The 119,741-nt window shown below is 44.7% G+C and overlaps 2 protein-coding genes across 5 annotated transcripts; one reads left to right on the top strand and one right to left on the bottom strand.

Moving 5' to 3' along the window:
• Window positions 1-5,968: 5,968 nt before the first annotated feature.
• On the top strand, window positions 5,969-50,832 carry HGSNAT (heparan-alpha-glucosaminide N-acetyltransferase). The gene is given in 18 exon segments (XM_047771751.1): window positions 5,969-6,206; window positions 13,991-14,106; window positions 18,366-18,502; window positions 18,954-19,075; window positions 22,781-22,850; window positions 27,602-27,671; window positions 29,287-29,384; window positions 32,011-32,087; window positions 33,033-33,063; window positions 34,166-34,326; window positions 35,642-35,756; window positions 37,678-37,794; window positions 38,161-38,287; window positions 39,775-39,861; window positions 45,908-45,985; window positions 46,874-46,944; window positions 47,034-47,146; window positions 47,977-50,832. Coding segments are annotated over 18 exon segments (1,995 nt in total). The 5' UTR covers window positions 5,969-5,983; the 3' UTR covers window positions 48,159-50,832.
• A 6,492-nt stretch (window positions 50,833-57,324) lies between these two features.
• INTS10 (integrator complex subunit 10) lies at window positions 57,325-102,089 on the bottom strand. Of its 4 annotated transcripts, none has more exons than XM_047771747.1 (18): window positions 101,873-102,089; window positions 101,169-101,236; window positions 99,803-99,906; window positions 98,870-99,009; window positions 96,419-96,500; window positions 95,290-95,430; window positions 94,414-94,585; window positions 93,248-93,417; window positions 92,177-92,310; window positions 82,606-82,762; window positions 81,178-81,260; window positions 79,312-79,464; window positions 76,392-76,500; window positions 65,138-65,217; window positions 63,859-64,021; window positions 62,539-62,632; window positions 59,647-59,724; window positions 57,325-57,648 (listed from the first exon to the last, which is right to left on the bottom strand). In XM_047771747.1, exons 1-18 carry the CDS (start codon window positions 101,999-102,001, stop codon window positions 57,492-57,494), a joined length of 2,214 nt encoding a protein of 737 aa, XP_047627703.1. In that variant the 5' UTR covers window positions 102,002-102,089; the 3' UTR covers window positions 57,325-57,491. The 4 variants fall into 4 exon arrangements, with proteins under 4 accessions (XP_047627703.1, XP_047627704.1, XP_047627705.1 ...); XM_047771748.1 differs by having other exon boundaries at window positions 82,606-82,759; XM_047771749.1 differs by lacking the exon at window positions 59,647-59,724 and having other exon boundaries at window positions 101,873-102,087.
• Between the last annotated feature and the right edge of the window lie 17,652 nt (window positions 102,090-119,741).

The raw sequence follows: 119,741 nt of genomic DNA, 5'->3' as shown, positions 1-119,741 counted from the left end.
ACTCTCATCACTTCTATTCACCATATTAATAGCCAGAACAGTTAGGCAAGAAAAAGAAATAAAAGGTATCCAAATTCTTTTTTTTTTTTTTTTAATCTTTTTGCCATTTCTTGGGCCACTCCTGCGGCATATGGAGGTTCCCAGGCTAGGGGTCGAATCGGAGCTGTGGCCGCCAGCCTACGCCAGAGCCACAGCAACGCAGGATCTGAGCCTCGTCTGCAACCTACACCACAGCTCACGGCAACGCCGGATCCTTAACCCACTGAGCAAGGGCAGGGACCGAACCCGAAACCCCATGGTTCCTAGTCGGATTCGTTAACCACTGCGCCACGACAGGAACTCCTGTATCCAAATTCTTAAAGTAAAAATGTTTACAAATGACATGATTCTATATTTAGAACACTCTAAAGACTACTAAAAAATTGTTAGAACTGGAGCTCCCATCATGGCACAGTGGTTAACAAATCCAACAAGGAACCATGAGGTTGCGGGTTTGATTCCTGGCCTTGCTCAGTGGGTTAAGGATCCTGTGTTGCGGTGAGCTGTGGTGTAGATCTCAGACGCCACTCGGATCCCGAGTTGCTGTGGCTGTGGCATAGGCTGGCGGCTACAGCTCCGATTCGACCCCTAGCCTGGGAACCTCCATATGCCGCGAGAGCAGCCCAAGAAATGGCAAAAAGACAAAAAGACAAAAAAAAAATTGTTAGAACTAATACATGAATTCAGTGAAGTTGATGGATACAAAATCAATATTTTAAAAAGTCAGTTGCTTTTCTATCCATTAACAATGAATTATCAGAAGTAGAAATTTAAAAAACAATTGCAAAAACAATCCTATAAACAATTCCATCAAAAACCATATTTAGAAATAAATTTAACCAAGAATATGAAAGATCTATGTGCTGAAACTGTAAGACATTGATGGAAAAATTGAGGAAGACACAAATGAATGGAAAGATAGACCGTGTTCATGGATTGGAAGAATTAATATTGTTAAAATTAAATCCATGCCACCCAAAACAATCTACAGATTCAATGCAATCCCTATCAAAATTCCAACAGTATTTTTCACAGAAGTAGGGAAAACAATCCTAAAGTTTGTATAGAACCAAAAAAGACCCTAAATAGCCAAAGCAATCTTGAGAAAGAAGAACAAAGTCAGAGGCATCACAATTCTTGACTACCAAGTACTCTATTACAGGAGTTCCCTTCATGGCTCATCAGTTAATGAACCTGACTAGGATCCATGAGGATGTGGGTTCCATCCCTGGCCTTGCTCAGTGGGTTAAGGATCCAGTGTTGCCATGATGCCATTTTATTTTGTTTTTTATTTTATTTTATTTTATTTTATTTTATTTTATTTTATTTTATTTTATTTTATTTTATTTTTTGTCTTTTAGGGCCGCACCTGTGGCACATGGACATACAGATGAACAGGAATGCCAAGATTAGTGTTTCTTTTCCAGAGTTTTACATAGTTGGAATCATACAGTGTAGTATATGCCTTTTTGCATCTGCCTTCATTCTTTCGGTGTAATGTTTATGAGATTCATCCATGGTTGTTGCTTATATATATATTGTTAAATTTACTTATGCATTCATTAAAAAAAATCTATTGTAGGAGTTCCCGCTGTGGTACGGTGGGTAAAAATCTGACTGTGGTGGCTCAGGCTGCTATGGAAATACAGGTTTGATCCCCAGCCAGGTGCACTGGGTTAGGATCTGGTATTGCCACATATGTGGTACAGGTCGCAGCTGTGGCTCGGATTCGATCTCTGGCCGAGGAAATTCCATATGCCACCACTGCAGCCAAACAAAAAACAATATATTGTAAGTGCTCTTTTAAAATTTTCAGTGTTCGGAGTTCCCCTTGTGCCATAGTGGAAATGAATCCAACTCAGATCCATGAGGTTGTGGGTTCCATCCCTGGCCTCGCTCAGTGGGTTAAGGATCCTGTGTTGCGGTGAGCTGTGGTGTAGACCGGCAGCAATACCTCCAATTCGACCCCTAGCCTGGGAAACCCCATGTGCCATGGGTTCGGCCCTAGAAAGCAAAAAAAAAAAAAAAAAAAAATTCAAGGTTCAATTTTATTTATGTCTACGTTATAAAAATGCAATTGATTTTTGTATACTGACTTTGAATTTTGTGACCTTGCTAAATTCACTTTTAAGTTCTAGAAGCTATTTTTTTTGTTTATTCCGTAAGATTTTCCACATATAAAATCATGTCATGTGTGAATAAAGCCAATTAGTGTGCTTTTTATTTCTTTTTCTTTCCTTATTGCATTGACAGGGACCTCCAGGACAGTGTTGAGTAGAAGTGCTAGGGCAGATATCCTTGTCTTGTTTCTGATTTTAGGGGGAAAATACTGTCTTTCAAGTGTCATGTTATCTGTAGGTTTTTCACAGATGCCCTTTGCCAGATTGAGGAAGTTCCTTTTATTCCTAATTTGCTGAGATATGAATAGATGCTGAATTTTCTGCAGTTTTTTTTTTTTTTTCTGCACATGTTGGTCACATTGGAGTCATATGACTTGCTTTGGTCAGTGAAAGGTTTACACAAGTTCTAGGCATCTTGCTGGCAGGAACCAGGGTGGGATTTGCTACATCACCTGCCCCCTGCTTCAGTAATGGTTAAAACTCCCACTGAGATGAACCACTTGACATGAAGGTGAGCAAGAAGTGAAATTTACTGAAATAAGCCACAAGGTATGGAGGCTGTTTAGTGTGCATTATAGCCTAACAGAGAATGTTCCTGCTCTCAGAACAAACTCTTTGCCTTCATGCAGCTTACATTCTACCACAAGGGAAGCAGATGAACAAACGTATTATAATATCAGGAAGAGGTGACATTTTGAATGAATGAAGGAAACAAAGCAGATACAGCAGTACGCAGAGATAGAGAATGTTTTATTTTATCTTATTTATTTATCTAATAAAATAAATGTGGAAGTTCCCAGGCTAGGGGTCAAATTGGAGTTGCAGCTGCTGGCCTACATCACAGCCACAGCAATGCTGGATCTGAGCCACATCTGTGACCTACACCACAGCTTATGGCAACACTGTATCCTTAACCCACTGAGGGAGGCCAGGGATGGAACATATGTCCTCATGGATACTAGCTGGGTTTGTTACTGCTGAGCCACAGTGGAAACTCCTGAGAATGTTTTAGTTTTAGATGGGGGACTGGGGAAGTCCTCTTTGAGGAAGGTAGCAGGTGAGCTGAGACCTGAATGATGCGAGGAAAGGACCATGAGGTGCCTGGGGGAAGGGTGTTCCAGGTAGAGGGACCAGCCATGCACAGCCCTAAAGATGAAGTCCAGGTTCTCCTGGGCATGGAGGATTGTGACAGAGCTGAAAGAGCCATCCTCAAAGAGGAGACAGAGAAGAGCACATCTGTCAGTTTCTTCTGCTCTGCACCATCTCCCTCCATCCTTGCCTACATACAAGCAAGGCCAAGAAGTGCAGTAGTGGCACTGGGATAGACCCAGCCAGCTTTGTCATGCACTAGGATAGACCCAGCTGGCTTCGTTAAGCAAGGATGGAGGCAAGTGGTCTGGTGGGAGGTTGTTGAAGCTAGGAGGTGCTGCAGGAGCACCGGGATAGACACAGGGGTCTTGCTGCACAGGGATGGAGGCAGGCAGTCTCTCTGGGCAGGAGCCATCAGCTCAGGATGAGAGTGGTTCTGGGTTGAAGGAAATTTCCCTTTCAATGGACACCTCAGTGTAACAGCTCTGACCTGGGCTCTTTTAATGAGCCATTCCTGTCCCTGGCCTGAGCAAAAAAACACTCCTGCCAGTTGCCTTGAAGGTTGGAATCAAGAGTCAGGTAGCAGTGTACAGAGAGTTTAATTTACACCCTCAGAGAGTGGGCTGCCTTGGGTAGGGACTCACTGGCTGCAACTGGGTCTGTCCTTATATTTCTATATCGTGGACCTATTTGGGGACCCAAATTCCTTGCCCTAGGCCCACTAATTTCCTGTCCCAACCCCCAGCATCGGGCGTGCTTAAGGGGGTGCATTTGGACCCTCTGATTGCTTTCTGGCGAGGATGCCTTATTTGCATGGGAAAAATTTATAGGGAGATGCTCCAAAGAACATTCCTCTGGTATCTGCATGTGTCTTAATTGTTTGATCACAGGCCTCCTGTTTTTTGTACTGATAAATGAGTCACCCGGGTCAGAATTCCTATCCTATCCTACCTGACACATCCGCCCAGTGGGCCCCATGGCCCATTCTGGTTTTGTGGGGACTAGAGAAACTGTGACAACAGATGTCCAGTTGGTGATGGTCCTGCCATACTGCTTATATACCAGTGTCCCTCCACTCCTGGGAGTTTGGAAAGTGCAGGCAGGGGGAGGAGGAAAAGGGAGTAACTGGACTTCTTCCCCTGCCTCCGGCATAGAGGCTGAGAAAACTTATGTGACTGACCTTGATGAGGCAGTTCATGACCATAACTCTCCTGAAAGTTATTCTCTACCTTAAAACCCTTCAACAGCTTTCTGCTGACCTTAAGAATTAGCCTAATTGTGGCCCAACAGTAAAGAACCCAACTAGTATCCGAGTATGTGGGTTTAAACCCTGGCCTTGCTCAGTGGGTTAAGGATCTGGTGTTGTCGTGAGCTGTGGTTTAGGTCGCAGACGCGGCTCAAATCCCACATTGCTGTGGCTGTGGTGTAGGTTCTGATCTGGCCCCTAGCCTGGGAATTTCCATATGCTGTGGGTATGTCCCTAAGAAGACAAAGAAAAAAGAAAAAGAAGAGGAAGCCTAATTGTGGCTCTACTATCAGGCAAACCTCCTGTCACCTCCTTCCCCTTACAGAATTCTTCAGTCACACCAGGTCGTTTTCAGTTCCTGCACTGAGCCATGTTTTCTCTGAGCCTTTGCAAAGGCTGTTCCTTCTGTTAGGAACACTCTTCCTCCCTTTTCCAGGCTAAACATCCCTTAGGACTCAGTTTAAATGTCAGTTCTCCTGGGAGACTTCCCAGACTAGCTTAGGCGAGTCCACCAAATGCTTCCTTAGCATCTTGTCTTTCTATAAATACAGCATTTATCACACTGTGTTGTAGCTTTACAAAATTAAAAAGTAATTCGATATACAGAGAGGTGTAAAAAATAATATAGAGAGCACCCATAAACTTATCACCCTAGCTAAGCAATAAAACTTTGCGGCTGAAGCTATTGTAAAGCTAGCTCTCAACATTGTGCACCCTCCCTATTTCCAACCATGTGTGTCTTTACACTTTTATTCCAGGTGCATAAGTATTGTTTTTCTTGGCTTTACTCTCTATGTATGTTATTACAAAGATATATCTGCAACTTGCATTTCCCTCTCAGCCTTACTTTGAGATTCATTTATGTGGACAGGGGTAACTAGATCACTTCTACTGCTGTGTACATTGCAACATAATTTATACACTGTCTCCATTGATGGGCATTTAGATCTCTAGATCATTTACAAATGTTTGCAATTTCAAAGTCCGCCACAAAGCTTTATTGTGCCTGTTCCCTTAAAAGTGTGATAGTTTCTCTGGGCGCAAAGTCAGTAGTGCAATTGGGGGGTCATTGTGCCTGCCTGCCTTGAACTTGCCAATCAGGGACTGGCAAGGAGCGCTTCCAAGGGGTGGTAGCACACGGTAGTTTTTATGTTGCAACTCCATCTGTGGATAGTAAACGCTCTGGGGGCCGGGACTTTGCCTGCCTGGCTTACCATGGCTTTTGCAGGACAGTGGACAGAGACCACTAACACTCGTTTGCAGGGTGAATAGCTGGACGCAGGGATTCAGCGGAAGGTCGCTCAGCCGGTGGTGAGAACCCGGGAGCAGCAGCTAAGCTGCTTCAGCTTCTCTTGCCGGGACCAGAGCCCTGCGCAGCGGGTGGGGCCTGGGCTCCAGGCTTGGTGGACTCCCCCCGCCCCAACCCCGCCCCGCCCTCGCCCCGCCCCCGCGGCGGCTCGGGGCGGGGCGAGGGGCCAAGAGCCCGGCGATGACGGGCGCGCTACAGTCTGCGGAGGAGCCACGCGAGCTCCGGCAGCGCGGCGTCGGCGTCGGCGTCGGGAGCCGAGCGGCGGAGGCGCGGGGGAGGCGGCCCGGGGCAGCCGGCGGCATGAATGCTGCTCAGGGCGCAGGACGGGCGCTGGCTGCGCTGCTGCTGGCCGCGTCCGTGCTTAGCGCCGCGCTGCTGGCCCCCGGCAGCTCCCCGACGCCAGGTAAGTGAGACTTAAGGCTGGGCCCGTGGGGCGGCGACTGTCCCTTCCCTGGGGCGGCGTTCGGGCTGGGGTTCAGAGGGGGAGCGGCGCCCGGAACTCCCGTGTCGTTTCCGCTGCGCCGCTGCAGCTGGGCCAGGGCTTGTGCGAGGAGGCCGGCCCTCATCCGTAGTCGGCCCGACCAGGGGGAGGGCGCGGGAGGGCAAGGTGGGCGCCCCGGCCTCCATAGAGTGCTTTGACCTGGAGGCCTGTACCCCCTCAAATCCAAAGCTGATCAGAGCCGGGACGGCGCCCTCCATCCTCCGCTGCATCAAGGCGATCCGCGGGAGTTGCGGCCCAAGTGTGCAGCCCGGTGCGCGGCGGGACAGAGAAGCCGAGTCTGCGGGGCTGGGCTGCGGGCTGCTGCAGCCTCGGGAGCTGGGGGCGGAGACGACGTGTTGGATTTCAAGCGCGCCTCCCCAGCTCCGCCGGGCGATTCCGCTTCCACGGTGACCCGAGAAGCGCCGGGGCTGCGGCCGGCGGGGAAGCCCTGGGCGAGGTCCACGGCCCAGGAGGGGCCGGCGAGGGTCATGCAGACGTACGGCGGGGACGAGCAGCCCTCTGCTCAGCGAGCGTTTCCTCAGCTTGCCAGTCTCAGAGCTCGCGAGGGAAATGGAAAAAAAGGCAAATTCCAGGGCCTTCCCCTACAACAACTTGGACCAGGACCCTAGTCCCAAGTCCCTTCCAGGGGATGCTGTGGTCCGGGTTGGTGGGACCAGCCAAGTGCAGGACATCCGGTTTGTGATTCTGGGGAAGATCTCATCTATCACCTGGGAAACTGAGTCACTTGCCTTACCTTCCCTTCCTCCCATCCCCTTCTCCATATCAAATCACAGGAGTTTTAGTGTTAGTGTGTGTGGTTCAAACTGCTCCTCCCACCCAATCAAAATGTTGTAGGATGAAAACAGAATTGAATTTTAAAAAAGCGTATTAACTGAATACGTTTTGTACCTGTCTACTCCCGCTGGGATCTCATCCACTCCCTCCCTTTATAATTGAGGAACAGACCTCAGGAGGTTATGTAATTCGACCCGTCACAACTTAACAGGGACAGATCCCATACAGCATTCTCTTTTTGTACTTTGTCGTCAATGGTAATGATCAGGACTATAAGAAAAAGGTGGTTTCTAAACAGTGATTCCGTGTAGTGAGGGAGAACATACTAGTAGGGTTCCGAAGCTATCCACCCCGAACTACCACAAAGCGGGGACAGCCGGGCTTTTAGTGCCACCTGGAGTCCAGGTTTGGTCTGGATGGATTCCTAATAAGAGCTCCACCTTTATATGATTTGAGGACTCAAGTTTATTTGAAAGGAAGAGAAAAGTAATATGTCTTTTAAGATATGCTCAGCAAAGACACTTATGAGCAGAGAGCTAGAACCAGAAATGAAATATTTGGAAATGAAGTAAAAGTCTAATGTACAAGCAGTACAATTCCCTGGGCACTGTTGAAAGGTGACTTTGTTTGGTTTATTTCTTCACCAAGACACAGGAAGAGGAGGAGGGGGTTGTTTTCGGTATGTAATGCTCCTTGAGGTTGCCCTGGTATTTCCAAGGTCAGCTGCATGGAAGTTGACAGCTTTTTCTAGAAATTGAGCCTCAGTTTCAATTTCAGCATCATATCAGGTGGCTGGGGAATTTTGTCCTTTGCGTGTGTATGTGATTCAGATTATAGACTCATTGGGGTTTTTTTTTATATTTTATTGAAGTATAGTTAACTTGCAATGTTGTGTTAATTTCTGCTGTACAGCAAAGTGGTTCAGTTATATATATGTGTGTGTATACACATATACAGACACGTATACATTCTTTTTCATATTCTTTTCCATTATGGGTTATCGTAGAATATAGAATATGGTTCTCTGTGCTCTGCAGTAGGACCTTTTTGTTTATCTATTCTGTATATAATAGTTTGCATCTGCTAATCCCACAGACTCACTGGTTTTTAAAAAAATGTCCAGGAGTTCCTGCTGTGGCACAATGGGTTAGGGAACTGGCTTTGTCTCTGCAGCAGCTTGGGTTGCTGCTGCAGCTTGGATTCAATCCCCAGCCCTGGCCCAGTGGGTTAAGGATCTGGTGTTTCTGCAGCTGTGGTATAGGTTGCAGCTGTGGCTTGGATTCAGTCCCTGGCTTGGGAACTTCCATATGCTGCAGGTGTGGCAAAAAAATAAAAATAAAAGTTCAAATAATGCAAGCTGTTTTCTTTAACCTTGGCTGCACAGTAGCATTACTTGGGAGGTTTTTTGGTTGATCTTGTTTTAGGGAGGATAACAAGTGTTGGCAAGAATGTAGAGAAATGGAAACCCTTGTACGCTGTTGGTGGGAATGTAAATTGGCGCAGCCATGGTGGAATACAGTATGGAATTTCTCAAAAAACAAAAAATAGAGCTGTCTTATGATCCAGCAGTTCCACTCCTGGGTGTATATCTGAAAAAGCAAAAACACTAATTCAAAAAGATATGTACACCTCAATGTCATAGCAGTGCTATTTGCAAAAGCCAAGATATGGAAGCAACCTAAGTGTCCATCAACAGAAGAAGATGTGATATATATATATACAATATGTATATGCCTATATACAATGGAATATTACTCAGCCATAAAAAAGAATGGAATTTTGCCATTTGTAACAACATGGGTGTACCTGGAGAGTGTTATCCTTAGTGAAATAAGTCAGACAGAGAAAGGCAAATACTGTATGCTAAAATAAAACAAATAAATATAACAAAACAAGAAATAGACTCACAGATGTAGGTAGAACAAACTAGTGGTTGCCAGTGGGGAGAGGCAAGGGAGAGGGGCAAGATAGGGGTAGGGGACTAAGAGGTACAAACTATGTATAAAATAAGCTACATGGATATATTGTGTAGCATCAGAAATATAGCCAATATTTTATAGTACCTTTAAATGGAATATAATCTATACAAATTTTGAATCACTATGTGGTGCACCTGAAACTAATACAAACCAACTGTACCTCAATTTAAAAAATACAGAAAGTCAAATCACACTGGCTGGTCAGAGATTCTGATTTAAATTGATCTGTGGTTGAGTCCAGGCTTTTTTTTTTTTTTTTTTTTTCTTTTTAGGGCCACACCCATGGCATAAGGAAGTTCCCGGGCTAGGGGTTGAATTGGAGCTACAGCTGCTGGCCACAGCATCTCCAGATCCGAGCTGCGTCTTTGAGCTATATTGCAGCTCATGGCAATGCCAGATCCTCTAACCCACTGAGCAAGGCCAAAGATTGAACCCGTGTCTTCATGGATACTAGTTGAGTTCCTTACCGCTAAGCTGTGATGGGAACTCCCAGGAAATTATATTTTCTATACATTAGCTAAAAAGCAGGGGAAAACGGTAAACCAGCCCAGCTGTTAGGGAACAGATCAGCTTAATCTCAGGAGAGCGGGAGCATAGAGGTTAGGGGCTGGTCTGACTGGTGGCACTGGTGGGTGACCTCTGGCAAGTTGCTTGACCTCTCCAGGCCTCACATGCCTCATCCAGAAAACAGAGACGGTGGCAGCTGTGTCATGAGGCTGTTGGGGCCTCGTGCACAGTAATTGTGTAGTTACTCATGTCACCTGGGAGCTAGTGACCCACAGTTGTCCTTATATATCAGTCCCACTAAATTGGAGAGGAATTTGGTTAAACCTAAGAAAAACTGTTAAAAAAATCTATTTTTGGTTAAAAGTTCCATTCCTAGAAATTCATTCATTCATTTTTTTTCTCTTTTTATGGTTGTACCCGAGGCATATGGAAGTTCCAGGCCAGGGGTCATATTGGAGCTACAGCTGAGGCCTACTGCACAGCCACAGCAACATTGGATCTGAGCTGCCTCTGTGACTTACACCACAGCTTGCAGCAATGCTGGATCTTTAACCCACTGAGCAAGACCAGGGATCGAACCCACATCCTCAAAGATACTAGTTGGGTTATTAACCTACTGAGCCACAATATAAACTCCCTAGAAGTTCATTCTTAAGGAACAATGTCAAAAGAAGAAGAACATGTTGATTTTCAGATGTCTATAGTTTAATTTTTGTATGGGATGTAGCTTTTTTTTTGCTTTTTAGGGCTGCACCTGTGGCATATGGACATTCTCTGGCTAGGGGTTGAATTGGAGCTGTAGCTGCAGGCCTACACCATAGCCACAGCAAAGAGGAATCTGAGCTGAGTCTGACTGATCCCACAGCTCACAGCAACCCCGGATCCTTACTCATTACTGCTGACCTGCAATGGGAACTTCTGCATCATTTCTTATACTTGGAAGAAATGAGGAGTGGTGAGAAACTAGAAATGAGGTTAAAAGAAAAGAAATAAGTTTAAAAAATCAATCACATGTTCCTGATTCTTTTTTTTTTTTTCTTTTACTTTGCTTTTTAGGGCCACATATGCAGCATGTGGAAGTTCCCAGGCTAGGGGCTGAATTGGAGCTGCAGCTGCAGGCCTACACCACAGCACATGGCAGCACTGGATCCTTAACCCACTGAGCAAGGCCAGGGATCAAACCTGCATCCTCATGGATACTAGTCAGGTTTATTACCACTGAGCCACAATGGGAACTCCCTATGTTCCTGATTCTGATAAGGCACCTGATGTCAGTTGGATGTGGCCTGGATTGTTGTAATCACCATTTGTCAACATGTACCTTGTGGAGTACCCCTGTGGTGAAGGATCCAACATTGCTGCAGCTGTGGAGTAGGTTGCAGCTGCAGCTCAGATTCCATCCCTGGGTCAGGAACTTCCATATCGGTGGCGTGGCCAGAAAACAAAACAAAATACTTTGTTTGAGGTTCCATGCCAAGCACTTTGCATATATTATCAATTGTTGCCTCCCCAACAATCCTCTGAAATACACACCCCTGATTTATTTATTTTATTTATTTATTTATTTTTACTTTTTTAGGGCCACACCTGTGGCATATGGAGGTTCCCAGGCTAGGGGTCGAATCGGAGCTGTAGTCGCTGGCCGGTGCTACAGCCACAGCCACATGGAATCCAAAACATGAACGTACGCCACAGCTCATTAGCCCACTGATCAAGGTCAGGGATTGAACCTGCGTCCTCATGGTTACTAGTCTGACTCGTTACCTGCTGAGCCACAACAGGAACTCCCCCACCACCCCGATTTATTGATGAGAACACTGAGGCAGAGCAGGATTCAAATTCAAGTTGGCCCAGTTTGGGGTCCGCACACTTAACCCACCATGTTGCACTCCCAACCCAAACAGTGCTTCCACTGGAGGGACACCAAAGAACAGAAAAAGTGTTTAATAAAGCTTTAGTCTAGGGGGGAAAGCTACAGTAGATTATTAAGAGTTATATACTGTGTGTTCTGTCTTCAGTGAGAGCTAAATAAGGGTGAATTAGGATAAACTTTTATTTTTTTAATTTGTCTTTTTAGGGACGCACCCGAGGCATATGGAAGTTCCCAGGCTAGGGGTCGAATTGGAGCTGCAGCTGTAGGCCTACACCACAGCCACAGCAATGCCAGATCTGAGCCAAGACTTCATGGCACCTCCAGATCCTTAACCCAGTGAGTGAGGCCAGAGGTCGAACCTGCATCTTCATGGATACTAGTCGGGTTTGTTACTACTGAGCCACAGCTGGACCCCTAAGATAAACCTTTCAAACAAGGGCTTTAGGCTGGCTACAGTGAAGACTTTCCCAAATTAGGAGTTTGCACTGTGGCTAAGTGGGTTAAAGTCCTGATGTTTTTTCTGTGAGGATGTGGATTCGATCCCTGGCCTTGCTCAGTGGGTAAAGGGGCCAACGTTGTTTATAAGCTGTGGCATATATCACAGATGTGGTTTGGATCCAGTGTTGCCTGTGGCTGTGGTGTAGGTTGCAGCTGCAGCTCCAGTTTGACCCCTGGCCCAGGAACTTACATATGCTGCAGGTGCAGCTGTGAAAAGAAAAAAAAAAATTTCCTGCATTAACCATTCCAGATGAGGTACTCGGGAGTCCTGAATTAAGCTTTCATGTTACAAAATAGAAGAGTTCCCTCCTGGCCCAGTGGTTAAGGATCTGGCATTGACGCTGCTGTGGCTTGAGTTTAATTCCTGACCTGGGAACCTGTGTGGTGGGTGCAGCCAAAAAAACTGAACTAAGACCAAAAGGAAAAAAAAAAAAAGCTAGATGGTTGCCTTTCTAGTTGTGTTTTTATTTTTATTTATTTGTTTGTTTGTTTGTTTGCTTTTCAGGGCCATACCCACGGCATATGGACATTCCCAGGCTAGGGGTTGAATCAGTGCTACAGTTGCCAGCCTGTGCCACAGCCACAGCAATTTGGGATCTGAGCCTCGTCTGTGACCTACACCACAGCTCACAGCATCCCCAACCTGCCGAGCGAGGCCAGCAAGAGAATCTTCATCCTCATGGATACTAGTTTTCCTTTTTTTCTTTTGCCTAGGAGCTAGAAGGTAATTTCTTTTTCATACAACAGATGTAAATGGCCCAGTTGGTCTGGATGAAACATTTTGCTTGAACTTCAGCCAACCATAGTTCACTTTGTTTTCATACCAAGTCGGCAGACTTAGAGGCAGAATGTGCCTGGTCTGTGTGGAATCCTAAGCATTTCTGATGAAGTGATGGGGCCAGGAATCTGGAGCAGTGGCCCTTTCTCCCTTCAGATGTACCCTCTCTCTATCTCAGTCTTATATCTCACATGGAACCCCAGAGATGCAGAGCTCCAAACCAAAGTGGCATCGAGCAAGCTTGGAAAGCACATGCAGCCCCCCAAGGCCCCCGCTCCCCCATGTGTCCTGACCCTTGGTCTGGGGTCTTGCAGGTCTCACAAGCGGCCTGTCCCAGCTCACAGCTGATTAACATGTGCCACGACACTTGCGGTGTTGGGAAAGTCACAAATTTGGTTCACATCAGTTTCAGAGTTCACCGCACAACTCTCTGGCTAAGGGCAGTTAGTCATCCCATGAGCCTGAATTTCTTCATCTGTAGAATGGAGAAAATGCCTGGCTGTCATCTTATCAAATGGAAAGTATATGGGAAATTTGGTTCACATCAGTTTCAGAGTTCACCGCACAACTCTCTGGCTAAGGGCAGTTAGTCATCCCATGAGCCTGAATTTCTTCATCTGTAGAATGGAGAAAATGCCTGGCTGTCATCTTATCAAATGGAAAGTATATGGGAACTACTAAATTCAGTGCCTGACATGCCTGGGCACGTGATGATTGTAAGGACCTCATACTACCTCTTACACCATGAGTGTAGCTCATGTAGTTACAGCGTGAGTGCTGTTGACTGAATCCTTGTTTGTAGTAGAAGCCCATGTGAAGGAGGGGGTGCTGGGTGCATTTGAGTGTGTGGGTGCATGCATCTGTGTGGACATGGCATGTGGAACAAGAGACCCCAGCCTTTGAGAAGCACTCCTGAGAAGCCAGTGTTCACTCAGATGCACTTGGTCTCTTTTAGGTGCTTTGTTTTTCATTGTTTTTATTTATTTACTTTTAACTCTCTTTTTCTTTCTTTGCTTTTTAGAGCCACACCTGCAGCGTATGGGAGTTCCCAGGCTAGGGGTCAAATCAGAGCTGCAGCTGCCAGCCTGCATCACAGCCACAGCAACACAGGATCTGAGCCAGGTCTGTGTCCTACACCATAGCTCACAGCAATGCTGGATCCTTAACCTGTTGAGCAAGGCCAGGGATTGATCATGCATCCTTATGGATACCTGTCAGGTTCATTACCACTGAGCCATGATGGGAACTCCCTAATTTTTTTTTCTAATTTTCACAGACTTAGACAGAAAAAGGCATGTGGAGCTGAAAATGGACCAGGCTTTGCTGCTCATCCATAATGAATTGCCTGGGACCAACTTGACTGTCTACTGGAGTTCTGAGCGCTGCTACCAAGTAGGTACCATGTGCTGCTTAGTATTGTTGGCTTTGGGACTGGTCTGTATGACCCTTGGTGCTGTCAGACCTAAAATCCTTTACATGTTAACTTCAGCATATAGGTGAGAGAACTAACAGGCTATGTAGAGATGCAGGAGTAGTACTATCAGAGTCTCAGAGAATGCCTGGCTGTGGGTAGCATCCATTTCTTTTCTTTTCTTTTCTTTTCTTTTCTTTCTTTTCGTCTTTTTTTTTTTGTCTTTTAGGGCTGCACCCTCGGGATATGGAGGTTTCCAGGCTAGGGGTTAATCAGAGCTACAGATGGCTAGCCTACACCACAGCTATAGCAACGTAGGATCTGAACTGCCTCTGCAACTTACACCACAGCTCATGGCAACGTCAGATGCTTAATGCACTGAGGCCAGGGATTGAACCCACAACCTCATGGTTCCTAGTCAGATTCGTTTCCACTGCGCCACGATGAGAACTCCCAACAATCATGGATCTTTAATATGCTGAGCCGCAAGAGAACACCTCATCTTTTAAAAACCAGTTCTCAGAGATCCTGTCATGGCTCAGCAGTAACGAACCCTACTAGTATCCATGAGGACACAGGTTCAGTCCTGGGCTCGCTCAGTGGGTTAAGGATACACTGTTGCTGTGAGCTTCGGTGTAGGTTGCAGATGCGGCTCGAATCCTGCATTGCTGTGGCTGTGGTGTAGGCTGGTGGCTCTAGCTTTGGTTCCACCCTGGCCTGGGAAACTTCCATATGCTGTGGATGCCACTCTAAAAAGCAAAAATAAATAAGTAAATAAATACCAGTTCTTGGTGATGAGGAGAGTTGATGGGTGTGTTTTATCTGATGCCTCTGCCCGCTACAAAACCCTCTGGCTGGACCAGAGAGGAAAGGAGTGAGACATGGGGCATCCTGCATGGAGGGGACTGTGGAGGCCATGAGTCCAGAGATGGGCCCTTCTGATAATAAGGGATTTAATTAATTAATTAGTTTTTAATTTTATTGGAGCCTAGTAGACTTACAATGTTGTGTTAAGTTCAGGTGTACAGCCAAGTGACTCGGTGATACATGTACACACGTCCATTCTTTTGCAGATTCTTTCCCCACATAGATTATCGCAGAATACTGGGTAGCGTTCTCTGTGCTACATGGTGCTTTTTGATTAACTCTTTTATAAATAGTTGTGTATATGTAAAGATAGAGGATTTATTTTATCTGAAGGTGTTACTCCTATGCTAGCCCTTGCTGCTTTTTAAGGACAAGGCCGTTCTTCCACATAAAATGAAATGTTCTTTATTTCCAAATCAAGAGCTTCAGAGTGCCACCTTCAGAGGAGGAATTTTAATGGATAGTGACCTGTGTAGTGTAAATAGCTAAAAAAAACCCAAATTTAGGAGTTAATTTAGAAGTTCTCTCCTGGCACAGCAGGTTAAGGATTTGGTGTGTCACTGCAATGACTTGGGTTACCCCTGTGGGGCAGGTTCAATCCCTGGCCCGGGAACTTCCATGTGCTGTGGGCATGGCCAAAAAAATTTTTTTAAATCCTCATTGTCAGTGTGGGTATCAGCTGGAAAGATGATGGAGCAGTACCTGACACCTTCTGTAAAGTAATGTGAAACATACAATGTCCGTAATATTAAAAAGGTAGGCCAAGAGAAGACTTTTATCACAAGAAGGACCTCAAAGAACCTTGAATTAAATAGAAAAAATTGATAACTTCAAAAATATCTGTATGTAACAAAACATCAATTATGTGTTAAATCAAAAGAGACTAAATAAATACAAAATCAGAGATTATTCATTCTGCAATCTCATATCTTTGCACAACAAAAGCTAATATAATAGGAGATACAATACGAACATCAGTGTTTCATAGAAAAGTCTTTGACCTGGCCAAAGCAATTCTTATGAAAATTTCTATCTAAATGTTTCCGACAATAAAGATAATGGTAGTGCAAGTTGCAGTTGCTGGAGTTCCCCTTGTGGCTCAGCGGGTTAAGAACCCCACTAGTATCCATGAGGATGTGGGCTCCATCCCTCACCTCGTTCAGTGGGTTACAGATCTGGCAATGCTGTGGCTGTGGTATAGGCTGGCAGCTGCAGCTGTGATTCAACCCTGCCACAGAAACTGCCATATGCCACAGGTGCAGCCTGAAAAGACAAAAAAAAAAAAAAAAAAGTTGCAGCTGTGCTTTGCTGAGGGCCTGCTCTGTATATCAGGTATATTATAACTCATTTAATCCTCATAACAATCCAGGATATATGGGTTCTACAGGTGGTGATGCTGAGGTTAAGAGCAGGAAAGTGACTTTTTCCTGGTCACCCAGCTACCATGTGGAAGTGCTGGGTCCCCTTTCTTTAGCTTCATAGGCTGTTTGTTTTCCAGATCCTGCTTGATGTTAATCAAAAAGAGAAGGGGAAATGCAAAGCTACTGAGTAAAGATCTCAAGGTTTTGGAAAGCAGTGCAGTGTCATCATCCAAACAAAAAAAGGGAAGCACTAAAAATAATAACTATGGAAACTGCAAATGAAGAAAAAAATAGAAATAAGCATGAGTCAAGAGAAGGTTTTCTAAAATAAAAGTCATATGATTGATAAATTATTGATACATTTAAGGGAACAATGGAAATTAGTTAAATTAGAAGATGGGATGTATATGTCAACTGACATTAAAATAATTTGGGTCCAGACTTTGTGCTTTGGCTCAACAGGATAGGCCGCATCTCCGGAGTGCTGGGTCATGGGTTCGATACCCAGGTGCAGGAGGTTAAGGATCCAGCATCACAGTAGGTTACACTTGTGGCTCAGATCTGATCCCTGGCCCAGGAACTCCATATGCTGTAGGGCAACAACAACAACAACAACAACAAAAACATTATAGTCCAATGAACAGTTACAAATGACTTGTTTATTTGTTCACTTTTTAGGGCTGAAGTTTCCAGGGTAGGGGTCCAATTGGAGCTGCAGCTGTCAGCCTACACCACGGCCAAAGCAACATGGCATCTGAGCCCATCTACAACTGACCCCACAGCTCAGGACAATGCCTGATCCCAGACCCACTGAGCAAGGCCAGGAATTGAACCCACATCCTCATGGATTCTAGTTGGATTTTTTCCCACTGAGCCACAACAAGAACTCCACAAGTGATCAATTTAAAGTTCAAAAAATTGGAGGTGCAGCGGGTTAAAGATCTGGCATTGTTACTGCTGTGGCTCAGGTTCCATCTCTGGCTTGGGAACCTCTACATGGTGCAGGCACTGCCAGCAAAAACAACAGAATATAACAAGATGAAAGCACTAGAATGGGGAAATATTTGAGAAAGTAAAAAGTTTAATATTACAGTATATGAGGACATGTACATTTCTAAGATTATGTTTGAGGAAATTTCATGCCTACTAGGTGGTTCACACTGTAGGGAACATAAAATAGCAAAAGAATATTGATTTATTTAATCTACTGATAATGTAAAATATAATCTTAATCCTGTGAGATCATAAATATCTAGTACCTGAACAAAAGGAATAAGTCCTGGTAAGACTAATGAGAAATAAATATATTGTCATTTTTCTTATTTGAGTGCTCTTTGGCCATATGTAACAAGAACCATTAAAATAATTATTTTTTATCCTTTAGTCTCATTTTTGGAAATTAATTTTGGGGAAAGAATTGAAAGGAATAAGAATATCAGGTGTAGATCTTTTAAAACAATGTAATTTATATAAATTACAAGTATATTGTAATATATAACATAATAAAACATGTTTTGTATAATTAAATTATGTACCTTTCAAAGCAATACACCTTATATAAATTACAAATATAAGTATAGCTCTATTATCCTATTATATAACTGAATTATCTTTTAAAACAATTTATATGTTTTATGCAAAAAAAACCAAAACTTTGAAAGCTGACTAAATATTCATAACTAGAGTATTTGACGGAACATAGTGTAACCATTAGAGATTATAAATATGCAAATTGAGAAGAATCATGGAAATTTATTTGTTAAATAATATTAAGTTAAACAGTAGAATGCAAGAGTTAATGTATTTGTTCATCAAGTGAAGAATTTACCTTTAAATAAAGGTTGTACAGATTCATAGCAACACCTAGTTATATAGACACATTTTATTTATGCTATTGAAATTTACAAGGTTTTTATACATCTAAAGGAAAAGTTACCCAGGGTCTTCAGTTGCATGTCCAACAACAACAGACTTTCAACGCCCTAACCCTTTGCTGTGCTTTAATTGTGCAGTGCTTGCTCCAGGTCCTGGTCAACGTTTCCTGGGGTGGGAAATCCGGGAAGCCCAGCACTGCAGCCGTGGCCGTGAGCACCCAGCACGGATCCATCCTGCAGCTTAATGACACTGCGCAGGAAAAGGAAGTTTGTAGGTTCGTACCTGCTTTGATGTGACCTATGGAAGTCTGCATTTTTTTCTCTTTTTTTTTTTCCTATTTAGCTTTTGGCTTTTTCTTCTTTCAGAATCTCTCTCTGGAGTTCCCTTCATGGCTCAGTGGGTTAAGGACCCCATGTTATCTCTGTGGGGATGTGAGTTGGATCCCTGGCCTTGCTCAGTGGGTTAAGGATCTGGTGTTGCTGTTAGCTGTGGTGTAGGTTACGGATGTGGCTTGGATCTGGTGTTCCTGTGGCTGTGGCTCAGGCCCTCAGCTGCAGCTCCATTTGGACCCTTGGCCCTGGGAACTTCCGTATGCCACAGGAAAAGTCTTTCTTCATCGTCCCTTACCTGTACCCAGGAATGGCTGTCACTCTGCCTGGATAATGTTACCAAAATCCAGCTCCTTATTTCTTAACTTAACAATGTTTCTTTTCTGATCGTTGTAGGCTAGAGTACAAATTTGGAGAATTTGGAAACTATTCTCTTTTGGTAAAGCACACCCATGATGGAGTCAGTGAAATTGCATGTGACCTGGTTGTCAACGAGAAGCCAGTTGACAGTAACCTTCGTAAGTACATGCTCTTGGTTGATTTTATAAGTTTGCATTTTCAAAGGTCTTAGTTTCTGAGTACTGTTTGCAACACCTTGGGTAATTTACATCCTGGAATGTAGTTAGAGTATATTTATAATGTAGTTATTGGTCATCGGTGTATACTAAAAAATTATGTCAAACTAGTGTATATAGGATGGATAAACAAGATCCTACTGTGGTCCACAGGGAACTGAATTCAATATCCTATGATAAACCATAATAGAAAAGATTATGAAAAAAATATATATACATATGACTGAATCATTTTGTTGTACAGTAGAAATTAACCCAACATTGTGAAACAACTACACTTTAATAAAGTTAAAAAATAGGAGTTCCTGTCGTGGTGCAGCGGAAACGAATCCAACTAGGAACTGTGAGGCTGTGGGTTTGATCCCTGGCCTCACTCAGTGGGTTAAGGATCCGGCATTGCCCAGAGCTGTGGTGTAGGTTGCAAACTCAGCTCAGTTCCTGTGTTGCTGTGGTTACGGTGTAGGCCGGCAGCTATAGCTCCAGTTCAGTCCCTAGCCTGTGAACTTCCATATGTCACCCGTGTGGTCCTAAAATGCAAATAAAAAGAAATTATTTTAGCACAGTGGGATAAGGATCTGCTGTTGCTGCAGCTGTGATGGAGGTTGAAGTTGTGGCTCAGATTTGATCCCTGGCCTGGGAACTTCCATATGCTACAGATGCGGCCAATAAATAAATAAATAAAATTTAAAAAGGAAAATTATGGAATTCTCTTGTGGCGCCCTAGGGTAAGGATTGGGCATTGTCCTTGCAGTGGCTCAGGTTGATGTTGTAGTATGGGTTCAATCCCTGGTGTAGGAACTTCTGCATGCCATGGGTGTGGCCAAAAAAGAAAACTCTATGATATATGAAAAATTATTTGAAATATCAACATATTCTCATAATTTTCATTTAGTTTAATTACGAAGTATCAGTAAGCCAAAAAAGTTAATGCAACGGAAAATAGAAATAGGGCAGTTGACTGGCCATTGTCCTTCCTTGCTTTAGGATTTAGGGTACAGTGTTTCCTGTATGTATCTATTTTTTTTTTTTTGTCTTTTTGCCATTTCTTGGGCTGCTCCCGTGGCATAGGGAGGTTCCCAGGCTAGGGGTCGAATCAGAGCTGTAGCCACCGGCCTATGCCAGAGCCACAGCAACGAGGGATCCGAGCCGCGTCTGCAACCTGCACCACAGGTCATGGCAACGCCGGATCCTTAATCCATTGAGCGAGGCCAGGGATCAAACCCGCAACCTCATGGTTCCTAGCTGGATTCGTTAACCACTGCACCATGATGGGAACTCCTCCTCTATGTATCTTTGACAGTCCAGATCCCCTTGGGCTAAGGAGGGATCATTCATTCGCTGATCACTGGAGAAAATCTGTCACTCTGAGCCCATATTTAGTGTCAGAAATCCCTGGTACTGTAGCGAGAAGTAAGAACTATTCACAGTGCTGCTGTTGCAGACTGTGGGGTCGTGTCAGAAGAACACTGGTAAGAGCCAACATGAAAGGGCAGTTTTAATCATTAAAAAAGAATCAGGAGGAGTTCTCTGGTGGTGCAGCAGGTTAAGGGCCAGGCACTATCACTGCAGTGGCTCCTGTCACTGCTGTGCTATGGGTTCAATCCCTGTTTCAGGAACTTCCACATGCTGTGGATGCAGCCAAAAAAAAAAAAGGGATTGAGAATAACGAATGTAATTGATGGAAATACATTGAACATTCAGAAACCAAAGAGTTCATTATGAAGCTAAAAGGCACAAGGTCCCCTTCCCCAAACAAAAGTAAAAGCAATACTTTGGTTGCTTTTGGAGAGAACAAGTACACAAGGATACCTGATGTTAACTGGTATGATTTAAAGTTATCACTTGAGGAGTTCCCGTCATGGCTGAGCAGTAACAAATTCGACTAGTATCCGTGAGGATGCAGGTTTGGTCTCTGGCCTAGCTCAGTGGGTTAAGGGTCCTGTGTTGCTGTGAGCTGTGGTGTGGGTCACAGATGCAGCTGGGATCCCAACTTGCTGTGCCTGCGGTACAGGTCAGCAGCTGTAGCTCTGATTCAACTGCTAGTCTGGGAACTTCCATAGGCCGTTAGTGCAGCCCTAAAAAGCAAAAAGAAAAGTTGTCACTTGAGTTCCCACTGTGGCTCACTGGGTTAAGAACCCAAACCCAACATAGTGTGTGTGTGTGTGTGTGTGTGTATGTGTATGACTGAATCTCTTTGCTATATAGCAGAAATTTACATAACATTGTAAATCAACTGTACATTAGATTTTTTTTAAATAAAGGCAGAAAAAAAATAAATTTCTCACTTTAAAGGAAGGATCCTCTGTCCCACCAGTCCTGTTTTGACTGTATTTTTATGATAAGGAAATAGTCCTAGATGGTGAAGGTAGATCCTTTACAGAAAAGCCCAGCTAATAAATGTGGCAGAATGGCAGAATATTTTGCATCAACTAATGACCTAATTGTTTCAAGGAAAAATCATGAGTGGGTGGAATCACTGGATGAAAGGGGAACTTTACGGGCAGGCTATCCCCAGCTGGATGCATGTGTCAGGCACATGGCCAGAAGCAGGAAGTTCTCTCCCGGTGGGAAAGAGCCCCTGCACATTGTTGCCGGGGAGCTTCTCAGCCGAGGCTTGACAGCTCATCTCCCACTTACAGAACACTTGGAGGATGGAGGAACAAACAAGCCCAGGCACAAGTGTCCTGGCAGATCAAGAATGCGAATGATATGTGCTGATAGGGGACTGTGGCTGCTGATGGATGCATGAGATTTAAGACACTTACTAGTACAAACCTCGCTTGGATCCTGATCTGAATACAGGGATTACAAAAAGCATATATATATATATATATTTTTAAGGGGCATGATTGTTGCATATGGAAATTCCCAGGCTAGGGGCTGAATTGGAGCTGCAGCTGCCGGTCTACACCACAGCCATAGCAACTTGGGATCTGAGCCACGTCTGCAACCTACACCACAGCTCACAGCACTGCCGATCCCTGACCCACTGAGTGAGGCCAGGGATCGAACCTGCATCCTCAAGGAGACTGGTCGGGTTCATTACTGCTGAGCAACAACAAGAACTCCTGACCTTGACATTTTTGAGGAGAACTGGCCAATGTTGTTACTTGGGTTTGCCTGCTGCCCTCTCGTGACTGGGAAGAGGCTGGGCGTATCTGGTGGAGTGTCTCGAGGGGAGTCCTGCAGAAGTGACTCTTGTGCCCTCCTCAGGGGTGACGTCAGGAGCTTCATCATGTCCCAGGTGTGCATCCTGAAGATGTAGGGAAGAAATAACCTGATATCTGGAACTTGCTTAAAAATACTTCACACACACACACAAACACACAAGGAGGGGAGAAGGGGAGAGTAGTAATTAATATATGCAGTGTTGATAATTCTAGAATCTAGGTGATGAGTGCATGTGGGTTTATTGTACTGTTCTCTGTATTTTTGGAGTACACGATGACAATTCCCCCCCACACACACCCCATGAAGAGTGTTCTCAGTTTTAACAGGAAATGTAGCATAAGGATATAGACTTTTCCCTCATTTGTTTCTGTTTGTATTTGTCTGCATTTTTAACTTAATGTCATTAACTGTAATGACAGGACTGCACTGATGCTCAGAATCACACCTTTGGTGACGACGTGTCTTTTCTCTTTGCAGCTGTGTGTATTGCGTTCCTTGTCGGCCTGGCACTCATCATTGTGCTGTCCTTTCTAAGGTTCCTGATGAGGTGAGCAGGGGTTGGGGGTGGACACGTTGGGAAAAATAGAATATGGGAAAAATAGAATATAGGAAAAATATGTTCAGGAAGTTCCCTTGTGCTGCACTGGATTAAGGGTCCAGTGTTGTCATTGCTGTGGCTCAGGTTGCTGCTGTGGTGTGGATTCGAGCCCTGGCCCAGGAACCTCCACATACCGCAGGTACACCCTTCCTAAAATATATATATATTTTTATGACTGGATATATGGATCATGTTTAGATACTGATTTGAGCAATTAAACTATAGAAAAGATAGGAAAATTGAACTGGATATTTGATAATGTTGAGGATTTTTTTTTTTTCTTTAATGGCTGTACCCACAGCATATGGAAGTTCCCACGCTAGGGGCTGAATCAGAGGTGCAGCTGCGACCTATGCCACAGCCACAGCAATATCAGATCCTTAACCCACTGCATCGGGCTGCAGGTTGAACCAGTGCCTCTGCAGAGACAAGCCAGATCATTAACCCACTGCACCACAGTGGGAACTCCCAAGGAATTATTGATATTTTAAAATGTGGTAATAGTATGGTAGTTACATTTAAAAATAAAGAATCCTTATCTTTTAGTAATAGTAAAGGTATTTATGGTGAAGTATTTCTGGGTGAAATGGTATGATGACTGTGACTTTTCTTTAAAATAATAAAGCCCAGGGAGTTCCCCGGTGGCCCAGGAGTTAAGGATCTGGCATTATCACTGCTGTGGCTCAGGTTTGATCCCTAGCCCAGGAATTTCCACATATGCAGTTGCAGCCAAAAAAGTAATAATAATCAAGCCAAGGCAGGAGAAAGGGGCAGTGGGTGGGAGCATAGATGAAGTAAGACTGACACTTGTTGAGGTAGGTGATGGGTCCATGCAGGGTCGTTATACTGGAGTGTCTGCTTATGCGTATGTATATGTGTGGAACTGTCCATGACCAAAAATAAGAAAAGGAAAAAAATCCTATGATTTATTGAATAACTCAAATGTGCAAACTTTATGCAAAACATGCTTTTTTTTTTTTTTTTTTTGGCTGTCCCACGGCATGTGGAGTTCCCAGGCAAGGGATCAGGGGATCAGATCCAAGCCACAGTTGCAACCTTAAGCTATAGCCGGGGCAATGTCAGATCCTCAACCCACTGTGCTGGGCTAGGGATTGAACCTGCGTCCCAGTGCTCCAGAGACACTGTCGATCCCATTGCACCACAGCAAGAACTCCAAAACATGCATTTTTTTTTGCCAGGCTAACATATACTTTTTTTTTAAATAGAAGATTTATTTTCAATGTCTCCAATTTCTGGTAACATAAAGTTTATTACACGTTTCAGTATCAAGAGAGCTAGAAGCACAGTACATAAAAGGACTCAGTTTTTAGAAATGTTTTGTGTAATTTCCACTGGAAAGCCCTTGATGATTTATACTCAAAGATATGCATTCTCTTGATTTTCTCATCAAAGACATGTACCTACTAAAAGGACAAATTTAATTGCTCTCATATTCCAAATAAAAAATGCAAGGTAATCATTATTATTTGAAAAAGAACAAATTGGCCTGGAGCTCTGAGTTTGCCATGGTTGTTGAGTTTGAGAAAGGATTTGTGGATTTTAATCATCAAATGTGGGGACATAAACTTGGAAAGTTCTTGTTTTTTTTTAAATTTTTTTGACCATGCCGTGGCATGTGGAGATTCCTGGGCCAGGGGTTGAACCTGAGCCACAGCAGTGACAATGCCAAGTCCTTAATCCCTAGGGCACCAGGGAATTCCTCCTGTTCTTATTCTTAGGGGCGCAAAATGAAAGTGAAACCATCCTAGAAAATTTCAGGGGTTGTAAATAACAAATGATATTACCCCATCAAGTCACTAAGCAATCTTTAGTGTCTTAGAAATCAGGATTCGTTTCCACTGAAAAATTTAAAAAAGAGAAGGGGAGAAGTAAACTAACTCAGAATGAAAACATTGTGTGAAAGAGCTAAGATAAACTGTTTGATTTTTCCTAAGAACTCTTTAAAAAACGAGTTTTTCTTTAAAAAAACGAGTTAATGTATTTATCTTTTGTTACTCGTGTAAATCAATTTAATCTTATCTGGATATCTTTCGGCACTAAACCACTGATCCAAGAGAGAGACCCCAGCACAGTAACTGACTGAATCACTCCAAGGTCACTTTCAGACTTTCTCAGTTTGCATACACGCATTTTTATTTATTTTGCCATTGAGTCTGGAATACTAGGTTTTGCTCTTTGTATTTATATTTTTTCTTTTTCTTTTTTTTTTTTTTGTCTTTTTGCTATTTCTTTGGGCCGCTCCGCGGCATATGGAGGTTCCCAGGCTAGGGGTCCAATCGGAGCTGTAGCCACAGGCCTACGCCAGAGCCACAGCAACGCGGGATCCGAGCCGGGTCTGCAACCTACACCACAGCTCACGGCAACGCCGGATCCTTAACCCACTGAGCAAGGGCAGGGATCGAACCCGCCACCTCATGGTTCCTAGTTGGATTTGTTAACCGCTGAGCCACGATGGGAACTCCCTGTTTGTATTTATATTTCTTTGTATGGACATTCTTTTTTTTTTTTTTCCAGAGCAGACAAATATTAATAAAATCAGGGTTGAGAGAAAGTCAGCTGTACACCTTGACTATCCTGTTCCTACTGTTTTATTTTTTACATTTTTACATTTTTAAAATTTATTTTCTTGACATATACTTTATTTACAATGTTGTGTTAATTATTGCTGTAAACTGTTAGAATGGATGAGCAATGCGGTCCTACAACACAGCACAGGGAACTGTATCCAATCTCTCGGGATCGAACATGGTGAAAGATATTATGAGAAAAAGAATATGTGTATGTGTGACTGGGTCACTATGCTCTACAGCAGAAATTGGTATAACATTGTAAATCAGCTATACTTGAATAAAGAATATTTAAGCAAATTTCGGCTGTACGGCAGAGTGACTCAGTTATACACATATATACATTCCTTTTAAAATTCTTTTCCACTATGGTCTATCCCAGGATAGTAAATAGAGCTCACTGTGTTGTATAGTAGGGCCTTGTTGCTTATCCATCCTGTATGTAGTAATTTGCCATCTAACCCCAAACCCCCAGTCCCTCCCACTTCCTTCCTCTTCCCCCTTGGCAACCACAAGTCTGTTCTGTATGTACGTCTGTGAGTCTGTTTCTGTCTCGTAGGTAGGTTCCTTTGTGTCGTGTTTTAGATTCCACATGTAAGTGTTTGTCATTGACTCACTCCATGATCCTCTCTAGGTCCATCCACGTTGCTGCACTGTCCTGCTGTTTTAACAGCCGTAGCTCATCTCTTACAGCTTGCAGACACTGTGATCAGTCATTGCTGCATTGAGCACATGTGGTTATTTGCAGCCTTTTGCTGTCCTGACTTTAACATGTTGTCAATCAGAATTCTAGTCATGGGGAATAATGATCACCTCTCATCCTCACGACACTGTTGAATGAAGGCTCCCTTTTTTTTTTTTTCTTTTGGTTTTAAGTTCTTTTATTCTCCAAAATAATTTTTTCAAACAGGGTAATATGGTATATTTTAAAGACGAACACATAGGGAATTATCTTCAACACAAGTTTGATTTCCAGTTCTCAACATATAACTTTTTTTTTTTTTTGTCTTTTTAGGGCTGAACCTGAGGCATATGGAAATTCCTAGGCTAAAGGTCGAATTGGAGCTGCAGCTGCTGGCCTACACCACAGCCATAGTCATAGCAACACAGGATCTTAGCTGAGTCTGCAACCTACACCACAGCTCAAAGCAATGCCAGATCCCCAACCTACTGATCAAGGCCAGGGATCGAACCTTCATCCTCCTGCGTACTAGTCAGATTCCTTACCACTGGGCCAAATGGGAATTCCCTAATTTCTTTTATATCCAGCCTTTCTTTTTTTAATCATTGAAACCTAATTTATTTTATTATTTTGCTTTTAGGGCCGTATCTGCAGCATTTGGAAGTTCCCAGAATAGGGGTCGAATTGGAGCTACAGTTGCCAGCCCACTCCACAGCCAGAGCAACTCAGAATCCGAGCAGATTCTGTGACCTACACAACAGCTCATGGCAACGCCGGATCCCTAACTCAGTGAGGGTGGCCAGGGATCAAACCTGCATCCTCATGGCTATTAGTCAGGATTGTTACCTCTGAGCCACAGTTGTTGCCTCTGAGCCATGGATACTAGTCAGGATTGTTACCTCAATAACTCCTGTTTTATTTTTTTATTAAAGTATAGTTGATTTACAGTGGTGCCAAGTTGTGCCAATTTCTATAGTACAGCATAGTGACCCAGTCATACACACACACACACACACACACACACACACACACACACTTTTTCTTGTACTGTCTCACATCATATTCTGTCCCAAGAGATTGGATATAGTTCTCTGGGCTGTACAGCAGGATCTTATTGCTTATCCATTCTCAATGGAATAGTTTGCATCTATAACCCCAAACTCCCCGTCCATCCCACTCCTTCCTCCTCCTCCTTGGCAACTGTCTTTATTCCTCTTTCATTAATGAGGAACCCATGCTGTCAGGGTTGAGCGTTTGAAAGTACTGCTATTGTAAACTTTGATTCCTACTTTTGCTTCATTAAAAAAACTTTAAAATGTCTAATTCTTTAAGTTGTATAGAATGTGAACTTTAATTTTCTTTCAGATTGATATCATTCTGAAAATGCTTCCAAAGAAAGTCAGATAACCGAGCCTTTTATTTATTTACAGTTTGGAAGACTTTCATAATTGGATTTCTAAAGCAATAAACACGCGGGAAACCGATCGCCTCATCAATTCTGTGAGTTACTGGAGCACATCATGTGTGCTCTGGGTAGTTTCCTAGATTTGGAATTGACAGTTCCCCATTGAATAATCTTTATTATCTTATGTTTTGGAAGGCCAGGTTGTGTGTCCTGCATTCTTTTTTTTTTTTTTTTTTTTTAAGGGCTGCACCTGTGGCATATGAAAGTTTCCAAGGTAGGGGTCCAGTCGGAGCTGCAGCTGCCAGCCTATGCTGTAGCTACAGCAGTGCAGAATCGGAGCTGCATCTGCGACCTATACCACAGCTCATGACAACTCCAGATCCCCTGAACCACAGAGTGAAGTCAGGGACCGAACTTGCATCCTCATGGATACTAGTCGGATTCGTTTCTGCTGAGCCACAAGGGGAACTTCCAGTGTCTTGCATTCTTAATAAATAGCAGTCTCCTCTGGCCTCTGTAAAGGGTGCAGTCCTTTCTCTTTCTTTGTGAGGCTGGAGCTTGGGCTTCATTGTGATGCTGGGCGTGCAGATTGTTTTCACTCTGCCAGCAGCACTATTGAATTCGTCCAGTTAAGTAGAGAGTATCAAGATGGAAACAAAAGAATAAGAGGCACCGGAGTTCCCGGCGTGGCGCAGTGGTTAACGAATCTGACTAGGAACCATGAGGTTGCGGGTTCGGTCCCTGCCCTTGCTCAGTGGGTTAAGGATCCGGCGTTGCCATGAGCTGTGGTGTAGGTTGCAGACGCGGCTCGGATCCTGCGTTGCTGTGGCTCTGGCGTAGGCCGGTGGCTACAGCTCCGATTGGACCCCCAGCCTGGGAACCTCCATATGCCACGGGAGCGGCCCAAGAAATAGCAAAAAGACAAAAAAAAAAAAAAAAAGAATAAGAGGCACCAATAGTAAATCTATAGAGAGTTCCCTGGTGGCTCAGGGGGTAAGGACCTGGTATTGTCACTGCTTTTGCTGCTGTGGCATGGGTTCAATCCCTGGCCTGGAAACTTCTTTCTCTCCTTTTTTTTTTCATTTCAAGGCCGTACCTGCGGCTCATGGAAGTTCCTGGGCTAGGGGTCAAATCAGAGCAGCAATTGCAGGCCTGCACCACAGCCACAGCAGTACCAGATCTGAGCCTCATCTGTGACCTACACCACAGCTAGTGGTAATGTCAGATCCTAATCCTCTGGGCAAGGCCAGGGATGGAACCTGCATCTTCACAGACACTATGTTGGGTTCTTAATCTGCTGAGCCACAGTGGAAACGCCAGGCCTAGGAACTTCTGCATGCCACGTGCATGGCCAGAAAAAAAATCTATAAAAGTGATGGCTTGCTGTGACAACCGAACATGTTTTTCGTGTTAATCATTTCCTGTGGCCATATTTATGTCCATTTACGGCCATACTTGCTCTTACCTTGTTCCTGATGTCCCTTGTGGTCATTGATCGGCTTGGCCACTGCCGGGTCAGCAGGAGGCACAAAACCAAATAAGGTGAAAAACCAAACCTCTAGGTGGGGTCTTACAGAAGCAAATTACAGTGTTGTCCAGAAGAGCCATCCTTGCCTTCCACTTTGCTCATTTCTTCCCTAATAAACCAGAAAAGTGTAGTTGACACTTTAGCATTCTGAACCATCTGGTCTTTCTCCCCTTTTCCGGAAGGAGCTGGGCTCTCCAAGCAGGGCAGCTGACCCTCAACCCGAGGCCTGGCGACTGTCGGCGGCCCCACTGCGCCTCCGCTGCGTGGACACATTCCGGGGGTACGTGGGGCCCCTGGGGACCCAGCGGGGGGCAGGGGGGCCGCACAGTCCACCTCAGGTGGCAGGTTCACACATACGCACACTGCCAACCTAAGGCATTTGATGAATCGTTTACTTTCTGGGCTAGAAAGGAGTTCCTGCTGTAGAGATAAATCAGCAGCTGCTCCTGACTTGGAAGCTGTCCCAAGAGCCTATGTGACGTGTCCCTAGGCAGGAACAGGGGGGTGGGGGGGCCAGAATAGGCTCCATGGGGACCTGAGAAGCCTCTCACATTAGTACAGAGCTTCCTGTGGGCCCATGTGTGGGCAGGTGGCTGCCCTCTTCCTCACCCGCACTGGCCAGGCAGCTGGAGCGTCAGGCCCTTTGGATAGCAGACCCAGAGTCACAGGGGATAGCTGTTACTCTCTAATTCTGGGTCAAGGATAAAGGCCAGGACCAAACTCTGAACAGAAAGCCTATAACTGTATGCCTAAAAAGAAATACGTAGGTGCCAAGTCATCTGTTCCTACCCACTGAGGCCTTGTAGACCCTGTGACAACCTGAGAGCTCTGGGCCAGCCTCCCCAGAGCTCCTGGTGTGTCCCTGAAGCCAGGGACCAACCTCAGTAATGATACTAGTCCTAGCGATGGCTGACAGCGGGTCCTCCCTGTGTGCCCGGCCCCACTCCAACTTATCCTCATTTATTTTATCTCTTAGGGATCCTGTGAGGTACGTAGTCTTTTTTTTTTTTTTTTTTAAGAGCTGTATCGACAGCATATGGAGGTTCCCAGGCTAGAGGTTGAATATGGAAGTTCCCAGCCTCCACCACAGCCACAGCCACACCAGATCCGAGCCTTGTCTGTGACCTACACCACGGCTCACTGCAACACTGGATCCTTAACTCACTGAGTGAGGCCAGGGTTCAAACCTGTGTCCTTAGGGATACTAGTCGAGTTCATTACTGCTGAGCCACAACAGGGACTTGAAGTATTGTTTTTTTTGTCTTTTTGCCTTTTCTAGGGCTGCTCCCACGGCATATGGAGGTTCCCAGGCTAGGAGTTGAATCAGAGCTGTAGCTGCCGGCCTACCCAGAGCCACAGCAACGCAGGATCTGAGCCACGTCTGCAACCAACAGCACAGCTCACGGCAACACCGTGTAACTTGCCTGAGGTCCCTCAGGAACTAGGTGGGTTTTGAATCCTGGCAGGTGGGCTCCAGAGTTCCTGCAAATGACCCCACTGACGCATTAAGGTCTTTGTTCCCCATGTTCTGCAGAATTAGTGTCATACAACAGCATATGCAGAATCTATTTTATTATTTATTTATTTATTTACTTTTCAGGGCTGCATCTGTGGCATATGGAAGTTTTCAGACTAGGAGTTGAATTGGAGCTGCAGCTGCAGGCCTACATCACAGGATCTGAGCTGCATTTTTTTTTTTTTTTGTCTTTTTAGGGCTGCACCCTTGGCATATGGAGGTTCCCAGGCTAGGGGTCCAATCGGAGCCGCAGCTGCCAGCCTACTCCAGAGCCACAGCAACGCGGGATCCAAGTCGTGTCTGCGACGTATGCCACAGCTCACGGCAAATGCTGAATCCTTAACCCACTGAGCGAGGCCAGGGATCGAACCCGCAACCTCATGTTCCTAGTCAGATTCGTTAACCACTGAGTCACGACAGGAACTCCTGAGCTGCATCTTTGACCTACTCTGCAGCTTGTAGCAATGCCAGATCCTTAACCCACTGAGTGAGGCCAGGGATCGAACCCACATCCTCATGAACACTACGTCAGGTTCCTAACCTGCTGACCTGCAACGGGAACTCCTGCAGAATCTGTCGTCCTCTTTCGTTCAGAGATGCTCACAGGTGGACAGGAGCTGACATTGATTAAGTGCCAAAGATGTTTCAAGGATCAGTTAGGGGCTGTGATGCATGTTACTCACCATTGTGTTGCCTGTGGCTCCCGGGTTACGGGGTCTCCCTCCTTCACAGAGAACTGATGGGAGGCTTGTCCCAGGGTGAATGGCCCCTTAGAGAGAGGGGCCGAGGGCTTAACCCTAAAGACTGTCCCCTCCTGCTACAGGTCTTTAACCAGAGACACGCAAAGAATTAGCACAAAACGGAGTGATGGGGAATGCTTTGCTGTTTTCAAGTTACGTGGTTTAGTGTTAGCATAAAGTTTTCTTAAGACATCATGTCTAGGAGTTCCTGTTGTGGCTCAGTGGGTTAAGAACTTGACTCCTGACTAGTATCAGTGAGGATGTAGGTTCCATCCTTGGCCTCACTCAGTGGGTTAAAGGATTTGGCATTGCCATGAGCTGCAGTATGGGTCACGCCACAGCTCAGATCCCGCATTGCTTTGGATGTGGCATATGGGCCTCAGCTGTAGCTCCGCTTCAATCCCTGGCCCAGGAGCTTCCATATGCCACAGGTGTGCCCTGAAAAGAAGAAAAAAAGATAACCATGTTGGAAATGTTGTAGCAGTGCTTTAGTGTGGGGTCCTAACTAGTGATTTGAGGTGGTAGTTTCTCGCTCTTTCGGTGTCTGCTTGTATCGTGACGACACATGGTGAGCAGAACATGTCGCCTGCAGCTGGGCCATCGTTGTCACCCACACCAGCCCTGAGAGTGCGTCTCTGTCTGCTTTGCAGGATAGCGCTCATCCTCATGGTCTTTGTCAACTACGAAGGGGGGAAGTACTGGTACTTCAAGCATGCCAGCTGGAATGGTAAGATGCTGCTTAGAGGGAGCCTTACTCACGTGGGGCCCCAAGCACAGTGGGTGGGAGAACCCTGGGCACCCCCCAGAGCTCCAGAGAGCAGTCCCCACGGGAGGCCTCTGAGATCATTCAGTCAGCTTTCGGTTTTGTCCTTCTGGGTGTCTGGCTCGGAGATGCTTCAGTATAACTGAGTCTTGGAAGGTCTCAGCTGTGGAGCCACAGGGCTCTACAGAAGGAACTAGGTTGTAAATGGCCCTCATCCTGTTATGGATTTGCCTTAGAAACGGTAGGGCACCTGGTGAGCAGCATGTGTCACCTGCAGCCGAGCCGTCCTAGTCACCTGTACTAGCCCCAAGAGCACATCTCTGTTGCTTTATAGGGTAGCCACATGGGCGTCCTGCTCATGGTCCCCCTGGGGTGTTGTGGGCTGGGCTGTGAATATGGCTCGGTGGTCAGTTTAGGATGGATTTCTGTTTGTTTTGACTGTGCCCTTGGCAGGTGGGAATTCCTGGGCCAGGGATTGAACTTGAACCACAGCAGTGACAACACCGAATCTTAACCACTGGGCCACTGGGGAGCTCCCTAGGATGGATTTTGAATAGCGCTGCTTAAGATAGCACACTGCTGCTTAAGATGCACACAGCATCTTGGGAGCTCTAGGACACAGGTTTGATCCCCAGCCCGGCACAGTAGGTTAAGGATCCATGCAGCTGTGGCTTAGGTCACAATTGCGGCTTAGATCTGATCCCTGGCCTGGGAACTCCATATGCTATGGGGCAGCCCAAAAAGAAAAAAAAATGGGAAAAAAAAGCACACTGTCTGTACACTTCTGCCTAGGTGTCCCAACTCCGGGCTCTCAGGAGTCCCTCCCCCTCAGTGGGAGCAGGAAGCCACCCAGGGGAGGGATCACCCATGTTCAGGTCCTTTGCTCACCGCCTGCCTGTGTTTCCGCAGGGCTGCCCGTGGCTGACCTCGTCTTCCCATGGTGAGTTGCAAATCCGCCACCTGCTCTTTGCGGCCTGTCTGTAGGGTTTTGTTTTCAGCTGATGCTGGACTTTCCCCACGGTAGCCCTGAGTTCCGGGCCACAGGCCTGTGCTGCCCATGGGTTATCAGTTCCTGCTGGAAGCCGTGCTCCAGAAGCACACTCCCGCTTGGCCTCGCGCTTATATAAGACATGTGCAAATAAAAGAGGAGTGACTTTGGTGGAAACATTTTGTTAGTGTGGAGGTGATAGACAAGATCCTGGCATCTTGTAGGAAATCAGGAATTCTCAATGTGTAGTTAAAAACCACTAATTTTGAAAAATTAGTGTAAGAATCGTCTCTCCTAAAGAAAAGGCAGTGTATTGGTATCAGGGAATTCTGAGAAATATGTGACAAGCTGTGACAGTAGTAAGTTACAATTTATTTTTATGTATTTATTTTTTGCTTTTTTTTTTTTTAAGGGCCGTACCTGCAGCATATGGAAGTTCCCAGGCTAGTGGTCGAATCGGAGCTGCAGCAGCTAGTCTGCTCCACAGCCACGGCAAGCCCAGATCTGAGCTAAGTCTGCAACCTACACCACAGCTCATGGCAATGCTGGATCCTTAACCCTCTGAGGGAGGCCAGAGATTGAACCCACGTCCTCATGGATATTAGTCCATTTCCATTGAGCCACAGTGGGAACTCCCCATAGCAGCCTGTCTTTGGTGACCAAATGGGAGGGTTGTTCCTGGAAACTGCACTGAGTTGCAAGGATTTCCTCCTAAGACAGGATATGAAGGCACACAGCAGCCCAATGTGTGATTCTTCCCCTGCTGCTCACCTGATGATATTTCTGTTTTTGTTTATTTACTTATTTTTTTGGCTGGGCCATGACATGCAGAAGTTCCTGGGCCAGGGATTGGACCTGTGCCACAGCAGTGACAACATCAGATCCTCAACCCACTGAGCCACCAGGGAACTCCCTGATGTTGTTCCAGTGATTACTTAAAAAAAAAAAAAAAATCACATGTTGCTTCTCCTGTGCAGTGGGTTATAAAATACCAATAATGCGGAGACAGAAGCAACTGGAAGTGTCCACCTAGTAACAGCTGTTGTTGTTGTAGGTTTGTATTTATCATGGGAACTTCGATTTTTCTGTCAATGACTTCCATCCTGCAGCGGGGATGTTCCAAATTCAGATTGCTGGGGAAAATTGTGTAGAGGAGTTTCCTGTTAATCTGCTTAGGAATTGTCATTGTGAACCCCAACTACTGCCTTGGTCCACGTAATTATTTTTTTCCCTCTGCCAGAATAGATTCAGGTTGAAATGGGGGAAATACATGTTATAATTTGAAAGAGATGTAGTTCCTGCATCTCAGGGACCTGCCAAAAGAACAGTTAACAGAAAAGTATATATAACGCATGTGTGACTGCGGGCATTTTTTTGTTTGCTTGTCTTTTTAGTGCTGCACCCAGGGCATATTGGAAGTTCGGAGGCTAGGGGTCAAATCAGAGCTACAGCTGCTGGCCTACGTCACAGCCACAGCAACATCAGACCCAAGCCATGTCTGTGACCTACACCACAGTTCATGGCAACACCGGATCCCTGACCCACTGAGCGAAGCCAGGGATCAAACCTGTGTCTTCATGGATACTAGTCAGATTGGTTTCCACTGAGCCACAAAGGGAACTCCCCGACTTCGGGTATTACTGTCTTGGAATTTTAGACCCAGGAGGTGCGTCTGAGTCCCTCACACCCTTCATTTGTACAAAGGGAGACTGCGTGACAGGGGGCGAGTGAGGGTCTCCCTCCGAGTGTAGTGGTGGCAGGCAGGGTAGGGACCAGACTAGGCTGCTGGAGCTCAGACCCTCCCTCCCACGCTGGGGTTTTGTTATTTTGTTCACAAGCCCACCTGCTCATCACCTGGACTGCCCCGGCTGCCAGGAAGGAGTGACATCTCTGTCATTGTCCGAGCGTGTGGGAGGCACAGGGAGCTGCGGGGAGGATGTGAGCCCTGTGCTTGGGACCAGTGTCAGGATCCAGGAAGACACTAGTCACTGTCCTCAAGGGACTGACAGTGTCATTAGCAAGAGAGGACAAAGTTACCCAGCTGGTGGCCAGATGAACCTGTCACACAGAAGGCACCAGACTTTAGAGAAGAAGAGGGGGTGAGGTTATAAGGGGAGGGGGCACAGAAAAGCTGACTTGATGGCTCTTCAGAGAGTAGGCTGGTGCTCCCAGCAAGACCCATGTGGAGGTCCTCATAGGGTGACTCGCAGGGCTGTAGGTACCTGACTTGTGCTGGGTCTGTGGGTTGCTGCTGGATGGCGGGAGTTGAATGCACACTGCTGATGGCAAAGGCCAGGGGGGTGACTTAAGGGCTGGGGGCATCCCCATTTTATCCCCAAACCAAGCAGGATCCTTGCTCTCAGCCCAGCCTCCCGCTGGCCCGCTCCTGGGTGTTCGAGCTCCTGACCTCGTGGCTTCCACCTTCAGGAGCTGAAAAAGACATAGGGCACGTGAGGTGTTCTCTTCCCTTAGGGGGAAGTGGGGGGAAGTGAGGAGGCTGGCTCACACCCCCTTCTGGTATCTCCTGCAGTGTCCTGGGAGAAGGCAGGCATCCCTGGCGTGCTCCAACAGCTGGGGGTGACCTACTTTGTGGTCGTGGTGTTGGAGCTGCTCTTTGCCAAGCCTGTGCCTGAGAGCTGCGCCTCGTTGAGAAACCCTGCTTTCAGCAAGGGGGAAGTGTCCCTGTAGAGCTGTTAGAACTTCAGTTCTGACTGCAGGATGAGAGTACCAGACTCTGTTAGTTAAAAGCATTCTTTTTTCTCTTCATAGTTTTTCTTTTTTTTTTTTTTTTTTTTAGGGCCCCACCCACAGCATATGGAAGTTCCCAGGCTAGGGCTTGAATTGAAACTGCAACTGCCAGCCTAGGCCACAGGAACAGCAATGCCAGATCCAAGCTGCGTCTGAGACAGGCAACAGCGGATCCTTAACCCACTGAGCAAGGCCAGGGATTGAACCCACATCTTCATGGATACCAGTCTGGTTTGTTATTGCTGAGCTACAGTGGGAACTCCAGTTTTGTTTTTTTTTCCTGGCCGCATCCATGGTATATGGACGTTCCCAGGCCAGGGACTGAATCCCAGCTGCTGCAGTCAGGTTCTTCACCCACTGTGCCACAGTGGGAACTCCTTCAATTAGTTATTCTTACTTAATACTTAATATAAAAAGATTATATCAGGTTTTTTTTTTTGGCCCTGCCTGTGGCATGCAGAAGTTCCTAGGCCAGGGACTGAACCCATGCCACAGTAGTGACAATGCCAGATCCTTAACTGCTAGGCCACCAGGGAACTCCTATGTCAATCTTTTTTTATTGTGGTAGAAAGCACAACATGAGAGCTACCCTCCTAATAAATGTTTGTTTCTTTTAATCAAGTGCATTTTGATGACATTAAATAACATCATGTCTGGTTTGCTGGTTCAGCCTCTTGGGGGCATTTCTGCCCATTTTTACATTTCTTTGTGGTACAAGATACACAAACTCTGGGAATGTTTTTGTGTCTATAAAGTGCTGCCAAGGTTTAACTTGGAGGGAAGGAGCTGAGGTAGGGATAGAAGGAAGGAAATAATAAAGATCAGAGGAAAAATAAATGAAATAGAGACCAGAAAATCAATAGGAAAGATCAGTGAAACTAAGACCTGTTTTTTTTTTTTTTAAGAAAAGCCAAAAAAAAAAAAAAAAAGGGTTATTGAGATATAATTCACATACCATAAAACTCACACATTTGAGGTGTAAAGTTGAGTGGAATTCAGTATATTCAGAGTCAGTCATCACTACTGTCTGATTCTAGAACATTTTCATTACTCTCCAAAATACCCTGTCCACACTACCAGTTGCTCCCCATCGCCCAGGTCTCCCACCCCTGGGGAACCCCTGATCTAATTTCTGTCTCCAGGGCTTCCTGTTCTGGACCTTTCATACACATAGAATTGTAGGTAGCTTTTTGATTCTGGTTTTTTTTCCTTTAACATGATATTTTTCAAGGTTTATCCATGTTATGCCATCAGTGCCTGATTTCTTTTTATTCCTGAATAATACTCCATTTTATGAATATACCACATTTTGTATCCATTCATCAGTTGATGGACATCTGACTTGTCTCCACCTTTTGACTGTTGTGAGTAATGATTCCCTGTCCATTCATGTACAGGATTTTGTATGAACATCTCTTTTCAAATATCTTGGATATAGGAGTAGAATTGTGATTTTTTGTTTTTTAGCCACACCCTCAGCAGTGGAAGTTTCTGGGCTAGGGGTTGAACCTGTGCCGCAGCAGTGACAATGCCAGATCCTTGGCCCACTGAGCCACCAGGGAACTTCTGTCCACTGATTTCTTACCTGACATTTCACTGTGATGTTTCATAGAGCTGGAAACCTCTAGACCACATACTACATGTGAAACAAACATGCAGCTAGTTTGTGTTACTGCCGTAAGGGCCGAGAGAAGCATGCCTGGCAATTTCCCAGTATGCGTGCTATGTGTTAGTTCACACCCGTTCCACCTGCCTTTAGTTCACATGTGTTTTATCCTCCTGCCCCCCATCCCCACCCTGCGGCCCTGGTCAGGAGAGAAGCTGCTTTTCTCTGCTGGACGTCACATCCAGTTGGCCCCAGTGGCTCTTTGTGCTGGTGCTGGAAGGTGTTTGGCTGGCCTTGACGTTCTTCTTACCTGTTCCCAGCTGCCCAACGTGAGTGAGCCCGTGGGGATGCCCTTTCTGCATGTCATTTTCTGCCGAGTCAGAGCCCCTGGGTTGTGGCGGTCAGGGCTCCCACGTCCAGAGTTCCCTTCTTCTCTGCTCCTGAGATGTACCTCATGTGGGAGGGGAGGCTGGTGCCTGTGGGAGGACTGTCTCTGTGAGGTTTTGGGAGTCGGTGTGGAGGAAGCTGGGTCTCTCCTGGGCCTTTCCGTGTGGGCTGCTGTCCAGTCAGGGGCGCCCAGAGATCGTCGGGTTGCCAGGTATGCAAGGGTCTCTGGTGGCCTGTGCAGATCGCCAGCATGTTCCCTCCTCCCTTCTGAAGTCTGGTTGGTGAAGTTCATGTTCTCGATCCCCCAGGGGTTATCTGGGCCCTGGCGGCATTGGCGACCTGGGCAAGTATCCAAATTGTACCGGAGGAGCTGCTGGCTACATTGACCGCCTGCTTCTGGGGGACGATCACCTTTACCAGCACCCTTCCCCAGCAGTGAGTGAGCCCGCCTCGTCCTCGGAGCTGGGTGCTTAGGGGTTCTGGAGAGAAAGGGCCAACTTGGAGCTGGTCCATGAAATAGAACGGGATGGAAACCAATCTTTTCTGCAGAGTTGGCTGACTTTATTTATTCATTTATTTATTTTGCCATGGTTGTGGCACGAGGAAGTTCCCGGGCCAGGGACTGAACCCGAGTCACAGCAGTGACAATGCTAAGTCCTTAACTGCTAGGCCACCAGGGAACTCCAAAGCTGACCAACTCTAGGGATGTCAATTTAATGCAGGTTGTGGGAAGAATGGAAACCATTCTTTGGCTTTTAAAGTGAGAATGTGTGGCATCCAGCATGGAGCCTAGTGCCTCCCTGGACATCTCAGGTCCTGGGGCAGACCTTCCCTGTGGGAGGTTTGCCAGGTGGTGCTTTGGGGTTGGCACCTGGCAATGAAGGCCCTGCTTGGTCTCCTGGAGGATGAGGTGGCCCCTCAGAATTGCTGTCAGTGGGGCGAGGGGTCCAGCCCTTGACATCCTGGGTTGGATGTGAGCTGTCCCAGCAAGGTGGTACCTCCTGCAGAGGCAGCTGTCTTCAGTAGGGACAAAGCCAGAGGTGGCTGAGAGCTTCAGGCCATTAGTCCCCTCTGGTGGCTGTGGCTGCCATAGTCCTTGAAGGGGGGGGGGTGGAGAGGGTGGGGGGTTGGGTAGCAGTGTGGTGCCATAATGCCCCCTGTCCCCTGGCATTCACTATAATGTGTAGTTCCAGATTTCTACAGTTTCTACAGTAACACTTTTCTTTAATAATAAAATAATATGGACTTTTTTTTTCCCTCTTTTTAGGGCCGCTCCCGCTGCATATGGAAGTTCCCAGGCTAGGGGTTGAATTGGAGCTGCAGCTGCCGGCCTACGCCTCAGCCACAGCAACACAGGGTCCAAGCTGTGTCTGCAACCTACACCACAGTTCACGGCAACGCTGGATCCTTAACCCACTGAGTGAGGCCAGGGATTGAACCCATGTCCTCATGGATACTCGTCAGGTTCATTATTGCAGAGCCATAATGGGAATTCCAATATGAATGTATTTTTGAATGTTATTTGCTTAAAAGAAGAAAGGAAGCTGTTGATGTTACAGTGGGGTTGACCACAAAGACTAAATCTGAAAATTAGACATGTTCTATCCTGGTTAGAGAGGCATCATTTGGGGGGTGCGGGGCCCAGCACTATCTCCTGAGCCCCCGGAAGCTGAGGTGGCTGTGCTGGGCCAGGCTCACATCTCTGTTCCCTTCTTGAGTGTCACATGCCATACACGTTCTTAGGCTGGAATCATTGTTAAAAAAAAAAAAAAAAAGCATTCTGCCTGTAATTCCCACAAGTGGACAATGAATTTCTGCATCAAAAACAAACCTGTGGAGTCTGGGGGCACCTGTGTTTGTATTTTGCCTCCAAGTTGCTTGTGTGCTGCTGCAGACAGGGCTGCCTTCTTGTTCTTGTTCAGGTGCTTTATCACACCAAGGTGGCCTACGACCCTGAAGGCATCCTGGGGACCATCAACTCCATCTTGATGGCATATTTAGGAGTTCAGGTATTTGTTTCCTTCAGATGCACTTTTCTGACAGTTAGGGATGACTGATTTATCACTAAAGCAAAACCATTTGATTAAAATAAGTAATTGGAAGCATATCTTCTGTGTATTTCAGGCCTGATAAATTGTGTTTATAATTTGCTGCATCCCATAGATCTTGTATGGTTGTGTTTGTGTTTTTAATTTTTTTTTATACTCAATGAATTTATTACATTTATAGTTGTACAATGATCTTCACAATCCAATTTTATAGGATTTCCAACCTACAACCCCTGTGCATCCCCCCACCCTCCCAAACTGTCTCCTTTGAAGACCATAAGTTTTTTTTGTTTTGTTTTTTTTGACTTTTATTACCAGTTTATTAGGTGTCAGCCCTATTTCTAGGTATTCCGGATTGGAGACCATAAGTTTTTAAAAGTCTGTAAGTCAGTATCTGCAAAGAAGTTAATTCTGTCCTTTCTTCAGATTCCACATGGACGGTGAAAGCATTTGATGTTGGTGTCTCATTGTCTGGCTGGCTTCATTTAGCATGATAATGTCTAGGTCCATTCATGTTGCTGCAAATGCCATTATTTCGTTCCTTTTAATGGCTGAGTAGTATGGTTGTGTTTTAATTGCCATTTGCCTCAAGGCATTTTTAATTTCTTCTTTAATTTCACCAGTGCCCTGTTGTTGTTGTTGTTGTTTTTGTAGCATGCTCTTCAGTCTCCTAATTTTTCATGTATTTTCCTGTGGTTGATTTCTAGTTTCATGCTGTTGTGGTCAGAAAAGATGCTTGAAATAATTTTTATTTTTATTTTTTTTTATTTTGTTTTGTCTTTTGTCTTTTTTTGTTGTTGTTGTTGTTGTTGTTGTTGCTATTTCTTGGGCCGCTCCCGCGGCATATGGAGGTTCCCAGGCTAGGGGTCCGATCGGAGCTGTAGCCACCAGCCTACGCCAGAGCCACAGCAACGCAGGATCCGAGCCGCGTCTGCAACCTACACCACAGCTCACGGCAACGCTGGATCGTTAACCCACTGAGCAAGGGCAGGGACCGAACCCGCAACCTCATGGTTCCTAGTCGGATTCGTTAACCACTGTGCCACGACGGGAACTCCTTGAAATAATTTTTATACTCTTAAATTTGTTGAGGCTTGTTTTGTGCCCTAGCAAGTGGTTAATCCTAGAGACTGTTCCATGTGCACTTGAAAAGAAGGTGTATTTTGCTTTTTTTGGATATAACGTCCTGACGATATCAAGTCTAATTGTTTTATGGTGTATCATTTAAGATCTCTGTTGCCTTATTGATTTTCTGTCTAGAAGATCTGTTCATTGATGTGAGTGGGGATGTTAAAGCCTCCTACTATTATTGTATTTCTATCAATTTCTCCCTTTATGTCTGTTAGTATTTGTTTTATTTATTTGGGTGCTCCCATATTGGATGCATCTATATTGACAAGTATAACATCCTCTCCATGTATTGATCCTTTTATCATTATATAGTGTCCTTCTTTATCTTTCTTTACAGCCTTTATTTTAAAGTCTCCTGTGTCTCATCTGAGTATTGCAACCCTTGCTTTCTTGTCATTTCCATTTGTGTGAAATATCTTTTCCCATCCCCTCATTTTCAATCTGTGTGTCCTTTGCCCTAAGGTGGGTCTCTTGTAGGTAGCATAGTGTAGACTCTTGGTTTTTTGTTTTTTAATCCAGTCTGCTACTCTGTGTCTTTTGATTGTGTCATTTAGTCCATTGATATTTAAGATAATTATTGATAGATGTATATTGCCATTTTAAACTTTGTTTTCCTATTAATTTTATATTTCTTCTTTGTCCCTTTTTCCTTTTGCAGCTTGATGATTTTCTTTTGTATTATGCTTATGTTCTCTTCCTTTTGTTTTTTGTGAATCTATTGTATGTTTTTTGGTTGTGGTTACCTGTTTTTCAAGCTTGTTAACCCCTTTTTATATCTACTTGCCTTAGTCATATAGGCTCAAACCCATTCTTGGAAAAAAAAGTTTTCTTTCCTTCCTCCCCTACATTAATGATTTGGATGTCCTCTTTTACATCTTCATGTTCATCTTTTTGCTATTCACCATGGTTATCATCACTTTCACAGAAATTTTTTGATTAAAAAAAAAAAATCTTTGTCAGAGTTTCCATCATGGTGCAGTGGAAACAAATCTGACTAGGAACCATGAGGTTGCAGGTTTGATCCCTGGCGTTAGTCAGTGGGTTAAGGATCGGGCATTGCCATGAACTGTGGTGTAGGTCACAGACTCTGTTCAGATCTGGTGTTTCTGTGGCTGTGGCAAAGGCTGGCAGCTGTAGCTCTGATTTGACCCCTAGCCTGGGAACCTCCATATGCCATGGGTGCAGCCCTAAAAAGCAACAACAACAACAAATCTTTGTACTTGCTTATGTAAGTAATGGATTTTCCAATTGTGATTTTCTCTTTCCTATAGATTCTTACCTCTTTTCTATGTAGAGAAAACCTTTCAATATTTCCTGTAGGACAGGTTTGATATTGCAGTATTCTTTCAGTTTTTGCTTGTATGAGAAATTCTTTATCTCCCCTTCTACTCTAAATGTTAATCTCGACGGGTAGAATATCCTAGGTTGCAGATTTTCCCCTTTCAGAACTTTGACTGTATCCTTCCATTTACTCCCTTCTGGCCTGTGACATTTCTGTAGAGAAATAAGTTGATAGCCTTATGGGGATGCCCTTGTAACTAACCTTTTGTTTTTCTCTTGATGCCTTTAAAATCCTCTCTTTAACTTTTGCCATTTTCATTATAGTATGCCTTGGTGTGGGTCTGTTTGGGTTCATCTTGTTGGGGATCCTCTGTGGCTCCTGTATCTGGATGTTTTCTTCTTTAGATTTGGAAGTTTTCAGCCATAATTTCTTTTTTGGCCACTCCACGGCATATGGAGTTCCTGGGCTAGGGGTCAGATTCAAGCTGTGGTTGTGACCCCTCCAACAGCTGTGGCAATGCCAGATCCTTAACCCACTGTGCTAGGCCAGGGATCAAACCTGAGTTCCAGTGCTCCACAGATGTCGCCAACCCTGTTGCACCATAGTGGGATCTCCAGCCATGATTTCTTTCTTATTTTTTTTTCCAGCCATGATTTCTTCAAATACATTTTCAATCCCCCTTTCTCCTTCTTCTCCTTCTGAGATGCCTATTATGCATAGGTTGGCATACTTTATATTATCCCATAGGTTTTTTATATTACTTTGACTTTTTTTTTCTTTTTCATTTGGCTTTCTGTCTACCATTCTGATTCAATGATTTCTATTATTCTATCTTCCAGATCACTTATCTGTTCTTCTGCATTATTCATTCTGCTATTCATCATCTTTAGCTCAGCTTTCATTTCAGCAAATGAATTTTGTAATTTATCTTGGCTCCTCATGATTTCTAGCTCCTTTGTTTTTTTAATGGTAATCTGCATTTTTATCAATAGTCCTAATTCCTTCAATATTTTTATCTCCTGTTTGGACTCGGTGTCTATCACACTGAGAGGTCTATTTCATTGTTTTTTCAGGGGAATTTTTTGACCTTTTAATTGGGAGTGGTTCCTATGTGTCTTCATTTAATTTATATTTTTCTTACTGTATGAGTTTAGGGGAAGCAGTTATTTACGCTGGTCCTGGAGGGCTATTTTTATGGGGAGTGTCCCTGTGTAGGTTTAATATTTTTGTTGCAAGAGCTGTTTAATTTTTTTTAATTTTTTAACTTTTTTGTCTTTTTGCCTTTTCTAGGGCCGATCCCATGGCATATGGAGGTTCCCAGGCTAGGGGTCTAATCAGAGCTATAGCTGCCAGCCTACACGAGAGCCACAGCAATACAGGATCTGAGCTGTGTCTGCAACCTACACCACAGCTCTGGCAATGCTGACTCCTTAACCCACTGAGCAAGGGCAGGGATCGAACCCACAACCTCATGGTTCCTAGTCGGATTCGTTAACCACTGAGCCATGACGGAACTACGCAAGAGCTGTTTTTAGTGTGGATGCCTGCCACTCCTTTCTTCAGTTTGTGCTGGTCATTATCACCTTGGTAGGAGGTGTGACTGGTGTGGTGACCAGAGCCTGCAGTGGATATGGCAGGACCTCCTCTTTGCTCTGTGGTTTTCACTGCCCTGTCAGGGACCAGATCTTGTTCTCCTAGTTTTAGGGTAGAAGCCCCCAGTTCCATTTCTGAGCTACATTTATGAGCTGGAGCATGAGGTAGGTGGGATTGGAGCACTCCCACTGGGAGAGGAGCCCCTGAGTATTCCTCTGCCCGAGCTGTTCACCTGTGGGTGTGCTCTGTTGTGCCATCTGTCTCCCACTATGCAGGCACACAAAGTACACTGTTGGCACCACCCTTGGACCCACCCAACCATGGGAATGCCAGCAATCGGCCGTGGTGTTTTCATTGTTTTCACAAGGCCACCAGCGCAGATCTCCTGAAGTCAGGTCCCAGGGCTGCAGTCGTTTGCACAGCAATAGAGGCAGCTCAGACCCTGGCCCAGGGCTGGGCTGGGCCAGGGTCTGAGCTGCCTCTATCGCTCCCATAGCGGGTCCAGATGTGTCCCACAAAAGCCCACAGCTGCTAAGTCTAGGCCCATCCCATCCGTGGGAGCACCCACTGTCCACTCAGAGTCTGCAGCTTGCACAGCCTCAGGGAGAGATTTCAGTCCTGCTTCCTAAGCTCTGCGGCTTCTGAGGCTCAGCTCTGGTTTTAGACGTGTCTCTGCATGTGAGCAACCCAGTGGCATCTGCCTCTGGAGCTGTGGAGGCAGGGGTTGGCCCAGGGAGAAAGAAGCTGTTATGCCCCCCCCCCCCCACCCAAGCACCACTTAACAGTGGCACTTTGCCTCTATGACGAGTCTGGGCTTCTTCCGTAAACCCTGCCAGTTACAACAGTACCACACTCCAGCCCTTCAGACTGTCTCTGTGCAGCCAACGCCAGTCCTCTCCCCCGTCTGTCCTCTACACCCCAAGTTCCAGCCTCCCTCTCCCCCCTACCTCTGTACTAGCAGATGCTTCTATCAGGCTGGGGTGTGCAGGGCGGTGGCACAGGCCTTCCATGCTGGTCTCTGTCTCACCCGCCACAACTCAGCTGTTGAGCTCTTCTCTGAGCCTCTGAAGCTCCCTTTCAGTCCCGGCTGATCCCCCCAGCAGTGAGGGGGCTTCCCAGGGTACAGGAACCTCTCCTCTCCTTTAGCTCCCTCTCAGGGGTGCAGGTCCCAGTCCTGTTTCCTCTTTTGTTTTCCTTCCGTCCCTACCGCACTTCCGTGGAGGTCTTTCCTGTCCTTTCAGGTGTTTGAAGTCTTCTGCTAGTGCTCAGGAGGTGTTCTGTATTCTGGGAGAACTGTTCCACCAGTAGATGTATTTTTGGATGCATTTGTGGGAGGAGGCGGGTCCCACGTCCTACTCCACCACCTTGATTGGAGCCCCGATAAATTATTATTGACACTTTCTTCAGCGTTTTCAGAAGCTAATTCCTACTTTGGGGGGATTTTTATGCCAAACCCAGATTTTTCTGTTTTTAAAAATGTTTCCCAGCCTCCAGGTCCACCCTGCCCCTGTCCCCCTTCTGTGTCCCTGCCAGACAGAACTATCCAGCAGGCCAGCCTGAGCTGGTCCCTTGTTAAGTGGGGAGAAAAAGTGACTTTCCTTGGCTCCCCTCCCCTAGGGGAGAAAAGCTTGTGCCTTAAAGTAAGACCTGCAGGCCCACCTCTCCCCACCCCAGCCCTTCTGAACTACCCGCAGCACCTCAGGGAGGCTGTGTTTCTCCCTATATGACATGCTTCCGTGCTCGCTGTTCCATCCTGCCCAAGTGCTGGTCCTGCTTTGTGCCCATATCCTCAGCGGGTCAGCACCTCCTCTGCATGCCTCCCCCACGTCCCTCCCGAGGGGTCCCTGTGCCTCTCGGCCTGCACTTAGCCACAGGCAGGGGCCTCGTTCACTCTCCTTGTGACCCCACTACCTGCAGCTGAGTCTGTCTGTTGAGTGGTTAGGATGGTGGATGAATCTGAAGTAAGTGGGTCTCTTGGTCACACTGTGTTCTCTTCTGCAGGCAGGGAAAATACTCTTGTATTACAAGGATCGGACCAAAGGCATCCTGATCAGATTTGCCGCCTGGGGGTGTTTTCTGGTGAGTGACCCATGTTCTTCACTGAAATTCCTTCTCTTCACACACATTTATTTCACACTGGGCAGCAGTGGGATAGAGCTGTCACGTCATGATTGTTACATCCTTCCTCTGAGTATCAGAGAGGAAAAAACTCTACAGCCCAATTCTCAGGAAAATGTTTTATAAATAAATCCACGCATGCACGAAGAAATGGAGCTGGGGTGTGGGTTTCTGGGACCTTTTCCAGAAGGACCAGGCCAATGATAACAGGTTCACAGGTAGCAAAAGATAAAGCTCTTCCTTCAACCCTCGACCTTGCAGGTGGGTTTCCTCCCAGGATTCATTCTCATTGATCTGTTCATTTACCTTCAGCTCAGAGCAATGCTGGAGAGGTATTTTTTGGAGAATAGTTTTAGTTATACAACATTTATTTTTCTTTTTAGCTGCACTTGTGGCATATGGAGGTTCCCAGGCTAGGGGTCAAATCAGAGCTGTAGCCGGCCTACACCAGAGCCACGGCAACTCAGGATCCAAGCCACGTCTGCGACCTACACCACAGCTCATGGCAACACTGGATCCTTAACCCACTGAGCAAGGCCAGGGATCGAACCCGCAACCTCATTGATACTATGTTGGATTCTTAACCTGCTGAGCCACACAGGGAACTCAGTTGTACAACTTTAAAATGTTTTTCCAGTTAAAAGAAAATGGCGAGCACGATTTTCAGTCCTCCCCAAGCAACTTAGTGGCTCATATTTTTCAGTTGTGAACCACAGTGGTTTCTTTTAAAAAAAATTTTTTATTGTCATTGATTTACAATGTCCTATCAATTTGTGCTGTACAGCAAAGTGACCTGCAATTGTTTCCTGAGATGATGTAAGAAACTTTAACACCTCTCTCCCCTCACAGGGGCTTATTTCTGTTGCTTTGACGAAAGCGTCTGAAAATGAAGGCTTTATTCCAGTGAACAAAAATCTCTGGTAGGTACAGCAGACGTGTCATGTGCACATCCAATTGGGCTGACATCAGAAGTGCTCTCCGGAGCCCTGAGACGCCCACTGTCCCCCAGGTCCACATCCTACGTCACCACGCTGAGCTCCTTTGCCTTCTTGATCCTGCTGGTCCTGTACCCCATTGTGGATGTGAAGGGACTGTGGACAGGAACCCCGTTCTTCTACCCGGGTGAGCCCCCTGCCCCAGGCCATGCGGAGGAGGGGACCTGCAAGCAGCTGGGGCTGGGTGTGTCCAAGGGGGGCCCAAGCAGGGTGTCCCTGGTGTGTTCCCGGGCAGCACCCCCTCGTTTTACCATTTAGGTTGTGGGGTTGTAAACAATGCTCTGATGGCTTCTTCAGTCACGTCATCCAGTTCCGAAGGCTTCAGAAATGGGGCCGCACTTTCTGATGGAAATGCCTGCTTTACACCTGATGCGTGAGAGATGCCCCCAGGGATGCGAGGGTTTCGCCTGAGACGAGTACAGCAGATAATTTCATGACTCGCCTGAGCCTCCGAGTCCAATAATAGTCTCTTTGGTCTATAAATTAATAATCTGGCATTCCTTTCAGATTAAATATTCCACAATTACATCTCCAATGTGAATAGTTTCTAATACTTTTTTTTTTTTTTTTTTTTAGGGCCACATCCATGGCATATGGAAGTTCCCAGGCTAGGGGTCTCATCGGAGCTGCAGCTGCCAGCATACGCTACAGCCACAGCGACTTGGGATCCAAGCCGCATATGTGACTTACACCACGGCATGTGGCAATGCCAGATCCTTAACTCGCTGAGTGAGGCCAGGGATCGAACCCGCATCCTCATGGATACTAATCAGATTCGTTTCTGCTGCACCACAGTGGGAACGCCTCTGATACTTTTCTTGATATAGTTTGCACTTCAGTAGCTAAGATACACACCACTTACTTTTGGAGGTAGCCCGTAACAGAAGCGGGCGCCTTTTCTTTTTTCACTGAAGTCAGATTTCCCGAGTGAGACTGATGACCGCTGTGTCTCCCCAGGCATGAACTCAATCCTGGTGTACGTGGGCCACGAGGTGTTTGCCAACTACTTCCCCTTCCAGTGGAGGCTGGGGGACAGCCAGTCCCACAGGGAGCATCTGGTGCAGAACGTAGTCGCCACTGCACTCTGGGTGTTCATCGCCTACGTCCTCTACAAGAAGAACGTCTTTTGGAAAATCTGAGGCCCCAGCTGAGATGAGATGTGTGACTGGCAGATGACAGGGCCTGGGGAATCATTAAAAGGAGTCATTCGTTAAAACAGCGGCTGGGCTGTGAATTTCCAGATTATCAACAAGGAGGCTGACGTGGCTCCTGCGAATCTGCCTGTGGACGTGGGACTTAAGTACCTGAAACGTAATTGTCTTGTCTTCTCCGTCTTCTATGGAAATGGATGCATTTGGAACGTCCCATTTAATTTTTCAAAAGGGAATTCACCAGGCCATTTTGCTTCTGTGATGGGCAACACAATCCACAGTCTGCTGCTCACTGATGTTCTTTGCCTGCACCTGCCTCTCCTCGCATATCCACACCGACCAAGGTGCCACCTTCGCCGCCATGGCTGACTGTGACGTTCACTGGGTGTATGTGCAGTAGCGCAGTCTAATAGATTTTTGGTGAAGTACAGCTTAATAGTTCAAGAAAGTCCAAGTGATTTCCTTTCAGCTCTGTAGGGCACTGGTGGGGCCAAATAAAAAGCCTTTTTTTTTTTTTTTTTAAGCAGTAGGGAAGAAACTTTATTAATTGAATGACAGCATATTTTTTAAAAGGCTCAAATTAGAGAAAACGCTGTAGGATACGCACCAACCATAGTGATGCTGTATCAAAAACCAGAGTGGGGGCTCCCGCTGTGGTGCAACAGGATCAGCAGCATCTCTGGAGCCCTAGGATGCAAGTTCAATTCCTGGCCACGAACAGTGGGTTAAAGGATCTGGCGTTGCTACAGTTGTGGTGTAGGTGCAACTGTGGTTCAGATCTAACCCCTGGCCTGGCCAAAAAAATGAAAACAAACCAAAAAACCCAGGTTGAATTAAAGTTATGATCATATTCAAAAAAGGCTTTTTTTTTTTTTTTTCAAGGGCTGCACCCAAGGCACATGGAGGTTCCCAGGCTAGGGGTCAAATCAGAGCCACTGGCCTACAGCACAGCCACAGCAATGCAGGATCCGAGCCAAGTCTGCAACCTACACCACAGCTCATGGTGACGCTGGATCTTTAACCCACTGAGCGAGGCCAGAGGTTGAACCCACATCCTCTAGATACTAGTCGGGTTTGTTACCACTGAGCCAAAACAGGAACTCCCCCAAAATGCCTTTCTATCAGAAGCTGTTTTTTCTCCTTTTCTCCATTTTAAAAACAGTTAAAACCGTAGATGTATTATTTGCAGCCACTCTTGCTTACAGTTAACTACTTAGGTGCCTACCTGTCAGCCTACCCACTCACCTCCTACCTGGGGGCCTTTCTCTCCGTGTATCTGGATGGTATCTGGTCCCCAGGGCCAGCCTCTGTCCCTAGGAAGAGAGGAGCTTGCGGTCTCTCCTGGGCTCCTGCTTTGCCATCCTTGCCGTGCGCGATGTCAGGCAAGTCCCTGAACAACAAGGGAGGTGGTGCTGGGCTCCCCCCTCCCCGCCAGCTCTGAGGCTCAGTGGGGTGGCCTGCACCGCTGGCTTTTCTGAAATCCTTAGAAAAATATTTTTATTACAGAAAACTCTTCCAAATCAATGACCACGAAAAGTTAAAAAAAAAAAAAAACAAAAAACCTCTCATCGGAGTAAATCTTTTCAGAATGACCCTTCGCAGTGGAGGCAGACTTCCTGCTTGGAATCACCAGAATGAAGACTTGTTGGAGAACACAGCGAGAAACAGGTCTTCCATGGGATGCATCCTTGTACCTGGGAATTTCCTGTGAGAAAGAAAACGTGGCACTGGGCTGTACCTGGGACCCTCTGCGTGGGCCCTGTCCCACCGCATCTGCTGTCGTCCCTGCTGGGACCCCATCTCTACCTGAACTCTCCTTCCAACTTGTGACCGCCCTTGGACCCCTGGATGCCCGCCAGCATCCAGGCCCCCTCCCCTGTCTCTTCCCAAATGCAGACCTTCCCGCCTTTGGACTGACCTGGCTCTGTGGATGGTCGTCTTGGTATAAAAGTGCCGTCGTCTTTCCCACATCTCACACCCTTTCCCACGGTTAGTTGTTACTGAATCTTCTCAATTCTGTCTCCACCTCCCACCTGGAACATCTTATTCTCCTGGTCACTGCCTGTTATGCTTGTGCAGACTCTTGTAATCATTTTTAAGCCGGCCTCTTTCCCCAAAGTCACTCTGTCACCCTCAGATTACGCTTCATAAAACAGTTCAGATCAAATCACCTCCTTTTACAGCTTTGCTACAGATGGATGCATCCTCCATGGAGCCGAGCATATCATACCCGCTGGTGTCTTTCCCCAGCCCTGGACCCACACTACGAGTCCTGGCTTGACCACCTCCATCAGCAGTGGTAGGCGGTCCTCTGCCTCTGCCTCTGAGTGCTGTCATCCTGGATTGCTTTTTCCTTTCGTTTTCTCCCATCCACATCTGACCTGTCACGTTCTCTAGGGCACCTTCTGTAATCTCTTATTCTCATCTCAGAGTAATATTTTCTTCCTCTGGATTCTCTTAATACCTGATGGAGGCCAATCTTGTAGCATTATTTGCTTTCTGCCTTGGTGTGACGGTCACTTGTGTCCATGACCAAGTTCCCATGCTGGACAGTGAGTCTGCAGAGGACAGGAGCCACACCTCGTCCACCTGCATGTTCTTCACGGCACCAACACAGTGCCTCATGCAGAGCGGGTGCTAAATAAACACCTGTTAAAGCAAAGCAGTGGTAGTGGTTTGTTTCATATATATATATAATTTTTTTTTCTTTTTAGGGCCATACCTGTGGTATATGTAAGATTCCAGGCTAGGGGTCGAATCAGAGCTGCAGCTGCCGGCCTACACCACAGCCACAGCAATGCCAGATCCGAGCTGCATCTGTGACCTACACCACAGCTCATGGCAATACCGGACCCTGAACCCACTGAGCGAGGCCAGGGATCAAACCCGCATCCTTATGGGTACTAGTTGGGTTCCTTATCGCTGAGCCACAACAGGAACTCCTCTTTTTAAGTACTGATATAATTTGGTGTGTATCTGGAGTGTGTGTGTGTGTAAGCTGTCACACTGAGGAAACACTTCTCTTGCAGTGAATCTTCGTGGGTGATCACAGCTGGGTCATCCTGAAGCCCAGCAGGTGAGGCTGGGCTGCGCCTCTCCAGAAACATTTCCCAGCCTGGAGAGTACGTCTGTCAGGGGGTCCTGAGCCGTAAGCAGCAGGAACTCTTGATGCGGCTAGGTTATAAGGAAGTCACCTCATGTAGGTAGCCCCAAGGCTCAGCCCCCTCACTTCACGGCTGAGATGCCTACCCGGTTGCCATCACAACAGCCACATGCCCAGCAGACATTACACTTGGGAAGGAGCAGGTGTCCCTCTGTACCTTGTGATTTTACTGCAGAGAATCCTCCCTGAAGTCGCTCAGCCGCTGTTCCTGCACATTTCACTGGCTGCAGGTGCCTCCCTGGACTGCCGAGCTGGTCAAGACAGGGAGCCTGGGACTGCCCAGGCCCAGGGCTGAGTGGGGGGACAGCATCACCCTCCTTGGGGAGGGGCAGGGAAACACACGGGACGAGGGGGAGAGCAGGAAACAGTGGCGGGGACAACCCCCTGTAACACTGGCCTCAGAAAACACATGGGACGATACATCTTATGGGGAGGGGGGAGTTCCTGAGTAACAGGGCAGAGGACTGTTTCAGAGTGGGGATGTGATAATTTGACATTCCCAATTCCTATTTATAATTAAGTGAATAAATGACTGGTGTTAGACTTTACCTCTCTTCACTCCAGCCAATACCATACACAAAAATAAAACTCAAAATGGCTTAAAGACTTACATGTAAGACATGACACTGTATAATTCCTAGAAGAGAACATAGGCGGAATAGTCTGTGACATAAATCATACCGATGTTTTCTTAGGTCAGTCTCCCAAGGCAATAGAAAGCGAAAATAAACAAATGGGTTTATCAAACTAAGCTTTGCACAGCAATGGAAACCACAAACAAGATGAAAAGACAACCTACTGAATGACAAAAATATTTGCAAACAATGTGATCCACAAGGACTTAACTTCCAAAATATACAAACAGCTTATACAATTCAACAACAAAACAACCCAATCAAATATCGGCAGAAGACCTAAATAGACATTCTCTAAAGAAGACATACAGATGTCCAACAGGCACATGAAAAAGTGTTCAACATCATTAATAATTAGAGAAATGCAGATCAAAACTTTAGTGAGGTACTATCTCATACTGGTCAGAATTGCTATCATTAATAAGTCTACAAATAACAAATGCTGGAGAGGGTGTGGAGAAAAGGGAACCCTCCTACACTGTTGGTGGGAATGTAAATTGGTACATCCAATATGGAAAACGGGATGAGGATATTCCTCTAAAAACTGAAAAAGAGTTGCCATATGATCCAGCAATCCCACTCCTGGGCATATATCCAGCCAAAACTGTAATAGGAAAGATACATTCAGCAGCACAACATTGAAAATCAACTATAATATAAATAAACACATAAATAGAAAGGATATATGCACCCCTATGTTCATAGCAGCATTATTCACAATAGCCAAGATATGCAAACAACCTAAATGTTCATCAACAGATGAATGGGTACAGAAGATGTAGTACATATGTGCAACGAAACACTACCCGGCCAAGAAAAAGAATAATGCCATTCACAGCAACATAGATATGACTATAGATTATCAAACAAGTGAAGTAAGTCAGAAAGAGAAAGACCAAAATCATATATTACTTATGTGCGGAATCTAAAATATGGCACAAAGGGAGTTCCCTGGTGGTTCAGTGGGTTAAGATCTGGTGTTGTCACTGCAGCAGCTTGAACTACTTTACTGATTTTACTATATCTATAAAAGGGTCTTTCAGAGTTTCCTGGTGGCCTAATGGTTAGGGATTCAGCATTGTCACTGCTATGGCTTGGGTCACTTCTGTGGCATGTGCCCTGTCCCCCTAAGGGTCTTTTATAGAAAAGACTTCTAAAACTTTCTATGCAAAGTAATGAAACCGTGCCCACAGGACTGACAAAATGGTGACTCACAGAGGCTCCCAAGCTTCTCTCAGAACAGCTGAGCTGTGGTGCAGTTTCAATCCCTGGCCCTGAAACTTCCACATGCTATGGATGAGGCAAAAAAAATTTTTTTAAATATGGCACAAATAAACATATCCACAAAACAGAAACAGACTCACAGGCATAGAGAACATGGGTTGCCAACAGGGAAGGGATTGAGGGAAGGAAGGATTGGGAGTTTGGGGTTAGTAGATAAAAACAAATATAAACAGAATGGATAAACAACAAAGCCCTACCATAGAGCACAGGAAATTATGTTCAATAATCCTGAGATAAACCATAATGGAAAGGAAATAAAAAATCATAGTACAATACACATATAACATAAAATTTATCTCAAGAATTAAAAAAAAACCATCAATGCAACTTCTGAGATTTTTAGCATACCTTCTGTTTAAACTTTGAAATTGGTGGGAAAACGCGTCACCAGCAGTTGCTTTTAGTTATGTATTTGTATAATTCGTTTTCATCAGTGTAGAGCCAACATTTTTCCTGGTAATCAGTTTTTGTGTTGGGCATTAGTTCCAAAACTTGTTTCTCTTCAGGCTACATGAATTTCCAAACTCAAAGTTGATAGAAATGCTGGATATTTGCATTATGTCATAAAATGTCCCAGACTCCATAAGCCCCTTATCTAATGGTGTTTGTGAGAACACTGCAAGAGACAAAGATGCCATTATGCGCTGGCCTTACTTTGCAGAAGAATCCATGAGCACCGGCTGTGAGACCAGCTTGCCTTGCTCCCCACGCTGCCGAGCAGCTGGCTTCCTACCATGTCTGTAGTTGCCATCTTGGTTCTGGTGGGATTCTGTCCTGACTACTCCAACTTCCTCTACAGAGATCAGCTCTTTTTCTGAGTTTCTCACCTCTCATGGCTCTATGTACTTGCACTTTATCCAATTAGTGGTCACACCCTCCCGCTAAGACAGTTCTTCTATTGGATTAAACTCCTGAATGTCAAGTTTGGCTTGTTAACTGGTACCTCCATCCAAATCCTGCCGGTTACAGCTCTGCCCAGGCGGCAGCTTGTTTAACAAATCACAGGCAAAGCCTGCTCTAGCGGAAGATAAATGAAGCCAGTGGCTGTTAAAGCGATTGGGGGCATCAGGGAGGAGGGTCGGGAGGGAAGGGACGTGAAACAAAAGGCTGGATTTTGAAGGCTGGCTGGCTCCAAGAGTTCCCGTTGTGGCTCAGTGGGTTAAGAACCCAACTAGTATCCATGAGGATGTGGGTTCAATACCTGGCCTCACTCAGTGGGTAAGGACCTGGTGTTGCTGTGACTGTGGTGTAGGCCAGCAGCTGCAGCGCCTATTCAACCCCTAGCCTGGGAACTTCCCATGCCCAGGGAGCAGCCCTAAAAAGGAAAAAAAAAAAAAAAAAAAAAGGCTGGCTGGTTCCAGAGAGGTCCGGCGGCTGGAAGGGTTGGTCCCATGACTGGGTCACCTGGATTGTTCGCTGGCACTTTTCAGGTGGAGAAGCAAACTTCTTCAAGGCAGGAGATGTGCAATTTGGAGCAAGGTACTCATGGAATTAGGCCCTGGTCCTCCCTGGATGTCTGCCTTTCAGAAACAGCTCTGGGTGCTGGTTTCGCAGCTCAGAGAGCAGAGGAAGGGCTGATAACAGCCAGCTTTCTAAGTAACTGCTCTAGGAGGGGCTCATCACCGTGTTCAGCTATAGTCAATTCTCCTGGCCACTTCAGCTTTCTCAGGCAGGTGTTTCAGGGGGACTGGGCTGTCCGGGGACACACCTTAAGGTGCTGGAAGGTGGCTGGGCTTGGCCAGACTCTCACGTGCTAGTGGTCCAAGCCCTTCCTTATCTGCACACTTGGCCTAGTTACCATCCTATTCCATAGGCCCTCCCCTGAGACTGCACAGAAGTAGCACCAATAATTTTAAAAAATGTAGACTTGTCCCTCTTTACCTGGTGCCTATTGTTTTGATGTGTGTTGACCCCAAACACAATATAGCAATAAGGGTTATGAAACCAAAAGGTACCAAAGTGTTTCACTTGAAAGCTGGTGGAGAATAACACACAGCATGGTTTTTACAGTAACATGGTTTAAGGTCCACGATCACCTCCTATTACAGTCATGAACGCTTTGAAATGACTAGTGGGAATGTCTTCTGAAATCCTGATGTCTATTACCTGAACTACTTTACTGATTTTACTGTATCTATAAAAAGGGTCTTTTGGGGTTCCCTGGTGGCCTAGTGGTTTAGGATTTGGCGTTGTCCCTGCTGTGCACGCACTGCCCCCCCCCCACGCCCTCCAAAAAGGGTATTTTATAGAAAGGGCTTCTAAAACTTCCTATGTGAAGTAAAGAAGCTGTGCCTCACAGGACTGACAAACTGGTGACTCATAGAAGCTCCCACACTTCTCTCTGAACAGCAGGGATGCGAACTTGTTACAACACCTCAATCTGTGGCCTGCTTTCACTGAGCAAGCTCATTTTGGCTTTTTTTTTTTTTTTGGTCTTTTTAGGCCCACACCCGTGGCATATGGAGGTTCCCAGGCTAGGGGTCTAATTGGAGCTGCAGCTGCCGGCCTATGCCAGAGCCACAGTCACGCCAGATCTGAGCCACATCTGCGACCTATACCACAGCTCACGGCAACACCGGATCCTTAACCAAGGCCAGGGATTCAACCCGCAACCTCATTGTTCCCAGTCGGATTCGTTAACCACTCCGCCACGATGGGAACTCCACTTTGGCTATTTTTCTCTTTTCCTCTTTAAGTGCACACCCACCCAGGTTCCTGCCACCCAGGAACTTGGGGCAACTACTCCAGCAAGATGAACTAGGCACCCATGAACTGACTCTGAACGAGGCCTGTGCAGGGGTCCCGCAAATGGCCTTCTGCACAGAGACCCCCATCACCCTACTTCTTCCCCATGCCCGAGACCACCCTGCTTACACCATAGATACCCGAGCCCCTCACCTTTGGGGTGGCAGATCTGAGACTTGTTCCCGTCTCCTTGGTCGGTTGTCTCAGGAATAAACCTTCTCGGCTACAAACCTTGGCCATCTTAGGGTCTGGCCTGCTGCATGTCAGGCTGAGGAACCTGTTTAGAAACGGTAACTGAACATCTTAACTCTTTCATTTTTTCCCAAAATACTTAAGTTTGGAGTTCCCATTGTGGTTCAGCGGCAATGAACCCGACTAGTATCCATGAAGACTTGGGTTCGATCCCTGGCCTCGCTCAGTGGGTTAGGGATCCAGCGTTGCCGTGAGCTGTGTGTAGGTCACAGATGTGGCTCACATCCGGTGTAGCTGTGGTTGTGGTGGAGGCCAACAGCTACAGCTTTGATTCAACCCCTGGCCTGGGAACTTCCATATGCCGTGGGGGCAGCCCTAAAAAGACAAACCACAAAAACAAAAATAAAACTTCAGTTTAAAAAATAAAACATTTTCCTTACATAGTTTAGTGTATTCATTAATGCATACATGCACATAATTTATCTCTGTGTTTTTTAAGTTTCACTGAAATACATCTGACTTAATAGCTCTTCCATTTTTAATTCCTCCTAGAAACAACTGTTCACGTGGTGCTTACCTGATATACTTCAGGAACGGCAAATGAAATGAACCTGACCCCCGACCCTGGTGTTGCACTGAGGTGTAAGGCCCTGTCCCAGGCATGTCACTGTCTGTACAACCAGCTGGAAGGGAAGGGCGGGTGCCCCTATTCCCCATGACAAGCCAGAGGCACAGAGGAATGAACCTGTCCCTGGTGTGTGGCTGGTAAAGGGCTGGGCAGAGCGGGGCTGGAAGCCAGGCCATGTGGCTCAGGCAGGGCGTTCGGGTGACAGTGGGCTGCACAGGGTCAGGGTGAGGGCGGTGCCCGCCACTTCCTTCCTGCACTGCTGGGCAGGACACCCCCACCCCCTCACCCCCACCTGGTGTCTTCAGCACAAGTTCACTCAAGTTCATTCTGGCACAAAGGTTCTAGATCTTAAAACTTCTCCAAAGAAGAAGTCTAGTATCATATTAATGCACAACACTCACCAAAGCCTAACAGGGTAAAAGAAGAGAAAATCTTGACATCTTTGAAGGAAATGTCTTTTTAAATAAAGCACATTCTGGTTCAGAAACTAAGAATGAAAATCAAAACCCAAATTTAGGATGATTTTATTTACAAAACAGGAACTTTTGTTTTACAAAAATTACAAAACATGACAAAAATAGAAATGGCTTCTCAGACTCTGGGGAACTACTTCTAAGCAACCAGGGCGTGAAAGCTCAGGCGGTCCGCTTCTGAAGGGTGGGAGGGCGGGCTGCTCAGGCCAGAGTCTGGAGCAGCAGGATCTTCTCGTTGACGCAGAACCTGTGCAGCACCAGCATCAAGTTCTCCCCACAGCGCGACACCTGGCGCTCCATGGCCAGGCGGAAGTCCTCCTTCACGCCCTTGGTGATACCCCGGGTGACCGTGTGGTGCCTGGGCGGTGACAGGGAGACAAATGATGCCATGGTGAGCAGGGCATCAGAGGATCAGGCCAGCAACCCTGGGGCAGGAGTACAGCCTGCCTCACATCTAAGTGTACATGAAAAATTAAAAATAGAGAGGCCCTGACCAAACGCCCCGCTGCCTCTTCCTCCTCAGAAAGACTTAACCCTGGAGGGACATGGTTCCCCCTGGACAAAAGGCCTTTGTAAACATCTAACTGTTCCGGGAGATGCTGCCTGTGGCGCCTGATCCTACAGCGCCGCCGTGCTGCACATACCTCTGTGGCTCAGGCACAGTTTGGTTGCTCTGGGCCCACTGGGTCCAGGCCACACTAGCCACACAACTCAGGTCCCGCCAGGCCAGCTGAGTGTGGAGGAGGCCGTGGTCCCGGGATGGGTACCCGGCACCAGGGTCGCAGGTGTGCCTCTCCCCCGCAGTGCCAGGACGGGACAGCTCCTCCAGTGCCAAGCCCACCAGACTCACGTCTGTTCTTGGACCAGCAGGAGGGGCTGGGGTCCTGGGACAAGAGCCTGGCACAGGTCGGGAGAGGAGCCTCCTGAACCCACGCTGGGGCCCGAGGAGGCCAGCTGGGCACAGGAGGGGGTGGTGACCACACCCTGGAGGGTGAGCTTCAGAGAATGAAATGTCAAAGGAAATCTCAGAACCCTTGGGGACGTCAAGATAAAGGAAGGAAAAGAAAAACCTGGCAAAACTCAATGGCTTCAATTCAAAGGAAAGGAGCTTCACCTCCTAGTTCGGTCACTTGGTGGATTCAGACCAAGGGCAGCCTCCTCCCTTCCCCACCCCTGCTGCCTAACTGGCCTCAGACACAGTCCCAGGGATTTAAAATTTCTACTACTAGAAATTGTACGAGATTTTCAGGTACTGACCAGATAAAACTGTTGAAACCACTCTAAGAGGTTTCTTTTTGTATAAAATGAATACAACAGAAGTTATAAAGCTGCAGTGTGACAGAAGGAAAAAAAAAAAACCACAGGCTTTGTTAGGAAAGATATAACGGGACACCCACAATGCCCGAGGACATCTTAAAGGACTACAAAGGGAAATAGCCCAGACGTGGACCGAACATCATTCTCATCAGGTCCGGCCAGGGAGCTCAGCAGTGAGGACATGGTGCCAGGGAGCCCCATGGGGACAGAGGCAGCCCCTTTGTGCGGCTCTCGGGGGACCTGGGCTGCACGCCAAAATGGGAGCCCCCCTACCCCACCCTCGACTGACCCGAAGACACTGGCGTTTGCCGACCCAAAGCCCAGGGGCCTGGCTGGCTCCCCTTCATCCTAGTGAAAACAGAATACAATGCTGTGTCCTGCTGATCACGGCCCAGTGGCAGTTTCCATATATAAGAGCAGTGCACCTCAAATGTATTTCTATCAGCCTTCAGCACTCTGATAAATTTGGATGAAAAAGAGAACTACTTAGCTTTTGTGGCTTAAGGCCAGGATAAAACAGCTCATCAATGTGGTGTTTCGACTACCAAATGTTTTCAGTTCAGAAACGCAAGGTCTGAAGAAAACAGTTATCTGTGGCCGGAAAATACTGTGCCAACACCCATTTAGACCAGAACCTCAGCACTGGTCACTAACGCGAAAACTCTAAGCATAAAATTTACTTAGAATAAATTTCAGCATCCTTAAATATTTATGACCAAATGCCTTACATCTGATCAAAAGAGAATCACAGCTGAGGGCCTCATCTACGGTGCACTTAATCTGACACAGCTTCACATAACTCACTTGGTTCCAGATCCATAATGATTTTTAAATCGAACACAAAAACACTGGCAACTTATGGAAAAAAAATAAGAAATGTTACAATATTACAACCAGATGGTTTGCCAAGGAATGTAGAACAAATTAAAAAATTAAATAAAGCATGAAAAAGAGCACTGAGGAACAAAGAGCTGAAAACCATGGGCGGTAAAACATGTCGACAAACAGCACACTATGAGCAGGTGTGTCCACTCGGTACCTGTCGGCAGTCTGCATGCTGGGCTGAAGCACAGGTAAGAATTCCTGCTGCAGTAACCCCATGGGAGGGCTAGAAGGCCTTTAAAAAACAGCAAACAGCGGCATTCAAACACCCACACTGACTCAGCCTGCACTTACAAACAACACTCCAGAGAAAAGGCGCGAGACGGGAGCGGTCACACAGAACCGCCCGCCACGGGCCTGGGCACTGCGGGCCCCGGTCACGGCCATGGCTCTCGGCCCCAGGTCCTCGCGCTCAGCCCACTGGGCTCTGGTATAAAAAGCGGCCACCAGGAAGGAGGACAGTGAGATGCGAGGGCCGTGGGGCGACGGCCCTCCACGCGCCACTCCTCTCACGCTTAGGTCCATCCCAGAAAGAAACCCAGCGTCTTTTCAGAACCATCTTTGATGGGATTGAAGACCCCAACTGAAGAGGCCCTTTCAAGAGGACTAGAGAGGCTGGCAGTGTTTTTGATAAAGGTTGAGTTTAACTGTCAAGTATTGAGAAAAGGAACAAGTGGGGAACAAGAGTCCGGCCCCTGGCTTTGCGGAACTCTGTCTCAGCAAAGACGTGCACGTGAGCCGCCAGGGATCACCTTAGACCACAACACCAGCCTCCCGGTTCAGGGCACACATGGGACTCGCTTTCCCGTTTCAGTGGGTCTTAACACTACCAGGCTCCTGTGAGCATCAGTGAACAGACATTTCTCTATTTCAATGTACATGAGAGGATTTCCCCTGTGGCCTAGCTGTTAAAGATCTGCTTTGTCACTGCGGAGGCTTAGATTTGATCCCTGGTCTGGGAATTTCTGCATGCTGCAGGTGGGGACCCCAAAAGCCCACCAAAAAGCAAACACTTGAGAACAACATGTGTAGGTAACAGAGCTCGTCCCTCTTGCCAGTTGGGCCCTGGTGCCCTTGGCACTGGTGTGGTACCTGCAGCCCAGATGCCACAACCGGGACAGACTCATAGCCTCACTGGGGGGATGGGGGTAGGCTGGGCTATCACTGCTCATAGAGTCTCTGCTCTATGGCTGAGGGCTTCTCCAAAAGGTCCACAGTGGCTTCAGAGAATGTGTTTTTGACCCAAAGGGAAAAGAAACATGGCAGTTTTCCTCAAGCTCCCAATCCCATCCCCATGAGCAAGGGCCCTCTGGCTCCCATATCACCTCTCCTGCTGTAGTTTCATGCAGGTAACTGAAATGCAGGTTTCCAATGAGCTCTGAGATGCACAGTCAGCTTGCCAAGTAACAGTCCCCAGATCTGTTTCCAAATGGATGGAATGGAGGGCTTCCTAAGGGGGTCAGTGGTCTTCTACAGGGAGTTAGATGAAATTAAGGGTGATATTGACCAGGGTTGGGGGTGGGGCATGCAATTACGCCACAAAAGACTAGAAGGAGGGCTGGGTCCTTGCTCCACCATAAGCAACCCTCACAGTCACACCATCTGGTGCCTGACAGCCCTGAACCCTCACTCCTCGTCCTCAGGGTTGCTGTGTGGACCCATGTCGCCCTGCAGCCCAACCTGGCTAAAGAAAAGTTCAGTATAACCAAGGCTGAGATGCAACTGCTGATTTTCTGACAATCCCTTCTCACATTTTCAAAGTGGTGTGAGAACTGTTACACTTAGGTTTATCCCTAAGGAAAGGGAGGTGATGCTACGGAGGCTGTCTTTACATTATGGTAATTCGTATGGTGAGCGTTAATGAGGATTAAAGAAAAAAGCTCTTAAAGGTATTTTGTACCCGGCCTCAAAACCTAGAAATCACAACACAAAAAGGGTTTACCTGGGCTCCCATGTCAAAAAACCGTTTTTATTCTCAAACACAGTGAAGAATATTTTGAACCACGCAATTATTTCCCCCGAGTTTTCAATGGAGCAGGAAGATGGGCATCTGTCTGGTCCATGTGCCTCAGCCAGCTCATGTATAAGGGTCTTGCATTTTCACATCAAATGTTTAGAATATTTAATAACAACTGCAAGATGAAGGACAAGCACCTTCCTGACAGGGCACCGTGCTGGCCACGTGCCAACAGAGGCTATGGGAATCCAGAAGGAACCCCTCTCATTTCCTCTCCTGACATTTCTAAGACTCTCCAAAGATGGAAAAAGATGTAGATTTTTGCTTTCAACTGAAAACTCCTTCCTTTCACAAGTGGTGGGGGGGGAGGAGAATGTTTCGGCCTCAGCAACACCTTCTTCTCACTCGGGGTTCGGCCTCTTGCAGTGACACTGATCCTGACTTACAGACATGCTGACCGTGCAGGACGCAGAGGAGGAGGTATGACAGCACACTAGGCATAGCGCTCGCAGCACAGATATATTGTCCAGACTGCAATGAGCACTGAGGGGTAGAAGCAGGGGTCATGAGTTATTTAAAAATCATAAATGGTCACTGACTTCACCCTGGCGTGGGAGGCGTGCGCAGAACAAGCCCCCCTGCTCACTCCTGGCAGGCACCGGTGAGAGCCGGGTGCTTGCTCAGGGCTTCAGCAGACACTGAAGTCCAAGTGCAGTCTGTAAATGAAGCCTGCAGGCTGTCCCAATCCAGCACTTCAATTAAAAGCATAGCTTTTCTTAGTTAAAAGCACTCTACGTCTAATCAGGAGTCAGAGGATCAGGTAGTCAGTTTTGGAAGAGCTATCAGGAATGAAACTTATGCCTCCTGAAAAAAGTATCAAAAGTGACAGAACCAACCCAAATGAAACAATGTTTCATCAGAAATGGAGTCAAGGAAAGTCTTTCAAAGGGGTGCCCAGAATCAAATCTACTCTCAAGAACAGAGAGCAGGTTTGGATTCCTTTCTATGAAAGGCCTGAAAGCTACAGACATTCACAGATACTCCCTTAAGCACACGACCACAGCGCGGAGGAGCACAAGACAGGGCGCTTACTTGATCAGCATGCCTTGATTGGGGAGTAACTCCAGATGAACCTTCCCACCTTCCTGAGTTCTCAAGTAGGCGAATTCCTCCAGCATGTCGATATCTGAGATGGATTCAGGGGAACCACGGGTGAAAGCAAGGGGTCCTGTTCTCTCAGAGGAGGACGTAGACTCGCAGCCTCTGAATCACCTGCCCACAGCCATCCCACCACCAACTGCAGAGCTGGGGCTGGAGCCTGGTTCTGCCTGAGTCCAGACCTAATGATTCCTATCCCCAACAAGCTACCCCAGAGATGGAAACAGGTCTTCATACAGCTGATGATTAAACAGATCCTATATGGTCATAAAGGCTAAATGAAAGGACCAAAAAAAAAAAAAAAAAAGAAAAAGAAAAAAAGTCAGGTAAGTTCCCTGGTGGTCTAGTCTTCTAGTCTTTAGGACTTGGTGCTTTCACTTCTATGGCCTGGGTTCAGTCCCTGGTCTGGGAACTGAGATCCCACATCAAGCCACTGAACACCAAAACAAAACAAAACAAGAGAAAAATGAAGGGGGGGCATATACTCCTCAAAAATACTGCTCTGGGCACCTGGACAGAGCTATGAGATTCCTTGCAATGCAAAAAAATGTAATAAGGGAGCTCCTGCTACGGTGCAATAGGATTGGTGATATCTTGGGAGCACTGGGTTCGATAGTTCGATACTGGGCCCAGAACAGTAGGTTAAGGATCTGGTGTTGCCCCAGCTGCAGCTTAGGTTGCACCTGCAGCTTGGATCTGATCCCTGGCTCAGGAGCTCCATATGCCATGGGTGCAGCCAAAAAAGAAAAAAATAGTTTAGAAAACACACCAAACCTTCGATTCAAAGGTGGTCTTTCCCTAATAAACAGGATGAAATACATCAATGCCAGCATGAAAGCAATTACTGGGCTGGGCGGTGTCTCCAATGGGCACTCAGCGGAACTGTGGCAGTCCCCAGGGGAACAGCCAATGCCCCAGGGCCCCTGCTATGGCCCAGCCAGCTACCCTGGGCCTGTCAGAGCCCACAGGCTCTCACTTCAGGCAGCAGGGGTGCCTTCCTAAGAAGCTGCTGGAGGTGGAAAATGGAATAGGGCTATCAATATTCCTGATGCCTCTCTGAATCTCTTATGACTTTCACAAGCCCAACTAACTGCCCCATCCCATTTTCAATCACCATTCCTTCTCTTTTCCTCCCACATCATGGAAACCAATATATCTTTCCCAAATGAATGGTTCATTCATTTTTGTACCAAGTATTCATCCTAAAAAAAAAAAAAAAGCAAATTTCTTACGCTTTAACAAGAAAAAGGATACTTGTAACATAATTGAAAAAATTCTCATATTGGAAATTTCCTTGTTGGCAAATCTTGTTGACAGCTTTCAAGAACAGGGCCTCTCCCCGTGGCCACTCCTGCTGCAGCAGAACGATGACATGCCCCAGCGCCATGTCGTCCCTGCTGTCTGTGAACGCCCGCAGCTGCAAGACAAGAGTTTGTGCAGGTGGGGGAGAGCAAGTCACAGGGTGATCTACAACACAGCAGACATCACCCCGCTCCCCCAAAAAGCTGCCCAAGGAAGATGCATGACAAAGGTCACTGGAGGCAGAAGGGAAGAGCAGAAAACAAGTTTGCTTTGCAAAAGTCGCTGCTATTGGGGCGGGGGGGGGGGGGGGAGGCACTAACTGGAGAACCGGTTCCCCTGCCCCCCACATGATCATCTGTGGGGGTGGGGGTTCGCAGAGCAGGCCTGAAGCTTTGAAAGTGGGGATAAGGGCAGAGAGGAAGTTGAGTGGTTCTGTACAACAGGGAGAAGGGTCCAGGTGAGGGTGGAGGGCAAGAGGCCACTTGGGTGAGAAGGGTTTGGGGAGAACATGGGGGAGGGTGGGTAGGCAGAAGCCACAGGAAGGAGGCAGAGGGTGAAGTGAGCAAAAAAGGGCTTTTTGTTCTAAACAAGCAGCCAGGCCTAAAACCACTGTCAGTTGTTTCTGTCGCCCCAGGTACTTCTGATGAAGGGTCAGGTTTGGGAATTACTGCCCTCAAGTAGAGACCCAGGACCCTGATCTCCTGCTCAGAAGCTTCCAGGGGACAGTTAAGCCTGTCCACGCCAGGGCTGCACTCCAAACAGCCACGGGCCAGGCTCTCCACGCCGTTGCTCTCCCAGCTCCGAGGGCCTCTGCTCATGCCAGAGCATCATGACGTGCTCATCCTGATGCTGCGTCTTTACGACAAATACACATCCCTCTAGGAGCCCAACAGCACACGGGCTCCCTTCTTCCACAACTAATCTCGTCTACTTGTCTGCTAATTAATTACCATCCATTGAGCACTACTACAGGCAAGGAGGTCTGCCCCACTCTCACCTGTGAACCCCTAAAGACAGGGTCATTTCCTACTCATCTCTGCCTAGAGCGCGGTGGATGTTTAACAAATATTTGTTAACTCTGAGCCTGATGCTCAGCCCTCCTCGCTACTCCAACCTGCGCTTTCAAAGGAAAGCATACTAACATTTGTGCTCAAGGCTCTCAGTTCAGTCATTTCAGCTCATCAGAACAATCTTCTGAATTAAGTTTCTGTCATGCTATCTGAAAGCTTACCTTAAAACAGGCTAACATTAAGTGCAGACAGTAGGGCAGGATAGCCTTGCTGGTACAGGGCAGAAGCTTCAGGTCTGAACCTAAGAGAAGTCCACGGAATGCTTGTTAGCAGCAAAGAAAACAGCTTTGAAAAGCAAAGGTTTAAGGTGCTTTCCTTCAAGGAAAAAAAGATAAGCAACAATCACACAGTCTCAAATACAGTTAAACTACAATCATATTTAGTGAAGGTGAAACTGGTTTTTGAATCATCTCTAGATTTCATTTCTCAATCTCCTTTCCTAATGTTGCTTAAATACTTATTATGAAAATCTGAAATATTTAGAAAATGATAGAGAATATTACAAACACCAGCATGCTCGCCCCTCAGCTTTATGAAATGCTGACATTTGCTCTAGCTTTTAAAGATCTTAATACAAAGCATCACGCGTTCAGTTCACCGCTTGTGAACCTTTTCTGATCCCATTCTCCTCTCCCCCTCCAGAGGTAACTGCTATTCTGAATAAATGTCCATTACTGCTATAAATACCACACACTGGCATATAGAGGTTCCTAGGCTAGGGGTCGAATCGGAGCTGTAGCCGCTGGCCTGTGCCACAGACACAGCAATGCCAGATCCGAGCTGCGTCTGTGACCTACAACACAGCTTATGGCGACGCAGGATCCTTAATCCACTGAGGGAGGCCAGGGATTGAACCTGCATCTTCATGGATATTAGTTGGGCTCATTTCCACTGAGCTACAATGGGAACTCCCACATACTTTTAAAACAGGGATCTGTGTTCATACACATCACAGAGAAATGTTTTGCACATTTTCCGTCTACTACATAAACAGTGTCATAGCAAATGTATCCTTTTGCAGACTGTTTCTGGTACTGAGACAGGTAGCTCCAGTTCACTGGTTTTCAATGTAACTGAGGCTACATAGACCACTACTGATTTATCCACTCTTTTATGGTGAACACTGAGATTTCTATTATTATAAACAATGCTGAAATACATATTCTTATAACACTAATATATAAGAATAACATTAGATACATATAACATTTTTTTCTTGTGCACTTATGGAAAAAACTTTGAGCAGCGGTTGCTTTCCAAACTAAGACCTTAACCCTTTCCTTTATGGTCTCTGCTCTTTATATCCTAAATCCTTCTCTACCCCAAGGGCAAGAAGTAGCAAGAAATAAATACACTTTTTAACATGAGGACCCTGTGTATGCAGAGACGTTGATACAGGTGACCCTTGAACAACCCAGGTTTGAACTGCGTAGGTCCACTTATACATAGGTTTTTCCTCAATATATATACTAGCTGAATTTTTAAAGATCTTTAAATGAACTAAATGTGAAAGAGTTTGTGTTAAAGTATAGAATACAATATGTGGAACCAAAAGAACTCAGGTTTGAGCCCTGATTCTCTTCAAACTGTTTCAGCTTCCTGCTCTGGTGTGGGTCCCCCATCAGTTCCAGTTTTTTGTTTTTTTTTAAGGGCCGAAGCCATGGCATATGGAAGTTCCCAGATTAGGGGATCAAATCAGAGCTACAGCTGCCAGCCTACGCCACAGTCACAGCAACACCGGATCCTTAACCCAATGAGTGAGACTAAGGATCAAGCCTGCATCCTCATGGATCCTAGTCAGGTTCTTAGCCTGCTGAGCCCATCAGTTCCCATTATTGAGGTTGAGAGAACAGTACTACTGGAGCAAGGGGAGGTAGGGGTCTGAACTCCTAAGTTAAGCCCTACGTTGTTCAGAGGTCAACTATTTAAAACAAAAGGTTCATAAAATAAAATCCATCCTTTTTACTGGAGATACACTCACTTATTTTAATAACATTGTTACAGTCTATCATTAAGAAAGAAAATTTCTAGTTGAAATTCATGACCCAGTAGGTGAGGGCCCAAGTTTGGAAATCACTGACTTCTATATGTGGAAGAGGTACATAACCAGTAAAGAGATGTTTGACTTGGTACTGTTAACATGGTCTCCAAAGCAACCACATGAATTTATTTATTTATTTTTAATGATTTTTATTTTTTCCATTATAGTTGGTTTATAGTATCCCATCAATTTCTACTGTACAGCAAACTGACCCAGTCATACATACATACATATATATATATATATATATATATACACACACACACATTCTTTTTCTCACAATATCCTCCATCATGTTCCATCATAAGTGACTAGATACAGTTCCCTGTGCTGTACAGCAGGATCTCATTGCTTATCTGCTACAAATGCAATAGTTTGCATCTATTAACCCCAGACTCCCAGTCCATCCCACTCCCTCCCCCTTCCACTTGGCAAACTGCAAGTGTGTTCTCCAAGTCCATGAGTTTCTTTTCTGTGGAAAGGTTCATTTGTGCCATATATTAAATTCCAGATATAAGTGATATCATGATATTTGTCTTTTTCTGAATTACTTCATTTAGGATGAGAGTCTCGTTCCATCAATGCTGCAAATGGCATTATTTTTTGTTCTTTTTAATGGCTGAGTAGTATTCCATTGTGTATATGTACCACATCTTCTTTTTCTTTTGTCCTTTTATCTTTTTGGGGTCACACATGGCATATGAAGGTTCCCAGGCTAGGGGTAGAATTGGAGCTGTAGCCTCTGGTCTATACCACAGCCACAGCCAAAGCCAGATCCAAGCTGCATCTGCAACCTACACCACAGCTCACAGATCCTTAACCCACCGAGCAAGCCCAGGGATCAAACCCACAACCTCATGGTTCCTACTCAGATGTTTCCACTGCACCATGACCATGATGGGAATTCCTGAACCACACCTTTTTAATCCATTCATCTGTCGATGGACACTTAGGTTATTTCCATGTCTTGGCTATTGTGAACAGGACTGCAACGAACATACGGTACATGTATCTTTTTCAAGGAAATTTCTGTCTGGATATATGCCCCAAGAGTGGGATTGCTGGGTCATGTGGTAATTCTATATTTACTTTTCTGAGGTGCCTCCATACTGTTTTCCACAGTGGTTGTATCAGTTTGCATTCCCACCAACAGTGCAGGAGGGTTCCCTTTTCTCTACACCCTCTCCAGCATTTGCTATTTGTGGACTTGTTAATGATGGCCATTCTGACTGGTGTGAGGTGGTACCTCATAGTTTTGATTTGCATTTCTTTAATAATTAGTGACGAACATTTTTTCATGTGCCTATTGGCCATCTCTTTATCTTCTTTGGAAAAATGTCTATTCAGGTCTTTTGTCCATTTTTCAATTGGATCGTTGGGGTTTTTTTTGCTGTTGAGTTGTATAAATTGTTTGCATATTTTAGAGATTAAGCCTTTGTCAGTTGCATCCTTTGAAACTATTTTCTCCCAATCTGTAGGTTGTCTTTTTGGTTTTTTTTTTTTTTTTTTCTAGTTTCCTTTGCTGTGCAAAAGCTTGTCAGCTTGATTAGGTCCCAATGGTTTACTTTTATTTTATTTCTGTTGCCTTGGGAGTCTGACCTAAGAAAACATTTGTACAATTGATGTCAGAGAATGTTTTATCTATGTGGTGTCTTAAGTCTTTAAGCCATTTTAAGTTTATTTTTGTGCATGGTGTGAGGGTATATATGTTCCAGTTTCAGCAATTTACATGCAGCTGTCCAGTTTTCCCAGCACCACCTGTTGAAAAGACTGTCTTTCCCCCATGCCTCCTTTGTCGAAGATTAATTGACCATAGATGTCTGGGTTTATTTCTGGATTCTCTGTTCTGTTCCATTGGTCTGTATGTCTGTTTGGTACCAGTACCACACTGTCTTGATTACTGTGCAACCACATGAATTTATACACCATCCAGAAGCACGTAGGAACATGCGTCTTCACATCCTGACAGTCCACATGGCCACCCCTTACTCTCTGCATCCTGATGTGAAATGGTAGCTGTTGTTTTAATCTGAATTTCTTGCATTACCAATCGGTGGAGAATCTCTCCAAATAGTTTCTGGCCATTTGGGATTTCTGCTTCTGGGACTCTGTTGTTCACATTTTTGCTTATTTTTCTGTTGGGGGTTGGGGACCTTGATTATTTTTTACTGGTTTTAAGGAGCTGTTTCAAAATTCTAGATACTAAGGGGTTTTTTTGTTTGTTTTTTGTTTTTTGTCCTTTTTTAGGGCCACACCCACGGCATAAAGAGGTTCCCAGGCTAGGGGTCTAATCAGAGCTGTTGCTGCTGGCCTTATGCCATAGCCACAGCAATGCCAGATCCGAGCCACATCTGCGACCTACACCACTACTCACAGCAATGCCAGATCCTTAACCCACTGAGCGAGGCCAGGGATGGAACTGGCAACCTTATGGTTCCTAGCCAGATTCGTTTCTGCTGCACCACGATGGGAACTCCTAGATACTAAGTTTTTGTTGGGTATATATGTGCCTAACAATTTTCTTGTAGTCTATGGCTTCTCTTTTTGCTTTGATCATAATATCTTTCGTTAAAATGTTTATTTTGACATGATCAAATTCACTAATCTTTTTTTTTCAATGTTTAAAGTTTTATTGCAGTATAGTTAATTTATAATGTGATAACTTCTGTTGTACAACAAAGTGATTCAGTTATACATGGACACACATCCATTCTCTTTCAGATTCTTTTCCCACACAGACCATCACAGAACACTGGACAGAGTTCCCTGTGGTACACAGCAGGTCCCCATTGGCCAGTCATTCCACGTACCTCAGTGAAAGTATCTTTTATGTTATATGCTCTTTGTAGCCTAAATCCTTCTCTAACTAGAAGGCACACAGATTTCCTTCTGTACTGTCTTCTAAAGTTTTTTTTTTTTTTTTTCCCTTTTTAGGCTGCTCCGCGGCATATAGAGTTCCCAGGCCAGGGATCAGATCTGAGCCACAGTTGTGACCTATGCTGCAGCTGTGGCAATGCTGAATCCTTAACTCACTGTGCTGGGCTGGGGATCAAGCCTGATCCCAGCACTCCAGAGACATCGCCAAATTCATTGCCATCGCTGTTCCAACAATGGGAACTCCCGTCTTTTAAAAGTTTAAGTTTTCATTTTAATATTTAAATCTTAAAATTTAAAGGATTTTTGCATAGCATGAAGGAGATATCTTTTTCATTACTGTAACAGTAGCACTTCAAGGATAAATTCACTCTTCCCTCATTGAATTAGCTGTGTTATTATCAATTTCTTTTTCTATCTGTTAATATTTGCCTTATATAGTGTACTGATCCTGTGTTGGGTGCATATATATTTACAATCGTTTTATCTTCCTCTTGGATTGATCCCTTGACCATTATATTGTGTTTCTCTTTCTCTTTTGTAATGCGATAGGAGTAATGACACTCTAGCTTTCCTCTGATCTCCATTTGCAAGGGATCTTCTTCCATCCCCTCATTTTCAGTTTGTATGTATCCCTAGAACTGATGTGGGTCTCTTGTAAAAAGCATCTATATGGGTCTTGATTTTTGTATCCATCTGGCCAGTCTGTCTTTTGGTTGGAGCATTTATTCTTTACATTTAATATAACTATTGATATGTGTGTATGTTCTTATTGCCATTTTGTTAGTTGTTATAGATTTGTTTTTGTAAGTCTTTTTTCTTCTCTTCCTCTTTTGTTCTCCTCTTGTGATAACTATTTTAGTGTTGTGTTTGGATTGCTTTTCCTCTTTATGTGCATATCTATTCTAGATTTTTGATTTGTGGTTACCATGAGGTATTGATGTAGCAGTCTATATATATGTGAGATTGTTTTAAGTTGCTGGTCACTTAATTTCAAATGCATCTCCAATATCCTACATTTGTACCCTCCTCCTCTCACAATTACTGGTTTTGATATTGTATTTGTGCGTGGATGATTTCCTACCTTTACCATATGTTTGCCTTTCCTGGTGAGCTTTCCCATTCTCAATTTTCATGTTCCTGGTTGTGGCCTTTTCTTTTCCACCTAAAGAAGTTCCTTTAGCACGTGTTGTTGTAAAGCTGGTTCCATGGTGTTGAATTCATTTAGCTTTTGCTTGTCTAGAAAGCTTTGGATTTCTCCATTGAATCTGAACAAGAGCCTTGCTGGGTATTCTTGATTGTGGGATTGTCCTTTTCACCACTTGAAATATATCATGCCACTCCTTTCTGGCCTGTGAGTTCCTGCTGAAAAAATCAGTGGATAACTTACGGGGTTTCCTTTTTATGTTACTTGTTGCCTTTTTTTTTTTTTTGTCTTTTTGCCATTTCTTGGGCCGCTCCCAAGGAGCACATGGAGGTTCCCAGGCTAGGGTTCAAATCAGAGCTGTAGCCACCGGCCTACGCCAGAGCCACAGCAACATGGGATCTGAGCCACGTCTGCAACCTACACCACAGCTCATGACAACGCTGGATCCTTAAACCACTGAGCAAGGCCAGGGATCGAACCTGCAACCTCATGGCTCCTAGTTGGATTCGTTAACCACCGAGCCACGACAGGAACTCCAACTTGTTGCTTTTAATATTTTCCTCTTTGTCTTCAAATTTTGTCAGTTTGATTATGAGTCTTGGTGTGTTCCTCCTTGGGTTAATCCTGCCTGGGACTTGGTGCTTCCTAGACTTGGGTGGCCATTTCCTCTCCCAGATTAGGGAAGTTTGGACTCTTTTCTCTTCAAATATTTTCTCAGGCCCTTTCTCTCTCACTTCTCCTTGTGGGACCCCTACAGTGCAAATGCTGGTGTATTTACTACTTGTCCCAGAGGTCTCTTAGACTGTCCTCATTTCTTTTCATCCTTGCTCTATTCTGTTCTGCAGCAGTGTTTTCCACTAGCCTGTCTTCCAGCTCACTTATCGCTTCTTCTGCCTCATTTATTCTGCTATTGATTCATTCCTATTTTTCATTTCAGTTATTGTTCACCTCTGTTTTGTTTGTTCTTAAAATCTTTTTGCTCTTTGTTAAACATTTCTTACATCTTCTCAGTCTGTGCCTGCACTCTCTTCTCAAGATCTTGGATCATATTTACTACATTATTAAATTCTTTTTCAGGAAGATTGTGGGTCTGCACATCACTTAGTTGTTCCTTTACGGCTTTATCTTGTTCCTTTGTCTGGAACATACTCCTCAGTCATCCCATATTGTCTAACTCTCTGTGTTTGTGGTCTCCGTTCTGCAGGCTGCAGGACTCTAGTTCTTCTGGCAAATACCTGGTGGGTGAGGTTGGTCCAGGGGCTTGTGCAGGCTTCCTGGTCGGGGGACTGGTATCTTCCCACTGGTGGATGGAAATGGGCCTCTGGTGGGCAGGACCCCATCAAGGACTGTGTCTAGAGGTGGTGTGGGCTCAGGATGACTTTAGACAGCCTCTCTGCTGATGGGTGGGGCTCTGTTGTTTGTCTTGCTTGAGGTGTCCCAGCACTGCAGCCTGTGGGGTATTGGGTGGGGCTGGGTCTTGTTGCCGATGACCCAAGTAGGATATGTGCCTCCTGTGCAGTTCATGTAGCTGAATACTCTCCAAAATCTCCACCACCAGTGTCCACGTTCCCAGGGAGAGCCAGAGCCATACCATGCCTCCCCAGGAGACCCTCTAAGACAAAAAGATAGGTCTGGCCCAGGCTCCTATGGAGTCATTGCTTTGCCCCAGGACCCAGAGCATGTGAAACCTTGTATATGGAGTCTCCGAATCCCCTAGTCCTGTAAGGCTTCTGCAATCAACCACTGCTGACTTCAAAGCAAATGCTCTGGGGGTTCCTCCTCCTAATGCCAGACCCCCAGGTTGGGGACCTGACATGAGATGAGACTCAGAGCCCTCACTGCTGTGAGAGAACTTCTGTGATAATAATTATTCTCCGGTTTGTGGGTAGGGGATTTGATTACATTGTGAGTGTGTCCCCTCCTACCATTTTGTTGTGGCCTCGTCTTTTTTTTTTTTTTTTTGCTATTTCTTTGGGCTGCTCCCGTGGCATATGGAGGTTCCCAGGCTAGGGGTCAAATCGGAGCTGTAGCCACTGGCCTACGCCAGAGCCACAGCAACGCAGGATCCGAGCCACGTCTGCAACCTACACCACAGCTCACGGCAACGCCAGATCCTTAACCCACTGAGCAAGGGCAGGGACTGAACCCACAACCTCATGGTTCCTAGTTGGATTCGTTAACCACTGCGCCACGACGGGAACTCCTGTTGTGGCCTCTTTATATCCTTGGCAGTAGAATACTTTTTCTGGCAGGTTTCAGTCTTTTTTACTGATGGCTGTTCAGTGGTTAGTTGCGTATTTTGTGTGCTTGAGAGAGGAGGTGAGCCCAAGGTCCTTTTAGTCCACCATCTTTCTCCCTCCCCCCTCATTGAATTGTAATGCCACTCAGTTCTTGGTTCTTTATTCCATTCCACGGGTCAATCTCCACACCAAAACTACACTTTAAAATAAGACGATGTCAGCTAGGTCAAGTCTTACCCTCTTGATCTGTTTCTGTTCCACAGAGAGTAATTTTTGAAAGGACCTGGTCTCTTTTTTTTTTCCCCCAAACTTTTGTTATGGACCATTTTAAACATATAAAAAGTAAAGAGAACAGTACAATGAAATCCCATATACTTCAAAGAGCTTCAACAGTTACCAAAACTGTCATGCTTTAGTCATCTAGAATCCTTTTAGTGTCCTAAAAACCTACCACAGTCACAGAGATTATTTATTTTCTGCTGAAAAATGTTACCATTTAGTTTTTCCATTTAGCCTTTGCTCCAGCTCATGTTAATTTCTGTGAATATGAAGCAGGGGTTGAGGATTTTTTTCTTACTACATGAAAATCCCTTTGTTCCAACACCATTTGCTGAAAAAGCTTTCATTTCTCCACTGAATTACTTTGGTGTCTTGGTTGAAAATCATTTGACCACACATGTGTCAGTCTTGTGCCAATACTGTTTTGGATAACTGTAGCTTTATATTAAGTCCTATCAGGTAGGGGAACTTGTCCAATTTCATTCATCTTTTCCAAAATTGTTTTAGCTGGTCTATACTATGTCTCTATATAAATTTTAGAATCCTCTTGTCAATTTCTACCAAAAAAAAGTCTGCTGGGATTTTGATTGGGATTGCACTGAATCTATAAAAACATCTGGGGAGAATTGGTACCCTAACAATGTTGAGTCTTTTGACCTACAAACATGATTTTGCACGTCTTTCATTAAATTTATCTCCAAGTACTTTTTTTTCTTTTTTCTTTATTTATTTTGCCTTTTTAGGGCTGCACCATGGCATACGGAGGTTCCCAGGCTAGGGGTCAAATCAGAGCTACAGCTGCTGGCCTATACCACAGCCACAGCAACACCAGATCCAAGCCACGTCTGTGACCTATACCACAGCTCACGACAACGTCAGATCCTTAACCCACTGAGCAAGGCCACGGATCAAACCCACAGCCTCATGGTTCCTAGTCGGATTCATTTCTGCTGCACCACAACGGGAACTCCTATCTCCAAGTATGTTATGGGTTTTTTTTTTTTTTTTTGGTCTTTTTAGCTATTTCTTGGGCCGCTCCCGCAGCATATGGAGGTTCCCAGGCTAGGGGTCAGATCGGAGCTGTAGCCACCGGCCTACGCCAGAGCCACAGCAATGCGGGATCCGAGCCGCGTCTGCAACCTACACCACAGCTCACGGCAATGCTGGATCGTTAACCCACTGAGCAAGGGCAGGGACCGAACCCGCAACCTCATGGTTCCTAGTCGGATTCGTTAACCACTGCGCCACGACGGGAACTCCCTGTTATGGGTTTTGATGTTATTCTATTTGGAGATTCCTTAGGCTTTTCTATATAGACAAATATGCAGCTGTGAATGACAGTTATTTTTCAGTCTTTTTTTTTTTGGCTCACTTACATGTTGGTTAGAGAATCTCCAGAATGTTGAATTAAGGTTCTGAGAATGGACAGCCTTGTACTGTCCCTGGTCTTTGAGAAAGCAATTCATAGTTAAGAATGATGCTGAGGAAGCTTTCGCCTATTTCTAGTTTGCTAAGATTATTTTCATGAATGATAAATGCAGATATAATTGGAACTTAGGTTCCATAAGGCGGAACTTAGAATTCTGTCTGCATCTATTAAGAAAATCTTATGATTTTTCTCCTTTAATCTGCTAATGTGGTGAATTGCAGTGATCGATTTTCCTATGTTAAACCACTTTTGCATACCCAGTATACTTGGTAATATGTATTATCCTTCTTTCACACTGTTGTACCTGCTAGTATTTTGTTAAGAATTCTGGCATCTATGTTCATGATAGATACTGGCCTTTAATGTTTTTCTCTTGTAATGAATGCTCTTGTTTGGTTTTGCTATCAGGGTTATGTTGGTCTTAAAACTGAATTCGTAAGTGTTCCCTCTTTCTCTATTTTCTCAAAAAGAGTATATAGGATTGGAATTATTTCTTCCTAAATGCTTGATAGGATTCACCAGTGAAGCCATCTGAACCTGGAGTTGTCTATGTGGGAAAGTTTCTGATAACAAATTTAATTTCTTTGATATAGTAAAAATTCAGATTTTCTATTTCATTCTGTGTCATTTTTAATAAGTTGTGTTTTTCAAGGAACTCTTCCATTGCATTGAAATTGCTGAATTTATTGGCGTAAAGTTACTCATAGCTTTTTCTATTCCTGTCCTGATTTCAGCAGGATCTGGAATGATGTTCTCTCTTCCATTCCTGATATTGGTAATTTGCATTCACTTTCTTTCTGACCAGTCTTGTTAGGGGTTCATCAACTTCATTAGTTTTTTTTTTTTTTTTTTTTCAAAAGCCAACTTTTGCCTCTATTAATGTTCTATGTTTTGTTTTCTAGTTTATTAATTTCTGCTCTTGCCTTTATTATTCCCTGTTTTCTATTTGCTTGGATTTAGCAGCTTATCTTTCTCTAACTTTTAAGGTGGAACTTAGATCAGTGACAGTGGGTCTTTCTTATAAAGCATGTTAACTCAGTTGATACAGTTTTTCAAACATAAGCAACTGGAGGTAAGCACAAAACAGCCCAAGAGGGGTATATTAAGAGATCCTCCTCAACTAATCATTACAGGTTTTCCTTGGACTGGTAAAGATAGGAAAAGGAATTCACTGACATTCAGAGAATAATCTCAGGAAGTGAGGAGAACTTTTGGAAGAAAGACAGATTTACAGCTGCTTGTGAAATCAAAGCCAAGAAATGGCTTGGTGGGCAATTCACTTCTTATACAATTTATTAAGCTCTGCAGATCACACCATATTATCTTGTCAGGAATTGTAAAAAACTCCCCAGCCTTGGGTCCTAAAGCTATTTCTACAGAATAAAAATTAAGAGTATCACTGTACCTTTTCTGAACTTGGGCTTTATCTTTGATGGTTCCTCCTGTGATTTGCCTCCGTCCTGGATGGGGAGGACCATGTAGCACATCAAATCAAGGACCTTCTCACATGTCATCTAGAGAAGACACGACCAAAAGGAAGTAGCTGGAACTTTCTTACTGAGACCGAATCTGTGTTTGCAGCACACAGCAGGGCAATATGCACATAGGTCTGCAGCACTGCCCCACAGCTCCCTGAGGTCATTACTGTTTGCTTGGCAGTGAATGGAGAAAAATAACCAAGATTAAATCTATATATTCGACCTTTCAGGGAACAGGAACTCATTCTTTGCTGTTAAAAAAAACAAAAAAGACCAAAACTTCAAAATAGGACATATGGTAGAGGACTAAATATTATTTTCAGAGCAAAATTAAAATGAAATAGCAATACTCACAGGCCAAGCTAGCAGGAAAAGTTTCAGGCAGGAAGATTATTCTGATTAAAGCCTTAAAGGGGGGAAGGATTGGGAGCACAGAAAAGAGAAAAAAGGGTTTTCAAAGAAGGAGAGAAAGATGTGGGGGGCAGGGGGCGGGGCTTGTGTATTGGATTTGATGATTTACTTGAGGGGACAGAAGGTGTGGTTTAGGAAAGAGAGATAAAATGGGACAGATGACACCACAGTGAGCTGGCTGGTCTCCATCCAGAGAGGAAGGCCTGGCATCAGTCAGTCCACCAGTCACGTTCCAGCAGTAACAGAAGCTGCTGACACAGCCTTTTCCTTGTGCCAGGCAAACCCCTCTTATTATCTCCATTTTACAGGTGAGGAAGCAGACTCTTAAATCCATGCTTCCCAACCTTTTCCATATCTTTTCCCACCCAGAAAATACTATTTGTATGTTTGCTGAGAGGTGGCAGCAATGACCTGGGGCTCTAGCTGCCTAGCTGCCTGGGGCCAGAGCTCACTGCCCCGAGGCCAGTGGGGAGTGGGGGTGGTGGTGGTGGTGGTGTTATCTTGGCACATTCAGAACCAGCTATGGCCAGAGTCCTAAGGCTCTGGCTTCCAGAGATAGGCAGCTGAGTAGTTAAGAACTTGAACCCTGGAGTTAGGTCACAGAGCTCTAAGTGGTGGGGCCAGGGGTTAACTCAGAGTCATGCTGCCATCCCACCTCCAGCCAATTGTCTCTGCAAATCCTTCCTTGAGGACATGGGCCCTGGTGAAACCACCCTTCCCTAAATGCCTGCTGTGTACAGGTCTGAGACATACCATGAATATTGGATCTTTAACTGTTTTGTATAGATACTGACACTTTTCTCTCCACTCAAATTAGACATATGTGAATACAGGGGATCCACCTTCACCACACCCTGCTCATGCTCCCAGCCCAGCACACAGTTCAACTCGGGGCACCCAGAGAGCTAATATTCGATTATGTGGAATGATGACTGCAAGGTTTTAGAGCAATGACCATAACTTACAGGGTTGGGGAAAAGGTTACAGGCAACAAACTCAGTTAAAAACCAGAGGTTAGGGTGGTGGCAGTGGGAGTAAAAGGTGGTGCCATCCTGGAAGAGTCCAAAGGATCAGCTCGAGTAAGAGTCACCTATGACATGACCATCTGTATCTAAGGGCCAGAGACCTAAGGACATGAGTGGACATGCGGAGTCTGAGCTGGAGACGAGCTGTCAGAGAGGCAGGAATCAGGTAAGCTAGCAACCAAAGATGCAGGCCTAACAGTGACTGGGGAGGTGGGAAGCGAAGCCTCAGAGACAATGAGTGTCGCTTCATCAAAGCTACCAGTGTGGGAACCTCCATATGCCATTGGTGCAGCCCTAGAAAGGACAAGAGAAAAAACAAAAAAACAAAAAAGCTACCAGTGTACTTCATGTTCCTATCACCATGTAGAGCAGCAATGCCGTGCAGCTAATTCTATATGATAAACGTGGATCTGTGGGGCTAAGTATGTGCTTGCTTAAGTTCTCAGAAGGAATTTACTGAAACTTAGAATTGCATACTTGGTGACAACATAAACGACAGTAGAAAAGCATTTCAATTTCAAGTGCGTACACCTTATGTACTTGCTGTTTCTTTCTAAAAGCTATCATGGCAAATTATAAATCGTATTTCAAAGTTCAAGTTAAAAACTTAATTTAGGCTTTTCTCATTTGTTTTTTTTTTTTCCGGAAGTTCCTGGGCTAGTGGTTCAACTTGAGCTGCAGTTGCCAGCCTACACGACAGCTCACAGCAACGCCAGATCCTTAACCCACTGAGCAAGGCCAGGGATCAAACCCGCATCCTCATGGTTACTAGCTGGATTCGTTACTGCCGAGCCACAATGGGAACTCCCTAATTTACGGTTTTCAATCACAAAGTAATCAACTTGACATATAGAGAAATGAGAAGTCAAGAGTCTATGTGTTGCGGCCTTGAATTTATGCAAAACCGTGTTTTTGACAGGAGTGACTGACAAAGACTGTGTCAATCACTCTTGTCAAACACAGACATTTACTTCGTACGGAAACTGTGGGCCAGGAGGGGCTCACAGCACCGAGGGGACAGGCCCGTTTACAGAGCTGCTCCTGCAACACCCCTGGGAGTGTCATCTCCACATAAAGAGAGAATGTGAGGTTCAGATAAGCTAACTTGAATCTCCATCTCCCACTTGTACCACAGGACTGGCTCCACTCTAAAGGGATTCCAGGCAAGAAAGTAAAAGTCATCTTCTCACAAATAGAATAATGAGTAGGATTCAGGGAAGCCACAGTAAAGAGGAAATTAAATAAAACAAAATCATCACCAGCAGATCAGGTAATAAAATCTAGGTAGAAAAATCAAAGCTTCAAGTAAACATCCACTAGGTTAAAAAGCTACTACGAGAAAAAGAAAGCAAGCCCCCCCACCCCCCACCCCTGGGTGTGGCCGAGTATGCTGTGGGTACCCAGTACTCACTCTGTACTCCCCCAAAGCAAAGTGGCAGGTGGCCAGCTGGATGAGTGCCCTCTGATGCTCCAAGGTCCCCTGTCCTGAGATCGGTGGCTGAGGAAGTGATCCCTGGAGAGCTGCCAAGTGGTGCAGGCTGGCTATGGCCTTTTTATATTGACCCTTAGAGTCACAGCAGCAAGGAGGGAAAAACACTGCCATTAAAAAAAATCTCCAGGGCTAATTAAGCAACTAGCAAGCAACCACAAATTAGGTACCTCTGCTTAATTATGTGAGGGGGGGAAAAGGAAAAGGAGCAACAAAATCAAACCAACTTAAAGCCAGATGGAGGGTCTGTATGGAGGTATTTCCTAAATACAAAGACTTTTCTTTCTGGTCTTCTTTCCTGAGACTAAATAAGTTCTTGATAAAGAAGATTTTGGATATACCATTTCTTTTCTTTTTTTCCCTCTCTTGGCTGCAACCGTGGCATATGGAAGTTCCTGCACCACGGACTGAATCTGAGCTGGCAGCTTCCACCTATGCCACAGTGTGGCAATGCCAGATCCTTAACCCACTGCATCGGGCCAGGGATTGAACCCAAGCCTCAGTAGCGACCAGAGGCTCTGCAGAGACAATGTCAGGTCCTTAACCCATGGTGCCACAGTGGGAACTCTGGATATAACCTTTCTTTATAAATCTTTTGCCAATGAAACCACTTCTCTTTTACGAAGGCTGGAAGAAGCAACATGCCCATTTCAACAACAAAGCCTCTCTCATTACTAAATCCTCTCTCCCTTCCAGGCATAAGCAGCTTGAGGATAGCAGGGCAAGGCAGAAGGAGTCCACCAGAGCAGTAAGGAGGGGGGAAATGTGTTCATCTTTCATTTATTTATTTATTTATATATTTGTCTTTTTATGGCCACACCTGTGGCATATGGAAGTTCCCAGGCTAGGGGTTGAATCAGAGCTACAGCTGCTGGCCTACGCCACAGCCATAGCAACTTGGGACCTGAGCCATGTCTGCGACCTACACGACAGCTCACGGCAATGCTGGATCTTTAACCCACTGAGTGAGGCCAGGGATTGAACCCATGTCATGGGTACTAGTCACGTTCGTTAACCCCTGAGCCACGATGGGAACTTTAAATGATGTTCATCTTTCATTTAAAGTAGAACCCTTGGAGGGGAGTTCCTGTCATGGCACAGTAGAAATGAATCTGACTAGGAACCATAAGGTTGCGGCTTTCAATCCCTGGCCTTGCTCGGTGGGTGGGTTAAGGATCTGGCATTGCCATGAGCTGTGGTGCAGGTCACAGAGGTGGCTCAGATCCTGTGTTCCCGTGGCTGTGGTGTAGGGTGGCAGGTGTGGCTCTGATTCGACCCCTAGTCTGAGACCCTCCATATGGCACGGGTGCATCACATCACATCACATCAAATCAAATCCTTGGACTTCCTGTTCTGGCTCAGGGATAATGAACCCAACTAGTATTCATGAGGACCTATGTTTGATCTACGGGCTTGCTCCGAGGGTTAAGTATCTGGTGTTGCTGTGGCTGTGGTGTAGGCCAGCAGCTGAAGCTCCAATTCAACCCCTAGCCTGGGAACTTCCATATGCTGCACACGCGGCCCTAAAAAGCAAAAAAATGAAGTAGAATCCTTACTTTCACTGAGGGATGTGACTGGACACACCATAAGTACCACAGAAGTTGTGGCCCTGTGTTTGGAGTTACTCTGAAACGAAAGTGGACCACAATCCCTCTGCTACTGAAGACAGAACTCGCATCTTCAGAGCAGGGGCCAGTGCAGAGAGGGAACACACACGCCTTCATGCTGAGGATGTTCGCAGTAACCACAGCGTGGTGCAGACAGGTCCTTACACACACATCACTCTACCTGATAGATGATCACGTCATTGAGGAAGATTCGCAGCCAAAGCCAAGTATCTGTCTTCCACGCCAAACAAATTCTCGTAAATTCTGAGCAAGAATTCAAAAGCAAATTTACCAAAAATATGTAACATGGAAGCAGAGAATAAAACTCACAAACCCATCAAGGGAACAACAGTCAGAGAAACAAATTACCAAAAAAGGGATGTAACTTTAGACTCTGACTTCTAAAACGATGGTCCAGCTTTTCAGTTAGATAGTGAAGTTGGAACAGAAGAATGCTTACTAGTAACATACAAGCAATGTTCTTATCAGGCACCCACATCTCCCAAGATGCTAAGAGCTACTCACAATGCTTTTCAAGCATTATTTCACTTACCTTTTAAACTACTTTGCTTTCACTCAGTTAAAATAATAAAAACATGACACTAAACGTTTCAATCATTGTTTAAAAAGTCAATTTATAACTAAAGGAAAAAATCCCCTCCAGGAGTTCCCGTCGTGGCTCAGCAGTAACCAAACTGACTAGTATCCATAGGGACAGGGGTTGGGTCCCTGGCTTCGCTCACTGGGTTAAGGATCAGGCGTTGCCGTCAGCTGTGGTGTAGGTCGCACACGTGGCTCAGACCCTGCATTGCTGTGGCTGTGGCACAGGCTGGGAGCTACAGCTCCAATTCGACTCTAACCTGGGATCCTCCATAGGCTGTGGGTGAGGCCCTATAAAGCCAAAAAAAAAAAAAATTATCTCCAGCAGTCACACACCTGTCCACAATTCTAGACATGACAAGGAGAAACTGAATGATGTGATGTTTACTTAGAAAATACCACACGACACATGGGACAAGGGAACTATAGAGGTATGTGACAGAAGCAGGCCAGGGACGAATGTCCACTGGCTAAAAAGAAAGTAATGGCCTTGATCCCAAAGTTTAGAAAGCTATCCTGGTGAGCAAAGTGCTAGTGATCTCTTAACAATGTTGAAATACTCAATAGCTTTAAATTCATACAGAGAAAACTCCCTCTAGTTTATCTCTGTATTCCAAACAGGCTTTAGCACTACTTTTTGTATAGGTGGAAAGAGATACAAAGCAATGGGACAGAACAATAAAAGCAAAAAATGACCCAGCAAGATGGAAAAAAAAAAAAAGTCCATCAATATAAATTTATAAAGGAAAGACCAAAAACTCTCCCTGCAAATCCACCCAAACCCTGATTACAATACACGAGGGTGTCCTCGGCTAATAGGTGAATAAATCTGAGTGATAACCGATTAGGTACATCGCTCAAAAAAAGAATCCTATACAATGTGTGAACTACTGTAATCAATTTAATAAGCCATCAGTGCCTTGACATTTCAAATAGAATAATGACCTTTTCTGGCATGATGATTTTATGTAAAACAATAGAATGGCACAAGAGGACAAGCACGTCTTACCCTTGTCAAGGAACTCTAGGGAACAGAGCAGCTCCCAGCTCTCCCTGGCCAGCTTAAAGCTTTCTAACACCTCGATCGAGTTAGCAAGTTCTGCCTTATTGACAACAATGTGACGATTCCTTCCTTTTGTCGAACAGTCTTCATCGTCCGAACTCTGCTTAGAGAATGTGAAGGACATGGTTAGTTTAAAGCTATAAAAATAATCCCTACAGAGAAATCAGGAGAGAAGGTAGTCGACTTGAAGGACTGGAGCTCACCTCCTCCCACAAAAACACCAAAAATCACAACTAGCTGCTGAATAACCATCAACAAAAAAGGATGGAACCTGCCAAAAAAGATATTGTACACACAAAGCCAAAGTCACATGAAACAGTGAAAGGGGCACTTTTGCAACATAATCAAATCCCTTACCTGCCAGGAGGGCAACACAAAAAGTGTAAAATTATATTGCAGAGATTCTCCCCCAGGAGTGAGAGTTCTGAGCCCCATATCAGGCCCCCACCCTCCTCCATCAGAAGGAGGCAGTTCCAGAGCATTTGGCATTGAAGGCCAGTGGGGCTTGAGTGCAGGAGCTCCACAGGACTGGGGGAAACAGAGAATCCTCTCCTGGAGGACACACTGAGGTTTCACATGCACTGAGACTCAAGGTAAAGCAGTGACTCCATAGAAGTCTGGGCCAGATCTACCCATGGGCCTTACAGGGTCTCCTGGGGAGGTGGAATGTGGTTGCAGCTCACTGAGAGGGCAAGGACACTGGTGGCAGAGGGTCCTGAGGATAATCACAGGCATGAGCTTTCCTGGAGTTTGCCATTTTAGTAGCGACACCTGGCCCCACCCAATGGCCCACAGGTTCCAGTGTTGGAGTGCCCCAAACCAAACCACCAACAGGGTGGGAATACAGCCTCACCCATTAGCAGAGAGGCTGCCAAAAGTCTTACTGAGCCCATAGTCACCTCTCATCACATCCTTGATGGGGCTCTGTCCACCAAAGGGCCAAGACCCAGATCTACCCATCAGTGGGCAGACACCAGTCCCTCCACCAGGAAGCCTGCACAAGCCCCTGGACCAACCTTACCTGCCAGGGGGCAGAAACCAGAAGCAAGAGAAACTACAATCCTGCAACCTACAGAATGGACACCATAAACACAGAAAGTTAGACAAAATGAGGAAGTCAAGGCATATGTTCCAGATGAAGGAACAAGATAAAACCCCAGAACTAAGCAAAGGGGAGACAGGCAATCTACTTGAAAAAGAATTCAGATTAATGAGAGTAAATGTAGCCCACGATCTCAGGAAAAGAATGTAGGCACAGACTGAGAAGATACAAGAAATGTTTAACAAAGAACAAGAAGATTTAAATAACAAGCAAATCAGAGATGAACAATACCATAACCGAAATGAAAAACAGGAATGATTCAATAGCAGAATAAATGAGGCAGAAACCAATAAGTGAGCTTGATGACAGACTGGGGGAAATCACTGCCATGGAGCAGAATAGAGAAAAAAGAATGAAGAGAAATGAAGGCAGTTTAGCCAAAAACTTCCCTAACATGGGAAAGGAAACACTCAAGTCTATGAAGTGCAGAGAGTTACAATAGGGGGATAAACCCAAGGAGCAACATGCCAAGATATATATTCCTCAAACTGACAAAAATTAAAGACAAAAGATTAAAAGCAACAAGAGAAAAGCAATGAAAGAGACAAGGGAATTCCCATTAGGTTATCAGCTGATTTTTCAGCAGAAACTCTGTAGGCCAGAGAGGAGTGGCATGATATACTTCAAGTGATGAAAGGGAAAAACCTACAACCAAGAATACTCTACCCAGCAAGGCTCTCATTCAACAGAGAAATCCAAAGCCTTACAGACAAGCAAAAGCTAAGAGAATTCAGCACCACCAAACCAGCATTACAACAACTGCTAAAGGAACTTCTCTAAGTGGAAGGAAAAAGGCCACAACCAGTAACAAGAAAACTGTGCATGGGAAAGCTCATCAGGAAAGGCAAATATACAGAAAAGGTAGGAAATCATCCACGCACAAATATAATATCAAACCCAGTAATTTTGAGAGGAAGATAGGACAAATGCAGGATACTGGAAAGGCATTTGAAATTAAGTGACCAGCACCTTAAAACAATCTCACATGTATACAGATTGCTATATCAAAACCTCATGGTAACAGCAAATCAAAAATCTACAAGACATATGCAGACACACACACAAAAGCAATCCAAACACAACACTAAAATCTTTATCAAATCATAGGAGAACAAAAGAGAAAGAGAAGAAAAATGATACAGAAAAACAAACCTAAAACAATGAACAACATGGCCATAAGAATGTATATATTGATTATTACCTTAAATGTAAAATGAATAAATGCTCCAACCAAAAGACATAGACTGGATGAATGGACACAAAAACAAGACCTGTATATATGCTGTCTATAGGAGACCCAGATCTAGGGTCTCGGGATGCATACAGACTGAAAGTGACAGGATGGAAAAAAGTATGCTACACAACTGGAAATCAAAAGAAAGCTGGAGTTGCAGTATTCCTACCAGTCAAAATATATTTTAAAACACAGGCTATCATAAGAGACAAAGAAGGACTATATAATAATGATCAAGAGATCAATACAAGAAGAAGATATAATAATTGCAAATATATATGCACCCAACACAGGAGTACCTCAATATAGAAGGCAAATGCTATCAGCCTAAAAGGAGAAACTGACAATAACACAATTAATAGTGGAGGACTTTTAACATTCTACTCATATCAACAGACATATCATCCAAACAGAAAATCAATAAGAAAACACAAGCCTTAAGTGACACATTAGACCAGAGGGACTTATTGATATTTACAGAACATCCAATCTGAAAGCAGCAAAATACACATTCTTCTCAAGTGCACATGGAACATTCTCCAGGATAGATCACATGCTGGGGCACAAAGTAAGCCTCAATAAATTTAAGCAAATTGAAATTATATAAAGTATCTTTTCTGACCACCACACTATGAGTTTAGAAATTACAGGAAAAAAACCTGTAAAAACCAGAAACTCATGGAGACTAAACAAAATGTTACTAAACAACCACTGAAGAAGTCAAAAAATACCTCAGACAGAAGTTCCCATCATGGCTCAGCAGTTAACAAATCTGACTAGCATTCATGAGAACGCAGGTTTGATCCCTGGCCTTGCTCACTGGGTTAAGGATCTGGTGTGGCAGTCAGCTGTGGCACAGGTCACAGATGCAGCTCAGATCCTGCACTGCTGTGGTGTAGGCCAGCAGCTACAGCTCCAACTCGATACCTAGCCTGGGAACCTCCATATGCTGCAGGTGCAGCCCTAAAAACAAACAAACAAAAAAACAACCCTACAGATAAATGAAAACACAATCACAACAATTTAAAACCTAAGGGCCAAAGCAGTTCTAAGAGGGAAGTTTGTGGCAATACAACCTTACCTCAGGAAACAAGAAAAATCTCAAATAAACAATCCTAACTTTTCACTTACAGCAACCAGAGACAGATGAACAAAACTCAAAGTTATGATAGAAACCCTCCAGAAAGTGGGCACAGAGGGAACCTACCTCAACATAGTAAACACCATATATGACAAACCTACAGCTAACATCATTCTCAATGGTGAAAAGGTGAAAGAATTCTCGCTAAGATCAGAAACAAGAAGAGGATGTCCACTCTTGCCACTTCTTTTCAACATAGTTTTGGAAGTCCTAGCCATGGCAATCAGAGAAGAAAAAGAAAGAAATGGGATCCAAATTGGAAAGGAAGAAGTAAAACTATCACTGCTGCAGATGACATGATACTGTACCTAGAGAATCCTAAAAATGCTACCAGAAAATGGTTAGAGCTCATCAATGAATTTGGTAAAGTTGCAGGATACAAAATTAATACACAGAAATTAACTGCATATCTATATATTAATAATGAAAAAGCAAAAAGAGAAATTAGGGAAACAATCCCATTAATCATAGCATCCAAAAGAATAAAATACCTGTGAATAAACCTACCTAAAAGACAAAAGACCAGTATTCTGAAAACTATAACATGCTGAGGAAAGAAATCAAAGATGATACAAACAGATGGAAAGATATACCATGCTCTTAGACTGGAAGAATCAATATTGTCAAAATGACTATATTACCCAAGGCAAGCTAAAGATTCAATGCAATCCCTATCAAATCACCAACGGCATTTTTCACAGAACTAGGACAAAATACCAAAAAAAAATTTGGAAACAAAAAAGATCCCTAATAGCCAAAGCAATCCTAAGAAAGAAAAATGGAGCTGGAGGAATCAGGCTTCCAGACTTCAGACTATACTACAAAGTTAGAGTCATCAAAACAGTAGGGTTATGGCACAAAAACAGAAATGGAGATCAATGGAACAGGATTCAAATCCCAGAAATAAACCCACATACCTATGGTCAACGAATCTATGACAAAGGAGGCAAGACTATACAATGGAGAAAAGACGGTCCCTTCAGGAAGTGGTGCTGGGAAAACTGCACAGCCACATGTAAGAGAATAAAATTAGATCACTTCCTAACACCATACACAAAAATAAACTCCAAATGGATTAAAGACCTAGATATAAGACCAGACACTATAAAACTCTTAGAGGGAAACACAGGCCAAACACTCTCCGACATAAATGACAGTAACATCTTCTCAGATCCACCTCTTAGAGTAATGACAGTAAAAACAAAAATAAACAAATGGGACTTAATTAAACTTAAAAGTTCTTGCACAGCAAAGGAAACCCTAAACAAAACAAAAAGACAACCCACAGAATGGGAGAAAATATTTGCAAATGAAGTGACTGACAAGGGATTAATCTCCAAAATACATAAACACCTCCCACAGCTCAATATCAAAAAAACCAAGCAATCCCATCCAAAAATGGGCAGAAAATCTAAACAGACATTTCTCCAAAGAAGACACACAGATGGCCAAAAAACATGATACTCAACATCACTAATTATGAGAGAAATGCAAATCAAAACTACTGTGAGGTACCACCTTACACCAACCAGAATGGCCATCATCAAAAAGACTATAAACAATAAATACTGGGAGTTCCTGGAGAGGCTCAGTGGTTAATGAATCCAACTAGGAACTATGAGGTTGCGGGTAAGCTCCCTGGCCTTGCTCAGTGTGTTAAGGATCTGGCGTTGCCATGAGCTGTGGTGTAGGTCACAGATGCAGCTCAGACCCCACGTTGCTGTGGCTCTGGTGTAGGCTGGTGGCTACAGCTCTGATTAGACCCCTGGCCTGGGAACCTCCATATGCCGTGGGAGCGGCCCCAGAAAAGACAAAAAACCCCAAACCAACCAAAAACAAAACAAAACAAAACAAAACAAAAACAAACAAAAAAACCCCAATAAACACTGGAGAGGGTGTGGAGAAAAGGGAGCCCTCTTACACTGTTGGTGGGAATGTATACTGGTTCAATCATTACGGAAAACAATACAGAGTCCTCAAAAAACTAAAAATAGCAATCCCACTCCTGGGCATCTATCCAGAGAAAACTATGACTTGAAAAGATATACATACTCCAGTGCTCACTGCAGCACTAAGTACAATAGCCAAGAAATGGAAGCCACCTAAATGTCCATCAACAGAGGAGTGGATAAAGGAATGAAATAATGGCATTTGCAGCAACAGGGATGGACCTAGAGATTATCATACTAAGTGAAGTTAGACAGTGAGAGACAAACATCATATGTTATCACCTATATGTGGAATCTTAAAAAAAGCATACAAATGAACTTATTTGCAGAACAGAAACAGACTCACAGACTTTGAAAAACGTATGGTTACCAAAGGGGACAGGTTGGTGGGGAGGAACTGGGGGTTTGGGATGGAACTATTCTAAAATTAGATTGTGATGATGATTGTGCAACTATAAATATAATAAAAGCATTGAATTTAAAAAACAAAGAGAATCATACCACCCCCCCAAATAAAACTTAAAGTCAGTAGAAAGAAAGAACTTATAAAGATCATAACAGAAATAAATGAAATAGAGATGAAGAAAACAATAGGAAAGATCAATGTAACCAAAAGCTGGTCCTTTGAAAAGATAAACAAAATTGATCAGCCTTTAGCCAGACTCATCAGGAAAAAAAAGGGAGAGGGCTCAAATCAATAAAATTAGAAATGGAAAAAGAAGAAATTACAACCGACACCACAGAAATAACAATGGATCATAAGAGACTACTACAAGCAATTATATGCCAATAAAATGAACATCCTAGAAGAAACGGACAAAGTCTTAGAAAGGTACAACCTTCCACGACTAAACCAGGAAGAAATAGAAAATGTGAACAGACCAATTACAAGTACTGAAATTGAAACTGTGATTAAAAAACTTCCAACAAACAAAAGTCCAGGACTAGATGGCTTCACAAGTGAATTATATCAAGTATTTAGAGATGAGTTAACAGCATTCTGGAACTATTCCAAAAAACTTTAGAGGAAGAAACATTCCCCAGTCACACTGATACCAAAACCAGACAAAAATACCACACACACACACACACACAAAAGAAAGAAAACTGCAGACCAATAACACTGATGAACATAGATGCAAAGATCCTCAACAAAATACTAGCAAATCATAACCAGCAATACATTAAAAGGATCATACACTGTGAGTGAGTGGAATTTATCCCAGGGATGGAAGGGTTCTTCAATATCTGCAAATCAATCAATGTGATACACTACATTAACAACTGAAGAATAAAAACCATATGATCCTCTCGATAGATGCAGAAAAAGCTTTGGATACAAATCAACATCTACTTAGAAAAACTCGCCAGAAAGTGCGTGTACAGGGAATTTACCTCAACATAATAAAGGCCATACATGACAAACCCACAGCAAAAATCATACTCAACCGTGAAAGGGTGAAAGCAATCCCTCTAAGACCAGGAACAAGACAAGGATGTCCACTCTTGCCACTTTTATTCAACATAGCCATGGCAATCAGAGAAGAAAAAGAAATAAAAGGAATCCAAATTGGAAAGGAAGAAGTAAAACTGTCACTGTTTGCAGATAACATGATACTATATATACACACAATGAAATATTACTCAGCCATAAAAAAGAATGAAATAATGCCATTTGTAGCAACCTGGATGGACCTAGAGATTATCATACTAAGTGATATGAGTCAAAGACAAATATTAGGGTTATGGAAGGGGAGGGGGAGTGATAAATCAGGAGTCTGGTATTAACAGATGCACACTACTGTATATAAATAGATAAGCAACAAGGACCTACTGTATACAGCACAGGAAGCCACATTCAACACCCTGTAATAACCTATGGAAAAGAACCTGAAGCTGCACATCTGAAACACAATATTCTAAATCAACTACAGTTTAAAAGAAAAAAAGCTCCAATCGTTAAGCTAATCTCAGAAAAAAACTGGCATTTCCGTCCCACAACTCACCTTTCACCCAATTCCCTGACAGTTGGGGATCTTGCTGCCCCACCCTACTTAACATCATATTGTAGTAGTGTCATACTCAGTAGTGACATACACGCCAATCCCTTTTGCACTCCAAACCCACCTGCCAGGCATCCGAGTTTACCAGGGTCCTGCTCCTGCCGGGAGTGGGCAGTCAGATACAGTTACATGAATGCTGCGTTCACTGCTGTGGTGACTCAGGGACACATTTTTGCCTCAAAACGAGACCAGGAGTTTACGGAGGGGACCTCAGATGTGGTGGGGATAGTGTGGAGTCCAAACTGTTCGTAAACTTTTGAGAAATTGATTTTGAAATGTAAAGTACACTCTGAAGCAAGACGCCTGATCACCAGGAAGGTACTCAAGTGTGTGTGGGTGGGTGGGAACACACTGCCCACAGAGAGGAGCCCCCTGGCTCCAGGGCACTTAGTCTCGGGGAGAACTGCCGGCCCACTGCAGGGGGCAGCCACCGTCAGGGGCCATCGTTATTTGAGACTTCAGTTATTAAAGGGAGGCAGACACCTGCATTGTGAGGAGAAAGCTCCCAATTTTTAGATGCTAGGTTACCAAAAACAAAATACCATGAGTAAAACACAATAGGTCTGTGAGCTGAGCTCTGGGGCCACCAGGTATGTCCTCTGCAATGGGACAAAAAGACCTGGCTGAATTTGCATCAGGTGAGGCAGAGTAGGGGATGGAGATCCCAGATGGCCTGCAGGGCCAGGGCACGAGAGCAGAGCCTGCTAGGTTACACAGGACAGGTGACAAATGGAAGGAGGAAGAGGGGCTGGAAGGCTAAACAGCTCTACCACAGGCTGGACCCAAACTCGGGAGGCAGAAGGGGAATCCTTTCAAGCACCACAATGTCATGAGAGGCCTCTGGGGGCTCAGGCTCTGTTCACATGCCCAGGACACTGGAGTGGACAAGACAAGGTCACTGACCCTGTGGAGCTTGTACTCTGGTGAGAGGACATGGGGACCCAACCAAGCAACTAAGGATTGAAAAGTCTGCAAAGCCTAAAATATTCACCATTGGGCTTTTTACAGAGAAAGGGAGCAGAGTCCTGATGTCCCCACTGTCATGATACACGATAGGCTTCCACTAAAGCTTTCCTTGCAAGAAAGGATTCCTCTGCTTAAACAGTTTGAAGACTGTGGAGATCCCCCTGTGCTGCAAGAAGACTGGTGGCGTTTCTGGAGCACTGAGACGTGGGTTCGATACCCTACCCGGCACAGTAAATTAAGGATCCAGCATTACCACAGTCGTGGCTTAGGTCACAACTGTGGCTTGGATCTGATCCCTGGCCCAGGAACTCCGTATGCTGTGGGGCAGCCAAAAAAGAAAAAAAAAAAAGAGTCTGGAAACTAGTGTTGTATGCAGGCTGGCCGGCGGCCTGGCCAAACCGGAAGACTAATCATTCTTCACACCCTCTGGCTTCTTGCATCTTTGTGCAAACTGTCGCCTCTTGACAAAATCCCAATTCCAAACAATAACCTCCTAAACATCCTGCAAGGCTGACCTGATGCCCAAAGCTCACCTTCTTCATGAAACCTTTCCAACATCTCTCCTGGGGCTGTAATGACTTCCCACCCTGACTGGTGGCCGAGAGACTCCCCATTCTGCAGCCAGTACCCACCACAGCTCTACATGTCCAAGGCAGCTCATTTGGTTTTGTCCTTTAATCAACACCATTCACACAGGTATAAATAACTCATACCAGGGTTTCTCGACCTCGGCACCACTGGCCTTTTGGGCTGGGTAACTCTGTTGTGTGCTGTCCTGCACACGTAGCGTGTTTAGCTACATTCCAGCCCCCACTCACTAGATGCTAAAGGCAACCCCTCCCCACTGAGCCATGCCCATCGAAAATGTCCTCGGTCATTGCCAAATATGCCAGGGAGCAGAACCACCTCTCCGCTGAGAACCACCAACTTATCCATGAATTCTATCTCACAATGAAACGACCTAAGCTTTATTAATTTAGCTCCAAAGCCCTATTTTATGAATTTCATTTCTAGCAAACCATAAACATGTAATCTGTTAACACATGCATCTGAGAGGATTACCATGGTTTTCTCTCTTCCCTCGGCTAGTTTCCTCTTTTTATGAATGTGTTTATTGCGATCAACTTCTACATCACCATACACATTCGCCACGTCCTCGAGAAGAACCAGCGGAACTTGGCTCGGGGCATTAGGACCTGTGGAGGGAGGGAAAACAGCAGCACTGAAGACGGCCGCAAAAATCAAGGGAGGACTTGATATCAGCTGGAAGTACACTCAACTGTCACACGAAAATGTAAGTCATTGATCCCAATTCGGTAAGTCAGTACGGACACACAGAAATAAAAGACTGTACAGATATACCCCAAGCTGATGATAAAGGTTCTGTGGATTACAAGTGAAAGCACCTTCTTTGTATCTGGAGCCATAAAATTACCCAAAAAAGTAAGTCTACAAAGTTATGGATAGAAATTCCAAACAAATATATGAAATACCACAGGCAATACACAAAAACGAGAGCTTGGCTACATTGGAAGTATTGTAGGTGATCTTACCCTCTTTTCTATTTTTCACATTTTCTACACTCTATATGCATGCATTATTATTTTAAAAATCTCTGTTTACTGCCAAGTGTTAAATCATCAATACTTTGCTGTTTTTTCATAATAGAGGCACTTGGTATCTGTATTTAGTTTCGCAGTACCATTACATCCTTTGATAGAGTTTTTAATGCAAATGACCTTACCTAAAAACCACCAAAAAGAGTTCCCATTGTGTCTCAGCGTAAAGGGATTTGACTAGCATCCATGAGGACACAGGTTCGATCCCTGGCCTCACTCAACGGGTTAAGGATCCTGTGTTGCTGTGAGCTGAGGTGTAGGTCACAGCCATGGCTTGGATCTGGCATTGTTGTGGCTGTAGTGCAGGCCAATTTGACCCAGAGCCTGGGAACCTCCATATGCTGCAGGTACAGCCCTAAGAGATAAAAAAAAAAAACCAAAAACCCACCGCCAACTAATAAAAGCACTATCATCACCCTCGCAGTTATTTGGATCCAAGAACAACATTAAGGTAAACATTTTCATCTTCCTCACTGTCCCCAATGAGGCCACTCTTCAAAACTCTTCAACCAACCTTGGAATAGAGATGGTTGTATGCTGTTGACATACTGGAATGCATTCTTAAAGAAGACCAACATGGTGGAATAAACCACTTGGTTCTTATATTTTGCATGAGCTTCGCTATCAAAGTTGTTCATGTATCTGCAGAGATCCTTCATTCTATGCAAAATATCACTGTAGCTTCTGAAAGAGGAAGGATAAAAATCATTAAAATTACTCCAGCTTCGTCAGCAAAAGGTCCAGAGAAAAGCCCCAACGGAATGCTTACATTTACCAAATGTGGCTCTAGGCATGCAAAATTACCCTTCATAGTCTGCTTAGGCATGCAAATCCCTTTCTGAATTAGAGCAGGGATCAGGCCACAAGTTTGTGACACAAACATGCCAAGTAGCTTCTCTCCCTTCTGAACACCAAGGAGTGCTTCAAACTCAACAGCCTCTTGAGAGTTCACGCTTCCAATGGGAATCTTTGAGTAAAGTGAAAAACCACACTCTTTTGTGTAAACACTGAGTAATATAGAATTTGCCCAGAGAGAAGTGTACCTATACATTGCATGCTTTTAGAAAAAAAGTGTTTTGGGGGCATGCCTATCATGGCTTAGTGGTAACGAAACCAACTAGTATCCATGTGGATGCAGGTTCGATCCCTAGCCTCTCTCAGTGGGTTAAGGATCTGGTGTTGCTGTGAGCTATGGTACAGGTCACAGATGCAGCCTGGATCCCACGTTGCTGTGGCTGCAGTGTAGGCTGGCAACTGTAGCTCTGATTTGACCTCCAGCCTGGGAACGTCCATATGCTGCCAGTGTAGTCCTGAAAAGACCAAAAAAAAAGAAAGAAAAAAAAGTGTTTTTGTGGTTTTTTTTCTTTTTTGTCTTTTGTCTTTTTAGGGCTACGCCCGCAGCATATAGAGGTTCTCAGCCTAGGGGTCGAATTGGAGCTGTTGCCAACAGCCTACACCAGAGCCAGAGTAACTCGGGATCCAAGCCGCATGTGCGGCCTACACCATAGCTCACGGCAATGCCGGATCCTTAACCCACTGAGCGAGGCCAGGGACTGAACCTGAGGCCTCATGGTTCCTAGTCAGATTCATTTCCACTGTGCCAAAACGGGAACTCCTGTTTTGTGCTTTAGACATTATAAGAAAATTTGTTAGGCAATCCCAAAACGAACACTGTTTTACCGTCTTCCTTTATCCATCTGCCATTCACATCTTGCTCCAACAACATTCAAAATCTTAAACAATCTCTCCCAGGGATCCACGATCTGGGACGATTTTTCAGTCAGCCCTTCTATGATGTACTTCTGAGAGCTACGTTTGCTAGGCGACATTAAGTCAGATGTTTCTTGGGCACCTGAGATGTGAGGAAAAAGTAGCTGACAATCAATAATAACCACTTACTACTTATGCGCTACTTCTAAAGAAAAAAAATGCTTGAACCTCCCCACACTCTAAAAGCAAGAGCACAGAATCTCAATGTGTTGTGTACTTTGTTTAATGACCCACAACCAGCTGGTGGTATAGCAGGAGGTGACTTCTGACCTGTGGCACGCATACGGAGCAAACGATTCTGTTCAGCAGGTCTGCTGTTGCAATGGAGGAGTAAAACTGGTTTCAGAAAAGTCTCATCTCCTACCTGTAGTATTTTCTCCTAGGGATTGTCTTTTACATTTTCTTTTAAGTTGTTTTAGTTTTTGTTTTTTTCAGGGCCTCACCCGCAGGATATTGAAGTTCCCAGGCTAGGAATCAAACTGGAGCTACAGCTGCCAGCCTACGCCACAGCCACAGCAACACGGGATCCAAGCCACGCCTGTGACCTACACCACAGCTCACAGAAATGCAATCCTTAACCCACTGAGCAAGGCCAGGGATCCAACCTGCATCCTCATGGATACCAGTTGGATTCATTTCTGCTGTGTCACAACAGAAACTCCTAGGGATCATTTTTTAGAAAGACTATCAAATTGGCATGCATCCAGGAGAATAATCAGAATGCTTAGGCATTTCTGAGCTTGACATTTTAGAAAATAAAATAAATTGCAGGATACTCCTACTTACCTTGATGCTGATTCTCTATCTGAGTAGACCTAGTGACATAATTGATATAAAATTCAGCTGCTTTGTTCAAGTACTTGTATAGCAAGTTGGCAGGCAACCGGACATCATGGTTGTTAATTATCAGAGGAAGGACATCACAAACTGTTGAAAGGATAGTGAGAAAAAATTGATTCGGTTGTTTGTCTCTTCTAGGGTTCTGGCAACAAAATTTCCTTTCAAGTTCACTCATGTAGTATCTAACATATGTGGGGGAAAAAACTCTTCTAGCACATTTATCTAAAAGCCACAGTGCAAAAAAAAAAAAGAAAAAAAAAGTAACCAAATAAGGAGTTCCCGTTGTGGCGCAGCAGAAACAAATCCAACTAGTAACCATGAGGTTGAGGGTTTGATCCCTGGCCTTGTGCAGCAGGCTAAGGATCTGGCGTTGCCATGAGCTGTGGTGTAGGTCACAGACATAGCTCAGATTCTGCGTTGCTGTGGTTGTGGCATAGACCATCAGCTGTAGCTCCGATTGGACTCTTAGCCTGGGAACCTCCATATGCCGCAATGCAGCCCTAAAAAGAAAAAAAAAAAAAAAAAAAGCCGCAGTACAGAACGACATCAGTGGATGGAGTTAGCAAGGAAACCCTCAGGCAGATTCTACATTGTGGATGATGTTCGGGTGGAAATTCAGGTGTTTGTTATCGTGCTTCATGTTTAAGTACAAGGTTACACATATTCTTTCAGAGGTATCAACTATTACATAATAAAAATTTAAGTGTTCCCACCGTGGCACAGTGGGTTAAGAACCTGACTGCAACAGCTCGGGTCCCTATGAAGGTGCAGGTCTGATCCCCAGCCCGACGCAGCGGGTTAAAGGATCTGGCACTGCCACAGCTGTGGCTTGGATTCAATTCCAGGCTTAGGAACTTCCACATGCTGTGGATGAGGCCATTAAAAAAAAAAATATTTAGAAGTTGCTTAAAATGCTTTTTGGACTGAAGAAGAAAAAAAAAAAATCCAAGGATTTAAACTCTATAATGCAAAAAGTTCCTCTGCTTTCCACAAACAACCTTATTTCTAAAATGGCACTCACTTCAGTATATTCTACTTACCTTAAGGAATTAATACAAAATGTGATTTTTCTTACCAAATAATTTTCTAAAGCAGTTAACAGGAGATTCTTGCTCTTCAATAGTTTCAGCCTCTAATAGTGCTTCCCCAAGGCCAACCTGTATAAAAATACAATTTATCATTTAAATGTGTTACAGTTTCAGATGTTGGAATTACATGAAAAAAGCATATTTTATTTACCACATAATTTGTATATTCAAACTTCCCGAAGAAATTCTTGTTTTAAAGATGAAAACAAAAGCACCCATCGGCAACATTCACCTGACTAGACTCAGTTATTCTCCTCTGAACTAATAAAATTAAAATGTTAACAAGATGTCTAAGAAACTTAAAGGAAGGATTAAAGGAAGGACTGGAATGAGTTAGAATGGTAATAGAGATGTAGATGTTTTTCTAAGAAATGTGGAAACTAACTTTACTCTTCATGTCAAGGTGTGTTATGTAGACAAAGCTTAGCACTTTCAAGAGCTGCCAGGAGTAGCCAGCCATCAGCCTGGAAATACCACCTTTCCATTACTGATGCCCTAGTACAGTAGAAAGCTGGCTTGTCAAAATCCAACAAGATGTCTGCAACCTCTTCCATGCAAAGCACCTGAGGATGCAGGGGGTGGGAGTGGGAGAACGATGTGAAAGATGACCTGAGATAGGAAGTTAAAAGAGTAATGATCAGGGAGTATATAAGAGGTTGAATAGTGTCCCCCCAAATTCATGTCCATGCAGAATCTCAGAACATGACTTTATCCATTTTTTATCTTATGAAAAAGGTCTTTGTAGATGCAGTTGGTTAAGATGAAGTCAGAATGGATTGGGGGGGCTTTAAATCCAGCGACTAGCATCTTTATTAGAAAGTCATGTAAAGATACTGGGATGTAGACACACAAAGAAGGCCAGGTGACAAGAGAGACAGAAACTGGAGTGATGAAGACAAGGAATGGCAGGGCCTGCTGGCACCCACCAGAAGCCAGGGCGAGGTGGGCAGGCATCTGCTCCAGAGCCTTAACTGGGAGCACGGCCCTACCCATACCTTGCTTTTGAACTTCCAGCTTCCAGAACTATGAGAAAATAAGCTTGCTGTTTTAAGACACCCAGCTTCTGGTACTTTGTTAGAGCAGCCCTTTGGAACAAATACACAAAGGAAGAGAGAGGGTTAACGGGGGGCCAGCAGCCAGAAGGGTGGAGAGGGACAGAATAAGCAGAAAAGTTTGAATTAAGAGAGTTAATGATTTGAATCCCACAGCAACACGGATGCAACCAGATGATCATACTAAGTGAAGTAAGTCAGACAGAGAAACACAAACATCACGTGAAATCACTTATAAGTGGAATCTAAAATATGACACAAATGAATTTACCTACAAAATAGAAACCGACTCATGGACGAGGAGAACAGACGTGTGGTTGCCGTGGCGGAGGGGTTTGGAAGAGGGATGAACTGGGAGGTGGGGGTTACTAGATGTAAGCTATTATTATTATACATGGAGGGAATAAACGACAAGGTCCTGGAGTTCCCGTTGTGGCTCAGTGGTTAACGAATCTGACAAGGAACTGCAAGGTTGTGGGTTCGATCCCTGGCCTTGCTCAGTGGGTTAAGGATCTGGTGTTGCTGTGAGCTGTGGTGTAGGTCACAGACGCGGCTCGGATCCCGCATTGCTGTGGCTCTGGTGGAGGCTGGCAGCTACAGATCCGATTAGACCCCTAGCCTGGGAACTTCCATATGCGGCAGGAGTGGCCCTAGAAATGGCAAAAAGACAAAAAACAAACAAACAAACACAACAAAGTCCTATAGTACAGCACATAGAACTACATTCAATAACCTATGAATGGGCAGAGTAGAGGAAAGTCAGTGTTCATACAGCAAAAGCATGTGGAAAATGCATCTTAGGACTACTTGAATACAATGGAATGGATTACTTTTTTTTGTTTTTTTTTGGTCTTTTTAGGGCTGCACCCACAGAAAATCTAGGTTCCTAGACTAGGGGTTGAATCAGAGCTGCAGCTGCTGTCCTATACCACAGCCACAGCCATGCCAGGTCCCAGTCATGTCTTTGACCTACACCGCAGCTCATGGCAAAACTGGATCCCACTGGAACCCACTGACGGAAGCCAGGGATCGAACTGAGTCCTCATGGATACTACTTGGGTTCGTTACTGCTGAGCCACTAGGGGAACTCTGGAATGGATTACTTTTTTTCAACTTTACTGTATTCTACAAATTGCAGACAAGAAGCACTGTCAAAGCCTGGTGACTATTTCCTTATACTGGTAAGACAACTTCAACTTGAAATTCATAGCTTGGTAACAGGGACGTCCTTTTAAACTTTACGACAACTTCCTCGCTGTGAATTCAATCTTATCCAGTGCTCCTCAGAATTTCTTCTTTAAAATAATACACACTACAGCTCTTAAACATATAATGAATGCACCAGTCAATTTTTCTTTTGAGAAAAAGGAAAGGATCAAATCTTACCCCATGTTGCACCACTGTTTCAGGGAAGCGTCTCAACAGGAGAAGCAACATCTCTGATCGTTCCAAAGTGTTGAAGCATTGTTCTGTAACCTTTAGTAACATTTCACACTGGACCCGGCCAGGAAGAGTTTCAAATAAACCTGTATATGACACATTTCACTTTTAAAAGTTTCTTTCAGAAAGAAAACATGGAAGCAAAAGTGGAACTAAGACACTGTTGTGCATAGGATGAGATATGCTAAGTGAAAAATCACTATCATTGTACTTCATCTACACTCTGGAAGGCTTTTGGGTCAGAACGTACAGGGCATGTTCGCTAAGTGACCATAAAACAAATTACTAGAACTTTCTCTCCTGTACCGTGGGGATCTGCCTAATCTACAGAGGCTTTCTGATTACTGTAGAACTTATTAAAAATATATTCAGGAGTTCCTGTCGTGGCGCAGTGGTTAACGAATCCAACTAGGAACCATGAGGTTGCGGGTTCGGTCCCTGCCCTTGCTCAGTGGGTTAAGGATCCGGCGTTGCCGTGAGCTGTGGTGTAGGTTGCAGACGCGGCTCGGATCCTGTGTTGCTGTGGCTCTGGTGTAGGCCGGTGGCTACAGCTCCGATTCAACCCCTAGCCTGGGAACCACCATATGCCACGAGAGCGGCCCGAGAAATGGCAAAAAGACAAAAAAAAAATATATATATATATATATATTCAGTTCCCCAGGCAAACTGATAAATCCACATCCTTTAAGGAATTGTAAAGGGTTCTAAGCAAACGCTCAAGGGTCCAAGTGGCATCTTTTGTACAAGCTTGAGTTGCCAAGAACAAAACATACACAAGGGTACCAATAACACAGATGTGACCTTTTTGGGGGAAATTAATACACAGAATGTGGTATTCCAGAAAGAGTAATTTATACATCATTATCACTTCATTCTTACTTCTTAAAAACTGGGTTTGTTTATCCTGTGAATCGTTTCTTAATGCTGATGTAATAAGGCTGATTTCTCTCCATACCACCGGCTGATCTGGGAAATTCACAAACCTATTTTTAAAATGAATGCATTAAATTAAAATGTCAGATTCCATACAGCATCCAAAAAAAGAAAATAAAACATTAGCATTGGAGAAAAATACATTTTACCTTATTCCACATGAATACAATCACATACCAAAACAAACCAAGATAAAGATATAAAAATAAAAACTAAGGGACATTCCTGTTGTGGCTCAGCAGTAACAAGACCAACCAGCATCGGTGGGTTCAATCCCTGGTCTCACTCAGTGGGTTAAGGATCTGGCGTGGCCGTGAGCTGTGGTGTTGGTCGCAGACATGGCTTGGATTCCAGTTTGCTGTGGCTGTGGTGTAGGCCGACAGCTGTCTCCAATTCAACCCCTAGTCCGGGAACTTCCATATTCCATAGTGCATCAAAATTTAAAATCTACCCTTTGACCATGAAGATCTAAGAATATAGTTTTACAGGAAAAAAAAAAAAAACCCACCAAAATGTGACTATAAAACTGCTTACTGACTCGCTGAATATTATCTCAAGTAGCTGAAAACTATCCAAATGTCCAACAATAAGAGTGGTTAAAAAAAATGCTATGCAGGAGTTCTCCCTGTGGCACAGTGGGTTAAGTATCCAGCTGTAGCGAGTTGGATAACTGTGGGAGGTTTAGGTTGGAACTCTGGCCCAGCACAGTGGGTCAAATGATCTGGTGCTGAAGCATAGGTTGCAGCTGTGACTTGGATTTAATCCCTGGACCAGGAACTTCCATATGCCACGGTGTAGCCATAAAACGAAAAAAAAAAAAAAAGAAAAAAGAAAAAAAAAAGGAAGAAATGTTTTTCAGACCTGAAAAAGAATGACATAGATCTCTATATGCCTACATGTGGGCCAAGAAAGAAACCTGCAGCAAAGTGGGAATAGTATGAACTGTCACAACCCTCCCCCCATTTACTGATGAGTACTGTATGTTAACAGACACATATATACACACACTTAACTCTGGTTAAGGTTAGGATAGACTCCCACCTATTATTCTCTACACTCCAGTACTGTCTGAACTTCTGCGAAGTTAAATTTTCCAAAATAAAATAAACTGGATAGAAGAGTTTTAACACGAATAAAACCTAAGAAGACCTCTTTGCATTAGATATGGCAGCAATTAATGCAAGGCCTGGATTCGTGACTGGGTAAGCTTTAGGCACCCCATATGCAGGTGAACTTGAAGATCTTCCCTCAGCTCCTACTTCCAAGGACAGGAACAAAACCTCCCCAGAGACCCAGCGGCGTCCCCACTCACATGTCGTAGAGCAGCCTCCCGGCGGTGGCCGTCCGCTCTGCGTTCCGCTCAATTGTGTACATTTCATACTGCAACACAAGTTAGAGCCAGGGGTCAGGCCCTTGGCCCCGGGCCATCCCTGCTCACCCCCTTCGGCCCCCACCCCGACCCCTGGAGGTCCCAGAGTCAGGCATCACTTGGAGACACTGCCACAGGGCTAACAGGCTCACTCCCAGCCCCGGTTCCCAGATGGGTGCAGGAACGGCTCAGAGATAGCAGGTGGCCACTAAGATCAGAATTACTGAAGGCACCTGGCGTCTAACACTGTAAGCTTAGGCGCTTCTCGTTCCCCTGATACACGTATACAATTTGATTGGCTGCAGATGTGGCGGCGTTCCATCCCCTTCCATAGCTACAGCCCAGAGTTATCGCTGGTGCTCACTACACTGTGCAGGAGCTCTAACCCGTGGGAACCTCAAACACCGCCCCGCCCCCATCCCGCCCCAACCCCACCGCCGCGGTCCGGACCCAGGGGCCGGCTGGCAGCTTTCCCCGGCCGCACGAGGCGCGGTCCGGGCCGCAGGATGCTAACGCTCCCCTCTCCCGCGCCGGCCTGGCCTGGGGCAGGGCCCCGGGGTCCCGGGTGCCGCCCCGCGGGGCGGCCCCGGGCAGGGCGGAGGGGGGCTGGGAGGGCGCTCACACCTGAGCGCGCGGCCCTGCCTCACCTGGATGTTGAAGTCGGTGGGGTAGAGGCTGCGGGCCGTGATTAGCCAAGCCTTGGCGGCCCACAGGTCCTGCTGCACCAGCTCCCGAGCTCGCTGCACCAGGAACTCGCAGTCGCCCTGGGCTGACATGACCCCGGCGGCGTCGGGCGCCCAGAGGCAACCGGACCTTCCGGCTAGGAGACACCACCACTAACTAGCGCCGCCGACGCCGCCGCCGCGGCCGCCGACGCTACTGCGCATGAGTGGAGTCGGGAGGACGTCCGCACGTGGATCCGGAAGGGCATCCGGGTTTTGTAAGCAGCCTTTTCGTGTCGGTTCTCCGCCTCCGTCCAACCCCTTCCTCTTTTGAGGAGCTTGGGTGTTGGTCCAGACTCTTCCAGGTCGCCTCCAAGACGTGGAGAATCGGATTCTCAGTCTTGCGGACTGGGGTGTGACCCTGGTACCTCCAGGGAGCATGCGCAGATCCTGGTCCCTCGGCGCCGGGAGGCGGGCGGTTGGTGCTGGCCCAAGTGGCCGGCGCGTCCCGGCGCCCTGGAGCCACCGCTGGGGCGGGGCAGAAGCTGGAGGGCGGAGGTTGACGCGGAGTCGCTGCTGGTTCGAATGTACAGAAAAGCCTGCGCCAGTTTGAGTTCGGTGGGAACGCCGGTGCTATGAATCCTCGGTACCGCCCTGTCCCACTGTTGTTGCGCCTTTATTCCCTGGTTTCTTCAACAAACATTTATCGAGCGGTTGCGGTGATAGTCCTTGGAGAGTGCTTTGCTGCGTGCTGGGGAACTCCAGAGTTAATTATCCTGGTCCATCCGAAGTTTACATCGTTGGGGATGGCTGACCTACAGAAAACAGCTGTTTAATTATCTCCTCCAATCGAAATCAGTGTCCTTTTCACCAAATAAAATAATCTCCCTGCTCTCGTGAAGGGAGGCCGCACTCAGGAGCCAGAGGCGTTTATTTGCCTAGTAGGAAGAATGTGCCAAAACGTGGGTTCTAAACATTTCATTGGAGTTTCCAATCCAAGGTCTATACACAAGAATTTTAGCAAGTTCTAGTACCACTGATATCTTCTATTTGAATCTAAGATTAGAGATTCAAAGCTGATTTGTTTGTAGAAAGAAGGAAGGAAAGAAGAAAGAAAAAATTACTATATACTTCTATACGTCGAAAAATTGTACTCATGTTAAATATGAATGTATACATTGCACAGTATATACATTGTGTACCAAAAGTGTTGCTTGCTATCAAGCCATCAGGCACTGTAGCACGACCCCCTCAGTTCCTGATGTTGCCTCATGAGGGGAGTTCAGGATGGAGAAAAACAGGATCCAGGCCCTAGTTAAGACGCATATCTAAGGAGTAATTTCTTTTCTTTTTTTTTTTTTAAGGGCCCCTCCGGGGGCATAGGAAGTTGAGTGGGAGCTGCAGCTGCCGGCCTATACCACAGCAAGGCCAGATCCAAGCCATGTCTGCCATCTACACCGCAGCTCATGGCAACAATGCTGGATCCTTAACCCACTGAATGAGGCCGGGGGTCAAACCAGAGTCCTCATGGATACTAGTTGGATTTGTTACCACTGAGCCACAATGGAACTCCCTCTTCTCCCTGATTTTTAGCTTGCAGACTTTGAAACCTGCGTTTTCCTCTTAGAGTAGCTGCCTCCTCCTGGGCTTATATCCTTCCTACTCATGCTAATGCCTTGCTTGGACACTCAGCATGTTCAACATCTTTGCTTCTTACCCACCACTGTATCCACTGTTCAAATTAACAACCCTGGATCCATCCTGTGGTATATTTTCTTGGATGTTGTGACTGGCTTGAAACAGGTACAATATATATTCAATGAACACTAAGGAGGCTGTTCTGTTGGAGAATAGCACAGATTGATACGTAATAACAGCACAGATTGATGCTGTAATAAATTCTTGGTTTTAGTATCAGTTTGGGTTCTCAGCTTCTTTCACCTCCCTTCTTCCAGTTAGGAACTCTGGATCTATGAACTGACAGGAGTCTGGGTGTTGGATACTTTCTGTATAGTCATTCAACTAAGATTTCTGCTTACCTGGCTTAGATTTTCTCTGATTTTTTTGTTTTTTTTGGTCACACCTGTGGTGTGCAGAAATTCCCAGTCTAGAGATAGAACACACACCACAGAAGTTACAATGCTGGATCCTTTAACTGCTAGGCCACCAGGGAACTCCTAGACTTTCTCTGATTTTTTTTTTTTTTTTTTGTCTTTTTAGGGCCACTCCCTCAGCATATGGAAGTTCTCGAGCTACGGGTCCAATCAGAGCCAGAGCTGCCAGCGTACGCCACAGCCATAGCAATACCAGACCCAAGGTACATCTGACCTACACCACAGCTCACAGCAACACTGGATCCTTAAACCACTGAGCGAGGCCAGGGATCAAACCTGCATCCTCACGGATACTAGTCAGGTTCATTTCCACAGAGCCACAATGGGAACTCTCCAATTTTTTAGATAAAGCCATACCTTGGTGGAGGCTGTCCATCTATTTTATTCTTGGGAACTTTATGATCAACTAGAAACTGCCAGAGACCCTGAGAGGCTAAATGCTCCAATGGCCATTCTGCCCTGTGCTTTATTATGTTAATTGTGCCCACTTTGTCCCTGCTGGTCCTTGCTGGTCAGGTGCCACCACCTGACCTCTACCACACAGGGGACCCATTATTCCCACTGAAATCAGGATACCCAATTCAATGGCAGTATCTCCCAGTAACATCTCTGGCCTACAGAGGACAGTCAGATGATTTTTATGGATGCTGGTGCTCCCTTCACTAAAGCATTCCTGGGCCTCCTGGGTTGTACAGTAGGGGTTGGCTGGGCTGGAGGCACATAGTGAATTAACACCAACATTCCCATCTCACTAAGCCATCAAACTCCTCTAACATATGCTAGGAAAACTTCAGCATCTCAACCTGGGCCGTCTAGGAACCAGGTTTCAATCGGCTGTACAAGCAAACTCTTAGCACCATTTGGTACCCTAACAGCCATTTCAAGACCAAAGCAAAAGAGAGAGCTGCAGCTATGGTAACAGATCCAATTGCATCCAAAATGTCTGTGATGAATAGGGATATTGTATGCAGCCCCTGACAAGGCCTATTGGCGCAAAACATATCCATTTGACAGGCAGTTCCTTGGCTGCTACTGGACATGTTGAATCTAGAATTCTTGGCAAGTGCACTCATATTGATCAATTTCATCCTCTCTAATTTTATAATCCATCCTATTTGGTCAATGCCTTTATTGTCCATTCCAAGGATCTTGTGGCTGTGAGTTGGTAGAATCCTGCAACTCCTTTGGAATATACTTTTTCTCTTCCTGAATTAGGTTTTGTGATTCACTCTTTAGGTTGTGTAGGAATTTCTTTTCCTAAAAAAAAAAAAAAAAGTTTTACTTGGAAATAATTTCAAACTCACAGAAACATTACAGGAATAAAAATAGGATAAAAATTATCCATACACCTGTTAGGGGTTGAATTGTATCCCCAAAATAGATATGTTGAAATCATAACCTTGATACCACGGAGTGGAACCTTATTTCGAAATAGGGTCTTTACAGAGGTGATCAGGTTTTTCGCTTAAGGTCTTTAGCTTAGGCCCTAATCCAATATGACTGGTGTCCTTAATGCAAAGGGGAAATGTGAGCACAGAGACACACACAGGGAAAATGGCACAGGAACATGAAAATGGAGATGAGTGATGTGTCTACGTCTAAAAGCCAAGGAACGAAAGGTTTACAGCAAAGTGCCAGCAGCTTTTGCAGGAGAGAGTCCTGGAACAATTTTCCCATTACAGCCTCAGGAGGAAGCAACCCACTGACACCTTGATCTTGGACTTCCAGCCTCCAGGGCTGGGAGACAGTACATTTCTGAGGTTTAAGCCATGCCAAGTGTGTAGTACTTTGTTGGCAGCCTTAGCAAGCTAATGCATACTGCTTACCCACGTTCGTTAATTGTTAACATTTTATATCACTTGTGTGGATTTTCTCTCAATATATTGTGCATAATATATATTTTACTGAACAATTTATGGGTAAATTGTATATGTTGTGACCCTTTATTCCTAAATATTTCAGGGTATGTTTTCTAAGAATAAGAATATTCTCTTATGTAGACACAGTGCAGTGATCAACTTCAGTACATTTAACCTTAATAAAATCGTTTCTTTTACTCTACATCTATGTTCCAATTTTTTAATTGACCCAATAATGTCTTATACAGCATTCTTCCTCTAGTAAAAGAGCCACTCTTGGATCAGGTATTGTGTTCACTTTTTACCTAGTGTTCTTGAATCTGGAATATTTTCCACAGCCTTACTTTGTGTTTTATGACTTTGACATTTTTGAAGAATAGAGCTCTTCTCCATTTACTTTTATTTTTGGTCTTTTTGTCTGTTCAGGGCCACACCCATGGCCTTTGGAGATTCTCAGGAGCTGTAGCTGCTGGCCTAATCCCACAGCCACAGCAATGCAGGATCTGAGCAGCATCTGTGACCTATACCACAGTGCACGGCAACACCAGATCCTTAACCCACTGAGTGAGGCCAGGGATCGAACCCATGTCCTCATGGATGCTAGTCGGGTTTGCTAACCACTGAGCCACAACTGGAACTCCTCTATTTGCTTTTAAATAGAAACTTCCTCATTCTGGGCTCCTCTGTTCCTTCCTACAACTAGATTCAGCTGTGCATTCCCAGGTGGGACACTACACCCCTGATCTACCCTTCTCTGGGCATCATGCCTGGGGGCGTACAATGTCCACTTGCTCCTCTCTGGTGATGTTCATTTTGATCACTCATTCAAGGTGTTTCTGATTTCTCCACTGCAGCAATAGGCAAACAGAGAGACTATTTAAGGCCAGGTAGATACATGGCCATTCTGGAATTTTACTCTTGTTATATCCTGGAGACAGGGATAATGGGGTGAATCTTGCAGAACAGGCATCCCCTCCTTAGCCGTTACAGCCTGGCAGCAATGAGATAACGAACATTCCTCTATTTTGCCTTTATTTTTGAAGGATATTTTCACTCAATATAGAATTTTAGTTTGATAATTGATACTTTTTATTTGGTTTTGGCACTTTAAAGTTACCCTTGGGAGTTCTCCTGTGGTGCAGCAGCTTAAGGATCAGGTGCTGTCACTGCAGTGACTGCTGTGGCTCAGGTTTGATCCCTGTCCTGGGAACTTGTGCATGCTGCAGGTGCAGCCAAAAAACAAAAGAAAACAAAAAATAAATAAAAAATTTTAAAAACAGGAGTTCCTGTTGTGGTGCAGTGGGAATGAATCCGACTAGGAGCCATGAGGTTGCAGGTTTGATCCCTGGCCTCGCTCAGTGGGTTAAGGATCTGGCGTTGCCGTGAGCTGTGGTGTAGTTTGCAGACACGGCTCAGATCTGGCATTGCTGTGGCTGTGGCAAAGGCTGGCAGCTGTAGCTCCAATTCAGCCCCTAGCCTGGGAACTTTCAGATGCTGTGGGTGTGGCCCTAAAAAGACGAAATAAATAAATAAATAAATAAAGTTAACCTTATCTTCTGGCTTTCATTAGTACTAATGAGATGTCAGCTTTATTTTTATTATTGTGTTTGCACGTACTGTATCTTTTATCGTATATTTGCTTTTTAAAATTTGTCTCAAAAAAACTTTAATGGTGGTAAAATACACATGATATAAGATTTACCATTTTAACAATTTTTTTTTTTGGTCTTTTTAGGGCCACACCCGTGGCACATGAAGGTTCCCAGGCTGTTGAATCGGAGCTGGCCTATGCCACAGCCACAGCCACAGCCACACCAGATCCAAGTCACATCTCTAACCTAAACGGAAGCTTGTGGCAATGCCAGATCCTTAAACCACTGAGCAAGGCCAGGGATCAAACCTGCATCCTCATGGATGCTAGTCAGATTCGTTTCTGCTGAGGAACTCCCATTTTAACAATTTTAAATGTAGAGTTCATTAGTTTCAAGTATAGTCCCATTATATAACCAGTCTCCATTCTCATCTTGCAAAACTGAAATTTTGTGTCCACTAAAGAATTTTCTGTTTCCATTTCCCCAGCCTCTGGCAACCAACGCCTTACTTTCTGTTTTTATGAGTTTCACTACTCTAGGTAACTCCTGTAAGTGGTATCATATTGTATCTCTCTTTCTGTGATGGCTTATTTCACTTAGCATAACATCTTTAAGGCTTATCCATGGTGTATCACATGTCATAATCCCCTTGCTTTTTAAGGCTGAATAATATTCCATTGTGTGTATGCCATATTTTGCTTATTAATTCGCCCATTAGTGAATGTACAGAATGCAGCTATGGACCCATATTTCTTCAAGACCCTGCCTCTGCTTGCCTTTAAGATTTTATCTTTATCTGGTTTTCAGCCATTTGACAGTGATCTGTGTAGGTGTGGTTTTCTTTGTTAGGTGTGTTTCTTTCTAGATGTATTTTCTTTTCCCGTTGGGGTTCATTGATTTTCCTGTCTGTGGGTTTCTTCCCTGATCAAATTTGGAATTTTGATTAAAAGTTCTTCAAGGAGTTCCCATCATGGTTCAGCAGAAACGAATCTGACTAGTATCCATGAAAACACAGATTCAATCCCTGGCTTCACTCAGTGGGTGAAGGATCCAGCCTTGTGGTGAATTGCGGTGTAGGTCACAGAGGCGGCTTGGATCTGGCGTTGCTGTGGCTGTGGTAGAGGCCAGAGGTTACAGCTCTGATTCAACCCCTATCCTGGGAACTTCCATATGCCGAAGGTGTTGCCCTAAAAAGACAAAAACAAACAAACAAATAACAAAAAAAAAACCAAACTTCCTCAAATATTATTCCTACTTCATTTTCTGTCTCCATCCTTCTAGAACTCTAGCCCAAGTCCCTGTGCCTGACACACAGTGAGACCAAACAAATTGAAATGTTGGAGTTTGGAGCAGATAAAGCTTTAGTGAAGGGCCGTGCAAGCAGATAGGGGCCTTGTGGCCCCCAAATAACTGGAACTCCCCAAATCAATTGTAAAGCATTTTTAAAGGCAATGTGAAGGAGGGGGGAGGGGAGGGGCATGGTCATTCTTGCAAACTTCTTGGTGCAGAAATCTTTTGTTCTTGCAGCTGGGCACAGAGGTCAGGTCACTGATGTTTCTGTAAACCTCCAACAAGACACATGTTATACTTCAGAGAGGAGCTAAAGCAGAGGATGGGGGAAAGGGCCTGCCCCAGGAAGCCCCAGAAGATCCTGCTCAGTTATATGCTAACTACCCATGTGCTAGACCATAGGATACTGTCCCACAGGTCACTGAGGCTTGGTTCTTTTTTCTCCTAATAGTTTACTTCTTCTGTTTCAGTGATTTATTTTGAACTATTTCAAGTTTACTAATCCTCTCTTCTGTGGTGTCCAGTCTTCAGTTAATCTCATCCAGCAAATATTTATTTCTGTTTTGTTTTTTTTTTAGGTTTAGAGTTTCATCTGGAAACTATATATATAATTTTTATAATTCTTCCAAAATTCTTTATCTCTTTCCACCATTTATCCACCCTCTTTTCTAGATTCTTTTACATATTATTGTGTGTTTGAGGCATAGTATTTTGCATCTGTTCCTATTGACAGATTCTACTTTTTACTCTACACGTTTTCTTTCTTGAAGTTTCTAGTAATTTTCAATCATATGCTGGACATTTGATGATTTATTTTAGAGGTTCTAGATTTTGTTATTTTCTTCAAAAGGGTTTTGAATTTTAATTTCTGCAGATGCATAAATTAATGTGGACCACTTTGATCTTATTAAGACTTAGTTATAGGCTTTTAATTAATTTTTTTTTTACAGTTGCACCAGCAGCATAAAAATTTCCTGGGCCAGAGGTTGAATTGGAGCTGCAGCTGCCGGCCTGCACCACAGTCACAGCAACTTCGGATCCTTAACCCACTGGGTAAACTCACGTATTCACAGAGACGATATGATGGAGTCCTTAACCTACTGAGCCACAGTGGGAACGCCACCTGTTTGTATATCTTAACATTTTATTTTATTTTTATTATTATTCTTTTTTCGTCTTTTCTCTTTTTAGGGCTGCACCCATGGCACATGAAGGTTCCCAGGCTAGGGGTCTAATTGGAGCTGTTGCTGCCGGCCTATACCACAGCCACAGCAATGCCATATCCGAGCCGCATCTGTGACCTACACAACAGCTCATGGCAACGCTGGATCCTTAACCCACTGAGTGAGGCCAGGAATCGAACTGACAACATCATGGTTCCTAGTCGGATTCATTTCCGCTGTACCACAATGGAAACTCCTTCTTGTATTGTATTGTATTGTATTGTATTGTGTTGTATTGTATTGTATTTTTAGTTCTAGGCTTGTTAAAGGCTGGTCTGTTTCATCTTGCCCTCAATTTTAGGGCATGATCTTTACTTCTACAGATGAGTGTTCCGGAGTCTCTCCTTTCTTGCCCAGTCAGCGTATGCCCAGGGCTGTGAAACCCATGACATTCCTCTGCAGATTCTTGTCCCTCAGCAGTTCTCCTCTGCTTCTCAGGCTTTTCAGAGCCTCATCTTCACATACATAGCTTCGAATTTGTAAAAGGACACCCAGGGAGGGAGTTGTCGGTGGCCTAGCGGTTAAAAATCCAGTGTTGTTACTGCTGTGGCTCTGGTCACTGCTGTGGCAAGATCCCTGGCCTGGAAATTTCCAAATGCTAGGGCACAGCTGGGGAAAAAAAAAAAAAAAGAGAGAGAGAGTTCCCATTGTGGCTTAGCACGTTAAGAACCTAAATAGTGGAGTTCCCGTCGTGGCTCAATGGTTAATGAATCTGACTAGGAACCATGGGGTTGCAGGTTTCCATCCCTGGCCTCACTCAGTGGGTTAAGGATGCGGTGTTGCTGTGAGCTGAGGTGTAGGACACAGGTGCGGCTTGGATCTGGAGTTGCTGTGGCTGTGGTGTAGGCTGGCAGCTACAGCTCTGATTAGACCCCTAGCCTGGGAACTTCCATATGCCGTGGGTGCAGCCCTAGAAAGGCAATAAATAAATAAATAAATACATAAAGAACCGGAGTAGACTCCATGAAGGATAGATCCCTGGCCCTGATCAGTGGGTTAAGGACCTGGCATTGTGGTGAGCTGTGGTGTAGGTGGCAGACATGGCTTGGATCTGGGGTTGCTGTGGCTGTGGCCGCAGCTGGCAGCTGCAGCTCCAATTGGACCCCTGGCAAAGGAACGTCCATATGCCATAAGTGCAGCCTTAAACAAACAAACAAAAGTCTCCAGGGGAAACCCTATGCAGATTTTTGTGATTCTTTTTCTGTAGCTCCTTCCTTTCTGATAAACTGCTCCCCAAATTTCAGCTGCCTTAGCAGCTCTGAATTCCAGTCTCTGTTTTTGTTTGTTTTGTTTTGTTTGTTCATTTGTTTGTTCCTCCAGTGAGAGTTCCCTGCTCGGCCTCCATTTCCCTGCACTAGTTTTGGAAACTACCTCCAGTGAAGAAGGCCTGGTGGATTTTGAGCTCACTTGGCCTTGGTTTCTTTTCTTCCAGGATTGCAGCCCTGTGCTTGAAGATAGTTGTTTTATATATTTTCTAGTTTTTTAGCTATTTATAGTGGGACTATAAATGCGACTTATACTATCCATCAAGGCCAGAGGCAGGAGTTACTTTAGAAAATTACTATGACCATTTCATCATTAAAAAAATTTTAACGCACTGCATCGGGCTGGGGATTGAACCTGCAACTCTGGTTGGATTCTTAACCTACTGCGCCACAGCAGCAACTCCCATTCTACTGTTAAATCTGTTTTCTTTGACTCCCAACATCATGCATTCTGTTATTTTCATAAGGGCTTGATTTATTTCTCCAGATGGCAAGCTCTTTGAGGTCAAGCATTATGTTTTAATTCTTTCTAAAGCTACACACGATTGGGAACAGTTGTTATTCGATTAATATTTTGTGATTAATTTTTCAGAGCATGAGAAATCTAAGACCTTTTAACCTGTACTTTGTCAGGATGTGAATACTTTTATTTTAGAAGCTACTACATTAATAGGAGTTTTGATGGGAGTGAAAGCAGAAATTATTTTTTTTCCTTCTTACAGTGCACCTGCAGCATTTGGAAGTTTCCCATATCGGAAACTGCAGCTGCAGGACTATGCCACAGCCACAGCCACGGCCACACCAGATCCGAGTCACATCTCTGTCCTAAACCGAAGCTTGTGGCAATGCCAGATCCTTAACCCACTGAGCAAGGCCAGGGATTGAACCCAAATTCTCACGGACACTGTGTTGGGTTCCTAACCTGCTGAGCCACAATGGGAACTCCAGAAATTCTTGATATAGGAGTATGATTTCCTAATTTTGGCTCAAACTTCTCTCATAATATCTGTTTCTGCTGGATTCTATTTGGCATATTAATAATTCACGGATGTGTATATAGGTTGATAGCTTGATATATTAAATTTGGTTGTAGGCTTTAAACAAAATAAATGAAACTGCTTCACATTGGAAGAGGGCACATTTTTCAATTTTAACTCTAGAACACCTTGGAAGAGTTTGAGAATCACTACCATAAATCATCCAAATATCCCATAAATTTAACAGTTAAGCATTCAAACTTTTTCCCTAGGTAGTATCTTTCATAAAATCCATTGCTTTTGTTCATTAGAATTGTGAAAACTTAATGTTCTGAAAATAAGATATAATTATTATAGGAAATTAGAAAAGAGCAGAGAAGTACAAGGAAGAAAATACAAATTACTATTTCCATCACTCAGAAATAACTGTTATTACCATGATCTATGGAGTCATTAAAAAATTTTTCCACTTATATTTTATTCTTTTAAAGAAACAGATAAACAATCCAACAGAAAAAATGGGTGAGAGATTCGAATAGGCCACTCATAAAATGGCCAATAAATCCATTAGAAATCAAGAAATATAAATTATAATTGCAAGATACTGCTCTATAACCATACAACAATTTAAATCAAGAAAGACTAACAATACCCAGGATTATTAAGGATGTGGAACAATGGAAACTCTCAGACTGCTGTTAAGAGTGACAGCTGATTGCAGGCAGTTAGGAAAACTGACATTATCTACGAAAATCGAAGATTCACACATCGTTGCGTTAGCAATCCTACGCCTAAATATTTACACAACAGAATGTGTGCGCCCGTGCAGGAAAATGCAGGTAGAAGCTTGTTCATTGGAGCATTATCAGTAACAGCCCCAAGTATCCTTCAAGAGCAGAATAAAGTGTATTGCGCTCTATTCACGCAAGTACTCAGAAAGGCTGTCCCCATTCCAAATCACAACAATGACAAACAACCACTCTGTGCAAAGTCAGGGAGTGGAAGAGGCCAGACATGAAGTGCCCATACTTTATGGTTCCACTGAATAAATTTTGAAAACAGACAAAACTAAACCAAAGTGTTTCCTGATATATATAACAAGTGGTGAAACTATAAAGAAAAGGGAATCATTACATGCACGTCCAGAGTGTGGGTCATTTGGGAAAGGAGGGTGGCAGGAGGACACCCTGGATGCTTGAACTGTTCCATTCTGGACCCAGGTGATGGTTACAAGATACGCACTTTGCAGTAAATCAACTATACCGGTTTCTTTTGTGCCTTCTTCCTCATGTGTTATATTGAACAATAAAAATGTATAAAAGGAAACAAAAGTATTGCACTAGGCACTGCTTTGAAATTTGCTTTTTCAATGCCATTAAGTCTTCTACTTTTCATGACTGCACAGTACTCCTTGAATTCTTTAAGTTCTTTATAATTGGACATTTTACTTGTTTCCAGATTTTTAAATACAAATAATGGTTTGTGATGCATCTTTGTAAAATATACCCTTTCAGATGTTCACGATAGTTTCTTTTGTATACATTTTTATTTATTATTATTGGTTTTTTGCCGCAGCATGAAGCAGCTTGATGTGGGATCTCAGTTCCCAGACCAGGGGTTGAACCCAGCCTGCAGCAGTGAAAGTGCTGAATCCCAACCACTTAGAACACCAGTAACTCCTTGGATATATCCTTAAACCTGGAATTATTCAAATAAAGTGAACATATTTTAAAGTTTTTTTAAAAGGTTAAATGTTGTCAACTATTCTCCAAAAATGTTATAACAAACCAGTCAGCATTGTGGGAGCATGCTAATTTTCTCCACCCCCAACATTAAGTATTGTCATTTTATTAACTTTTCCAATTTGATCATTCACATTGTTGTTTTTAGAAAGATCAAACATTTACAAATATGTTTACTGCCCATTGCAGATTTCCTACGAATCATCTTTGCTCATTTTTTAATTGGAATGTTAACTTTTCCCTTATTAGTTAAAAAAATTATTATACAATGAGTATAATATTTTGCTTCCATATATATACATATGTGTGTGTATACATACGCATACACTTTTCCCAGTGTGCCTTTTCATTGTGCTTATGATGTTTTTAAAAAATAGTGTTTTTTTTGGCTGAGCCAGAGGCATGCTGAAGTTCCTGGGCCAGGAATTGGACCTGTGCCACAGCAGCGACCTGGGCTGCTGCAGTGACAATGCCAGATCCTTAACCTGCTGCACGTCACAAGAGAACTCCTAAAAAATAGTAATTTCCTTGTAAAGTAGAAGATGGATATAGAAGACCACACAAAACAAACATGTAGTTTTGTGAATTGTTCTAAGGCAAACCTCCTTGTAATGTCTAAATGAGGTGAAGACACAGAGCTTTGGTCTCCCCAGAGCCCCATTCGCCCAGCCTCAGCTCTCTCCCCTCCCCAACAAAGAACCACTGTGTTGATTTTATAAAATCACTTCCACGCATAACTGCCATAGATGGGATGTTTGTGTCCCCACAGCTTAATGTATCGAAACCTAATTCCCAAGGTGATGAGCCTCAAAGGTGGGGGCCTTTGTAAGGTGAAGACAGCTGCTTGTGGACCAGGAAGCCAGCTGTCACCAGATGCTGAATCTGCTGGTGCCTCTGCCTTGGTCTTCCAGCCTCCAGAACTGTAAGAAATAAATGGCTGTTGTTTATAAGCCACCTCATCCATGAGGTGTTTTATATATACATATAAACCTCATCTATGAGGGTTTTTTTTAAATCAGTTATGTTTTATTATTTTTTAGCTTTACAGAGGTCTAATTCAAAAATTTTAGGGCATTTAAAGTGTACATAGTGGATGGATTGGGGCTTTGGGGTTAGCAGATGCAAATTACTACATTTAGAATGGATAACCTATGGGAGTTCCCGTCGTGGCGCAGTGGTTAACGAATCCGACTAGGAACCATGAGGTTGCGGGTTTGGTCCCTGCCCTTGCTCAGTGGGTTAACGATCCGGCGTTGCCGTGAGCTGAGGTGTAGGTTGCAGATGCGGCTCGGATCCCGCGTTGCTGTGGCTCTGGCATAGGCCGGCGGCTACAGCTCCGATTCGACCCCTAGCCTGGGAACCTCCATATGCCGCGCGAGAGTGGCCCTAGAAATAGCAAAAAGACAAAAAGACAAAAAGACAAAAAAAAAAAAAGGATAACCTATGAAGTCCTGCTATACAGCACAGGGAACTATATCCAATCTCCTGGGAGAGAACACAATGGAAGATAATATGAGAAAAAGAATGCATATATATATATATATATATATATGCATATGACTGTGTCACTTTATTGTACAACAGAAATTGACAGAACATTGTAAATCAACTATACTTTAATAAAAAGTTAAAAAAATAAAATGTACTTAGTGATGATTTGATACAGTGTGAAAGAAATCCTCAGACTTGTATATACACACATATTTCAGTTATACAATAGTGTTAGTCACTGTAGTAACTATATTATAATTTAATATAATCACTGTTATAGTTTAATTTCAAATCTTATACATTTTTTCATCATATACATCTTATAGCAGCAAGTTTGAAGCCTTTACCAACCTCTCCTTATTTCCTCCATCCCCAGCTCCCGCAAACCACTTTTCTACTGTTTCTGTAAGTTTGACTTTTTTTTTAGATTCCGCATATAAATGGTACCATATAGTATTTGTCTTCCTAGACTTGCTTATTCACTTAGCATAATTCCCTCAAGTTATATCCGTGTTCTTCCATGCTTGTAGCTCAACAATATTCCATTGTGTGCATGCATGTAACACATATACATTGTGCGTATATATATATATACACACACATATACATACATTGAGTGTATACACATTATATGTGTGTGCGCGTGCCATGCACGCGTATGTACCACAGCTTTAACCACTCATCCACGGGTGAACACTTCAAATGTTTCCATGTGTTGGCTGTTGTAAATAATGCTGCAATTGAACCTAAGAGTGCAGGTATCTCTTCAGGTTAATGTTTTCATTTCCTCAGAAAATATTCAGAAGATTGCTGGATCGTATGGCGGCTCTATTTTTAATTTCTTGAAGAAATCTCCATACTGTTTCCAGAGTAGCTGTACCAATTTACATTCCCACCAACACCCCACAAGTGTTCCCTTTTTTCCATGTCCTCGCCAACAGTTATTTCTTGTCTTTTTCTTTTTCTTTTTCTTTTTTTTTTGCCTTTTTAGGGCTGCAGGTGCAGCATATGGAAGTTCTCAGCCTAGGGGTTGAATCGGAGCTGCAGCTTCTGGCCTACAGCACAGCCACAGCAACTGGGGACCTGAGCCATGGGGAAGTGGACTTTTTTTTTTTTTAGGGCCGCACCTGAGGCATATGGAAGTTCCCAGGCTAGGGGTTGAATCAGAGCAGCAGCTTCTGGCCTACAGCACAACCATAGCAACCCGGGATCTAAGCCTCATCTGTAACCTACACCACAGCTCACTGGCAACACCAGATCCTTAACCTAAGCAGCCAGGCCAGGAATTGAATCGTCATGGATACCAGTCAGGCTCATTACCACTGAGCTACAATGGGAACACATCCTTTCTTATCTTTTTGATGACAGCCATTCTGACAGTTAAGAGGCGATATCTCATGTGGTTTTGATTTAAATTTCCCCAATGATCAGTGACATCAGGTAGCTTTTCATGCACAAAACTGGTTTCTTTCATATGTAGCTTTTGCTTGTTTGGAAAACTCTTTTATCTCTGCTTCAATTCTGAAGAACAAGTTTTCCAGGTAGAGTACTCTTGGTGGCAGTTTTTTTTTTCCTTTTAGCCCTTTGAATATATTTTATCATTCTCTGTGGCCTGCAGAGTTTCTCTGAAAATCTGGACATGGGGGTTCCCTGGAATATAACAAGTTGTTTTTCTTTGATGCTGCTTTTAAGATTCTCTGTCTTTAACTCTTGACAATTGAATTATAGTGTGTCTTGGTACAGTCCCTTTGGATTCATCTTTAGAATTCTCTGGGTTTCCTGGATCTGGATGTCTGTTTCCCCAGGTAAAAGAAGTTCTTAGCCATTATTTCTTTGAATAAGCTTTTTGCCCCTTTCTCTCTTCCTTCTGGGACCTCTATGCCATTTTGCGTCCACTTGATGGTGTCGAATAAGTCCCTTAAGCTATTTTCACACTTTTTAATTCTTTTTATTTTTGCTCTTCTTATTGAATGAATTCCACTGATGTCTTCAAGTTTGCCAATCTTTTCTTCACATCACCTACTCTACTATTAAAATTTTCAGTTCAGCTATTGTGTCCATCAGCTCTGTGATTTCTGTTTGGTACTTTCTTTTCCAAAAAAAATTTTTTTTTCCTTTTTATAGCCACACCTGCAGCATATGGAAGTTCCCATGCTAGGGAGGAAATCAGAACCGCAGCTATCGGCCTACATCAAAGCCACAGCAATGCCAGATATGAGTTGCATCTGCAACCTATACTGCATCTTACAGCAGCACTGGATCCTTAACCCACTGATCGAGGCCAGGGACTGAACCCACATCCTGGTGGATACTAGTTGAGTTTGTAACCCACTGAGCCACAATGGGAACTCCCTGCTTTGGTACTTTCTTATATTTTTTATTTCTTTATTGAAATCCTCACTTTATTCATGCATTATTTTCCTGACCTTGGTTAGTATCCTTAGGACCATTATTTTGAACTCTTTATCAGGAAAGTAAGTTATTTCCATTTCATTAAGACCTGTCTCTGGGGTTTTATCTTGTTCTTTCATTTGGAACATATTCCTCTGTTTCTTCTTTTTCCTTGACTCTCTGTGTTGGTTTCTATGCATTAAATAAAATAGCCACCTCTTCCTGCCTTGAAAAAGGGGCCTCCTATAGGAAATGAAACTTACTGCTCAACCCTGTCCTTACACTTGGCTGTCTCCCAAATCTTTGTGATTGTCCAAGCAGGCTACCTTGTTCTTAGTGCCTCCCAGGAGTTGAGGCTGTGTCAAGACCTGTCAGTGTCCAAGAGGGGAGGATTTCAGTCCATATCTAGATTCAGGCTGATGGGAGGCTGGACCTTCAGGCAGCAGCTTCCCCCCTGCCCCCTCTTTTGGGCTGCCCAACTGCAAATGGAGTTCCTGGGCCAGGCATCAGATCTGAGCTGCAGTTTCAACCTATGCCACAGTTGTGGCAATGCTGGATCCTTTAATACACTGTGCCGGGCTGGGGATCAGACCTGTGTCCTGGCGCTGCAGAGATGCCATCTATCCCACTGTGCCACAGTGGGAACTCCCAGGCAGCAGCTTTTCAAGTATGGAAATAGACCTCTTTCAAGAAAAAGACTGGGAGAAAGTTTCTTTCTGCTCCCTCTGCACTGAGCTCTGGGAGCGTAGCCAGTTGAGAACTGTTTCTTTGTTTGCTATAGTCCCATTGAACCTGTGAACACAAGTCTTACTGGCCATCAGAGCCAGGCTATCGAGGGATGGGTCCTCTGGATGGCAGCCACAAAACCCAGGGTGCAGCAGCTCTTCTAGTGGCAACTTGGAAAGGGGCAGAGGGAGAGAGAGTGAAAATGTTCCTGCTGGCCTCCTCAATCTTGGAGAGTGTTGTTCTTGGCCCTTCGATGTGTTTTAATTTAGAAGTTTGACTCTCAGGCTGTAGCATTTCAGATAAACATATAGGAGGTTTTTTTTTTGTTTGTTTGTTTTTAATAGCTGCACCTGAGGCATGTGTAAGTTCCTGGGCCAGGGATTGAATGTGAACCACAGCTGTGGCAGTGCCAGATCCTTCAACCCGCTGCTCCAGGCCAGGAATGAAACCCAAGCTGCTGCAGCAATCCAAGCCACTGTGGTCAGATTCTTAACCCACTGTGCCACAGTGAGTACTCCTCGAATAGGCCTTTTTAGAGAAAGATGGAAGTTTGGTGTTTCTTTTTCTATTTGTTTGTTTGTTTTGGCTGCCCTGCGGCTTATGGAGTTCCCAGGCCAGGGATCAGATGTGAGCCGCAGTTGCAACTTAAGAAGCAGCTGCAGCAATGCGGGATCCTTAACCTAGTGTGTGGGTCCGGGGACCAAACCTGTGTCCCAGTGCTCTCAAGATGCTGCCAGTACCACTGTGCCGCAGCGGGAATTCTGGGAGTTTGGTGTTTTTGACTCATGTCTCTGCACTGAGCCTTGGGGGGATAATCGGTAAGAACTCTTTTTCTATATCTTATAGTCCTGTGGGATCTGGGAGCATATGTTCCACTGGCCCCCAGAGATAGTCAGTCATGGGGTGTGTCCCTGGGTGGCAGCCACACAGGCTGGAGACCAGACATGTGCACGAGCTCCTTTCAGGGAGACTCGAGATGGAGATCAAGGCAGAGAGAGAGCACGAAGATGGTACCTGTTGGCCTCCCTCTCTCTGGAGAAGACCACAGTCAGCCCCTTAATTTGTGCTAAATCAGAGGCCTGATCCTCAGCCTTCAGCTTTCAAGATATACAAAGAGTCCTCTTTCAGGGGGAGACTGGGCTGTCTCTGCTCCAAGGCCTGAGGGGAGAACTGGGACTCATCAC

The sequence above is a fragment of the Phacochoerus africanus genome, chromosome 3 (assembly GCF_016906955.1).
Source record: "Phacochoerus africanus isolate WHEZ1 chromosome 3, ROS_Pafr_v1, whole genome shotgun sequence".
NCBI classification, from domain to species: domain Eukaryota; kingdom Metazoa; phylum Chordata; class Mammalia; order Artiodactyla; family Suidae; genus Phacochoerus; species Phacochoerus africanus.
Note: the sequence above shows the minus strand (reverse complement) of the source record. Positions and strands in the feature narration are given on the sequence as shown.

Coding starts and splice junctions, on each gene's coding strand:
- INTS10 (XM_047771747.1), bottom strand. CDS start 102,001: ATGTCAGCCCAGGGCGACTGCGAGTTCCTGGTGCAGCGAGCTCGGGAG. Junction 101,237..101,872: donor CCACCGACTTCAACATCCAG/GTGAGGCAGGGC, acceptor CTTGTGTTGCAG/TATGAAATGTACACAATTGA. Junction 59,725..62,538: donor AATCAAGGCATGCTGATCAA/GTAAGCGCCCTG, acceptor TGTTTTTTAAAG/GCCTTCTAGCCCTCCCATGG.